The following is a 127799-nucleotide window of genomic DNA, read 5'->3' on the forward strand; positions in this document are numbered from 1 at the left end:
TATTTAGCGTTTGCATTATTGTTAGATAGTGCTATGAATGATATAAAAATGTCGTTTACAATTGCCTCTGGTTGCGATCTTTCAAATTGCTCCCTTGTTTACATTTTGAGATGTCCAAATTTGTAGTTACACAAACTATTAAAAACTACTTAACTACTTTATTTTTGTGTATCTACAACAACAAAGTGCTTTAGCAAATCACACAACCTAAACGTATATACTGCCGTCCCAGTTAGTGCAGTAGTTAAAACGTTAATCAAGGTAATGTCTAGGACAAGTATGCTTTTGACAAACAGGTACAGATTGAAGAGATATTGGGGTTTAAAGAAATTTTGATATCGTCGTCAACCGTTCGGTTCCAAAACGAGTGGTATTACTCAGCTTTGGCGGAACTTACCCAATTGGGTCTTCTGTGGCCCCTGGTTACCAACACAGGAGACAATCTCAGTTATTTCAAGCTGTCCTCAATATATAAGGCGTAAAACATAAAAGTGCAATGCAACAGCTTTTCTAGTTTGAAAAATGCTGTTTACGTCAGTCTAAATCACAGACTTCGTGCCGTGACGTCAGAAAAATTATCAAATAAGACAAAAAGTTTTCAGCTACATGGAAAAAAAATGAGCATAGCTACTTTGCCTGTTATAGAAAGACACGCGCAGTTCCTGTATTATCATGAGATAAACCTGTAATCCGTATAAAAATAAAATTAGGCCGAAGAACAACGAAAAAAGTTGTTTTAGTTGTTTTGCTGAAGTCAGCAATGCATATACAAAAAACCAATTGGCGAAATTTGTTTATCTGTAGCCTGTGTTGTGTAGAGCTTGAAACGCTAAAAAAATGCATAGGATCATGCGCTTTTGACGTACGTTTAAGAAAATATAAGAGTTTGAAAACCAAAAACGAAAGACATACATTTTTGTAAAATAAAAATTTATGTCCATTGCGTTCATCGTATAAAGTTTAAAACGCTGACTAAGAAAATATATAGTATCATGTACTATGACAAACAGATTTTGGGGCTTCAAGGTTTTTTGATGATGTAATCAACCACTCCATTCCGAAACGGATTCGCAGACCAAGTTTTGTAAAATTTACTCAATTTGGTTCCAGGTTGTCCCTAGTTACCTACATATTGTAATGGCTTCATTAATTTAAATTAGCTATTGAAATTATATTAATGTTTTTAACGTTGTGCCGCAACGCCAGTAAAGTTAGCAAGTCAAATAAGCAAATAACTTCTTCGGCTACATTAAAGGAAACGAAGATATCCACTTAGCCGGTCACAGACAGACAAAACAGCTTTTGTAGTAGTATACTAAACTAGTTGATAAGACTCGTGAGATTTTATTTGAACTAACCAAGCCATTACAATGCGCTTTAAGGCCAATTGTCTTAAAAGCGGGTGTAAGTAATTCACGTCATTTCCCGCGTGGGTAAAACGAGACCACCTGGGACTAAAATGGGACCAATATTTCAAAGCTGGGTCAACCCATCCGTTTCAGAAAGGACAGGTTGATGACATAATCAAAAAATCATTAAACCCCAATGTGTTTAACCGTTCATGAAAAGTACTTGATGTTTTGATCAGAATTTCAAGTTCTATCTAATGGAAGTAATTGCCAAACAAATCTGCCAAAAATCTTTGAATATGCTTTGCTATTGTCATCAAAAACAACCTATGTTATTTATTGTTCAAGATCCACACAAGAGACGCAGCGAGTTTGTGTACTGCCTATTCCTAATGTCATAAAAATTAAAATGTCACACATTTTCCATTGTCCTTTTGTTTAAGGGAGTTTTTATACGGTCTTATCCACTGGTATTTTTTTTAAGGATTAAAAATTTGTTAATGATGCCATTAACACATTGGTTTCCAACGTCGCTCTGAGGGCGGTGTTGGGGTTGGGTTTTTTTTTTTGATACGAGGATAAAACAGGTACGAGCCCCTCGTAAAACAGGTTTATTCAATCTAACTTTATTATGTTAAATGGATAGTTTATTCTGACGTTCTTTATTGCAAGCACTGATTATTTAAGCGCGAAAACTGAAACGTTTTTAACTTAATTTTCGATGTGTCATCAGGGAGCACAACCCGTCTGAAGTTCACACTACTTTTTGATAATTGTCGTCTCGGCAAGGTTGAACCGACATGTTGTTTACTAGCCCTTAATCAACTTTTAGATAACTAAATATGGTAACGTACAAAACTGTGGCTTATACGTTACAACTTCGTTTTTGAAGCCACTGATGCGATAGCAAAGAAGAAAATATTGAGAACGCGAAAATCTTGCAACGCAGTAACACAATATAATAGCTAACTTCAGTTCAAACGCCACAATGTAGATTTGAAAAAGAAACAGTCCAAATCATGCCGAAATATTATCAAAAATTAAAAATATTTGTGAACATGTTTTAACTTTAGGTATGAATAAAGTATATTATATTTTATACCCGATAAATTCATCAAGGTTGCAACAGCAGGTGTCAAGAAATCACGTTTAATTACAAAATATTGTCGTCAAAAATCTTGTTTAAAATTACTAAAATGTGGCAAAAGTTAGCTAGTTAGCATTTTAATCAAATAGAAATGTAAGTAAATTCATATGTTAGTGCTAAAAGGCATAGCTAAATAGGATAATTTGGAGCTAAAAGGGGTACTCACTTTTTTTAATTTTACTGAGATTAGGAAATAGCCACAAGATTTAGCTTTTTTAGCTTTATTTTAGTATAATGATTTTAGCTCACAATCGATGAGACGGTAAACTAGATATTCAACGTGTTTCTGAACACATAATAATAAACAAAATCACCAACCCAATCCAGTAATAAGTGCATAGAAAATACTATTAGAACTTACAGGAATAATTTATGGTGCTGTGGGAAGGTGCAAACTTAACCAACTTCACTAAAACCAAAAATGCAAACGTGCTGTATGTCACATGTCATGGGAAATTTAGCAATCTAATCTTTTTAGCTTGATGGCTATTAAGTATATAATTTACTATTATTTAACTATAACTTCTGTTTGAAACTATTGTAAAGTCTTTGTGTGTAGTTATTAGCTAGCTACTCCAACTATTCTAACTCACTTGATTTGATCAGAAGATCTCTTGTCAGTGGAGAGAATTGCTTCATAACGTGGAAATTGTGGAAAATTCATCTAGTAAATTTTTGACCTTTCTTTCTTGGTATACACCCAAACACTTTCAGTGACAGTCTGCAGAGTACTGGCAAAAATGATGCTGTTTGGTCATTTCGAGAGCCATAAAATAACTATTTCTGCAAATTCAGGGTTGTACTTGATTAACTCACAGACATATTCACTTGATTAGGAATAAAATATTTTCATGAAAATTACGACACGTTTTATTATTATTAACATGTTTCGACTTTACCAAGGTCATCTTCAAAATATTATACAATCTTTTTGCCTATTTTTTAAAAAAGTTATTTAAATATTTCCCAAAAGTACAATTTTTATATGAATTATACACATGCTAATTAATATTAACAAAATAATATTAGATAAAATAACAAAAGTTCGTTAAATACAATTTATATACACAATATGTTTCAAACTAAATAAAGTACAATTTTTTGATTTTTATTAAATGAATTTTCCACATGCTAAATCAATATTAATGGTAAACTAACAAAAACGATATTGAACAAGCAAACATAAAATTAAACGGATAAATTGATGATGTAATGCTTAACTTGTTTATTGAGTTCTGGTTTCAACCAAGAAATATGCATACCCTCTTTGAGTTTACTCTGCCAATCGTGTCTTCATAATCTAAAATGGAAAAACAATTTTCCTTGAAAATATTTGTGAGTTCTTATCAGTTTTCAAATGTCCTTTCACTCTACTAGAAATGTGCCTGGTGGTTTCACTAGCATTACAACTAGCACAAACAAATTTATACACGAGTCCAGATTTAAAAAATTCAGGAACTCTGTCCTTGCAAGAAAAAAAATCTTTAATTTTATACGACTTAAAAACGAGGCACACATTGATTTCTTTACACATCTTATTAACAAGTTGATTGATTTTTTCTTTGGCAGTATTAGAGTACTCACCAATAAAAGGCAATTTAAAATACCTCTTTTCTAATACATTAGTTATCTCTGTACTGACAGCAGTAGAAAAATTCTTATCAAGGTAATTTAAAATATGACGGTTTAACAGTTTTGTAGGAAAAAGGTTTTTTCTCAAAATTTTGGTCAGAGCCTTAATATTAATGTCAAAGTGTTTCCAACTGTTGAAAGTCCTGTCAAATGTTTTAATGAGACCTATTTTATAGATTTTAAGAGTGAAACTAAAATAGTTAGGTAAAAGGCCAGTATAGGTTGACTTATGGTATAAGTATAAAATTTATAACTGGTGTTCTCAATTAAAATGTCAAGAAAATAAAGTTTTCCATCAACATGTGTTTCTAAGTTAGATTTTATATTAGGGTGTCTCTGATTCAAGTATTCAAAAATTCTATTCTAATGAACTGCCTATATATTCTTTTTTCCGATTCCAATTTCCTTGTTATCAACGTGCAATGTAATAAATTTAATAACATTCCATTACTGACTTCAATTCCCTGTCTGTACGTCTGACTGCTATTTCCTGACCTTATTGAAAAAGCAGTCAGACGGACAGACGAAAAGACTGTTTTGTGCGCGGACGGTACACAAGAAAGCAGACGCAACTATTCGAACACACGGGGGCGGTAGAATAAAATACGGTACATCGGTCGGTCTAGTACAGTATGATGATGACGTTTCATAGCTTAAATACAAACAGAAAAAATACAAAGATACAAAAGGATAAGCACAACATAAATAAATACAAATATAGCCTGTGTCGATAGACATACTATTACACGTACAAAACAAAACATGAACACTAACTATTGCGTCGTTTACTGCGCTTGCTTCCTTTTTGCTGCTTGAAGAAACTCTTTACGTTAAGATTTTAATCAAGAACTACGATATTTTCGATTCTCACTTTTACCACACGCTTGTCCTATTCGTACGGAGATTAGAAGCAATGTGAAAAGTGCGCGAAAAAACTATAAAAAACCAATTAAAGTTAATGTGACGTGAGGGGTCTCCATCTCCGAGACGGATCTTCATCGTTTATGTTTAAAACACTCCCCACCAATGAGTACTCGTGTACGAACGACTGTCCATCTAGTAACGCCTTATTTGATATAATTGATTATCTTACTTACGTCGCACTCGTTAAAGATGTACGTCGTTTATGAACGTCATTCCGATCGCTTTGCAATATCGTTTGCCCAAGATTTATCATCGAATTTTACAACGTCGTTGTTGTTTCTTTACGAATTATGTACACCTATAAAGAACACAATTCACCGTCGTATGCAAAGCATAGTTCAGGTGACATTTTCATTTAGTACTGCGTTCCAGTAACGCAAGTGATCGGATGGGACGAATGTAATTTCCATCAACAGTTTTCACTTCTGCAACCCTGTTGATGCCATCGCTACCAGGAAAGATTTTCGTAATGCGTCCAAACGGCCAATGATTTTTCAAGACGTTCTGGTTTCTAACTATCACGAGGTCTCCTTCCTTAATTTGGTCGTCATTTGTATTCCATTTAGCACGTTTTGTCAAAGAAGGCAGGTATTCCTTTCTCCATCTATTCCAAAACATATTTGAAGCTCTTTTACGATCTTTTACGATCGTCGAGGTCTGTAAATACAGAATCTACAGGTGTATTTTGCGACGCTCTTCCAATGAAAAAATGATTTGGCGTTAGTGTGTGGTAGTCATCTGCGTCACTGCTGATAGAAGTCAACGGTCGGCTATTGATGGTTGCTTCTACTTTAGTCAAGAATGTACGTAACTCTTCTTCCGTGAAAACGCGATCACGAACTATCGCTTTCAACGCTCGTTTAGTGATTTTCACCATAGATTTCATTGCTCCATTCATCCATGGTGAAAATGGTGGGTTCAACTTCCATTCGATACTATTCTTTGTTAACTCTTTTCGAAGTTTTGTCTCATTCAGATTCGTTACCAGCTCTCTTAGTTCACGATCTGCGCCGACGAAGTTGGTTCCGTTGTCGCTGGTGATTTTTTGGGGGTTTCCTCTTCTTGAGAAAAAACGTCGAAGTGCAAGAATGAAACTATCTGTCGATAAATCTCCAGCTAGCTCAATATGAACGGCACGTAAACAATGCTCCATACCTTTTCACGGTTCCAGATGAAGCTCTTGTCCTCTTACTTGTCTTGAGAATCATTGGACCAAAGTAATCTACTCCTGATCGATTAAATGGTGGTTCACCTACAGCAAGACGATCGATTGGTAGATCTCCCATAAGTGGTGACATTGGCTTGACTTTCTTTTATTTGCTGTATGTATATGCATTTATCAAATTCTTCACAAAGGATTTTCCAGTCGGAATCCAAATATTTTGTCTTGATAGTGCTAGTGTGGCGTTTTGTCCAACATGGAAGTTTGTATGATGAATGTGTTGAATTATGAGTCGTGCAATGTGGTGTTTTGGCGAGATTATCACTTGGTGCTTCGACTCAAATGGTATATCGATTAAACCAATTCTTCCTCCAACACGAATCAAATTGTTCTGCATCATTGGTCTCAAAGCTACAAGTGGTGATCTTTTTGGTAGTTCCTTGTGTGATTGTAGGTTTTCGAATTCTGATGGGTAGGATTCTTGTTGTGAGATGCTATACAACTGTAACTTTGTTGCTTCAATTTCATCAACGGTCAGGTAATCAAATTTTTCACGTTCAGATCCTCCCCTTTTTAATAACAACCAATTTCGTTTTAATTTGATAATCCACACAATGTGGCGACAGAGTTTTTGCCAATCGGAATAACTTTCCCATTTGATAAAGGATGTTTTCTCTGGTATTGCATTACTAGTTGACTGAAAGTTGGTAATGTCTGCGTCTTCTTCACTTTGAATGACATTTTGGTTTTGGTCTGGCCAATTGCATTCTTCTTCGATTAAAAACGATGGACCGGTTAACCATCTGGAATTCTCGGTCGATGATAGTGGTACATATCTTGTAGCATTGTCTGCTGGGTTCAGAGTTCCCGGCACAAAACGCCACGAATTGACGTCAGTCGTAGTACGAATTTTATTGATGCGATTCGTAACGAATACTGGATTTATTTTCTGTTTTCATTCGAGATATATTTCAAAACTATTTGTGAATCTGTCCAAAATTTGGTACTGAGGTCCATGGAAAGACTACTTACTATTGATTTTCTCATTCTTGTAGCCAAGACAACAGCTTGTAATTCTAATTTTGGTATTGTGAGAGATTCAACGAGGCGACTCTGGATTTTCCTATCATGAATGTTACATTGAGGGTATGCGTATCTTAAACACGTAGATATGCGACAGCACCATATGCATTGATTGAAGTGTCGGAAAAAATATGCAGTTGAATCAACTGACTATCGGATTGTAGTTTGAGCCATCGAGAAATGCTGATCGATGTTAGTTTCTCCAGTTCACTTCTCCAGCTCAACCACTTTGTTTTTAATTCGGTTGGTATTTCTTCATCCCAGTCTATTTTGGATTTCCACAAAGATTGGATGATAAGTTTTCCTTCTAAGATGAATGGTGTTAAGATGCCAAGTGGGTCAAACAGAGAGACTGACAGACAAACTGACGGACAGATAGGGGGAATTTTACTGGAAAATACTTAGTAATATCCGCCTAAAAATGCGCCTAAGCAGAAGAACAATTGAAAACATCTATGATTATTTTAATTTATTAATGGATAATCAATCACCTATCCATATATAACTTTTTTTCCCGGCGATTTGTTATCCAGTTGTCTTTATAATGATGATGGCATATTTAACCCATCAATTTTGCAACAAGTGCATCGGCGTGGCTTTGCCATGTTGAAAAGTTTTGGTCCCAAGTGGTCCATAGGTGTATTCAAACTCATAGGTGAAATGCTGTACCGTTAGCCTTGACACCAGTGTATTGTATTAAGGATTAGGTTTATCTTGAATTGCCAAGGAAAAAGATTTGGAAAGGGAAATTAGGGCTTGGTTGGATATTTTGAGTTACAAATAGGATTAGCGTATTATCATATAGGACTCTTTTAATATTCAATATGTGCCTACTTGTTAAGTTTTCATTTGACACTGTCAAAACGTTTTCGCAACAACTAATTGTTACGTTATATCACATTATCAAACAATCTTTGCGCTTCCGTACATTTCCAAATACATTGAAATAAGACGTTCCCTTTTTGAAATAAGAGGACAAGTACACCAAAAGACTACGGTACGATTTGGTGTTGCCTGTACTATCTAAATATTCGGAAAAAGAAGTACACTTGATTCTTCTAATCTCTTCTTTACATATTATTTTTAATATTTTGTAATGACTTCATCGAACATCAAAACTAAATGTATCCAATTTACTAACTAAATCGTTACCTATGTTGTAAATGCTGACTTTTTACGTAATAAAAACAAAGAATTTTCTATATGACACATCTAACATCATCCTGCATTAAGGTAAAGAAGTGCAATCTAATTGTTAATCCAAATCCAGCCTATGCATAAGTAAATGTCCTCCCTCTACTTAAGAAACGAACTGGTTCATCACGATGGCATCCTGATTTATACGTCTGAAAATTCAAACTTTTTATTTTTGAAGCTGCATTTAATCAAAAATTTACCCCAGCTGGAAAGTTTAGCTGTGTCTTTATTATTCTTGATATGATAATTTTACGCATTAATTTAATAAATCTTGCATTAACCAACCTCATTCCCAGGGTCTTGTGACCCCTGAGCCGTTATTACGGAGTGGCCAACAATGACCCTTGAACAGGCTGGTCACATGATACAAAAATGCCCAGATATACTGGGCATTTTTGAAATTCCAAAGATAATGAGATGCAAATTTGACGCTCGTCTGAAAAGCAAGATTTAGACATGGCGGGCGAAAAAGGACAACGTCAAAGAAACTTTTTTGTTGATTAAAGCAAAATTGTCAGAATTTTGAACAGAACAGAAGAGTCTATAAGTTTATCAAAGAGTTCTTTTGGCTGACTTCGTGATAGCTCAAACTTTCTAACAAAAATCTCTCGTAACCAAAAAATAACTATAAAAGTGAGCTTTTGTAATTGATAATACGCAAAGTATAATATATATAAAAACTTGCTATATACGTTATCAAAATAATGCGTAGTTTTATGTGGTTTTGATAAATTATGTTAGGTTTTTTTATTGTATCGTTTCCGTCCGAAACGTGTTGGTTGATACATTTTTATAATATATTTTCCGAGAGCTTTGTTCTTGGTTATGTTTACTAGTCTTAGAAATTATCACTTTGAAGCGCCCATTTTTTAAACCTTATCCTAATGTATTTAGCAATAATTACAAAGGTTTTTGATAATAACTTTTCCAGATAGAAGATTAATATGAACTGAAAATAACCCTCCTTGAAGAATGGGGATGTGAATCTACAAGAACGCGCAGTAAGAATTCTAATATATATCCCGCATTTTGCAATACTGCCTTTCTTCAACCTTCAATGGTAGAAAGAGTTACACCATTATGTGATTTAAAAGACTTATAAGTAATTCACATGTATTCTTGGTGCACCAAGGATTTTATACTAGTCACTGGTTTGAATAAATCTTTAGCTCTCGTATAAGAAAAAGAGAGAGATGGGCGTTATATTAGTAGACGAATGTATTCTAAACAAGTGCTTCTCCTTAATATGAATGAAACGAATAATTTTGTATTTATGAATACATAAGAAATTACAGTGGCTGCGAAACTATTTAATAAGCTCAATCCCTGGAATTTCTCAAGAATGGCGTGAATAAGCGGGCCACTTAAAAAGTCAAAGTGCAACAAATTATACACAGTTTAGAAACATATAGACGTCTAGACAACCTGTTTATAAATAATTAATTTTAAGATGAATGTGCTACCTTTTTATTTTCTCTTTCTAAAAAAAGAAACATTTTCCTTCAGTATTCTTTTGGCGGTAAAAAAAGGTACGTTCTATTAAATATATTAAAAATCTGTAAATCAAAAGTTTGTTTTGACGAGGGAACAAAGACAACATGAGGATCTCTATTTCTTAAAAAATACTACGTTACTACATTTAAGAAGGTAATTATTAATTCTAAAAAGCTTCAAATCATTGATGTTGGTTAGGATGCCTTTATGTGCAATAAACATATATGTGTCTATTCAAAATTTCCAAGGATATAGCTACCTAACTAGTTTAGTAGGTTCGCAGTTTATTTTAGTAGAATACGGAAGTTAAAATTGATTTTGTACCCGATCCAATATATCTAGGAAACTTTTTCGTCACTTTCAGTTATATTTGTTTGATATGATATTTAAGATGATTTAAGTTGTTGTTTCTGTCCTCAGTGTTCATAAACTTTTCCACTGCAATAAGCTCAACTTTCGCGTAAGTCACTAAAGCAGTTTCTTAGCCTCTTTAATACAAAATATTTAACTGCACTTTTGGAAATTCGTAAAACACATCAACAAATAAACTCATATTATATAAGTTACAAAGCCTGTTTAACGAAAATTGCAAGTAAATTAATTTCGAATTCTATGTTTAAGTGTAAACATTCCATCGAAAGGTTACAAAAGCTTAAAGACTCATTTCTGTAATTTTTAGCTTTTGCCCAACAATTAAAATAATAGCACGAAAAACGAAGGGCTACTGCTTAAGGTTTTCAATTTGGGGTTGTCTATTTATAACCACCGACTTAGTTGATTGCGTTTCCCATTGTATCTTATTACCATTGGCCTAATTATTGGGGAAGCTCTCAATCACTAGAGACTAAGTTTTTATCCCGTCCAATGACTTGACACATCTGACGATTTTGGTTGTGATAGGGATTTCCATATGCTCAAGGGTTCTGACTTTAAAAATTGTATTAATTAAAGGTTAAAATTTGCTTTTTGTCATTTTAACATATTTTAGAGATGAATAGAATAAAACATGACAGGTTTTTGATTATTTTTTTTTGATTGACATAAAAGCAATAACAGATAACAAAGCTGTTAACAAGATATTTCATCTGTCAATCACTCTATTCTACAGACAAACGTTATCTTTGTTTGTCGTTGCTGATTTATTTCTTATGTGAAAACTATTTAAATACAGACACAAGTCTTTTTTTACAGTGCTTATGGTATATCTCTGGTATAACACATTAATCTAGATCAATCTGTTCTGTCAAGTTCTTTATTTTTTGATAAGATGAAATTGATAACCGTAATAGTCAATGACATCAACAGGTGCACACCAAATCTTCAGACGATCAGTTTTATGACATTGGAAAAACAAAAATAAAATCAGTTTCACTAGACAAAAAACTCACATTTTTGCAACATTTTTTTTGATTAGGTTTGAAAATCCATACGACTTTGAAAATTTCACTAATTCATTAAGTTTATTAAAAATTTTGAATATTGCATCTGTTTCTTTAGATAAACTTAAGAATTTTGCGATACATGAACATTTGGAGAATGTGATGTAAAGCTGCGCCAAAAATTTACCTTCCCTGAAATCAACACTACCTAGCGTTGGTGTATTTAAAACAAGTATCAATAACCCAACAGATGCGTTACAATCCCCTTATTTCGTTGAAAACCCTGCTTAAAAAATTATTTAAAGAAAGCTATTAAACTATTCCGCAATGTTTCTTTGATCCTGAATAAGTCTAGACTTATAATATCTTATTTCTGAAGGGATAAGTCCTGCTCATTATTTTCTAACTTCCATATTTTATCAGTAAGATTAACCACTCCTTAACTAATTCAAAGCAAAGAAAAAGCTACAATATGTTATCTACGGCAGACACTTTTCTAAACTCTTGATATAAAGATGTTATCACAACTTGATTGATGTTGTTATTAAATCAAATCAACTTATGACATGTCTAGATGAAATCAAACTTATTTGTCCATCATTGTTTATTGTATCGATCAAATATTGCTTATATGATTAACTCTTCTTTTTATTTTACCTTTCCTTGACGTTTGTCAAACAAGACTATACAATTATTTAATCATCAATAAGAAAGGATGTTTTCAGCTTTTTTGGTCAGGAGGACGCTTAATTGGAGTTAATTATGTACAATCTACGCATATGATTAACACAGTTATGGTTAATCATTTATTTAAGACGAGCTACCCATTTTTACTCGTGATTTGTAAATACTTCTTTCATCAACATATGCTTCATAAGAACATCAGGCTAAAATTTCAGGTTAAAACAATAAGTCTTTTGTTTAAAGCAATATAGATTCTTAAAAAATGAGCGTCTATTATTTATGATTGCCGAAGGCATCAATTTAAAACACCATCTTTATGTTAAAAATTGTTGTTTGATCCAGAGTAGGGTGACAACTTTTCTTACAGGTTTGAATTACTGTAACGGTGACATACACAAGGTATACCGTGATCACCTAGCGATTTTTCCTTTTTAAAACGTTTTAGCTACAGGGATTGTAAACTTAATATTCCAGTTTTATCCAATTTTAATAAAATTAAAATTTAAAAGAGAAAGTAAAAAAAAAAAAAGAAAGTGTTACATCATGTGTTGAATGAAAGTTGCATAAATATACAAGATATTTCTGCTTTAAATATGTTCGCTTATCAAATAAGCATGAAACTGATTACTAGACGTTGCCTTGCATTTGCACTCCAAAATACAACACCTTAAACGTACGTTCACATTTACCATTCTTGATTTGCACTTTGCACGTTGAATTTCGTGTTTGCAATAGAAACACGCAACTAACTACAATCTAGTAAGTGATTATTGACTTTGTTATATTTATGGTTTTCCGTGGAAATGTTTTGTGTCAATTGTCCAATTACTATCACCTACGTCGTCAAAATAAATTAAATAAAGATAATTATATGAACTACAATTATGACTAATTACAACCACAAATGCCATTACCTGTCAACTATCGCGACACTCTTTCCTTTTTTTCTAGAATTCATTGAATGCCTAGACAAATACGTTATGTACGAAAATGGTACCTAGAGTAGTTAAGAATTGAAATCTTCGATTTCCTGTACATATATTGGCAGTGTGGTTCAATTATAATTGGATCTATTAAGTTATTATTTCATGTTTACCTAAGTGAACCTGTTACTCCATCAGTTTTATGCTTTCGTTCTCAGAACGAATGTATATACCATAGCATCTTTTAACATAATTTATGACATACTACTCAGGGGTGTTTACGCTGTAATAAAAGTGGAGAAGCCAGGTTTTAATGTCGTTGGAGGACCCACCATAGGTCGGTCTGAAGCGAGTAAAGAAATTAAACAAAATAACCCCCTGCATTCTCCCACCACCCCATCCCTGCTGTCCTGATAGTCAGTCCTGATATTGCAAAAACACGGACAGTGTAGTAGTATCATTTAGGTAAACATCACTTTTTTGTCTTTAGGTAAAGAAGGTATCTTTATTTTAATTTATTTTTTTGCAATTTGCAAAGATTCTTCTTAAATCACAGTTTTAGACATAAGGCGCACAATAAAACTGTGAAAAAGAAGCTAAAGGTGGACAGTAGATTTGATCACTTTGAGCAGAAATTGAATATTCTGAACTTTATTATGCCTGTCAATCACTTTTATCGGTTTAAATGATATAATTATACATGAGATTTATTTGATAAATAATTTATCAATAATCTTGATTAAAAATGAACGCTTTTATTGAAGTGAATAACTTCAAAGTTTTACTCAACTCTTTCGTTTTGTTATTGATAATTCATTATAAAGGTTTAGCTATATCTGTATCTTTTCAAAAAGTTTAAATAGCTTTTACTGATTTCTGATAGAACTAAAACAAACTAATTCTAATAGCCTGGCCTTTGTTTTTAATCTGAAGGTTAAAATCAATACATATTTTTCTCAGCGTTTTTGACCCGTCCATAATTACAGAAAGACAAAGTATTTTTAAATAAGGACTCACTTTAATAACCTAGCACAAGAACATAAAATACAAAAAACTATTAACAGGGGCTGCAGGCACACGAATCAATAACTTCCACTTTAAATCGTTTTTGCCGTTTTCCTGTTTCAGACTTGCACACCAATCTCACTGTCCTCCAGTGGGACTTACTCGGTATGCAACGTGTACAATAAGTTAAGGTGTCTTGATATCCTTTATTTCCTGGTAAGTAGAACGAGTTACATCTTCCATGGCAGTGTTGGAGCTCTACTATCTTTGGAATACAATTATTTTGAAATATAGTTCTGTTATATGATTTTGTGTGGCATGAATGTGAGTTTATTTCTGTAGCGTTCATGATAATCGGATATAATAGCGCTGGTTGAAAGCAATACAGTAATAATATGACTGAAGATAAAATCCTGGATAACTTCATCTTCTGAAAACAAAAGAAGACAAAAACATAAACAACGATGTTAAGTGGCAGGGTTTTAAACATTGTTTGAATGACAGGCTGTTAATCATTTCACACTATAAAGTGCATGATTAAATATTATAGATTATATATTTTTACGAGGAATACACTTCCCTTTAAAAGGGCTAGAAAATTTGGCTTTAGCATGATATACAATTTTGCTTGAATATTTAGCATAAAATTGTTGGTATTAATTTTATACTTCAAAGAATTTTTTATTTGTTTCACAGTACATTAAAAAAATTTGCGATGTAAAATCTAAGTAAAGTTTTCGCAAAATTGCAAAACTTCTGCCTAGAATAAAATTTTGCCCCGTTTCTTTGTTTTCAGAAAAAAATAGAACATCAATAAAATTTCAGCCTTGCCATTATCCTTATTTTTCAGCCAATCTTAGCATAACTTATTAATTTGTGTAATAAAAACTTCTTAATTCAGTATATGTAGAGAAATCAGGAAAAATTACAACGCATTGTGCACCAAAGTTGATGTTTATTTGTTAAGGTCTAAATATATAGTTTGTTAAAGAATTAGAATTAGCCTCACCTGTGTTTCGTCTTTGTATCGTTGAATCCTTGTAAGTTAGACAACTATTAAATTGGTTATTTAAGCTTGACTGGTTAAAAGGTTAACTCAAAGGTTAATTTGTTCGTGCATTTATATTAACACTGGGATTTATACCATTTGTTCCCGGAATGACAGACGATTTAAAAGTACGATAGTAAACGTGTCGATTATTAAAGCATATTGTGTCAACTAACTTAATTAACGAAAATTTTTATTAAAGAAATTATGGTCGACGAAGAAAAGAACGCAAGGATTAATGATGGATGTCATTTTAAAAATACTACGACAAAAAAATCTGAACAATGTGATGGCATGACCACATTTACGTTGTTCATTCATTTTTATGAAAAATGTCAACTATGCCGAAATGGACATTCTTTACAATTTTCAATGAGTTACCGTTTCAGTAAATTTAAGGTCAGGAAATATATTAGATTACAATTATAATTTAATAACAGACGTAACAAAAAACGCAAATAAATTGTACGATGTCATTAATGTAAGACACGTGTTCATTGGTATAAAACGACAACACACCTCGTTTAACTCAGGAGTATGGAAATCATTATAAAAATTGATAAAAAAAAGCTGTTTTCGCATTACAAATTAATCTAATTGTTTCCAAGCAGCATTTCCTGATGTCGCAAATTGTTTTAATCTATACAATACAACTGTTAGCTAAGTCTTAAGTGGATAAGAAACACAAGACAAGGAGCCATTACTTTTTGGAACAGAACAAAAAAAACAGTTCCTTTTTGAGCTTATCCATGAAATTAACCAAATCTAATTAATTGAAAACTGGTTGTTCAAACTGGCGTAAAAATCCACTTAAAAATTTTTTTTGAATTTATTGTGCCTATCACATAACTTTTTGTTGGCAATTTCATTAAGGTTGTAAATAAAACGTTTTAAATAGGCTCTACAGACCATAGTTGCTTAGTTAATAAGGTCATTTACCCTTTTACCATTATTTGTTGCAAGAGTATGAAGGTTTGAAGATGAATCTAATTGAATTAAAAAAATATAGTATAATATGATAAAAATGATGTTATAGTACAGGTTGGTATAGTACATATTATATTAACTTATAATTAGACTAATATAGGTAGGTTTAGGTAGGAAACTTCAATGGAAGAAAAGACTAAGCATAAAGATGGTGATAATAGACCTACTAGTTTGCGAAAAAGATTGGAGTATCACGTGATTCTTTAAAAGTACATTTTATAAAAAATATAGCCCAAAATAAAACGCTTGTCAAAGAATGGGAATAATAAGGACGGTATATGGTTACTACTTTGCAGAATAAGTTTAGCCTACAACGTGATCCTCTCAAATTATAAATCGCAGACCTATATCGATTGTAGTTTACGGACTATATAGCAAGAAACCTCAAATAAAAGTTTATGATATGACTGATGAGGTATAAAGTATCACGTTGGCAAAATATGTTGTGGTATATCACGTGATTCTTTAAGAAGTATATTTTTAAGAAGTTCATTTTTTGAGACAAGAAAAACATGACAAAAACATCGCAATTCGTCCAATAAAATAGGCGTTGAATGCAAGGTTAAGACGATGTTGCACAACCGTGTTTAGCACAGATAGTTACAATCACAGTGGTGCGCTAGCGTAGTTGAGGAAGCTTAAAAAAAACGACGAAAGCTTAAGCGCAAAAGAATGGGGACATCTCACCCCCCCCCCCCCCCAGACTCGTCATCCGTACAAATCGGACTTCGTGTTTGGTCTACTGCACGTTGGCAATCAGAACAAAGTCAATAAATTATCTTGCATTTGATATTTTGTGTAGATATAAAAAAAATTGTATGGCGGTGAGGGGACTTTTTCTTCACCACCAGAAGTTTACCGGTATTAATAGTATAGAGATTATTATATAATATAAAACAGATCAAAAACAGTAATTTTAATTTTTCCCGCAAAAACCTTTGTTTAATTTGCAAAAGTCACGGGTAATTAACTTTTATCGCTCCCCATAAGCACGCATCTATTGTCTACTTGTGTCTATTTTATTCCCGTCTTGAAATAAATAATATCAATTTGGTAATTGATATTATTTCTTTCCGCTTGAATGAAATTAACAAAAAACTTACTTTATGATGGAAAAGCCATGAACAGGTTGTTTAGTTGATTTTGTTTCATTTTGTAGCATCTACAAGTGGTTCTTGAATTTCCAGATAAATTCGGATACAAATAAAACTTTATTTTAAAACGTGACTATATTTTTAAAGAACGAAATCTAAAACTAACATGTGCGAGAATATAAATACATAATAAGAGCAGCTAGAGGACTGGGGAAGATATAAACAAATATGGTAACCACATCCTCCCCCCTAGCTGCCTAAATATCTTATATATAACAAATACGTGATAAACTATAAAGGTGTCAACAAATGTATAACATAATGTCTTTATGTTTCTTATTTAAATGTTCGTTATGATATCATTTTCGTCAATGAATGTGATATTTACTTCTTCTTTCTTTTCAGCTTCGTCTTTCGCTAATTCAACAGGATAAAGTTTGTTTATCGGTCTTCTTATTGTATGTGTGTTTCCATTGAGAACATATCTAACGACAGCTCCCCGTTTCTTGCCGTCACGTGATGGTACGAACTCTTCAACGACTCCCATTTTCCAATTTTGTCTCGGTTGCTTTGCTTCCTCAATTAAAACAACATCGTTGATTCGAATAGAAGTTTCACCACGTGATTTGCCAACTCTGTGATATTCGCGTAACTCTGTCAAATATTCGCATTTCCATCGATTCCAATAGTGGTTTATGATACGTTGCAAATGATCATAACGTTGACACAAATCTTTTTCATTTTCATCGCTATCAATATGTGAGGCTTCCAAATTAATTTTTCTCCCAAATAATAAATGGTTAGGTGTTAATGGTTGCTCACCTATGTTTTCATACAAAAATGTCAGCGGTCTGTTATTAATAACTGCTTGAATTTCAGCTAGAACAGTCAGTAGTTCTTCATACGATAATCTGGTATTGTGTAAAGTCTTCTTTAAACAACGTTTAACGGATCTTACAAGTCTTTCGAACATCCCTCCCCACCAAGGAGCGGCTTCTAAATTAAAATGCCATTTAATTCCTCGATTTGACGAAAATCGTTGCGTATCTTCGGCAATGAATTGACTACCATTATCAGAAATAATTTCAGAGGGAATACCTCGTTCACTGAAAAATCGGCGAAGACTACGAATACAACCTGAAGACGAAGCATCAGGAACTAAATCCAAATGTAAAGCTCTGGTACTGGTACAAGTAAATAAGAACACCCAAGCTTTATACATACTTCCACCATGATAAACATTTCGAACATATAAAGGTCCGGCATAGTCGAGACCAGTATGTTTAAACGGATGATGATTGGATAGTCGTGATTTCGGTAATGCTGGTGAAACAGGATACGCATAAGATTTCCCTTCATAATAACGACATAAATAGCACTGTCGGATTAACTGCTTTATGTAATTTCGTGCTTTTGGAATCCAAAATTTCGATCTGATGGCATTAAGTGTTTCTTTCAAACCATTATGCAAAACTTGAACATGATAATGCAAAATGACTAGCCTAGTTAAAGGATTTTTTTTCGGTAAAAATATCGGAAACTTAGTATCAAAGTCTAAAGGAGCGTTTTCTAAGCGTCCCTTACAACGAATAATACCATCAATATTTTGAAATCGTAAATCTTTTTGTAACTGCTTGTAACTCGGAAGTTGAATTATATCTTTTTGCGCATATTTAATCCACAGTTTTTCTGCATGCAACTGCTCGTCCTTTGTAACAAATGTATGTAAAACCAATTCTTCCTTACGACGCTTTTTTCTGAGGTTTCCAACAAATCGTAAAACCAATGCGGTAATTCGCAATAAACGTGTGTAATTAGAATATCGTGCAATGTTCATAAAATTTAAATCAATTTCTTCTTCGGTGCTCTCCTCTGATTCGTCGTTACCAACAATTAAACAAGTCGAATCATCAACCTTGAAATTACTGAAATTAAAACTCGAAGCTGAGATGTTAGTGTCGCGCAAGAAATCAGGTCCTGAAAACCATAAGTTATTGTTCACCAACTCAGATACCAAACAACCTCTCGACAAAATATCCGCAGGATTTGCCTTTGACTCCACATGAAACCAACTGTCCGGTGAAACTAAATCACGAATGATACCAACTCGCCGTTCGACAACCACCTCATACTTCTTATTAACATTTTTAATCCAATATAAACCAATAGACGAATCAATCCAACACCGTGTCACAGAAATATCATAAACCAAACTCAACTCATCACGAACATACTTCACCAGCTTCGCTAACATCACTGCACCATACAGCTCCAATCGAGGTATCGTGACCGGTTTAATTGGCGCGATTCTCGACTTAGACGTCACTAACTTCGTAAAAAAACTACCATCAGCATGTTCGAACCTCAAATAAACACACGCACCGTAACCTTTCAAAGAAGCATCAGAAAAACCATGCAATTGTACATCAACAATATTCCCGCCATCGTAACATCGTGGTACATTCAAATGTGAAAAACTTTTAAAATCATTGTACGTAACTCGCCACTCGTCCAAAACCTGTCCACTCAACTCGATGTCCCAACCAATTTTACCTACACAGGTTTTTTGAAACAATGTTTTTAATCGCATAACAATAGGGTTAATAAGACCAAGAGGGTCATAAATGGAAGCGGTAAATTTAATCAATTGTCGTTTTGTCGGTATGTCCTTCGCTAACGATAAAATGTCGTCGAATGTGAATAAGAGCGAATCTTTCTTTTTATCCCACAAAACACCAAGAACTTTGGTAACATGTCCGGTATGAGCAACATGGGGTTTGGTAACTAATTGTTCCAACTCTTCGGAATTCGAATGAAATTTATGCAGATTGAAATTTGCTTCAGCGAGACGTTGTTTACATTTCTGGTAAAAATCATGTGCTGCATTAACAGTAGCGCCACCGGAAGTTAGATCATCAACGTGAAGTGAACTCAATAACTTCTGTACAAACAAAGGATCAACATGATTAAACGATTCAGCATGCTTAATAAGAGTGGCACTAAGGAGGAATGGTGACGAACTTACACCAAACAATACTCTACTCAATCTATAAATACCAATTTCTGCAGTTTCAATGTTTTGGTCTGATAAATTATGTAAATCTTTAAACCAAATAAAACGAACAAAATCACGATCGGTTGGATGTAAACTAATTTGTAAAAATGCCTTCTCGATATCAGCAATGAAGGCTACTTTGTGAGATCGAAAGCGCAATAAAACGTTATATAAAGGCTCCGTTAAAGATGGTCCAGCATACAAACAATCATTTAATGAAGACAGTCCCACCGATTTTGAACTTGCATCGAATACCATGCGTACTTTGGTGCTTGGTTTATCATCACGAATGACTGGTCGGTGTGGTAAATAGTGAACTTGTCTTTTGGTACAATCGTCGTTGGTAACTCTTTCAATGATACCTTGTTCAAGCTGTTCTTTGAGGATACTGTTATAATTACGCAATAATTCGGGATTATTTTTCAATTTATGCCTCAATGATTCAAGTCTCTTTGAAGAAACACAATAATTATCAGGGAGCACATCGTGATCATCCTTAAAAGGCAGCCGCACCTCGTAACGTTTAGTCTGCGCGCTGAATTTAACATTTTCACAAAAATTTTCAACAGCTGGTTGTTCCTCGATACCAGCGTTTTCGAAGGACCAAAACTTTTCCAACTGATTATCCAACTTATCTTCGACAAACTCAGCCCCAATCTTCAATACGTTTGCTACCAAGACTGCACTTCTACTACCTTCACTCGACCCTATGCGTCCACTTACAATGTACCCAACCTTTGAATTTAAAGCAACTGGCCCATCCTCACCCCGAACTATACCACCATCAAAAAATTTCCAATAATTATCAGCACCCAACAAGACATCCACCTTCAAATCTCTATTATTACAGTTACTGTCAGCTAAACGTAAGTCTTTCAAGTGTTTATACTTCAAACAATCGTTAAAATTCTGTCCTGTTAAAGGATGACAAATATTTTTCACATAACAATCAACGTTGATTTTATCTCCATCTAAACCGATCACTGAAAACTGCACCCTATCTAAAGTTTCTTTGAACGAATGTTTACCAAAAATACGGATGCAAATCTCACGCTTACCAACAACCTTTAATTGCAATTTTTCACATAACTCGGGCGATATGTAACTTAATTGGGAACAGTTATCGAACAAAATTCTCGTGTTCTCAATTTTTGAAGGATCAGTAGTATTAACAACTTTAACTTTAGCGGTTTGCAACATAACGGAACTCGGAATGTCGAGCGAATTTGAACTTGTAACCAACGAAGTGGCACCAGCAACATTTTCTGGTTTTTCTTGTTCGGTTCCATCCTTATCTCTACGACCTTGGTCAACGTCCCTTTTCTTATCACAAATAGCAACATGGTGTCTACCCGAACACTTTAAACAACTAATCTTAGAATAACAAGACTTGGCTAAATGTCCACCTTTCAAACAAACAAAACATCTCTTCTTGTCACGTAACACGTTTTTCCTTGCGTCGAAATTAGTGATTATTCGGCATTGCTGTGATTTATGCGATTTGTCACAAAATATGCATCTATAATTATTCTGATTATTCTGATGATTGCGATAATTATGCTGATTGTTCTGATACTGATTGTGCGGAAGATCACGGTTCGATTGATGTGAATAGTGAACTGGTAATGCCGATGATGAAAACGGGTTGTTATCGTGTGGCTGTTGTAAAGAATATGCAGATTTCTCACGAACTTCGATCTCCGATTTTAACGCTCTTAAAACTAACTTCATATCCCAGCAATCTTTGTCGTTAAATTGACGACTAATAATTAAATTAAGCTCTTCTGGAAGTTTCGACATAAGTACCGGTATTAATAGCGGACCATAATTTTCAGACGTGACATCTAAATTTTCCAGACTTCTCACTTGTGTCTCAACGTTGTCAAATACATTACGCAATGTTTCTATGTTAGTTAAGTTATTCGCCTGTTCAAGTTTCAGTAATTTTTTCATATGTGCTGAAATAAGTAACTGTTTATTATTATATCTCTCTTTCAGTAAATCAACGACGGTTTTATAATTTTCATTGCTAAGTCTAAACCCAGCGATACAACTTGCAGCGGGACCTTCTACTAGATTTTTTAAATAGGTCATTTTTTGAACGTCGGAAATATCGTCATTAGTGTGTACGGCACATTCAAAGCTATCCCAGAAAGTCGACCAGTTTTCCGGATGCCCATCAAAGGGCTGTAAATGTAAGCGAGGCAATTTTATTAGTTTACTGTGGCTGAAAGTGCTTCCTGCTTCTGAAAAATCCTTTTTGGCTGATCGTTTTTCTAAAAATGATTCAAACAGACGAAGTTTATCCTTTAACATCATCATTTCCTCCGTACTAGAATCTTCTTCCTTGTCGATATCATCCTGCTCTGTCAAGCAATCCATAATCGACTCGTTTAGTTCAGCAACTTTCGCTATTTTTTCCATCAAAGTATCACGGATCGACTCAATTTGACGAACATCTGCAACATTATCGGTATATGACGAAATAATTGTCTCTCCCCTTGTAATTAATTTGTTTGCAGTTCTAACAACAGACTTTCTAACTTTGTTGTACTTCGCGAAATCACCCATTTTTAAAATCAAAACAACACCAAACTTTAAACCAAACCAATAAAAATAAGACAACTAAAAACCACTAAATAAAACCATAGATACATAAGCAAAGTATCTCTCCGAGGGCTCCAATGAATTTCCAGATAAATTCGGATACAAATAAAACTTTATTTTAAAACGTGACTATATTTTTAAAGAACGAAATCTAAAACTAACATGTGCGAGAATATAAATACATAATAAGAGCAGCTAGAGGACTGGGGAAGATATAAACAAATATGGTAACCACAGTTCTTTCCACAGGACTGACAACTAGTCTACAATAACACCCTGTCTAAAACCCGCGAGGAAAAAGTTTTCTCAGAAATGTGACATATTACTTATACTCTGCTTTTTTGTGATTACTAACAATAAAACATGACATAATTCAAAGCTGAATAGTGATGAGCAAAGTAGTTATTCTTCAATATGACTTAAATGCATTATACTCACCCGTCATGATCAGATGTCTGATTTGGGTGAAGCATTCTCTGTTGAGAATGAAATACGGATGTGCTATGATAAATATTCACCTATATGTATACACGCCATCCGGATAAACTATCTGAGTTCATCACTAACATATTGCCGCATGTAGTGTAGTGGGTATTTTAAAGATCTTGTAAAAGTAAAAGAAAGCCAAATCGCATTTGTAAACTCAAAAAAAAGAAGAAAAAAAACTGTCTAAAGCGGCATTCCATTTATTGTTTCAAAATGTTCAAATTCTACTTTTGGGATAAGTGGCCAAGTTTGTATCAATCATGCAAAACAAATTGTGTTTATGTCGTCTTTTTCTAGAAGAAGTACAGCAAATAGTACAGCCATCTTTTTACATAAAATAAAATAATAAAAAACGAGCAATCATTTTTCCATATAAATAGATGTTGTCCTTTCTTTTCTAATCTACATTTATTATATTATGCTTTTGTGAAAAAGAGAGCATCGTTTTTTTGCTTTTTTTAGTCGGTAACGCGTTTGATAGGTTAATAATCATGGGCCTTTCAGCATGTGTTGCTTCTATATGAGTTGATTTTCTGTTATAGGTTAATAGGCCTTTATTGGTTGTTTTTCGGTTATACACCATTATTTTGATAACCGAAACAGTACACTAAATTTCCTCGTTTCCATTCGACTGCATTTTCCGCTATAGCGCAAAAAGCTCCAAGCTTTTTAGTTAGCGCGTGCGCACTAAGATAAAATTGCTAATTTTGTCAAAGTGCACATGTGCCAAATGAAAAGCTCGCGAACTTTTCATTTGCTAAGAAATGCAGTCAAAAGGAAACGAGGAAATTTAGTGTACTGCTTCGGAAAATGCAGTCGAATGGAAACGAGCCTTTAGTAGTGTGTTAAATAAGTTTTGCATTCTGAATACGTAAAACAGATTTAAATATACGTCCTGTTAACTATAAACAATTTTATAGATGCTGTTAAATTTCAATACTTCCTGTTATTATGATGTAACAAATTGTTAGATGTCTGTAGAATGAATGTCTTTAATCAGTTTTTGAATAAAAGTGTACGAAGGTCCAGTACATAAGCTAACAACAAAGTTGCAATTGCGTTCTTTTCGTACAGCTTAAAAAATCTAATCTAGCCGTGTCGAATCCAGTGGAGCCACGCAACTCAATTGGTTCAGCCGTCAACACGGCCTAGTTTGAACGTATAAAACGGAAATGTCGAGCCGGGGTGACGCATCCATATGATGAGGTAAAATAGCTTATTTAGCAAAAGGTTGTTGTGAAAGACAACTAAAATTGGAAATTGCACACCTACTTAGTATGCGCCCGATAAATTCGCGAGACTTCTAATACTTGAAAATCTTTCTTATGCGAAACTAAAGTCAACAGCCGAATGGGTTGCCCGGGGGTCCGGGGGTGGGGGGGGCAGTCCCTTCTTTAGGTCTTTTTCTATCAAGTAATCCTGGATTAAGCATCTGGTTCGCATTTGTTCTTAAGTTTTGATCAATTGAATTTGGAATAAAATTCGGGCTTTTTAGCAAACAGACCGCACCACGAGGGTTAGTATCGATTTTTGCAACTACACGAGGTTTTAAGAAAATGCCCGAGTTACGTAACAAACTAGTGCTGAAATCTTTTTTAGGATAGGCACCCGTATTCAGCCTGCAATATGGCTGCCGAAATAGGATATAATTTTACAGACTTTGTTGTGATCGTCTGCACGTAGTGAACCAATTATGAAGCTCGATTTCTTTGACTTACCACGGTGTTTTTTACGCTGTTAAGTTTTGTGGGACTCTTTTCGATTTACTTTACTCGTTGGAAACCTGGCCTGCATATCTATATAATTAGAACCGGCTGTAGAGCCAGTTATTCCTTGGGCGGTAATGTGTGACTGTTTAGAGAATTAGTCAAATTGCCATTTCATTAAAAATATCCACAGGCTTGTAGCAAGAGTTATGATCATCTGTTATTTACAATCAATTCGTGATCAGCATAAAACTTTAAACAAGAAGAAAATAAGAAAAAATTATGAACCCTCCCTCTGATAACTGACAGTTCTTAATAATTAACGTTGTAAAATCCTCTAAAGAGTTTCCAACACCAACTTAGTATATTTTACATATATTATTTCACTTCTGACACAAGTCACATGAGCAGGAATCAATAACTTCAACTTTGAAATGTTTTTTATGCGAAAATGATGGACAATGAAGTTTTACTGACTTCCAATGAATTGATTTCGGCACACAATGTCGACACACAGAAATGGCGTCTTGATATCCTTTGTTTCCAGGAACGTAAATTGAATTGCATTGTCCATAACAATATTTCAATTCCAAAGTTTTTAAAATGCAACCTTTATAAAGTATTGTTCTATTGTATGGCAGAGGCTTGCATGAGCCTGCCGTCATTTCTGTTGCGTTTAGTACAATCCCTTTCTTTTCTGAAACCCTAAACGCACTTTTAATTCTTTGTGCAAGTTTTAACAAAGACAACGATTTTACTGGATGCCATATGGATAATGCCAATACCAGAACGGTCAGCTTGTGTTTCAGCCTCATCTGAAATAAGGAAATCAAGTTTCCAATCTGCGTAAAGTTGGCGTATCTTAAATTAAATTATACACTGCACTTCAAAAAAAAATACTTTACCTTAATTTTACTGTCTAAATTCGCGAAATTTCCAAATTCGCGAAACAAAATAATCAATTTTGGTATATGTCAATATATGTCTTTTCTTCTTTTGCAACAGTGTTGACAACTTGACGACAATCAATATGCAGCAACAATTAAATATAGGTTATTTATAGAATGGTTAAGATTTGTTTTATTGTCTGCTCTCATTAAACCTTTAGTCAATTGATATAAGAAGAATTTTTAAAAAATTTAAGGTATTTAAAAATTAGAGTTTGGCAAGAGCCGGTTTTCCACAGTGTAAACATCCAATAATTGCTCCCTGTTTTGCTTTTTCTTCCTGTTCTTTTGCTTTAAATTAGAAAGTACATCATACCAGATTTTCCAATCAAAAATGCATTAAATACATTAGAAACAAAAATTTGTGGACCGTAAAACTTTCTGATTTTTTTTGTCCAAAAAATTTTCCGTCCGAAATTTGTGTATGCAGAACCTGTTTATGTCCGAAAATTTTGGCTTTCATAATTTTTTTTTAAAAGGACCAGTGCATAGAAATTGTATATAAGGTAATCAGAAAAACAATAAAAACTGCAGTTTTTGAACTTTATATTTTCGTTATTTTCACATTTGGCTAAGGCTCTATCTATAAAGTTGGATCCTGAAGACACTTTTTTAGATCTTGATTGAATGTGTGACACTATAAATGCTTTTAGCCTCCCCTTGTGTCATTTTCCGTAATCATGACTTTGGGATTTGGTTAAAAGTCGTTCAAAATACTTACCCATACATTTTTTGACTTCATAAATCTTTTCCGAAAATTTTCTGCTATAATAAAAAATTGTGTCCGAAAACTTTTTAGACTTTTTGTCTGATTGGCACCTCAATGAGATATTGGATTATGACTAGTTAGTGAAAGTATCAATGAATATTGTTAAGCAAATAACAACAAATATTCATACAAAACAATAAAACAAAAATCTTCGACTTACAACCAAACACATGGGAAGTTAAAAGAGTAGAAAATTTTTGACCCCCTTCACTTTCAGTAAAACACTCGCCCCCTTACACGCTGAATATGGGTAAAAAGTAATTATAAGGAACTTCACAAACAATATTATCAAAATTCTGATTTTTATTAAGTAGTGTTTACTTGCGAGAGGATATTGTCAACACGTTTACAACTTTGTATGTATTTATTTCAGTCACTTTATAAAATATTACTACCTTATCAAAGCTCTTGAGTGGTTTATATTGCGCTAGATTTCTTCAATAGAGAAATATGCTTGATGTCCTCTCATCCTTTGTACTGCTAGTTATCCAAAACACCTCATGGTATTCAAAAAAGTACTATTGACTAGTTCATAGGCCCTAGATATAGATTTTGGGTGTATATTGCTCACCTGTCGATGGATGCAGGAAAGGTTTAATAGGTTAGGTAACGTTTTTGTTCTCATATTCACAGAGATTTATCCAAATATTCTTTTCCAAACTCCTAGGATTTTGATATGCCAATTCAAATTTTAAAGCTTCATGTTGCAACCTAACTGGTTGAAACGGCGTTTAGCGTCAATTTGAACGCTTTGGTGTAGGTAAACCGTTCTGCAAATCTGGGTGGAGTGCTTAATACAGTAAAGTTACGCAACGCATGTTTTGAATTATTATTCTGTGAAGTAAGTTACAAAAAAAAGCGAAAAAAGTTGCATAATTAATTGTAAACAAAATTCAAACCAAACTCAAAAGAAATAAATAACAATGCGCACGGGGATTCATTTCAAAATGCTGTACTAAAATATTGCGGTTTAGATTTTTTGTATTTACAATATTTCAAAGTTTATTTTCAACTTTAGCTTCAATTTTGAACGTTGTAGTTACAGATCTACAGTTTATAGAATATTTCATTTATAATCCCTAAGGATAAACACATCTTGCAGATTTTGAGATTTCGGAAGTAAGACTTAGCTATTGTTTTTTGGTCTTTTTATACTTGTTATGTACAGATTTTGATGTCGCGTGCAAGTTCAACACCACGTTTTAATCAATGAGTTATTGTTTATTTATAATTGGACAGTTTTAATTTGGTGTCAATTAAGACAATTACGAGACGAAATTATAAAGTTTCGATTACATTGTTATGTTTTTCATGCATCTCGTGATTTTTGTGCCAATATTCATTCACAACAAATCCGTGCCAAGGAAAATAGCCGTGTTTATACTGAGACAAGCTAAAATCGTGAACATAATTTATCGAGACATTTTTGGATGAAAATTCCTACAAAAAACCCCTTTCCCCTCCGCAATTGGAAGTGTACAATAATACTTGTTTCTTTGCACTATTCAAGGGCGTAGAACGGAGCAATAGTTTGCGAAAATTTGGTTATTTCGCCTGGTGTTGATTTTCATCGTTAACCATATTTCGCCTTGTTGACCACGAGACCCACGACTTCCAGTGTGTATACATATATACAATAAAAAAATTTCTCAGAACGAAATTGTTCACATCCATATGATCAACTACTGGACTACTCGCAAAATTCAAGTAAAAAATTTTCCGCGAATATTAACATCATTAAGGTAGAGTATTAAATGTTATGCTGTACAAAAATTGTTTAATGAATTTTTTGGTTAATACTTTTTTGGTCAATGTATGTCAAATGAAGAATGCAAGTTCCCAAATTCACTTTCAAACTTTCACTCCAAACCATGTTGTAAAAGCAGAGGATTGTTTTGATCAACATTAAAAAGCTATCAATTATGGCAGGTATTAAAAAAAGAAGTGGACGGAAAAAATGATATGAAACAATACTTCAAATGTGATATCTATTTGTAACTATAAATGAATCTACATATTAGTAGGGGATTTTTTGCTGTCTAGAAAGAATTAGAAAGTTGTTGAAAAAGACTGATTTTCTGCAAAAACTTACCAGATTCTTCAGACTGGAGGTTGTATTTCCTACTTTTTTCAGATTAGAATGAATACGCTGCGTCTAGAAAAAAAAAGTGCATACCCGTTAAATCAACGTAAAAAGGTCCATACCACCCCTTAGCACTTTACCATTCCACGTCAAATTATAGACCATCCACGTTAAATCAACGATAGAGGAGTCAATAAATCCATGAGCACTTTACCACTTTACGTTAAATAAGCGGGCATGCTCTATAATATCCGTCCAAAACCCCCTCCCCCGCCGTGTCCCCCGGGCCCCCTCCCCGTCCCATGGGTCCCTCCCCACCCTCACCTGTCGTGTCCTATAAATTATAGTGATATGTGTTTCTATAATGACCTTTGGCGTCGTACAAAGTATCTTTACTAGAAACAAGTAAAGATGATTGCAATGTCGCAAGGTTTAGCGCCACATAATGTCATAACTGAAGAATCGATTTTGATGATTATTCTGAGATTGTTTGAGACCATTTGATCTGATAAAGGCATCACCCTTCCAACCATAATCCTTCAATTCAACACAAAGTCTTGCGGGCAACCATGTCTTATATTTATTTCCTATTCTATCTTGAACCTCCGCATACATAGATTTTTCAGAAAGAGCACCAGGTCCCGATATTTCCATCTCTTTCACATATTTAACAAGGTAAATATCGTTTTTAGGCAGCTCTCTCCACTTTATGATTGGAGTAACTTGTTCTATTTTTTGTTCAAATTCTTCAACTGTTGGAAATTCCATTGTGTTTATATTCACGATTATATCTCTTTATACCACTTTCAAGATTCTATCGGAAAGCATACCATATACCAAATGCTGCTGTCAAAGATAAAATAAGAGCGATCTTCTCATCTTCATGTGTACTAACACCGGTACTACTGGTGATACCAGCGCTACCGGTAATGTGTTTATCTGTAGTATCCACGTGGTGTACGGTAATGTGTTTATCAGGATGATCAGGATGGCTATCAGGATGATCGGAGGTTACAGACTTCTTTTTAGTTATCTTTTTATGTGATTCGGTTGTTTTTTCGGTAACATTGACCTTTCGATTAATACCAATGGTAAGATCTTCACCAGATATCAAAATCTTGTTGTTGTAACCCACCACACCCGTCTTAATTCTGAGATTCATGTCACTAGGTATCATATAAATACCTTGTCCAACCGAATAATCAACCTTACTTGAAGCGTAGTTTAACGTATCCTGATAACGCTTAATATCCTCCTGAATATCAACCCTACGGTTAACAATGTCTTCAAGGTTATTCATAAAAACTCTTTGGGCGGTCAGAGCACTTGAATCATTACCAAGGATGGAGGAGCGTGCTGAGGCCTGAGAACTAAGAACAAGATAGGCATAGGCCCTAACACTGCTCGATATCTTCACAAGGCCCGTTTTTGTAAATCCATCGGATTTTTCCACAATCCACCGCGTCATGGAGTCGTTAGTGAAATAACTCAACCCGGGAGTTGGATAGTCTTTACGTCTTTTTTGATATGAACTGAAAAAGTACTGACCTCTGTATTTCATGGGGTTGGAATCAACATCATACTCGCCACAGATTTTTAGAAATTCCTCATTTGAATAGGGATTATCATATTGATTAAAACTATCCTCAAAGGGCAGAGGTGTCTGCAGGCGCTTAATGATTCGTCTAATGTGATAATACACATGAAAACGATATATTGACCTGACCATAGATCTACCATCCTTAAGGTGTTCGGAACTTACCCCACAGGCACTTGAAGCGCACCAAGTGGCGAAATTTAGCTGGGTTTGCCATAGTCTAAAAGGTTGCTCATTCCAAATTCTCATACGTTGCGCGTTTTGACTAAGTTCATAATTGGTAAAAATATTAGGAAAGGAAGCGGGGAAAGAACCACTTTCAGACACAATAATAGCCTGTTTGTACAGATCCCTAGCGCTCAATATTTGAAGATCCAGACCTCCATTTGGTTTATATGTCGCATTCGGGTTATATCTGAAAATGTCATCCATTCTTTGATTTAAATATATTCACAATCTCTAATATAATAATGTATATCACAATAAAGGACGTAAATAGCGAGAAGAAAATCTATTTGTATCAACCGATAGACAACTCGCATGGTACAAAGGAGGTTGCGATCGTGGAGACGTTTTCAGACAATGTCACATATGTGGTTGCAGATCCAATAGATATACTCTTGGTTGATGGAGTTACCAAGGTTAGGTTACTACAGGGTCAGCACTACACGGGGAGGGAGTTGAATTCAATCGTGAGAGGTGATGTAAAATCAACACAACTAGCTATAAAATCTAAGTTGGGTAAAATATTCAATCTAGGGGGTATAACGGAACTACATTTTAATCTTAATGAATTGGATAATTCATTAAATCTTAAAGATGGTGAATATAGCAACAACCTGATGACATATCATATATCCGAGTATGGTGATTTCACATTTAATGAACCGAAAAACCCACAATATAAGAAACTAAAGAAAGGTTTACTTCAATCACTTACCATGAGAGTCACGGGTCAGGATGGTAAGGTGCTATGGGGTGGTATGAAGACAACAGTTACCCTACACATAAGAGATACGGTGGACGGATGATACATATAGCTAGCATTAACCGAATTAAAGTAAAATAAAATAAAAGTAATATGGAATAGCATGGAATACGGGAAAAAGTTAAAACCAGAACGTTCACTTAGAATCGCACATGGCGTAAAAGGAACGCATCAAAAAGTAATTGTCACTCACAACCCAAGTGAGATTGATCAGAACCAGTTACTCCTGATTAGGTTCCCTAATTTAGGTAACGATGATGTCATTGTTCCGGGTACTTCGAAACTAAGTTTCGACATTGATCTCGAATCAAAAGCCGACACGAAGAGAACATTGGTCTCTAACATCGGGAGGGCAATTGTTAAAAAGCTAGCTATCAAGTTCGAGGGTACCGAGATTCTGAGCATTGATGACTTTGATCTTTTCGGGTGCTACAGAGATTTATGGCTGACAAAGCATGAGAAGGGGAACTCAATCAGACAGGGTATCATATCCGATGATGGTTGCACGGAAAATTGCATGAAACTGAGAGTTGGAGCCGCGGATAAAGATACATCGGAGGTAGCGGACAAAGCAATCTATGATGCGTATAAAAACAAGTTTACCATACCTCTGGATTTTGAAATGTTGGATAGCACGATCCCATATTATCAGGCTGGATTAGGTAATAGGCTGTGTTATGAAATAACATTCAACAATTATGACAGGGTAGTACTATCAACACCTACCAAACCTTCCGGTTCGGCCTCGCCACCGGCACCGGATGCTAAATACAAAATCTCCAACATATCTCTCGAATATGAGATTGTGACACAACCCACACTTGCCAGATTCATCTCAAATGAATACGAAAACATGGCTGTACTTTATGACAGATTTCTGAGACATAGACAAATTAGGGTGGATAAGTCGGACACAACGTGGAATTGGTCATTCAATACACCTTGCAAGTCTCTGAAGGGTATATTGGTTTTGTTTGAAGACGAACAAGCCTACAAACGAGATACTAGTAAGTTCTACAATCCGAAAATTAAAAAGGTATCCGCAATAGTTGAGGGTAAGCCTAACCAACTTTTCGCTCAGGGGATGCAACCGTTTGAGCATTATGGTGAAATATGCAAGTATTTCGCTGAGGGTAAGCAAAGGGATGGTAACGCAGGTGAAATACAAAAACATTTACAATTACACGATGTGAAGGTCGCGGACTACCTAACCACGAAATATGCTCTATGGCTGGATTTCAGAACCATAGATGAAAACTCACTGCACGGGACCGGTCGACGGATTGAAAATGCGAGCGAGGGTATCACACTGCAAGTTGAAAAGACGGCCGAAACAGCGGGATCCTTAAACGCTTACATATATCTAATCATGGATGCTCAATTAAATATTCAAAACGGTCAAATTATGGATGTACTATATTAAGATGGACTACATGAAAGATCCCCACACGGCACTATTCGTCGGTCCAACCGGCTGCGGAAAATCCAAACGCGTAGTAACGCTACTAGAGAGTGAATACTTTGATCACTTCGATTTCATTGTGATTATATGTCCAACATTAAGATGGAATAAGACATATATGTGTCGAAAATGGTTTTGGAACGACAGATATGTGATTCTAATTGAGCCCAGAGGTATGTTGTATGAATGGATCCAAAAGATGACGGATTTATTCGCGGGATACAAAACATTATTCCTGATCGATGACATTATCGCGGATGAAAAACTGGATAAAAAGAGGCAACCGCTGCTGGAGCTGGCCATCAGCGGTCGTCATCGAAACCACACAATGTGGTTACTCACACAATCATACACCGCGATACCGAAGAACTTACGAAGGCAGGCAAAAATGTTATATGTGTGGTATCCGAAGGACAGATGATCTCGCAACTATCCACGAAGAGAATGATGTCATTGAATCATCGGAGATCCAGAAGGTTAAGGAAAGGCTAAAAGATGGTAAATATACACATTTAGTCATGAGGATGGAACATCCAAGAACACACGTGATTTGTTAGATTGGAAGTTTTTTGTTACAAGAGTCTTGTAACAAATCTATAGAAAAACTACAGTACTATCCTAATGATAGAATATATAAATTTCATATTACTGGTGATAGCTGTAGTGCTATTGCTGGTATTGGTTAGTTTTTGTCTTTTTTTGTATTAAAAAATACCTATCACTATTGAAAATGGCTGAAACCGCAATTGACAACCTAATTTTTATCGAGGACCAGGATGATGGGAAGAGACAAAAATTGCTCGAGTGTGTGCTGACCGGAAATAGCAAGTTATATCTTGGGAAGATGTATACGGAGAAGCAAATTCAAAAGCTCAAGAATGATGAGGTAGATAAACTTTTCACCATATACGAGGCTAAACTGTCCGGTCAAATGGTAAAGTCTCTAGGGGAGTCAATAATCCACATGTACTCCATGGGCGCCTGTACAGCCCTGGGTATAAAAAATCAAAAAGCTCTGAGTGATGACCTGGAGAATGATCCATTCCTAAACTCGGCACTACAAAGGTTCACATGTGATCTATATTATAAGTTCGGATCACTACTATCACCAATCAGCGTAGGTTTAATCACAGGTAGACATTATATCGCAGGAAAAAATTTAAACAATATCGATACGGATACTAAAGATGTCGGATACTCCAGTTCAGGGGACAACGAAGAACCCTAAAAAGGTTGAGGCCGGTAAGAGGCTGGCCGAATACAATCGTAAAAATAGGGAAGAATATAAAAGATTGCTCATGGCTCAGACGGAGGCACAGTCAGCACCTCAGACACAAACCCAGCCGACACCTCAGACACAGTTGGAGGATCCTAAGGATATTGTAATTGAGGATTCCGTGACAGATGGTCCTAAAAACGGTGGGGTGAACTACACAATAATGGGTGGTGGTGGTGTGATAGTTATGGTACTAATTGGTGCTTATTTCGTTTATAAAAATAAGGACAAAAATATTAAGGTGAAGGGTACCCCACCAAGTTACTCAGATAATAAAAAAACTATGAGAATGGGTAAACTTGAAATGGAATAAAGGGATAATATCGCGATATTATAATCTCGAAGTATATAAAACATGGATAAGAAAAGTATAGTCAACGATATTTATAAAGCATCGGTCGTATGCGTTTTCGCTGTAGGCTATTCAATGCTCGGGAAAAAGGTATTAAAAATGACACCACCCTCAATTCAGAAGTTTGACCTGGAAGATACCGGAAAGCTTGTAGCCATAGTCGCCGCAAGTGAAATGTCAAGAGAATATCTGGTTAAGCAAAAAATTATACCTGAAACTATAAATATATAATGTTGCGAATACTGGAATGGTTGGTCTGGGTTTTATGTCAACGTAAGAAAGTTGAGAGGATTTTACCAAAGGTGGAATACAAGGATACCGATGTCATAGACTCCGAAGCTATCGTATTAAAATAACGCCACTAAATTATACCGGATTATATAAAACATGGCTTCAATTGCAATGATGTTGGGAGGTGCCTTCGCAAACGCTTTGGCTTTCACCGGATCAAGCTATCTCTTTTCAAGTTTATCCAAGGATAGGATAGATAAGGAACGGAAGCGACATGATCTTGCCATAGAACAGCTACAAAAGACTCAGGTTATATGGCAACGTAAAAGACAAAAGAGGGTGGACTTTATCAATAAGCAGCTCAGACTTGAGAAGAAGGCCGAGGGTAAATTCACAGAGCTGGATGATGCGATGCGTGAATATAAAAAAGTGTTTGGAGGATCAACTCTCACGGATATTCCGCGCGAACCCGTATTGAGCGACTTTTATACACCCAGCAATGGCCAGCATGAACGGGAATTGGCATTTATCGCGCTAAGCATGATCAGTGTCGGGGGTGCCGTGTGGTATTTCGAAAAATAGTACGATACCGCAGGTATTATGTTACATGATACATGTAACATATATTCCAGATTCCACTAACGCTTTGTAACCATGTAGGTGTATATCAGACCTCCGATTCCAACTATCAAAGCCCAAAGGTTTTGACTCAACCAACCAACGGCTTCCTTTGCTCTATTTAGGATCCATGATACGATGGATCCAATTATACCCGGTAGGGACGCGGCTGCGGCACCGGCTAATCTACCCAGGAGAGATCCCAGCGCGCTCAGCTTGTTCTTTATCCATTCCCTCGCACCGCCCTCGGTTTTTACATGATTTTTTGTATTACCGGTGGATGACCCCCCACCTCCGGGCGTCAAAGTTTCAACCAAAAGTCCGATAACCATCCCGAATGCCGTTAGTACACTGACAACGGTGATACCCTGCTCACGGAATAGCGTTCGTATCTTTTCACCCAATGTAGTTTCTTTGCTAAGTACCTTGGCGATTGTCTCCTTTATGCTTTTTATCTGGGTGTTAAGTTCACCCTTGAGGATATTGATGGCATCCTGGTTGGCTTCCAACTCATCGTTTAGCTTTTCCAACCTCTCGGCCACCTGCTCCCTCTGTTCATCCGTGTATGAGGGATCTTCCAACTCCTTCAACTTCATTTGTTCCTTATGGATGTTGTTCTCGATATCTACCTTTTTGGCGGTCGAGAGTTGGAGACTTCCCCGAATTTTTTGCACCGAATTATCCAATCCGCGAATATCCCGCGGGTGATATTCAGCTCTAAGTGCACCATCATCGACCAGCGATACCAGGTCCTCCGCACTGTTTACCACATCTCCAGACATAGTTTCTAATTCTATATCAGTCGCATTTTCTATTTTATCCGGTGACGGTAGTCTCTCTTCTATTTTGTTTAGCCTAGCGGCCTGTCGGGGGGTTATACTACCTTTCGGTATATCAAATCCCAAACTGCGCAGCCTTTTCTTGCCAAGTAAATCTGCAATGGTACCGGTAGACCTTAGAGATCCACCATGTGTCAGCGGTCTGTTATCACCCTTGTAGTATAGTTCACCACCACGAATCTCAAACAGATCGGTATGTATCACACTCGGGTCCTCGTTTGGATATTTAGTTAGTAGCACCTCATAGAGTGATTTAACCCGCTCACTAGTAACTCTAGCTCGTTGAGAGGAGCCTCCACCGAATGATGTCTCCTTTTCATCGGGTGTGTGTATCTGTACCCGTGTGCGTTCCTTCGGTACCAGGGGCGTGGTTTCATCGGCACCCTCGTCGGTTTGACCATGTTCACCAAACGGATCAATATCAATGTCCGCCATTATTTTATTTAGAGGATAGTTTTTTCTTAAGATAATAGAAATGGCCGAGCATTCTAGTCCTAGAGAAATGTTTAAAACAGATATATCCAATTCCCAACTTGAGGAGCTGCTTAAATTACGATAAGTTTTATGACAGGATAGACAAATACGGCGGATCTCTGATCATATTGGCGCTTATGGAGGGTATATCCGAAACCGTGGCCGTTACCAGCTCGATAGCGACCGCAGCGACCATTATTAGAAATTCGCTAGGGCTCGGTGGGTCACCCACCCGTGGAAATTACATTCGGAATTCGGGTATGTGTCTATTAAGCTCTGCTTCCTGTGCGGTTACCACCGAATATGTTAAGATATATCGGGAGAAACTTAACAAAGTCAGAGCCTCATATCGCGTTGTACAAAATGCCATCGATGTGTTCGATAAAACGCTACCAAACAGCCTGTACATCTGTAGAGCCGATTTTGAAAGTTTGTGTGATACATATCACAGAACTCTCGAGGATCTGGATAAACTAGATATATGTTATTTAGAGTAAAGTTTTTTTCTTTGTAGTAACCAATGGCAGAGATTTATCCGAAGCTACCCACCGCTCCTGAGTATTCGAGCGAGCGGGACAAGTTTAATACTAATACCGTGAACTCTCAACCTGAGGAGCTTATAAAATTAAAAGGTAAATTCCAGTCAAAGGAGGACAAATACAACAAGAAATTACACAGACTTGTGATTCTAAATGCCGGCGCCACGGCCCTAACCATCACTTCCGGCATAGGTTCGGTGGTAACAGGTGCTACACTCATTGGGATACCCGTTTCTGTCGGATTGGGTGCCGTAGCACTGTCGGGATCCATTTTCACAGGTTCTATCACAGCCTTGATTAAAAGATATCAGAGCAAACTTGACAAAGTCATGAAATTATATGATGTTGCAACATCTGCTATCGCTGTGTTTGAAAACTCATTCTCACGGGCGCTGAATAATGATGACATTAGTCACATTGAATTTCAAACCCTGTGTGGTATATACTACGAAGCTCTGGACAAGATGACGAAAACCGACAGAAAGATGGAGAGCGAAACGCGCAACCAGTTTGAAAAAAGTCTAATGGCCGAGGTTCAAAGCCTCAGAAAGACAGTAAATCAGGAACAAAGTTAGTGATGTGTGCATGTACGCCGCTCGCATATTTCGTGTGCTATTTGAAAAATTAATATTTGAAAGTAAGGCGGTTTGTGACATTATGTGGCGCGATCGTCCCGAGCCATAGCGGCCCTATCTGCCGACCGCCCTGTGCGATCCCCGGCATCATCTTTACCAGATACAGGTAAAGATACTTTTTATGTATCGTCCTCCTTTTTCACCAACCTTGCACATAATCAGGAGGTAATTCTGTATCTTCAGGTATTAACATCAATTCCTCTTTTACAAAAGCCCGTCTGGGTCCGTCTTGAACATAGTACATTACACGGTTACCAGGTTGCGCTATTACCTCACGCAATCTATATGTGTTTTTCGACCATATTCTATCGGTTGCCCGTCTCCGCCCATCATCATGCTCTTCACCAGGTTGTAGTAGATATCTATACAGGCCATCTTTAGGTAATTCTACTTCAGGTGGATAATTCTCTCGTTTAGCAAGAGGCACCTCTTTCATTATAATAGCATCTTTTGGTTTCATACCAATCATCTGCGTCTTTGTATCGTTTAGCCTATCAATCAGTTTATACAGATGCTTAACCCATGTAGATGATACCTTTTCCGAATCATTCAGTTCTTGAGCATCTTGTATTTTGAATAAATTTTCGGCAAGTATCTTGTTCAACGCCTCAACAAAAGCTGTGTGCGTATGCTTATATTTTGTAGTCGCCCTTTTAATTTCAACCTTATGCTTCTCCAACAATTTTGATACATCTGCCTTGAATTCTGAAGCGTTATCACATTGGAAAGTTTTCGGATAAGTTAATGGTCCTGCCTTGTAGATGTCTTCAATCATAGCGGCAACCTCTTTGGCTTTCTTAGTCCTTAAAGGTCGGGCTACTTTGTATCTGGAAGCAGCATCGATTCCCGACAAAATGTACTTATATTTATTACCATACAGTATGTCACCGGGCATGTATAATAAATCGAATTGATGTAAATCATTAGGGGTGGTAACTTCATAATGTGGTCTTTCAACATGTTTTGGAGCGGGTAAATGTACTTGCCAAAATGCTTGTTTTGATAGACACTTCTTAATCTCCTTTGGCTTGAAACCGAATCCTCTTAAATTCTGAACAGCCTTTTGTCCTTTCCATAAATTTTGAGGTTGATAGTAAGTCTCTTGAAGTTTAGAGTTTGACATGTTTTATTTATGCACACCTTTATTTATCTCCTTTTTGTTATGATGTGGTACGATAAAAGTGCTTAAAGTTTTTTATATTTATATTTATATGTCAGACATGAATACCAAACCAGACATGGATACCACACCAGATTACATATTGATGAAACTGAGAGAGTTGAGAGAGGTTGCTAAATCCCGTGGGGTTAAGTATATTACGGGGATGAAAAAAGCTAAATTGATTGAGGTGATTGAGAAGAATGATCTGGATCCATCCTACGCCATCGATCTGGATACCAAACGGGAATGGTATGGATACTGTTCAAGGTGGAGGTCGAAAAACAGGGAGGCATATCTAAAATCTCAAAAACGTTATAACGACAAGAGATCCAAGTGATTGGGTATTTTTTTTTGTTACTCAGACGGGTAACAAATGTGATTCACGACCCTCGAGGTGCTGGTGGGTGGGTACCCATGGTGTATCGATATATGTATCACAAAGCGTGTTTTACTACAATTTTAGCATGGTGGTTGTCCCACAAACTAGGACACTCACGACCCTCCAACACGGTTTACGATTTATAAAACCATATTAAAGATTACAAAATCGTATATCACAACCAAGCATGTCTTCAGGAATCGTTCTCGATTTGATATACAGTAGAGAATATATTGATGACTTTGATCTTTTCACGGTCCCTGATTTAAGAGCCCGAGCGAGGTACCTTGGCATACGTGGATACTCGCGGCTCAGAAGGTCCGAGCTTATCGAATTATTGAGACTTAGACCCAGACCCCCCAGACCAGTACCAACGCCGGTTAGGATTGATGCGAGTGATGACGAGTACCCGGGATTCTTCCATCCGATGGGCAATGGATCAATAGTACCGGTGCCTAGACCTAGAGAACCCGATATGACTTTGCCGCTCGTCCTAGGGATGCTGGATCTCGAAGTGACCGAATTTTTGGGACCCGTGATGAGACCAAATGTATCAGCACCATCGCCGGTTGAGAATGATGTGAGTGATGATGAAGAGGACATTGACGATGATAAATGTATCATTTGTCTTTCTAAACGAAAGAACGCCACCATTGTTCATGGTAGAACAGGGCATTTTTGCTGCTGTTTATCGTGTGCATATATATTGGAGGATAGGAAAGATAAATGTCCCATATGTCGAGCACCAATAGATCTTGTCATTAGACAATATAATTGATTTGTTGGGGGTCAGATTGTTTTTTTTTTTGTTACTCACGCGAGTAACAAATGTTATGAATCTTTTTTTTTTTTTTTGGTTTCACGATTGTATAAAACCATCTTAAAGGTCTACATATAGTATATCACAACCCGATATGACTTCGAGAAATACCGTTGTTGAATTAAGAGCTCTCGCTAGAGAACGCGGCCTACGTGGCTACTCAAGGCTCAGAAAGGCCGATCTGATCGAATTATTGACACCCACTACCGTGTCAGCACCGGTTAGACCGGTACCCGTGCCTAAACCCGTACCAGCGCCGAGACCAATACCGATGCCTAAACCAGTACCAGCGCCTAAACCCGTACCAGCGCCGAGACCAATACCGATGCCTAAACCAGTACCAGCGCCTAAACCAATACCGATGCCTAAACCAGTACCAGCGCCTAAACCCGTACCAGCGCCGAGACCAATACCGATGCCTAAACCAGTACCAGCGCCTAAACCAATACCGATGCCTAAACCCGTACCAGCGCCGAGACCCTTGAGATCCGGTACTAGCCAACAAGACATGGATTTGATTAAAACCAGAGCTATTGTGAAAAGCAAGTTGATTGAATGGAGAGACTGGTTGATAAATCATGTACCTAAGGCTATTAAGGATAAAACAACAAAAGCTTTCAAAACCATGAAGGATAAGATCATGGGTTTGTATGAAAATGACAGTGGAGAGGAAGAGGTGAAGGAGGTGGAAGAGGTGAAGGAGGAGGAAGAGGAAAACCCCTATAACCCCATTGAAGAAGCTTTTGTAGGTTCATACAAACGCTTCAAGATAAACTCGGATGGTGGGAAGAATGTCAGGATCTTTCTCGAAAAGGTCGAGCACGTCGTAAATAGGTTGATGAGTGACGTGCTCGGGCAGAAGAAGTCGCTGAAGACTCAGGCGACCTTGTGGGTGAAGTGGGTAAGGGAGGACACCAGCTCGGCTGATGCCCCGTGTGTACATGTCGATAAAGCTTTCAATAGCTATATGGAGATACTGCACGCCCACGATGACATTTCTGATGTTTTCGATCGGATGCGTAATAAGATAATCGAGCAGATTGAGAACCCCGCGCTGCCAGCTAGCGGATTCACAATTGATAAAATACTACATATGCATGTTGATTTTCACAAACTAAAATTAACCAGAGGTAGTTCTTACCTACCGCTGCCAGAGAACTTCAGTGGAAAGCGATCTGTGATTAATCCTAAAAATGAAGATGATGAATGCTTCAAATGGGCTATTATCGCCGCGCTTAACCACAATCTGATCAAAAGTAATCCTGAGCGTATCTCAATTCTTAAGAAGCATGATAAGTATAACTGGGATGGTCTAACTTTCCCAATGGCGCTAAATAACATAGATTTGTTTGAGAGAAGGAACCCCGATGTCGCTGTGCATGTTTTGACAAAGGATGAGGGAGAAGGTATCTACATGTGTCGCAAGTCGAAGCATCTGGATCGTAAGGAGACAGTTGTTTTGTTTTTACTGTGTGATGGGGATAAGAGACATTATATCGCTGTTAAGAACTTGAGCGGTGTCCTGAGCAAGGCCAACTCAAAGCATAAAAATAAGGAGTATTATTGCTTGAATTGTCTCTCTGGTTTTCCAAGCGAACAGAAAAGGGATGAGCACTTTGAGTATTGCAAGAATAACGATGCCGCTAAGATTCAACTCCCTGAGGAGGGTAGCACCTTAACCTTCACTGATGGTAAGTTTCAGCTCAAAGCCCCATTCATCATGTATGCCGATTTCGAAGCTTTCACAAAAGAGTTGCCTGAAGAAGAGACAAAATGCGGATCATCCACCGAGAAAGTTGGTAAACATGTTCCCACAGGATTCTGTTGTTATAGCAAATATGCTCATGGTGAAGTTTCGGACCCTCTGAAGCTTTACCGCGGTGAGGACTGTGTTCCGCGCTTTGTAGATCATGTGGTTTCCGAGGCTGAAAGGTTATATAACATGTTTCCTCAGAAAGAAATGGATCCACTGACGGATGAGGAGCGTGACAGTTTCAAGAGAGCCGGGGTGTGCCACATTTGCATGGAAGAATTTGATGACAAGGATGACATCAAGGTTAGAGATCACTGCCATTTCACCGGTAAGTTTCGTGGGGCTGCCCACCGTGAGTGTAATCTCCGATATAAGGTACCCAATTATATCCCTGTCGTCTTCCATAACCTGAGTGGATATGACGCACATCTATTCATCAAAGAGCTTGCTAAACAGCATGGAGAGAAAGGTATAAGCGTCATTGCCGAAAATAAGGAGAAGTATATCGGTTTCTCGATAAATGTTAAGGTTGGTGAATACATTGACAAAAATGGGAAGACCAAAGACAAAAAGATACAGCTGAGATTCATAGACTCAGATTTATGGCAAGCTCTCTAAACAATCTTAGTGCTAATCTCGCAGGTGTTAATAACATGATATGTAATGATAAAGAGTGTGGCTCGAGCTGCTCGTTTGAATATATTGACGAAAACCATATTGCTCATGGAAAATGTGGTAAATGCGATGTCGGTTGCAGGAGGAAGCTTGATAAGCAGAGTTTGCTTGAAAAGTTCCGTAATATGCACACAGGAAACGATGAGCGGTTCAGGTTGCTGTTGAGAAAAGGTGTTTATCCATACGAATACATAGACTCATTTGACAAGTTTGATAAGACTAAACTTCCACCAAAAGATGCTTTCTACAGCCGGCTGAATATGAGTGGTATCAGCGATGTTGACTATGCTCACGCTCAAAAAGTATGGAAAGCCTTTGACATGAAGAATCTCGGTGAATATCACGATCTTTATCTAAACACTGATGTTTTGCTGTTGAGCAATGTTTTCGAAGCTTTTAGGGAAACATGCTTGAGAAACTACGATCTAGACCCGGCTCACTTTTACACTGTTCCGGGATTAGCCTGGAGGGCGTGTTTGAAAAAGACCAAGGTTAGTCTAGATTTATTGTCATATATGGAGATGGTCCTGTTCATTGAGAGGGGTATTAGGGGTGGATTGTGTCAGGCTGTCCACCGCTACGCCAAGGCCAACAATAAGTATATGGGGGACAAGTATAACACATCGGAGAAGGAGATGGATAGCTATCTCCAGTACCTCGATTCAAATAATTTGTACGGCTGGGCCATGATTCAGAAGCTGCCGACTGGAGGGTTTGAGTGGGTTGACACCGGTAAACTTTCGCACTTCACACCTGAACTGATTTCGCAATTGGCTGTGGAAAACGGTGAAGAGGGGTACATCCTTGAGGTCGATGTGAGCTATCCACAGGAGCTTCACGATTCCCATAACGATCTTCCTTTCATGCCTGAGAGGAAGGTTATCAATGGGGTCGAGAAGCTGACACCGTGTCTTTCAGACAAGAAGAACTATGTGATTCATATCCATGCGCTTGCTCAAGCTTTGAATCACGGTCTTGTTCTGGATAAGGTTCATAGGGTCTTGAGATTTGATCAGAGTGCATGGTTGAAACCTTACATCGACTTCAATACACGGCTGCGCACGGAGTCGAAGAATGACTTCGAAAAGATTTCTTCAAGTTAATGAACAACAGTGTGTTTGGGAAGACAATGGAGAATCAACGTAAGCAAAAGGATATACGTTTGGCCACCAACCAAAAGAATTACGAGAAGATGGTGATGAAGCCCAACTTCAAGGGTAGCACGTGGTTCTCGGAAACACTGATGGGCATAGAGATGTCCAAGATCAAGATCAAACTGAATAAGCCAATCTACCTAGGACTGGCAATTCTCGACTTGTCCAAGATAGTTATGTATGAGTTCCACTATGATTACATGAGACCGAAATATGGTAATGATGTAAAGCTTTGCTACATGGATACAGATCATATCAAAACCGACGACTTTTACAAAGATATCGCCGACGATGTAGCTTTGAGATTTGACACATCGGGGTACGATAAGAAAGATGGTAGACCTCTACCATTAGGTTTTAATAAAAAGATCATTGGGCTGATGAAGGACGAGTTAGGTGGCAAGGTAATGACGGAGTTTGTCGCCCTAAGAGCGAAGACCTACGCTTACAAACAGCTATGTGGTAGTGAGGATAAGAGGTGTAAGGGGGTCAAAAAATGTGTGGTGAGGGAGACCATAGGTTTCGATGATTATAAGAGATGCCTGTTGGAGGGTGAAAATGTTTACAGAACCCAAATGACCTTTCGATCCATTAAGCATGATATTAACACCATAAAAACAAATAAACTCGCACTCAATGCAGATGATGACAAAAGAATAATCGTCGATGGCATTATTACACTAGCTAGAGGCCATTATAGACACATATCACTATAATTTATAGGACACGACAGGTGAGGGTGGGGAGGGACCCATGGGACGGGGAGGGGGCCCGGGGGACACGGCGGGGGAGGGGGTTTTGGACGGATATTATAGAGCATGCCCGCTTATTTAACGTAAAGTGGTAAAGTGCTCATGGATTTATTGACTCCTCTATCGTTGATTTAACGTGGATGGTCTATAATTTGACGTGGAATGGTAAAGTGCTAAGGGGTGGTATGGACCTTTTTACGTTGATTTAACGGGTATGCACGCTTATTTGACATGATTGCACTAACATCCGCCTTTTCCTATCTCTCTTCAAATTTGTTAAAAATGCCACTATCTGCTTAAAACTTAATTACTTTTGTTCCAGAACGAACTTTTGCATTCTTTTGAAGTTTCTGAAAGGTAAAACATATTTTCCGGTTTTTACGCGAATCGCATAAAAAATTGCCACAAGTTGCCCGAAAATCCGTTTTTTTCGATTTTTGGGTAAAATCCGACAAAATTGGGGTAGTTTCGAGTAATAGCCAATATCAAAGCCTCTGAATGGTATGGGACCTAAAAATTTGGCATGCAGGTGTCTAATAGAAGTTTCATAGCCATATAACATAGCAATAAGAAGTTATTAAAAAAACAGTCAGAGGGGGCGAAATCCGTCCCCCCCGGACCGAATAGGATTAATACCCGTCTAGGTATTTGCTTAATTACGCAGACGCATGTTCTTTATGAATCAGTTTCAATCGCCTTCCATTATACCAGACATGTATATGGAGATGCAAGGCAAGATATGTTCGTATAAAAAGTTGATTAACTTACGTCAGTCTTGGTTCTTATCCTGAATATCAGATGTGAGATAAATAAAAACAATCAAAGAAACAAACCAGTGGGATAAATGGGATTAATTGTAGACAATTGTTGTGGTTGTATAAGCCTAATATCTGACTCTATTATCCCTCCAGCTATGTTAAATGGGACAAATTAAATTCATCTGGCTTCGCATTCTTGTTAGACAAACCCTACCTTTTAATTGTGCATATCCTTATCGATTTCGCCTGTAGTTTTTCTTTTCACTCGAGTAGCTGTCGTAGCAAGACATACATACGCAAGAAATACATACGCATCATGAATCAAAACGATCCTTTGAATTTGTTTCAGTTGCACGGCAATAAGAAAATTGTTCTTACTAACTGATGAGAATACCTAAACCAAGGTATGGCCCACTATCACGATGAGTTATTGATTAGTTCGTGCTAGGACGGGGCCGAAAACTCCAATGACGGTAGAAATCAACTGATGATCTCATTATTCAGTTAGTTTTTTTAAAAAAGAACGAAACACAAATTGCCAATATCAACACTTATATATTGGTAGATAACCAGAGCAAACTACAACAACATGTTCGCTCGAACAAACTGAAACTAAACCAATTTGATTGTTCAATGTACGATGGGGAAAGCGAGAGGGAATAACACACTGATTTTCACACATTAAGTCTGCGCGTTGCCCAACAACCTATAAGTAATATCAGGTGGACGTCAATAAGTGAAGTCATTCATCTCACTTATATTTTTCAAGCTAAATAACTTAGAAACGAGTGGCAACGTCTGTTATTTTAAACCCACGTGGGCAACTCGGGTCAACTGAAACTCAAATTAAGCCAGTTTTCAAAAGCTTGAATAAAACCAGTCATTTCAAGACAGATGGGATGTTGAAGTCATCAAAACTCTTCAAACCACATTACCTATGTATCCATCCATCAAAAGCACGTGCTCTACAGATTTTCTTGATCTAGCTTTACACAACAATGAGCTTATTTATATTATAAAAATTTACATTCGGGAAGTTCATTGCTGATTTCAGAAAAAGTTATTCATTTAATGCTCGCCTCCCTATGAAGGGAATTGGCGAATAAATTTTTTTCTATTTTTATGGTATGCCCAACTGCCCAACGTTAACTTACCTTATTTCAGGTCAAATAATTTATGTCACTGGGCTGTTAATAAATATGTTGCATAACTTCTTAAACATGAAATTTCATTTCCTTTTAAAACCGACTGCATAAAACAATAAAAATTGCCAGGATAAGAAATAAATTTCATTGGGCTTCAGGGTACAAATATAGGACGTTCTGTTCTAGTTTTTGGAAAATTGACTAATTTTTCGTCTTATGCGGTTCCTGCTAATCTACGCGGGAGAATAAGCCATTTCTTCTGGCTATTTTTAAGTTATTTATCTTTACTAATTGACCTCAAACTAATGTAGTAACGACAAAAACAACAACAAAAATTCGTCGTTTAGCAAATAAAACGTAATACAATTATTAGAAATAAAAATCCTGAATCTGAAGTTTTAAAATACGAAATTCAGAAGCCTTTTATTGGGCTTAACGATTCACATATATATGTTGTTCTGGTCTAGTTTTTGTGAATTTGACTGGTTTTGTTTTTTGCACATAAAACGTAGTGTTTTTTTTGTGGAAATCACGGGGACAGCCAACTCGGTGAATTATTATTAGGCGATGCGATGACATCTAACAAAGTAAGAAAAGGTACGGAAACATACCAGTATATCTTGGTTATTTAAAATTTTACGAGGTTTTCCATTTTCCCTTGAAATGACATTTTCAATGAGAATAAGGTGATTATGTTGCAAGCAGTCACTATTAATACAATAGCAACATCAAAGTTATCTTAGTGCAGCTAATGTGTCGCTTGGACCTTTTGGTTGAATCGCTTGCCATTGTGGTAAAAGTTGGATGATTTAAAGTATCATAAACGTTCTTATGTTCTTCTTTATTACTTGTTTCTTCATTCTCCATGCTATATAACAACTGGTAATAAAATATTTATTTAGATGCTAGTAAACGGTCAGCTTTCAGAATGTCTAACGCAGCAGCGTACCTACACAAATAGTCTATTGAATTCTAAAAAAAAGATTTTTACTATAAACACTAACGTTTTGTCATAACTCTTAAAAGAGAGCGCAGTGAGATAAACCAAAAATAAAACTGAAACTACTAATAATAAGAAACAGTCTTTTAAATTCCGACAAAGCATATCGGTCATGTTAATACTTCTCTATAATGATAGCCGTCGTTTACCTGTTTGTCTGTCTGTTACGGTAACAAAAAATGCAATATATAATAAACGGGCGAAATGACAAAAAAAATTCAGTTTTCAGCGAAGCACTGCATACATGGGTTGTATACATGCATGGGATATAAAATACTATGAATCTGCTGAGCACTGGGCCGTTCTAATTGTTTGTTTATTATACTTGATTTGAAATGAGCTAGGCGTTCTAGCTACCTTTAAATATAATGTTATAAGTAGCTTGGCTGGGTGACTGGTTTATTCCAAACAAACGCAAAATTTAAAGAAGTCAATTCAAAGTGATCATTTTGATGGCCACACACTTAAATACTAAAATTTATAAATTCGCGTTAACTTCCTGTATCATAATTAATCCCGCTTTATTAAGTTGACTACTTATTTTCGTGTAATAAGGTAAGGTTGTTATTTAGCAAATAAGATATAATTTTTTGTTTACTTTTAACATAAACTCTTACAATCATACAGACTTGATAAGGATATGGACAATTAAAATTCAGGTTTTAACACGGCTGGAAGGTTGGAAACTCTGCATCAACAACGCAAGATCATATTATTTTGATAAAGCACCTTTTGGAATTATTTAAGACAAGGTAGCTTTTATCATTTTAAAATTATTTCTTCATTATCCCGTTTTAATACTTTACCTTAATCTCTCATATTCGTTTCCCCCAGTCAGCTGTGACGCCATTGCATTGTTTAATTCCTTCAATCCCTTACGTACTTCTGTCTGCAGCGGTTTTAAGAAGCCTGGCCCTGGGGGCTCTAAGAATTTCCGCTCGCTACCAAAATATTTAATGACAACCTGCTACGTGCCAAACATTCGGAGAGGTTTGGTGCATGAAGCTCTGAAGATAAAGCACACAAGTGACATATCATACAACAAACGCAAACAAAACGAAACGTGTCATAATAAACTCACATTTTAAAAAAAATTGCTAAGAAATTACTAACAAAAAATACAGCCTAATGGTTGAAAGTCTTGTGATTGAAACGTTTATGGTCTTAAACGGCATTTAGTTGACAAAAAAATCAAACTTTTGTATCATCATCATTTTCAGCATACTTTATTTGTTAACTGTGCCAAATTTGGCCAAAATTGAAGTGGTTTTAATTTTTGGACCAATTTTGGCCTAAAAGTCATTTAGGTGGCAAAAATCAAAATTTTGATGTCACCATTATGTTCAGCATACTTTTTTTGTTAACTGTGCCAAATTTTGTCAAAAATGAAGTAGTTTTAATTTTTAGACCAATTTTGGCCTAAAATGACATTTAGGTAACAAGAAATCAAAATTTTGATGTCACCATCATGTTCAGCATACTTCATTTGTTAACTGTGCCAAATTTCGTTGAAAATAAAGCAGTTTTAATTTTTAGACCAATTTTGGCCTAAAATGGCATTTAGGTGACAAAAATCAAAGTTATGATGTCACCATCATGTTCAGCATACTTCATTTGTTAACTGTGCCAAATTTCGTTGAAAATAAAGTAGTTTTAATTATTGGACCAATTTTGGACTAAAATGGCATTTAGGTGACAAAAATCAAAGTTATGATGTCACCATTATGTTCAGCATACTTTTTTTGTTAACTGTGCCAAATTTTGTCGAAAACAATTACCAATTTCGGCCTGAAACGTCATTTAGATGACTTCCCAGTACTTGGGAGCTTGGGTGCGAAGTTTAAATCTGTGACGTTGCATAAGACCATTTGGGACAGGGTTAGTTAGTTAGTCGGTTATACCAATACTATCCTCCTCTCAGAAGAACGTGAAATCCCAGGGTCGATTTTTTCTCAAAAAATGCTCCGAAAGAAAAAGACGACGGTTTTAAAGAATTTCCTACGCCTTCGGGCTAACTTATTCTTAACTTATTTATTAAAAAGATTTACGGATTACTTATTATATTTTTTTTTTTATATATATACAATTTAAGTTTAGGCAGAAGAACCATTTATATCTAATGGAAGCCAAATAAATGATAAATAAAAAAATGAAAAAATAAATAAAAAATATAAATATAGACAATTAAAATTCAGGTTTTAATACGGCTGGAAGGTTGATTAAGTCAAGTTATTAGCATTGTATAACCTTTACAAAAGTACATTGTCTTAATCTCATTTAGTCTAGCTGGCCTGTTTCTTTTAAATATAATTTTTCTCACCAAGATGTGAACCAACAAGTTCCACTGCTGTCATACATTGTGTTTACCTTTTTACAGAAACAAAGAACAGCGTCCCAAGTTGTCTATTAACAAACTCTCTGTCGAACCGTCTTTTTTCGTTAGTTGCTCTCAACCATCCATAGCATTTATTTGAAGGTGTACATGCTCTGAGAAATAATTTTTTTTAAATAATTATCTTATTTTCTTCACCCTTGTGTTGCCTATTACCCTAAAAACACCGTTTAGTATACCATTAGTTATGTCTAATTCAGCCCTGGAAGCTACTTATTTAAATCTAAAGAAAACATTATGACCGAATGTACGGTTATGTACATTCGGTCGTAACGTTTTACTGCATAAGAAACCCTTTTATAGAATACAAGAACAAGTATTGATGTGGTTAATAGAACGCAAACAGTAGAAATGCATGAGATAAGTAAGTAACGAAACGATTAACATCCTCCGGGATTCTGTTACATTAACGCCTGAGATACATAAAGCATTGCTTTAACTTTGCTTGGCTGCAACAAACCGTTTCGTTGTCAGTATATGATGGGCTGACAACACCACATATAGAGTGCGCAGTGCGCAATGGGGACTCGAACTCGCAACCTTATGATTACAACCCAAATAGGCTACCACTATTCCATCTCCACTAGTAAAACGGGTGGTGTGCTAGGGAGTTTACTATTACTTATTCCAAATTCAGACCTGTGCGCTACTTATTTGAATCTAATGAAAACGTTATGACCGTATGTACGGTTTTGTACATACGGCCATAACGTAAACAGTAAATTTCTGTATATACACATGCGCAGCAAATTTAGTCCTTTAATTGGTGCTTTTTTATAAGAATTAGTCGGTGGCCCGTAGAAAAATCCACGGGATCGCCCATTCTTTTTATACCGCAATTTGTGCGTCTCGCTACTTGCAGTACCATTTTGCGTAACAGACAGACGCATACCGGTATTATAATATAGACTAGTCGTTTGCCCGTGGAAAAATCCACGGGGTCGCCCGTTTTTAAATTTACCCGTGGCAACAAAGTGGATAAAAATATATCGCATTTGATATTCGTGTTTCCGTAGCACGATTTTTTAACTCAGCTGGGGGTCCGCGCAGAGACAGACAGACGGAATACGGCTATTATTAAAAAGAAGTCATTGCCCGTGGAAAAATCCACGGGTTCGCACGTCCTTTATATTTAGCCGTCGCAATAAAGTGGATAAAATTATATCGAATTTGATATCCGTGTTTCCGTAGCACAATTTTCTAACTCAGCGAGAGGTCCGCGCAGGGACAGACAGACGGAATACGGCTATTATAATAGAGACTAGTCGTTAGCCCGTGGAAAAATCCACGGGTTCGCCTGTCCTTTAAATTTACCCGTGGCAACAAAGTGGATAAGAATATATCGCATTTGATATTCGTGTTTCCGTAACATCGTTTTCTAACTCAGCAGGGGGTCCGCGCAGAGACAGACAGACGGAATACGGCAATTATTAAAGAGATGCAATATAAGGTGGGATTTCAGGTACCAAAGCAATTAATTTTCTCGAAAAAAAGTAATAAAAATAAATTGGTTTAGCGAATATGCGAATTACAGACCATTTTTTATAAACAAAACAAATAATTTTCTTGTTTATAACGATTAAAAGATAAGTCTAAGTTTACACAAAAGAAAGTTTAACACGGAAGAATGCGAATAAAATTGTCGCTTTCAGTTTAGATGCAGCCTATTTGAATTTATTTAAATCTTTTTTTGAGGCCATACTAACAAATTGTATGAAAAAATCTCAGTAAAGCTTGGTAACTTAATGTTAAATTTAACGCATGACAGTAAAAGTATTAAGAAGAATTTAGCAAATTATTAAGAATTTCTTAGCTCGCAACAGTCTTAATATTATGTTGAAAACTACAGAAATATCATCACGGGAGCGTTCTTACAAACAAGTATCTAATGAAGTTCTAAACGAAAAAATTACAGTCCAAACTTTAAAAGAGAGATACAAAGAAGAAATAAAAATATTAAAAAAACTAAAACAAGAAAACGAAGAATTGAGTAAGGTATTCCAAAATGCAAAAAAACAAAACAACGAAGTTGAACGTGTTGTCGAACAAGAAATAGCGGCACTGCAAAAAAAGTATGAGAGCATACGTCAAACAGCCGACACCGTTGGAAAACAGTTTTTAACATTGCAGGAAGAAACGGCACATATAAGAGATGTTATGAGAAGAAATAAAATCCCGCTCAAATCAAGTGGTCGGTTATCACCTTCACCCACAGGAAGAAAAACGTCGATACTTTTAAATGCAAAGAATACCAAATAATCGTTTTAGTTTTAAAAAAGTTGGATGAAGGTTGAGAAATAAACAAGGTATATTGGTAGCTTAACATTTACAATCATTGGTGAGATATTCCAGATATAAACAACAAGTGTCTAAAGCAGAGTATCCCAAAAAAAGAGTTTATAAAAAGAGAGAGATTTTATAACAAAAAAAAATATAACAGAAGAAAGACTTTAAAAAAGAAAAAAGATTTTATAACAAAAAGAAAGATTTTACCAATTTTAATTTCAATTTCTCACAAGAAGCTAAAGCAACTTGAAAAAAAGAGTTTCTCCTTTTGGATACTGAGCCATGGATTTAACCATTGGTTAGGCGAAGGAACTTCAATTCTTGTAGAGCCACGTAATATATTTCTGTAATCATTTTTACTCCAGATTTGATGGACAGAGAAAGTTACATTGATGTATATTTTGAATTCAATCCTTCTACTTGAATGCTAACTATTCCAAGCAATTTTTAATAGACATCTCCCTGTCTTGACTTCAGCATGCTATCAATTTGATCAATTGTTGTACAAATACACCACTTTGTTTGATCCCTGAAAAGTAAAACATGTTGCATGACCATTCTACAATCCTGTTTATGTTTTTTCTAGAAAATGACAGTTTTTCGGCTACTCAATTTCACTTTGCAGTCCCATACGTCAAGTTTGTTGCGTTAAGACATTCCAGCGTTACGATACTATATCGAAAACTCTTGACAATTTGAACACATTTTTGTATGCTGACATCAGCAAAAAGTAGTAATGTTACAGTTCTTATTGTAACTAAAACCTAAGATTCCATGTTCATCTGAGAATAATTTCAAATGAAAACGTTCAACGTGGTAGTATCTAATGAAGAAAGAGCGTATACTGTTGTTGCTAACGTTTTCGAAATTTAATAATACTGTGAGTAAGATAGATGCGACCACAATGCTAACATTATCGCAAGAAACATTTTAAAACTAAATAATTTTAAAAGTATTCAAACACTCTTTGCTTCTTATTTGGTAAACTCTCATTTTGTGAAATAATGTTATAAGACTGAAAAAAAATTCCTTCTTGTATGGTCCCTTTTCCCCTTCATTTACAAACAGCAAAAGCATATTCAAAACCTTAAAAACCAGAGATAGATTATTGGTGAAATAGGTCTACAACCCCGGCCCTAATTGCTATGGCAGCTATGGTGGAGGTGGGAATAATTATCTATTGTTTGATTGTGTTCTTGCAGTAAGCTGGCTGGAGAATAACTTCTGTTCGCTATGCTTCTCATTTTTTTTTCTCGCATAAAGCGATGATGACTGCAGTTGCGGCCATAAACCTTGTCCAAATTTTTTGCAGCTTGATGATTTATTGGTCATCACCGCTAGGGTGTTTTTCTTTAATTTAAAGATTTACTATTTTAGGTAATAGATTGCATTAAATACAAGAAAAAAAGAGAGAAGTAGTCCTAGGCTATCATATTTTCCATTGACAGACTTTGTCTATTAACAGTTGGAAGGAATTGGGTTAAGATATCCCTAGAAAACCGCGATTAAAGCTTTTCCCAAAGCGTTCTGATTCAAGCTCCTAAACTTCTTCTAGTCATATACTGTAGTAATTCGAAACATTATACAATAGTATTAGATCTAGAATAATATTTTAAGGAAATAAATTTTCCCGAAAGACTTTTTTTGCAAGTTTTGTGAGTCATTAGTTCTGTCACTCTAATGTTGACGTGTCATTTATTAGCGAAAATATAACATGCATAATGCAGTAATAATATTAGACTAAAAAATACAAAGTTCAAACAGTTGTTTAGACAAATCATTATTTGAGTGAGAAATATTTTGCGCCTAAAATTCTAAATAACATGTACATATTTTCAATTTTAATAATTTTAACATCTTCCTTACATTTTGATATTTTAGATTTTCTCAGTAATAAAAAAATACCACAATTAAAAACAGCTAAATAAAACATGAGAGAACCGTACAATTAGAAAATATCTTGAACTTGATTGGTTAACAGGAGTAAAATATGCATCGTATTTCGGATGTAGAGTGCCTAATTATAAATAAATAATCGTACACATGTCATTCAATATGACGTATATTTTTGTCGTTTTTTAAACTTTTACAAATACTTTTACGCTGTTGATATGATGGTTGTCCATTCATTATGAAACCGACGTTTCGGTTACATCATCGAATTAGGGAAAGGCGTATTTTCTGCAATATGATAAAAAACTCAAAAATTTACGCCATGTTGAACGAAGTATCTATGGCAACGACTACATGTTAAACTTTTAAATATATATATTTGTGCATTTTACTTACGAATTTCATGTGTGTTTGAAAAAATTTAGGATGCCATAAAAGAGATACTTATGGAAAACGTATATAATGTTTCTACTTTTTTAGTTGCACGTCACCTGCATCGTCGTAGTCGACGTTGTCGTTCCGACTGTTTTCGTTGTTTTGCTGTCATATTCACTTAAATATTTTATCGCCTTGAGTTAAAGCATAGGTGCCGAAAATACCAGTTTTTTTGTAAGTTTCTCTGCCCCTCATGTCCGTATTACATTCTGCGGGAACTCTCGTCATTCGGGATAATCGCCCAACCATCTCATCTAATTCTTCCTTATTAATTTCTTTTTCATTAGCTTTCTTTTTATTTAAAATTTGATCATAAAATGATTTGTTGTTTTCTATATTCTTGTTGCTGTAGTTACTAATAAATAATCTTTCTATGATTCCATCCATTTCGGATTTTGTCACTGTATTTTCCGATTTTTTTGGAGCATCTTTTCTCACATTTCGGTTGTTATAGTTCGGTATAAAAAGCCTTTCAGTTAAATCCTCAACATCTTTTTTATTTTTCTTCTGCCAACCCATTCCACCCGGTCTATCGTTTTCTTGCGCAGCGTATGCTTTCTTCGATAATTCCTTTCTTTTTTCATTCGGATCTTTTTCAAATAACCGCCCAACTATCTCGTCGATTTCTTTCTTCTCTAAAACTATTCCTTTAGAGGTTGCATCTTGCGGTCGCTGTTGATTTGCTCGCTTACTTTCGTAAAGCCTTTCAGAGATTTGGCGAATCTCTTTAGCTGTTTTTCCTTGCTTATTTTTCTTTGGCATATTCCTTCTATCTTTCTCCTTCCATTAATTTATTTAAAAAGATTAAACCTCTTATCAACTATTTTTTTACTAAGGATATAAGAAAAAATTTCTCCCTCAATCTCTATAAAGATATGGTAAACTTCCACATAACCACAAATTGCTTTGTTCGCATTGTTGACATCAAACAAATATTTAAAATATGTATTTGTTCTGTGCATATCACAAATATATGAAACATTCTTTGGTTGTCTGGGAAAATACTATCACATTAAACAATAAGGAGAGTTAGGAATGTCCGTTTAGCTATATGAGAAACCATTTTTACAGGAAGCCAATTGCCAATTACTATAAAGTTAAAAAAGATTTTCAATTCTATATTTCGCGGGTTCTGACACATGTTAATAATTGTGAAATAATTCTTCAGTTCTCCTACGCTATGAAATATTTCGGTAGAAAGCGAAAGTTAAATGGTTAAATAAAGTTGAAACAAAAATTGGCTAATTGGCAAGTTTGTTTTTTCAAAAAAATGTTCAACGGATATGCTTAATATATTTTTGTGTTTTAGTTGCATAGGATAAAACTAGCATTCTTTCCAAAGAGCAATTCCTGGCAATAGCGAATCCCTTGTCACCGTTATCCAATTAAGTGCGTCGACAACTAATAATCGGTGCGTAGATAAAATCTATCCACGTAGCTGTAGTAAATCCACAAAGCAATTGTTATCGATTCCAGTGGCGACAAATATTAATCCGGGTACTAATAACATTTCTCCTCAGATGCAACGAAATAGGCATTAGTTTGGTATTTTTAATACGACAATCAACTTAATGAGTTGATTAAATGTGTTTATAGAAATATAAAATATATGAGCGTCTAAGTACTGACTTCTTTGAACCTATTTACATGTTATAAAATTGACATTCCTGCTTCAATTGACCCAAATTAGGAGTTAAGTAAACATCAAAATGGTTTAGGGCTGTGCACTTTGCCTGCTTTTTTGTGTCTCAATTTGTCTTATTGGTTAATACTACTGATGTCGGTCACTATAATCTCATATGAACGATCGTTTTGATAAACAGCCTTCTCTTAGAAGAATGTATAACGTACACATGTTCGCCCACATACCGATTGAATTAAGTGTAATATCAAAGACTAGTCGTATGCCCGTGGAAATGCTACCGGATATAACCAGTAGCTAGAATATATTAAAATGGTGGCGGAAAAGCATATGTTTTCTAGTTGCAGGAAATAATGGAGCATGATGATAAACAAAGCTCTCTGGTCCGTGATGTTCCTGTAAAATTGTAAAGCTCAGCATTCCTTGTCATTAAAGAATTTTGATTTTGTTGAACTTTATCAGGAATTGATAATTCGATATTTAACTTTGGAACATTAATGCGCCAATTTAAAGAAAATGAATGTGTTCAATGTTGAGATCGAACAGGTTTAGCAGCATCTCAATTAAGTCCATTGTGGGTTTTTTGATAGAACTGAACGTCGTTCCCCACTAAGCGATCTGTTACCAGTTGACATTTTTTTTGTTGATATTCTGATGTTGTTATTATTTTGCTAAAGAAGTTAGTATCTAGATAGCTGAACAGGCTATCAAATAAAGTATTTAACAAAAAAAGAGGCATTGTCAGAGCTACCATTGTACTTAGTATATGCGCTGCAATAGTTTAAATGAAATAGTCAATACAAAAATCACACAAAAAATACAGCATGATTGTACATATAGATATAAAATGCGAAAATAATTTTTGACACTTCAAAAAATGTTCAGCTACGGCGCCTCATGAAAGTCCGACTTTAACAGGCCGATTTCCATGCAGTGCTTTTGTTGATATAACATATTTACTTATTATTTTTTTTTAATTGTTTATACAAGCTTAGGGTCATTTCTTAGTATATATTGATACATTATTTTCTGTTTCTTATATTAGTGTGACATAATAAAAAAGCAATTATATAAATATTTTACAAATCTCAAATTTAAGCAAATTTTTACCCACTTCACCAAATCACTAATGGTCTCGGCAACACTTGTGGTAAGTTTTATGTCTATTAAACAACAACTTTAGAAACTGAGAACTGGGTGCACTTAGCGCAAAAGTCAAATTAAGACAAATTTTCCACCTCGACGGCGAAGCACGGGGTACCTTTAGCACTACACGGTTTCCCGTCTAAGTGTCACAATGTCCACTGAAAACATAAATGCGCGTACAAGTATAAAGCGGCTGTGATTTAAGCAAATTCATTGGTCGAAAATGAAATTACGTCATTATAAACTGCAGCGCTCTTCGATCGCGCAGTATGGCGTTCAAGGCGCACGGTTAAAAGTGCACGTCAGTGCACAACATTTTATGAGCGCTTTTGATCGTTTCGTCCGCCATGAACATCAAAATGATTTTAATATTTTCGACGGACGCGAAGGAGCGCCAACAGAAAATGATGTAAATAGAGCATTTTGACCGATAAAATTGCTTGAAAAACATTATATAGAAACAAGATGGAGAATAAAAATGTCTTTAATACAGAGGAATATGAAGCTAGGGAAAATGGAAAAATAGAAAGAAATATGACATATATTGCCAATTTAAGACGTATGATAGTCAGGTTAGATTCCTGCTACCATCAACTGATGTATCTATAATCTTGCACATATCTTTAACAATACACCTAATTGTCACGCTACTTATGCGATAACTACAACCTATCGATATTAATGGATCACCAGATACAAGATACCGCAAAGTTACTCAGAGTTTTCCGATGGTTGCATAGCTTCACGACGAGTATTATCTCGTTTTAGTTTGGGTTCCACTAATCTCAACAGGTGCTCAAATTTACTGGGAAGAATGCAAAACATTTTGAAGAAATACTCATGCTCAAATAGCATTGTTTCTTTCACCAGTGTTTGAAAATCACTGTTTTCTTTCCTTTCTTGAAAAATCGGCCGCAACCAGAATCTTTTCTGCTCACGCTCACTTTTGAATTCTTCTTCATGTTGATGCAATTTTCTTCGCAATTTCAATAAAATCAAAAGTCTTTGTCGCAAAATTTTTCTTCTATAAATCACACTTCTCATTCTGTTTACATTTTTTTGTTTAGATTTTTTTTGTCCTAAAACAACATATTACGGAGCCAACACGTGTTACTGAAAATAGTAGCACTCTTATAGACTTGATACTTTCTAACAGTTCTTGTATTTCTAAAACTGGTGTCATGGATTTAGGCATCAGTGATCACAATTCAGTTTATGTGATCAGAAAATTCAAAAGGCCAAAATTTGAACCTAAAACATGCAAGGTTCGTAGCTACAAGAACTTCAGTGAAGAGGCTTTTCTGAAGGACCTCAGGAATTTAGACTGGTCATATTTTAATAATTATGATGACCTTGATAAAGCATGTGAGAAACTGAATAAAAATGTTAAAACAGTGGCTGACAAACATGCCCCTTTCAAAACACATAGATTTTCTGGCCGTGTTGAGGCATGGGTCACTGATGAATTAATAATAGCCATCAAAGAAAAAGACTTCTTGAAACGGAAAGCATCAAAAACAAAATCCATCATAGACTGGGAAGCTTTCAAACAAAAAAGGAACCAGGTAATAGGTCTCAAAAATCGACTCAAAAACGAGTACTATAATGACGTTTTGCAGGACTTTCAAAAACGGCCAAAACAACTTTGGAAAACCCTAAAAAAACTGGTTCCTGATAAGTCAGGCAATACTACCTCGATAAAACGAGTAGTCCAAAACGATGGTACAGAAACTTCTCACCCAAAAGAAATTTCCAACACATTCAATTCATTTTTTGTCAGTGTTGGTGCCAAACTAGCCTCTAAATTTTCTTCTGACACTACTAATGTTAATCCACCTGTTAGCGGACACGATTTTCGGTGGGCTCGTATTGAGACCAAAAGTGTCGAAAAAATAATTAGTTCACTAAAACTTAATAAAGCTACAGGCTTGGACGGAATTGGTTCACGACTGCTAAAAGCAGGTTCGTCAGTTTTAAGTATTTATTTATCAAGTCTTTTCAACAAATCTTTATTTACTGGTTATGTACCTAAATGTTGGAAGACTAAAAGGGTCTCGCATATTTTTAAAAGTGGCAATAAAACAGATCCTACTAATTATCGGCCTATCTCCATTTTGCCAATTCCTATGAGTTAGTGCATGAGCAAATGTCTCATTTTATTTCTGAGCACAACTTCCTGAATGACAGACAGTCCGGATTTCGAAAACTCTTTTCCACAGAAACTGCAGTGGTCGATGTCTCTGATTTTATTCTTACTGAGCTCGACCAACATAACTTTGTTTGTGCTGTGCTCATTGACCTTAAAAAAGCTTTTGACACTGTTGATCATAAAATTTTGTTAAAAAAACTATGGTGTTTTGGCATCAGAGATGCTGCCTTTGACTGGTTCGAGTCCTACTTAACGGGCCGAATGCAGCTGACACTTGTAAACGACACAGGATCAGATCTGCTTCATGAAGACGCTTTTGGGGTGCCGCAGGGATCTGTGTTGGGACCCCTGCTCTTTCTTTTGTATATTGATGACTTAAAATCTGTCATCAATTCAAACTACCACCATCTATATGCAGATGATACAATAATTATTTCGTCTCATAAAAACTTGGATACCCTTGTCTCCCAGGTCGAGTTAGAGCTTTTGCAAGACCTCTGGCTGAATAATAACAAAATGACTATTAATACGGACAAAACTGAAACAATCTTTTTCGGCAACCACAGCCAGTTAAAAAAAGTTGACAACAAAACTATCAACTATATGGGTATTCCTTTGAAGAGGAGCGAAAAAGTTAAATATCTTGGGGTAACATTTGATCAAAAAATGCAATGGGAAAAGCATATTAATGACATAAATAGAAAAATTCTAATTAAATATTCTAAAATTAGAACCATTGCATCCTGTTTAACACCTCACACAAAAAACTTTTTAATTAATGCACTTGTCATGCCATATTTCAACTACTGCTCCTCGGCATGGGCTTGTGCCACCCAAGGTAGATTGGGAAAACTAGAAACACGATTAAAATGTGTCCGTACCTTTCTTGGGAAAGAGAGGGAATATTCAATGAATAATTTACTCATCAAAAACGATGCCATATTAGTTTTCAAAGCCATGAATCACATTGCTCCTGATTACATGCGCTCAAAATTCCTTTTGACAAAAAACTGTCAAAATCATCAAACAAGAGGAGCTTCAAAAAACAGGTTCACACTTCCCTTGGTCAACACGGAATTTGGCAAAAAAGCCTTCCCATTTAGAGCTGCAAAAGTGTGGAATAATCTTCCAGACCAAGTGACCTGTGATGGAAGTCTGCTTTCGTTTAAGACTTCCATCTCTAATGTATTTGGCAAATTCTAATGGAGATCACTTTTTAACTTTTTAATTTTTGTTTTTTATTCTTTTTCTTTTCAATTTTCACAGATTATAAATGTTACTATGTTTGATTGAGCTGAGGCAGTTTAAGGTTTATCATTTTTTGTTTCTTTTTTGTTCTAGTGGCCCCCAGTGGAAACAATCCACTAACTATAGGTTTTTGTGATTTTCTGGGCTAGCCACTTTAAATATTTATTATTATTATTATTATTATTATTATTATTATTATTATTATTATTATTATTATTATTATTATTATTATTATTATTATTATTATTATTATTATTATTATTATTATTATTATTATTATTATTATTATTATTATTATTATTATTATTATTATTATTATTATTATTATTATATAGCGTATGAAATTATAATGGTCCGTGATTCTATGTGCGATTATGTTACACCCTAAACACATTAAATACTTTACATGTTCCAATTTTTTAAAAAAGAACCATTTTTAAGGAACTTGGTGTTCTTTAACAACTTATTAAAACATTGTTATAAAAGCGGAATGTATTGTTCTATTGTTACTCACAAGACAAGAACGTGTCGTTCCCATAGGGAATTTGATGGAATTTATGTGACGGTATATATCGTTCCACTCTATTTGTTCCGTTGAATTCTTTTATATATCATAACGATAATATATGCGAAATGATTATCTTGAGGAATAGTTATTTAATTATGAATACTCTGCAGTCTAATTTATATTGTGCCACTTGAAATAATTCCGTTTTCGCTGCTACCTTAACTCTGCTATGGAGAGCGTCCTTCATTATAAAAAGGAATTGTTTTAATGAGAAGTTTCTCAACTAATACTTTGTATACGAAGTAAAGTATAAGGTAAGTTGTTCAAACTTTAAATTTATAGTTAATAGGATTCTTTTTTTATTCAAATGAATTCTTTTTTTTATCCTACTTTCTATGCTTTGTTAAAAACTAATATTGTTATAAACTTTCTATAAATTTTGTTTCTAGAGAACTTTAAAGAAATCGGAATGACAAAACGAGTCTTGCAAAAGCCTGCGTGGAAAGAGGCATTGGGAGCCTCAATGAGATCGAAAAGGCTTAAGTTAATGCCTGATAAAGATAACCGCTTTTGTTGTCCTGTGGCTGATTGTGACAGCGAGTCGTATGGAAGTAAAAGAGGGTGTAGAAAACATGTCTATAACCGTCATGGATGGTTTTATTATTTCGATAAAAGACCGAATATCGACGAAGTACTTCCCCACTTCAGTACAAGAAATCGCATAAAAGATCCCCAAAGAAAGCGCGCATCCACATTTTCAATGCCGTCTTTTGCTAAAACATGTAATTTGGCAGTTGCATTTAGGACATGGTTAAAAAGTCCAGGTGGTGGTGGTAAAGATCATTCTCAGGCCGATCAAATAACTTGTAAAGTTTTAAAGTATGCCAAATATTGCTGCGAGGATTCTCCTTCGGTATGGGAAGTACCATTCCCTGTTATCGACTACTGTGTTGGCTCTATTAATATGCTTTCTGATTTTGTAGATTTTTTGAGAGACCAATGGAAGGTTGGCTTCTCAGGAATAATTGGCTACATGAATGCTATTGGGCACATGCTTGATTACAGACGAAGCACAGGTACGACTGAAAAAAATTTGTCGGTATTTGTTGCTGCAGAGATTTATTTGCACCGTGTTAAGAAATTCCTCCTTCGTAAAATGAAAGCTGAATGGAAGTGTATCTTAAGTGTTGAATATCTAAACAGTATAGACTGTTGGGCGACACTATATGATTTACAAAAGGTGATACCATACCATAGTGAAAAATATAAACAAATTGTGTTAAATGCTAAAAACGCAAGTGCATGTGTCGCAGCACACGATTTATCATTTTCGACTTCCTTCATAGTAGCTGTATTATTTTTAATGGTGAAGGCTTCAAGACCCATGACGTATCAAACTCTTACAGTAACAATGATTAAAGGCGTGAAAGAGGATGGTTTTATAGATCAGAATGTCTTTAAAACTGCGGAGAAATACGGATTTGACTCTCTTTATTTTTCCATAGATGTACTCACACTAATAAACGAATACATTGACAATGTACGACGAAGATTGAACCCCACCAACGATTATCTACTAGTGTGTCGAAATGGTAAGCAGTTGACGCGTATTTCGGACGTATTCGGTAGAATTGTTTATCAAGCAATTGGTAAGTATATAAATCCTACACGATATAGGCAAATCATCGAAACCGAAAGTGTTGCACACTTAGAAACAAAAGAACAAGCAATTCTTTCTCAAGATCAAAAACACACGTCGCAGGTAGCTAAAGTTCATTACCAGAAGACTGAATCGCGCAATATAGCTGCAAAAGCCAGGTTATGTATGGATAAATTACGAGATCAAACAACGTGTACTTTAACTGTAAGCGAAATCAATAGTAACACCAAAAATGTGAAAACGTCTGGAAGTACTTTGGAACACGAAACACCTGTTCAAACGAGACAGAAAAAAGTTAGTTTTAGTGCCATGGAGGACAAGTTTTTACAAGCTGGGCTACAAAAATATGGCAATGCAAAATGGACTTCCATTCTCGCAGATCCTAACTACTCCTTTCATTGTAGCCGTAAAGCTAGTACATTGGCGGTTAGAGCGAAGACAAAACAATTTATATAAGTTTAAATTGTATTTATAATAAAAATAACTTTGTAAATTTACAAAGATTTTTGAAAACCAGAATATTTAAATAGTCTTTTAACTTTGTTACAGTCAAAACCGGCGTACACATAAAGGCTTTTTTTCCTCTTACGATTTGGCCAATAATCTGGTGTATTAAGTACCCTCGTGTGTGAAGGCGGTTCGCAAAAACTTGGTTCTCCCTTCAAAGCCGCTATCGGTATAGTTAGGAAAACTTCATCATCTGATAGGCAAACAATATTTTTTTCCACGGAAATTGCCAGCGTTGAACAGGAATGTGAGAACGGTAAAACCTCCTTAGATGCTGAGCATTCGTTATCCGAAACGTTTACCACAACTGCCTCTTCATTCACCATTTTAGCGTACACATAAGCGTCCACACAATTTAGGTGAAACTTACACGCTGTAAGCCTTTAAGTATGCAAATAATGGCGCAAATGCGACATTCATTAAACGCACACTTATCCCCATTCCTACTTAAAATGACTAAAGTGATTCTTGTAACGCCATGTAACGCATGGACGTGCTGATTGTAACGCCTTGTAACACGTTGTAACGCTTTGTAACCTATTTCCATGAAAAAATGACTGTGAAATTTTTGGAAATGGCTAGAGTGATTCTTGTAACGCCTTGTAACGCATGGACGTGCTGATTGTAACGCCTTGTAACACGTTGTAACGCTTTGTAACCTATTTCCATGAAAAAATGACTGTGAAATTTTTGGAAATGGCTAGAGTGATTCTTGTAACGCCTTGTAACGCATGGACGTGCTGATTGTAACGCCTTGTAACACGTTGTAACGCTTTGTAACCTATTTCCATGAAAAAATGACTGTGAAATTTTTGGAAATGGCTAGAGTGATTCTTGTAACGCCTTGTAACGCATGGACGACGCATGGACGTGCTGATTGTAACGCCTTGTAACACGTTGTAACGCTTTGTAACCTATTTCCATGAAAAAATGACTGTGAAATTTTTGGAAATGGCTAGAGTGATTCTTGTAACGCCTTGTAACGCATGGACGTGCTGATTGTAACGCCTTGTAACACGTTGTAACGCTTTGTAACCTATTTCCATGAAAAAATGACTGTGAAATTTTTGGAAATGGCTAGAGTGATTCTTGTAACGCCTTGTAACGCATGAACATGCTGATTGTAACGCCTTGTAACACGTTGTAACGCTTTGTAACCTATTTCCATGAAAAAATGACTGTGAAATTTTTGGAAATGGCTAGAGTGATTCTTGTAACGCCTTGTAACGCATGGACGTGCTGATTGTAACGCCTTGTAACACGTTGTAACGCTTTGTAACCTATTTCCATGAAAAAATGACTGTGAAATTTTTGGAAATGGCTAGAGTGATTCTTGTAACGCCTTGTAACGCATGAACATGCTGATTGTAACGCCTTGTAACACGTTGTAACGCTTTGTAACCTATTTCCATGAAAAAATGACTGTGAAATTTTTGGAAATGGCTAGAGTGATTCTTGTAACGCCTTGTAACGCATGGACGTGCTGATTGTAACGCCTTGTAACACGTTGTAACGCTTTGTAACCTATTTCCATGAAAAAAATGACTGTGAAATTTTTGGAAATGGCTAGAGTGATTCTTGTAACGCCTTGTAACGCATGGACATGCTGATTGTAACGCCTTGTAACACGTTGTAACGCTTTGTAACCTATTTCTGTAGAGAAAACCGCTTTTCGCATGTCACTTTAGAAAAGGAGTATGTGGTGGGATATGAGGGAAGGAAAACGCAAAAAAGTTTTTTTTTAATTGTCTTCTTCGTCCGAACTAATGCAGATAACATCACAATCGAGAGAAGTGGTTGAATTATCTGCGGAAAATAGCTCTAATTTTACTGAAGAAATTTCAGGAACACTTTCATCATCTGACACGAGGTCTATAAAAGCAGTACTGTTATTTGCTGGACAAAACGGCATATATTCTTGCTTAACAGTGGAAACAGGTTTCGTCGACTGAGCATTGATTTCATGTTCTTCTGTTTCTTCTTCTTCCCTATGACCTTCCTCCTCTTCGTTTGTTTCCTCTTCTTCTTCCTCGTTCTCTTCGCGGTCGTGGCTACTACCTTCTCCTTCGTCTTCGTCTTGCTCAATTAGTTGTGCCCAATCAGGGTAGAGCTCCTTCATTTCTTTCGTCGGGAAGCAATCGCGGCAGGAGTTTGTAGCAAGCAACCACGTGTCGTAGAACGTGTCACTACCCTGCCAGTTGATCCTTTTACGGCGTTTGAATGCTACCAAGGTCTCATCGTTATTAATTAATGGGCAGATTTCCTCCCATGCCCCAGCGGCTATCTCGTACATTTTGCGCATATATTCAGCACTGTGTAACTTGTTTTCTATGTCAAACAGTTCATGATCAAAGTTAAGCGCATGGTACAAAATGCCATCCCTATCGTCGGCCGCAATAATGGCGACAACTGCTAGATGCTTCCAATGTTTGCTCTTCGTCCAAGAAGACCGACGGATCGCAATCAACGTCGTTGTACACAGCGCCTACTTGATTTTTCTTCGCAACATTGGTTTCGCTGGTGAAAAGCGAGATGTCTTTCAACTGGCTGGCAACGTACACAAATACTTCCATGCAGTGCATTCTCATCCACTCTACGGGAAAAAAGTCATTACTTATTTTTATGCATATTGATTTACACCATTGTTATCATTTATTCTCATGAGATACTTACTTGTTATGCTATTGTCCTTCACTCGAAGTGTCTTAGTTTCGAAAACTTCAAGACGACGCAGGATAGCCTCACCATCTACACCATTTCCGAAGTCCGGCATTATATTAGTTGTTATAAAAAAACCCGAATTGTATTGAAAACGGGCCGGTTCTTTGTGTTTTTGCGGGATCATAACCAAGCCGCCTATAAGAGAAAGTGGTATCCCATCTGCACATTGCCACATTTTATTCAAAGTAAATGTTCATGTACTGCATCGACATCGACTTACCTTGCAATATTCTTTTTGCATCTTCACAACATAGACTGTCGCTAGTCCATTCATCCATAAATACGACTTGTGTATTTCTATTTATCAGGTGGCCTGAGAATCGACCATCCCGAACCACGCCAGCAATGTACATTTCTGGAATAATGCCTAAAAGGACAAATGTATGTCAGTAAGTGCCGTCTAAAAGTCAGAAGTTTTCACGAACTTTATTTAATTACCTTGAAATGGAGCAAACCAACTAGTCTTTCCACTATCAGGAGGACCTACCAGCAACAATTTCTTTTCTTTCATGGGATACTGACCGGCGAGCAAAATTTGGTACCATTTTTGATAAAAACGCAACCGCACATTTCTATCTGGGAAGCTATTTTCGACACCTACAAATGTAGTTCAGTGCACCTTTTTTAGAACTACGTTACAACAAGTTACAATACGTTACAACACGTTAAAAGAAAAAGAGCCAACATTTTCACTGAAAATGCGTTACAACAAGTTACAATACGTTACATCACGTTACAACTACCACCTTGATATGTTACAACGCGTTAAAAGAAAAAAAACACATTTTCTTCACTGACAATGCGTTACAACAAGTTACAATACGTTACAACACGTTACAACTACCACCTTGATATGTTCCAACGCGTTAAAAGATAAAAAAAAACATTTTCTTCACTGACAATGCGTTACAACAAGATACAATACGTTACATCACGTTACAACTACCACCTTGATATGTTACAACGCGTTAAAAGAAAAAAAACACATTTTCTTCACTGACAATGCGTTATAACAAGTTACAATACGTTACAACACGTTACAACTACCACCTTGATATGTTACAACGCGTTAAAAGAAAAAAAAACATTTTCTTCACTGACAATGCGTTACAACAAGTTACAATACGTTACAACACGTTACAACTACCACCTTGATATGTTACAACGCGTTAAAAGATAAAAACATTTTCTTCACTGACAATGCGTTACAACAAGTTACAATACGTTACAACACGTTACAACTACCACCTTGATATGTTACAACGCGTTAAAAGATAAAAAAAAACATTTTCTTCACTGACAATGCGTTACAACAAGTTACAATACGTTACATCACGTTACAACTACCACCTTGATATGTTACAACACGTTAAAAGATAAAAAAAAACATTTTCTTCACTGACAATGCGTTACAACAAGTTACAATACGTTACAACACGTTACAACTACCACCTTGATATGTTACAACGCGTTAAAAGATAAAAAAAAACATTTTCTTCACTGACAATGCGTTACAACAAGTTACAATACGTTACAACACGTTACAACTACCACCTTGATATGTTACAACGCGTTAAAAGATAAAAAAAACATTTTCTTCACTGACAATGCGTTACAACAAGTTACAATACGTTACAACACGTTACAACTACCACCTTGATATGTTACAACGCGTTAAAAGATAAAAAAAAACATTTTCTTCACTGACAATGCGTTACAACAAGTTACAATACGTTACAACACGTTACAACTACCACCTTGATATGTTACAACGCGTTAAAAGATAAAAAAAAACATTTTCTTCACTGACAATGCGTTACAACAAGTTACAACACGTTACAACACGTTACAACTACCACCTTGATATGTTACAACGCGTTAAAAGATAAAAAAAAACATTTTCTTCACTGACAATGCGTTACAAGTTACAATACGTTACAACACGTTACAACTACCACCTTGATATGTTACAACGCGTTAAAAGATGAAAAAAAACATTTTTTTCACTGACAATGCGTTACAACAAGTTACAATACGTTACAACACGTTACAACTACCACCTTGATATGTTACAACGCGTTAAAAGATGAAAAAAAACATTTTTTTCACTGACAATGCGTTACAACAAGTTACAATACGTTACAACACGTTACAACTACCACCTTGATATGTTACAACGCGTTAAAAGATAAAAAAAAAACATTTTCTTCACTGACAATGCGTTACAACAAGTTACAATACGTTACAACACGTTACAACTACCACCTTGATATGTTACAACGCGTTAAAAGATAAAAAAAAACATTTTTTTCACTGAAAATGCGTTACAACAAGTTACAATACGTTACAACACGTTACAACTACCACCTTGATATGTTACAACGCGTTAAAAGAAAAAAAACACATTTTCTTAACGCGTTAAAAGAAAAGTAAAAACAATTACCTTCTATAAATGGCTTTGGTTCGGGATTTTTTCCCTCACGATGAAAGTACCGTACGAATGCTCGGGGAGATCCCTTTAAATTTGGCTTGACATCGAAACATTTTTTGGCGATGTTATAACAAACTCCATTTGGCAAGCATTCAATGTAATTGTAATCCAGAGTTATTTGATCAATTATTTGACACTCGCCGTCCGACAGCAAAAATACCAACTCTCGTAAATTTGGCGTAATTTCGTTGGCGATTGCTTTGTTTTTCAACGAGCGATAGAGATAGCTTTTCACCGAACAACAGTAAACGTATGTGTATCTGCTTTCTCCTATTTTTTTGTATACACCTCCATTGCACAGTCCAAAGCTATTCCTCTCCATCATCCTTCGAACTATATCCACGGATTGACAAAGTTTGTTAGTTGGCTTAACGGGAATAGTTACTTCTGTGCCTATGCGTGTAACAATGTAAAAACATGTTTTAACTTCTACAAAAAACTTGTCTTATTATTGGAGAAGTAAGTAAATTTGTTCGTGGCAACTTACCTTCCGATTTATCAATTACTTTTAAATCAAGCGATGTAAATCTGATTTCGGATAAACCACGAATTACATCTTGATATACCTCTTTATCAATATTTTTTGTTAGAATTAACTGACAGGGTTTCATCGAGTACTGTTCGCTTTCCATTACAGCAACGTGGTCAAGTTGAACACCTTCATCTCTAGCTGCACTCCTAATCATTGTGCGATGGGATATCTCAACTATCCGTTTTGCTTCTTCCCTATTGTGGTCTTTCAAGACTTGGTATAACGATCCTGAGAATGCTTGCAATGCACTGGTTTTGCCTACAAATATCAAATGTGGCGTAAAATATTCGAAAAACATTGACAGTATTTCAAGTACTAAAAGGTTCAAGTATTTACCTCTTGTCTGTATAGCATTGCACGTTGTTAAATTCAACCCGGCTTGCATAAAAGACTTCGACAAATTTGTTTCAAATTGACTTAAGGTACAGTTTGGCAAGTCGCACGCGATCCAGAAAGAAATGCCAGGAAATGTTTCAGGCGCATTTGCGCCGTTTCTGTTATCACCTTCACTGCTAGAGTCGGCTCCTTCTTCTTCCTCCCCTTCATTCCTCATCGACTTTCTCTTACGAGGTCTGGCCATATAGGTAATACAAGAAAAAAACAGGATACTTGTTCGTTGCTAAGCAATATGTTCTCCATCTGCATTCTCTTGCCCCAAATGACCTCGCGGGCATCAACATCACTTCCCCACATCGCACGAACGGCTACTACCTGATATTTTCTTATTACCGGTTGGACGATGCATGCCTTCAGGGCGCGTTTCAAAACTTCACTTCGCAGTTGCCTGTTAGCCATGTTCTGCTAAGTAATACAAACGAATGCTGTAGCGGAACAAAAATAATCTCCTATGGTTATATAGCGTATGAAATTATAATGGTCCGTGATTCTATGTGCGATTATCTTACACCCTAAACACATTAAATACTTTACATGTTCCAATTTTTTAAAAAAGAACCATTTTTAAGGAACTTGGTGTTCTTTAACAACTTATTAAAACATTGTTATAAAAGCGGAATGTATTGTTCTATTGTTACTCACAAGACAAGAACGTGTCGTTCCCATAGGGAATTTGATGGAATTTATGTGACGGTATATATCGTTCCACTCTATTTGTTCCGTTGAATTCTTTTATATATCATAACGATAATATATGCGAAATGATTATCTTGAGGAATAGTTATTTAATTATGAATAGTCTGCAGTCTAATTTATATTGTGCCACTTGAAATAATTCCGTTTTCGCTGCTACCTTAACTCTGCTATGGAGAGCGTCCTTCATTATAAAAAGGAATTGTTTTAATGAGAAGTTTCTCAACTAATACTTTGTATACGAAGTAAAGTATAAGGTAAGTTGTTCAAACTTTAAATTTATAGTAAATAGGATTCTTTTTTTATTCAAATGAATTCTTTTTTTTATCCTACTTTCTATGCTTTGTTAAAAACTAATATTGTTATAAACTTTCTATAAATTTTGTTTCTAGAGAACTTTAAAGAAATCGGAATGACAAAACGAGTCTTGCAAAAGCCTGCGTGGAAAGAGGCATTGGGAGCCTCAATGTGATCGAAAAGGCTTAAGTTAATGCCTGATAAAGATAACCGCTTTTGTTGCCCTGTGGCTGATTGTGACAGCGAGTCGTATGGAAGTAAAAGAGGGTGTAGAAAACATGTCTATAACCGTCATGGATGGTTTTATTATTTCGATAAAAGACCGAATATCGACGAAGTACTTCCCCACTTCAGTACGAGAAATCGCATAAAAGATCCCCAAAGAAAGCGCGCCTGCACATTTTCAATGCCGTCTTTTGCTAAAACATGTAATTTGGCGGTTGCATTTAGGACATGGTTAAAAAGTCCAGGTGGTGGTGGTAAAGATCATTCTCAGGCCGATCAAATAACTTGTAAAGTTTTAAAGTATGCCAAATATTGCTGCGAGGATTCTCCTTCGGTATGGGAAGTACCATTCCCTGTTATCGACTACTGTGTTGGCTCTATTAATATGCTTTCTGATTTCGTAGATTTTTTGAGAGACCAATGGAAGGTTGGCTTCTCAGGAATAATTGGCTACATGAATGCTATTGGGCACATGCTTGATTACAGACGAAGCACAGGTACGACTGAAAAAAATTTGTCGGTATTTGTTGCTGCAGAGATTTATTTGCACCGTGTTAAGAAATTCCTCCTTCGTAAAATGAAAGCTGAATGGAAGTGTATCTTAAGTGTTGAATATCTAAACAGTATAGACTGTTGGGCGACACTATATGATTTACAAAAGGTGATACCATACCATAGTGAAAAATATAAACAACTTGTGTTAAATGCTAAAAACGCAAGTGCATGTGTCGCAGCACACGATTTATCATTTTCGACTTCCTTCATAGTAGCTGTATTATTTTTAATGGTGAAGGCTTCAAGACCCATGACGTATCAAACTCTTACAGTAACAATGATTAAAGGCGTGAAAGAGGATGGTTTTATAGATCAGAATGTCTTTAAAACTGCGGAGAAATACGGATTTGACTCTCTTTATTTTTCCATAGATGTACTCACACTAATAAACGAATACATTGACAATGTACGACGAAGATTGAACCCCACCAACGATTATCTACTAGTGTGTCGAAATGGTAAGCAGTTGACGCGTAATTCGGACGTATTCGGTAGAATTGTTTATCAAGCAATTGGTAAGTATATAAATCCTACACGATATAGGCAAATCATCGAAACCGAAAGTGTTGCACACTTAGAAACAAAAGAACAAGCAATTCTTTCTCAAGATCAAAAACACACGTCGCAGGTAGCTAAAGTTCATTACCAGAAGACTGAATCGCGCAATATAGCTGCAAAAGCCAGGTTATGTATGGATAAATTACGAGATCAAACAACGTGTACTTTAACTGTAAGCGAAATCAATAGTAACACCAAAAATGTGAAAACGTCTGGAAGTACTTTGGAACACGAAACACCTGTTCAAACGAGACAGAAAAAAGTTAGTTTTAGTGCCATGGAGGACAAGTTTTTACAAGCTGGGCTACAAAAATATGGCAATGCAAAATGGACTTCCATTCTCGCAGATCCTAACTACTCCTTTCATTGTAGCCGTAAAGCTAGTACATTGGCGGTTAGAGCGAAGACAAAAAAATTTATATAAGTTTAAATTGTATTTATAATAAAAATAACTTTGTAAATTTACAAAGATTTTTGAAAACCAGAATATTCAAATAGTCTTTTAACTTTGTTACAGTCAAAACCGGCGTACACATAAAGGCTTTTTTCCTCTTACGATTTGGCCAATAATCTGGTGTATTAAGTACCCTCGTGTGTGAAGGCGGTTCGCAAAAACTTGGTTCTCCCTTCAAAGCCGCTATCGGTATAGTTATGAAAACTTCATCATCTGATAGGCAAACAATATTTTTTTCCACGGAAATTGCCAGCGTTGAACAGGAATGTGAGAACGGTAAACCCTCCTTAGATGCTGAGCATTCGTTATCCGAAACGTTTACCACAACTGCCTCTTCATTCACCATTTTAGCGTACACATAAGCGTCCACACAATTTAAGTGAAACCTACACGCTGTAAGCCTTTAAGTATGCAAATAATGGCGCAAATGCAACATTCATTAAACGCACACTCATCCCCATTCCTACTTAAAATGACTAAAGTGATTCTTGTAACGCCTTGTAACGCATGGACATGCTGATTGTAGCGCCTTGTAACACGTTGTAACGCTTTGTAACCTATTTCCATGAAAAAATGACTGTGAAATTTTTGGAAATGGCTAGAGTGATTCTTGTAACGCCTTGTAACGCATGGACATGCTGATTGTAACGCCTTGTAACACGTTGTAACACTTTGTAACCTATTTCCATGAAAAAATGACTGTGAAATTTTTGGAAATGGCTAGAGTGATTCTTGTAACGCCTTGTAACGCATGGACATGCTGATTGTAACGCCTTGTAACACGTTGCAACGCTTTGTAACCTATTTCCATGAAAAAATGACTGTGAAATTTTTGGAAATGGCTAGAGTGATTCTTGTAACGCCTTGTAACGCATGGACATGCTGATTGTAACGCCTTGTAACACGTTGCAACGCTTTGTAACCTATTTCCATGAAAAAATGACTGTGAAATTTTTGGAAATGGCTAGAGTGATTCTTGTAACGCCTTGTAACGCATGGACATGCTGATTGTAACGCCTTGTAACACGTTGTAACGCTTTGTAACCTATTTCCATGAAAAAATGACTGTGAAATTTTTGGAAATGGCTAGAGTGATTCTTGTAACGCCTTGTAACGCATGGACATGCTGATTGTAACGCCTTGTAACACGTTGTAACGCTTTTTAACCTATTTCCATGAAAAAATGACTGTGAAATTTTTGGAAATGGCTAGAGTGATTCTTGTAACGCCTTGTAACGCATGGACATGCTGATTGTAACGCCTTGTAACACGTTGTAACGCTTTGTAACCTATTTCCATGAAAAAATGACTGTGAAATTTTTGGAAAAGGCTACAGTGATTCTTGTAACGCCTTGTAACGCATGGACATGCTGATTGTAACGCCTTGTAACACGTTGTAACGCTTTGTAACCTATTTCTGTAGAGAAAACCGCTTTTCGCATGTCACTTTAGAAAAGGAGTATGTGGTGGGATATGAGGGAAGGAAAACGCAAAAAAGTTTTTTTTTAATTGTCTTCTTCGTCCGAACTAATGCAGATAACATCACAATCGAGAGAAGTGGTTGAATTATCTGCGGAAAATAGCTCTAATTTTACTGAAGAAATTTCAGGAACACTTTCATCATCTGACACGAGGTCTATAAAAGCAGTACTGTTATTTGCTGGACAAAACGGCATATATTCTTGCTTAACAGTGGAAACAAGTTTTGTCGACTGAGCATTGATTTCATGTTCTTCTGTTTCTTCTTCTTCCCTATGACCTTCCTCCTCTTCGTTTGTTTCCTCTTCTTCTTCCTCGTTCTCTTCGCGGTCGTGGCTACTACCTTCTCCTTCGTCTTCGTCTTGCTCAATTAGTTGTGCCCAATCAGGGTAGAGCTCCTTCATTTCTTTCGTCGGGAAGCAATCGCGGCAGGAGTTTGTAGCAAGCAACCACGTGTCGTAGAACGTGTCACTACCCTGCCAGTTGATCCTTTTACGGCGTTTGAAAGCTACCAAGGTCTCATCGTTATTAATTAATGGGCAGATTTCCTCCCATGCCCCAGCGGCTATCTCGTACATTTTGCGCATATATTCAGCACTGTGTAACTTGTTTTCTATGTCAAACAGTTCATGATCAAAGTTAAGCACATGGTACAAAATGCCATCCCTATCGTCAGCCGCAATAATGGCATAGTCGATAGCCTCTTGCGGAACTGCATTCTCAATCTGAACTCGTGTGCTTAGACCACTGCTAGATGCTTCCAATGTTTGCTCTTCGTCCAAGAAGACCGACGGATCGCAATCAACGTCGTTGTACACAGCGCCTACTTGATTTTTCTTCGCAACATTGGTTTCGCTGGTGAAAAGCGAGATGTCTTTCAACTGGCTGGCAACGTACACAAATATTTCCATGCAGTGCATTCTCATCCACTCTACGGGAAAAAAGTCATTACTTATTTTTATGCATATTGATTTACACCATTGTTATCATTTATTCTCATGAGATACTTACTTGTTATGCTATTGTCCTTCACTCGAAGTGTCTTAGTTTCGAAAACTTCAAGACGACGCAGGATAGCCTCACCATCTACACCATTTCCGAAGTCCGGCATTATATTAGTTGTTATAAAAAAACCCGAATTGTATTGAAAACGGGCCGGTTTTTTGTGTTTTTGCGGGATCATAACCAAGCCGCCTATAAGAGAAAGTGGTATCCCATCTGCACATTGCCACATTTTATTCAAAGTAAATGTTCATGTACTGCATCGACATCGACTTACCTTGCAATATTCTTTTTGCATCTTCACAACATAGACTGTCGCTAGTCCATTCATCCATAAATACGACTTGTGTATTTCTATTTATCAGGTGGCCTGAGAATCAACCATCCCGAACCACGTCAGCAATGTACATTTCTGGAATAATGCCTAAAAGGACAAATGTATGTCAGTAAGTGCCGTCTAAAAGTCAGAAGTTTTCACGAACTTTATTTAATTACCTTGAAATGGAGCAAACCAACTTGATTTCCACTATCAGGAGGACCTACCAGCAACAATTTCTTTTCTTTCATGGGATACTGACCGGCGAGCAAAATTTGGTACCATTTTTGATAAAAACGCAACTGCACATTTCTATCTGGGAAGCTATTTTCGACACCTACAAATGTAGTTCACTGCACCTTTTTTAGAACTACGTTACAACAAGTTACAATACGTTACAACACGTTACAACTACCACCTTGATATGTTACAACGTGTTAAAAGATAAAAAAAAAACATTTTTTTACTGACAATGCGTTACAACAAGTTACAATACGTTACAACACGTTACAACTACCACCTTGATATGTTACAACGCGTTAAAAGAAAAAAAAAACATTTTCTTCACTGACAATGCGTTACAACAAGTTACAATACGTTACAACACGTTACAACTACCACCTTGATATGTTACAACGCGTTAAAAGATAAAAAAAAAACATTTTATTCACTGACAATGCGTTACAACAAGTTACAATACGTTACAACACGTTACAACTACCACCTTGATATGTTACAACGTACGTTACAACGTGTTAAAAGAAAAAGAGCCAACATTTTTTTACTGACAATGCGTTACAACAAGTTACAATACGTTACAACACGTTACAACTACCACCTTGATATGTTACAACGCGTTAAAAGAAAAAAAACACATTTTCTTCACTGACAATGCGTTACAACAAGTTACAATACGTTACAACACGTTACAACTACCACCTTGATATGTTACAACGCGTTAAAAGATAAAAAAAAAACATTTTCTTCACTGACAATGCGTTACAACAAGTTACAATACGTTACAACACGTTACAACTACCACCTTGATATGTTACAACGTGTTAAAAGATAAAAAAAAAACATTTTCTTCACTGACAATGCGTTACAACAAGTTACAATACGTTACAACACGTTACAACTACCACCTTGATATGTTACAACGCGTTAAAAGATAAAAAAAAAACATTTTCTTCACTGACAATGCGTTACAACAAGTTACAATACGTTACATCACGTTACAACTGCCACCTTGATATGTTACAACGTGTTAAAAGAAAAAGAGCCAACATTTTTTTACTGACAATGCGTTACAACAAGTTACAATACGTTACAACACGTTACAACTACCACCTTGATATGTTACAACGCGTTAAAAGAAAAAAAAACACATTTTCTTAACGCGTTAAAAGAAAAGTAAAAACAATTACCTTCTATAAATGGCTTTGGTTCGGGATTTTTTCCCTCTCGATGAAAGTACCGTACGAATGCTCGGGGAGATCCCTTTAAATTTGGCTTGATATCGAAACATTTTTTGGCGATGTTATAACAAACTCCATTTGGCAAGCATTCAATGTAATTGTAATCCAGAGTTATATGATCAATTATTTGACACTCGCCGTCCGACAGCAAAAATACCAACTCTCGTAAATTTGGCGTAATTTCGTTGGCGATTGCTTTGTTTTTCAACGAGCAATAGAGATAGCTTTTCACCGAACAACAGTAAACGTATGTGTATCTGCTTTCTCCTATTTTTTGTATACACCTCCATTGCACAGTCCAAAGCTATTCCTCTCCATCATCCTTCGAACTATATCCACGGATTGACAAAGTTTGTTAGTTGGCTTAACGGGAATAGTTACTTCTGTGCCTATGCGTGTAACAATGTAAAAACATGTTTTAACTTCTACAAAAAACTTAGTCTTATTATTGGAGAAGTAAGTAAATTTGTTCGTGGCAACTTACCTTCCGATTTATCAATTACTTTTAAATCAAGCGATGTAAATCTGATTTCGGATAAACCACGAATTACATCTTGATATACCTCTTTATCAATATTTTTTGTTAGAATTAACTGACAGGGTTTCATCGAGTACTGTTCGCTTTCCATTACAGCAACGTGGTCAAGTTGAACACCTTCATCTCTAGCTGCACTCCTAATCATTGTGCGATGGGATATCTCAACTATCCGTTTTGCTTCTTCCCTATTGTGGTCTTTCAAGACTTGGTATAACGATCCTGAGAATGCTTGCAATGCACTGGTTTTGCCTACAAATATCAAATGTGGCGTAAAATATTCGAAAAACATTGACAGTATTTCAAGTACTAAAAGGTTCAAGTATTTACCTCTTGTCTGTATAGCATTGCACGTTGTTAAATTCAACCAGGCTTGCATAAAAGACTTCGACAAATTTGTTTCAAATTGACTTAAGGTACAGTTTGGCAAGTCGCACGCGATCCAGAAAGAAATGCCAGGAAATGTTTCAGGCGCATTTGCGCCGTTTCTGTTATCACCTTCACTGCTAGAGTCGGCTTCTTCTTCTTCCTCCCCTTCATTCCTCATCGACTTTCTCTTACGAGGTCTGGCCATATAGGTAATACAAGAAAAAAAACAGGATACTTGTTCGTTGCTAAGCAATATGTTCTCCATCTGCATTCTCTTGCCCCAAATGACCTCGCGGGCATCAACATCACTTCCCCACATCGCACGAACGGCTACTACCTGATATTTTCTTATTACCGGTTGGACGATGCATGCCTTCAGGGCGCGTTTCAAAACTTCACTTCGCAGTTGCCTGTTAGCCATGTTCTGCTAAGTAATACAAACGAATGCTGTAGCGGAACAAAAATAATCTCCTATGGTTATATATTATTATTATTATTATTATTATTATTATTATTATTATTATTATTATTATTATTATTATTATTATTATTATTATTATTATTATTATTATTATTATTATTATTATTATTATTATTATTATTATTATTATTATTATTATTATTATTATTATTATTATTATTATTATTATTGTTATTATTGTTATTATTGTTATTATTGTTATTATTGTTATTATTGTTATTATTGTTATTATTGTTATTATTGTTATTATTGTTATTATTGTTATTATTATTATTATTATTATTGTTATTATTATTATTATTATTATTATTACGGCGGATGTACTATTCTGAAAATGGTTGTATCATTCTGCGACGCGATTTTTTTGGTTGTGCTATTCTGCAAATGGTTGTACTATTCTGTAATTGGTTGTTCCATGTTTTTTGGTTGTATTATTCTGAATTGCGGTTGTATTTTTCCGCATTTTGTTTTTTTCTACATAGAAAGCAGCTTTTTCGCGGTGAAGTATTTTGCTATTTTTTACAATTTTCACGGAATTAATTGCAGCTAAAAAAGATTAGTTTTTGCAAATTGCGGAGAATAAAAAAAGAATTGTCAACTACTTTTCAAATTGCATATTTCGCGTCTACTAAACGCTTTTTGTAAAAACATGCAACTTGAAGGAAGCCTACGAATGTTTATAACTTTTTTAATTTGTCTCAAAATGCTTTTAAATTCTTCTTAATTTTTCTCTTATTTTGTCATTTTTTTCGTTTAAAGGAACATTTCAGTACTTCTCGGTATTGACAAAGATGAAAAATATTGTTAACATGTTCCAAAGTTTTGTACCTGTGAAGCCCTATGTTCTTATATAATTTGTTCTTATAAAAAAGGTGCATTTCAATGAATTCCCAAAGATAATTCACACCACTTCCTGATTTGGTGTAACCCTTATCAACCAGTCAAAATAGACGGGAAAAGGTATTGTCGTGGTAGAAAATTTCGATTAAGAATCTAAATACACTATTGCTAATTTCGCTAGTTTTAAAAAACGCAAAATTTTGACTGCCTAACAGAACCGATGTAACAAACAAAAGGTTGCTAGACTTGATAAGATAAATATATTTTTAATCTTAATAAAGTTACAAAATTAAAGATGTCAAAAAATGTTATCTTTAAAACTAAAAAGAAATACATAAATGAAAATTGATCGGAATTTCAACATATTTCCGATACATATCTCTAAAAGTTATGCAAATAATATGTATACAAAAAACTGATAACACCTAAGTTTGATTTCGATTTGTGAATTAACTCTGCAAGCTAACGCGTGAATTTGATATTCTCAAGTTGATGGTCAACAAGCAACAAGTAAGCCATCCGATCAGCTTGTGAAAGAGAGACGCTTAATAAAAAAAATAAAAGCGAAATGACATTGTTTCTCATGCATATATGTCAACGATGGAAAGTTACGTAGCTAAAAGTTTTCTACTCGCTCCGTAATGCATCGATTAAGCGCCAGGGCTCTTTATATATATCTTTAAACTATTGACTTCTGTTTTTACTTTAATCAAAAAGTGAAATAGATAAATATATTTCTTGGTGCAATTGTTTTAGGGAGGTAATATTTTGAGTGGGGCGCCAAAAACCTAAACAAATGGACATATTAAGGAAAAGCGTATATTAGGGAGTCGATATTACGAGTGGGGCGCTTGATGAATGCATCACGGTTTGTGCCACATAATAATGACAAAACGACACTAAGTATTCCAGTGATTCATCATGTCCTTTGCTTCATTTAACCACTGACGACATTTGCAGTATTCTTCCCTTTTCATAGCTCTTTGGTATTTCTCACGCATATTTAAAACTAAATATTTCCAGTAGTCGGCGTCTTTTCCTTTGCACGCTTCTTTCATTTTTTCGTTTTTGCTAATGCATCTTTTTACTTCGTTTGCTGTAAATGTTTTCGTTTTTGACACGTTATCATAATCTTTGCGTTTCATTAATTCTTCACATACATACGTAAGACCGAGAAACATGGTCCTGCAGTGCTTTCTTCCTTTCACAAGGTCGTTTTTCTTTACTGTTTCATATTTCGCAATTTTCTACAATAATAAAAAGTCATTATATATAATACGGCGGCATTAATTCCTTAAGTATTTAAAACAAAAGGATTTTTTTTTACAAATTATTAAAATTTAAGGTGTATTCAAATTTTTTGTAAGGACTTTAAAAAAACTGCGGTACATCAAAATTTATTCGGAAAGTGTCGATTGAGAAAACTATTCCTGAAATTACCTCGTCCAAACTATCTTTTAAAGGATGGTTCTCCACTTCACAGTCATCAACTTCTGACATTGTTTGCAAGTTCTCGTCAGAAATGTCATTTAAACTTTCAGCAGAGAATTCGCAAATAGAATTGTCATCCTCTTCACTCGAGTCATCATTATTGCTCGAATTGCTTCCGATAGAGTCTTCACCATACTAAAATTTAACAAAAAGAATCCCTAAAAATATCACACATGAAGGAATAAAACAGAAAACGTGTCATGTTTTTATAAAATAAATAGTACCTGATGCTGTAATACTAAACAACTCCCTTTAGGTGGCTAAAATAAAATGAAGTAAAGAAATTGTGAAATTTGAAATTTGGCAACCTCTAGTAAAATGTACCAGGCATGTAACTAAAGGCAAACTGTTTAAAGATTACTTGAACAAAAATATTAAATAAATAAATAAATCAAAACAATCCTACTTATGACATTCATAAATCAATTAATCAATTTCGTTTTAAGTGAAAAACCGCCTTAATGGATCTACCGTTTCCTTGTAAAAGGTAAAAGTATGCAAAACCAAACTTCGATCCAGAATTACGTTAAAGAATTTGACTGATCTATATGGCGTGATACTCGTCTTTCTTATAGAGCAAAAAAGTGTAGCACCTTTTGTTTTCGCTTTGGATACGTTTTAAGTGTTGTCTTTGGAACAGCAACAGACTTTTTAGCATCCTTCTGTAAAAAAAAGTTATTTTAAGTTTAAAAACGCAATCATTTTTATATCATGATTTCCTTATAATGAAGAAAAACAAAGCAAATAATGGATCAACTTACTTTCTTTACATTTCCTCCATTTTTATTGTAGAAAAGATCAATTCTATTGGTCTCCCCTTCCAGCTCTTCCAAAATATCCATAAAATCTGACAATTCCTTTGGTTCCAGGCTATTGTTTTTGCTTACCCACTCGATAACATCATCTTTACAGGGCATAACTTTTTCATTCTTTAAGATTGCAGATGTAATTTTTTCAACATCTTCTTTTTTTAACGTTTGCGTAACTCCACCAACTTCAAATGTATTACCCATCATCATAGCAAGTTTTAATGCCTCTCTATGATTTGAATACAAATTGTAATGGATATTTGTGGTATCCTCTTTATTTTTCATAAAGTGCTTTGCAAAATAGCCACTGTCAATTCCATCAACCTTACACCCGAATGTTGCGCATGCACATCTTATTCGAGTAGGACTTACTCTATCATATTCGTGTTTGCCAAATACCGCCGCATTTTTGAAAGATGACGTCAGGCTACTGCCAATTGTAGCGTGCGACAGTTGATTTGTATCTGATGAAATGAATAAATAAGTATTTGTTGTGGGATTCAAAACAGGCCTTATTTCTTTGACATAGTATTTAAGATGTTCAAACACGTTTTTAGGCAAGACAATGACCTTTTCACCATATATTGTGGATGTTTTATAACGGGAATTAGTAAACACCATGTATCCAGGATATTCTTCGCTAGTGTGCGCTTCCTGGACATCCGAAACCCTGAGTTCTATCAGGTTTGATGATCTCAACCCATTCATTATGCACAAGTTAGTAATCAGATAGTCTCTGACCTGCTGACAAAACCGTTTTGTAGGTTTCTCAGACTTAGCGACCCTTTCAATACTTTTCACAAGACCCTGCACAAAATTTGATCGGCCATATTTAATCATATGGGTAGGAGTCATTAAGCGTTTAATCTTAATTCGTCTAATGTCAGTTTTACGCTGGGCAATGGATTCAGTAAAATCAGCGTTCCATTCATCGATATATTCCGACAAAGCTGTCATTTGATCACGGGTAATGCCTCCATAGACATGGCGACGACGTAAAAATCTAATAAATGCTCTCAAAGCGACGTATCTAACCCTTAGAGTGGAAGCCTCATTTCCTCCTTTACCAATCAAGCGGTAAGTTGGATCGTGGTATTTATCTTCAACAAGCAAGCAATTTGCAAATGCACTGGCTGGTATCACTGCCATGTTGGGATCGATAATAGTCCATATGTACTCCACATGCTGTCTGTACCTAAGATAAAATGAATCATTTTTAAATTTACCAAACAGAAAAATTCTAGTGTGGGTTCAGTTTTAAAGAGTTCCACGATAAAAAAATTGAAAAAGTTTTGGAAAAGTTCAATAAAGTTTGGAGCTAGAAAATCCTATAAATGATGTCTTATTTGTAAGGATTTCAGGTTCGTAACCACGATCTACTAGGGTTAGGATAACGATGGAACATGTATATCAATAAGAAGGATTTGTCTTACCTTTTTGCCTTAACAGCTCCTTTCTTCTTTTCCACTTCACTTTTAAAAGCTTCTAGCTTCTTTTGATTGGCTGTCTTGACTAGTTTGGCTTTATTTTCCAAACATCCTTCGTTAGCCCAATTTTCTTTTCGCGCAGTTTCTAAAATTTCTGTGATTTTTGATCCTTCAAATTTGTGTTTCCTTTTCAGGTGGGTACGAAGACGCAGGTGCCAAACTCCACAGATTGCGCAAGGCAACGGTTTTGGGATACCATGCTTTTCCTTTTTTGACCAAAGAAACATCACCCTGACTTCTGACTCTTTTAGTTTTGCTTCCCTATCCGAAAATTTGTGTTGAAGCATTAAATGCTGGTAGAGTCTGCTAGATACAACTGAACAAACCGGGCATTTAATGTCATATACTTTTCTGTAGTCAATAACGCCAGTTTTGCGCTCTTTTATAGTACCTGGAGGCCCGACATACTTGTTCACACAGGCTAACATCTTTTTCCTTTTTCTTTCAGCTTTTCTCTTGTTAGCAAGAATCTTTCCATGGCTTAAGATCTTATGTGTTTTCCTTATCTCTTCACTTGTATTTTCACTTTTCTGTACAGACATATCAACATCGTCATCATCATTTTCATTATCACCTTCTACGTACGTATATTCTCTCTCGGCTGCTTTTTCTGCTTTTTCTAAGCGCTTCCTCATGACCTCCATACTTTTCTTCAATTCCATGATCTCATCTGAAAAAAAAGAAATTTAAAAATCCGAAATTTAATTGCAGGCAACTGGCAGTGACGTACTGACATCATTATTTAGTATTCTTACTCACCTGATTCTTTCTTTTTTCTTTTCTCTTTCTTTGAGAGGGTATGGACAACTAAAGGAAAAAATCATTTAAAAAAATGTAATTTTTGTGTCACAAAACTTAATAAAACAAAGGAGAACATTACTGATATACAAGTAAGCAAATTGGTACTGATAATTTAAACAAAAGAATTTTATATACTGGCATGAACGTTTTCTTCTAGATCTGACTCTGGTGTGTTGGACTCATTGTCATCGCTTTTTCCAGTTGTGTCAAACCAATCGTCTAAAAACAATATAATTTATAGCACATACGAAATCAACTTCTGATTTTTTTAAATAATTTGTCAGGTTTTTAAGCAATATTTCGAGCAATATTTTGTATAAGTATGAAAATGCTGGAATGTTATTAAAAGTTAACGTATACTTATACTGTTTAATACCTTGACGATTTCTTTCGTTGACAATTTTCCATACTTCCTTGGCTGAGATTGCCCTTCTTTTAGTAGACGGCATTTCTGGAACTTTAAAAATGTTAATAAGAAATAAGAACAATGAACCAAACAGAGTCGATTGCTAATATACCTGAGGTTTGAGGTAATATACCTTTTTTGTTTTTTAACCTTTTTTTTGCAGTGACCTTTTTCTTCCGTCCATCCTGCTTTAGGCATTTTAATTTAGTCCTTTTGTTACCTTCAAACCCATTTTTGTTTTTTAAGTTCATATCTTCTTTCTTTTCTTCTTCTTCTTCCTCTTCATTATTCTCTTCTTCAAAAGCAGAATGATAATATTCGCCATTATTTTGTTTTTTCGTGCTTACGCCAATACTGTCTCCGTCTTTTTCTAGATAAAAATCTAAAATGTTACAAGTGCAATAATCATGTGTTCTAAATTACTTCTACCCATGAGATAGACTATACATACCTTTTCTCTCCTTTTTAGCTATAAATATTTCTGCCTTTAAACGCTTTTGTAGAATACCTAGAAAAACGTTTGAACCAGTTTTGGAATAATGTACATAACAAAGATACTTTCAAAATGCTAAATCATGCAACCGTACTTTTTCCTTTGGGAGAAATATCATCATCATCTGTTGGAGGATAACAGTTAACATCATGACTAAACTCGTTTTCTACAAAAGAAGTAGATTGATATAAATTAAATTAAAATTCATTTTAACGTTTCCATCGTTTTTTCGTTCTATAATGAACGACTTCGTGTACCTGAATGTTCTTTACTTTCTTTATTTGATCCATCATCGGAATCACTACCTTCCTTTAAGACAGAAATTCCAACATTGCTAACTTGTTCTTCAGCCTTAAAAATACAAAATATAATAGCAAGCTTAATCAATTTTCAATGTAATACCACTTTTTCCTACCACAGAGTTGAATAAATAAAGTGACGTTTCAAATAGTGTCAAACATACCTCTTCCACTGATATCTCATTTACACGACTGTATATAAGTGTCACGGTCTCTGGCAAAAGAACTTTAAACACGAAATCAAAGTTCTAGAATAAAAGTAACTTGGTAAATTGACCAAATAAGCTTTCCAGACAAATTACTTAGGACTTAAAAGGGAATTTTTCACCAATAGGCATGTTTTCTAAATTTTACAATAGTAAACTTTTACCAATTCACCCCAAAAAGATAAACGAAAATTGAAGGGATTAAAATCTTTAACATCTTTATAATTAATTTTAAAAAAATTCAGGAATTCCCAGGACTTTTCAAGACGTTTTTTAGATTGCAGGACTGTCTTGATCCTGTGGAATCCTAAGTTTTTTTACAAAGAGGAGAAATTAATTACCTTTGTACTGTTATTTGGACAAAAAATCTCCAACAAAGTTTTTACAATCACATCAATTTGCTCTTTTGTAAATGCACCAAAACGAACAGTATTTGTAAGAGATTCTAAACATTTAAAAAAGAACTTTTTAATACAAACCTTTATTTTTCACTTTCAAAAAATACATAACCTAAACTACATTACCTCTAGCTCGGCCTCTTTGTTTGTAAATATCACATCGTTTTCGCCATTCCTGAAAAATGTTCGTTATTGTGTATTAATCTAATAATGTAACTTCCTTTGTTATGTATCAACTTTTATTTCTTCTTTTAAAATTTCATACAAAATTCTATTCATGGAATACTACACAAGTAAGTAAAAATCATAAGTTCATTACCTTTCCAGTAAATATTCCCTTTAATGTTTCTTCACACTTTTCAACCAGAACTTTTACTACTTCACATGGTACGGATTGAAGGTCCCTAAGAGAAGTTTGCTTATCATTAAAATCCATTAAATAATAATAAAATTTATTTTTGTTAAAAAAGCACCTTCAGATACATATGTTAAATAAATAAAAAAAATACTTACTTGTATTTAGTCCAGTGAAATACATCTAATTCATCATTCGACTCCATCTTCAATAAAGTTAATATAAAAAAATATAAAATACTTATTCAAAAAAACTTTAAAAGTTTATTTCCCGATTCCTTAATAGAAAAATTCCTAAGATAATAATTTCTAACCAAACCATAAACAAAAATGAAACACAAATTGTTGGTAAGCTGGATAAATCGAAACTAATAACTATCTTAGTTTATTAGAAATACTTACTTCACATGAATTATTTTCAATCGCCTAAAAAAAGAACATTGTATACAAAAAACAGGTTAAGAAATGGTATTAGCAATAAATTTCACCAGAACATCAACTTACTTGAATATTAAGTGGTTTGTTGAATGAACCCTGAATGAAAATATTTTGAAGCTTACTGTAATGCTTGAGAATAACATAAGACGATTAACTATCATTGTGATGTTACAGTACATACCTCTTTCCTCCACCAGATATCTTCATCGTCTCCATAATTATACCTTAATTCCGTTCCTTCCAATATATCTTTTGATGCAAATAAGCAGAGTCTAATATCGCTTTTGCTACAATTAATCTTTCTCATAACAGAATTTCCATGTAGTGAGTCATTTACAAATTTTCCATTTTGGTTAGAAGTTGATCCATCAATACTAAAAAGAAAATGCACATAAAATGTAAAATAAGAAAATAGCAAGAATTTATGTGTCATATGCATTATAACTTGAATTTCACATGGAATCATAACTACATTGACCACAATTAATCCAGAAATTTATTTATTTATTTATTTATTTATTTATTTATTTATTTATTTATTTATTTATTTATTTATTTATTTATTTATTTATTTATTTATTTATTTATTTATTTAACATCAAATCGGGTTCCATATAAAAATATGGTTCTTCTCCCTATAAATTAAAAATACAAATGAAAATTTATTAATATATAATACAATAATACAATTCTAAAATTTCCATAAAACTTGAAACAACAAGGTAAAACTGTGTCAGATAATGCACAGGGAAAAGGAAATTAGAAAGATGGGCACATAAGAAAAAAAGGGTGTAGGCACAATAAACAAAAAAATGCGAACAACTTATTGAAACAAAGAATTGAAGGAGCCAATATGACAAAAAACCATAATTCTTGAAATTAAACATTTATTTTATTTTAATTTATACAAGGATTTTTTTAATTTCCCTTGGAATTTTGATTATGTTTAAAGCAACTTACACCAAAGATATTACATATAGTGTATATCTATATGTAATATCAGATTGCTTTTTGGGAGATTTGAGGCTTTTAAGTCGAAATTTAGCAAAAAACACTAAAAATGCAGAAAAAAATTTATAAGGAAAGAATAATTAAGGTTTTTCGCCTGAAAGATCATTTTTATTTCAACCTAATCATAGCATGTTGATATTTACTTTAAAATCCTAATAGCTGCTAATAAATTGCAAACATAAAAAATTCTTGAAATTAAACATTTATTTTATTTTAATTTATACAAGGATTTTTTTAATTTCCCTTGGAATTTTGATTATGTTTAAAGCAACTTACACCAAAGAGAAAATTGTCAAACGTAATTTGAGAAACCTTTTCATTAGCAGTAAGTTTCATTTTATTAAATGAACAGCCATGTTGTATCTAGAACGAAAACTTACCAGTGCCAATCATTTTTCTCGTTTCCTTGGAAGAAGTAGAAAAATGAGTCTCCAGTTTTCTTTTCCTCAAACTGCCTTTCACCATCTTCATATGACATAAAAGTGCCAGCATACTCAAGCAAAAAATCTCCCTTTTTAAAAGGACGCTCAGTAAAAACACCATAACCTATAAAAGAGTAATAGTTTAATTTTCTGTTGATAAAATGTTAATATATTGTTTTATGTTCTTCACAAAATTGGGAAATATATATGATCAGATGTATGACTGGCGATTAAGGTTTTATAGAATTGGAAGGAAAAGATCGTGTTGAAGTTAGTGTAAAAATATTAGTAAAAAAACTGTTCAGAAACAATTATTTCTTAGTAATTCTAATAATTCACATTATTTTGATTTCAATCTATGAAGGGAATTAGCCAAAGTATGTTCTTATGTTCTTAATTTTTAGAAAATTATCAGCCTCAACATTCTTAAACTATAGTTTCTTAAAAAAAATATGTGTAATTTATGTTCTACTTTCTTGAACAAATTTAAAATATTTATACCAATATCGATATGAATCCACTTCTTAATGAACCCATTTTGGTCAACACCTAATTTACAGTACTTTAATGTAATATCCTTTTGGCTTAAATTAGGTTTCTTTGACCGAGTCTAAACACAAAAATACAAACAAAAATACAAACATAAAACTTAAAGTAGCATTATATACATGATGGCATCAGTTCGTTTTATTAATTTGTTAAGCATACCCTGAAAGATTGAGCAAGTATCAATGTTAAAATAAGCGCTGATGTATACTTACATTTATTGTTTGCTCTGTCATTTTGATAAATTTAACAGATTCTGTTTTATATATTACTTTATTAACTAAAATAGAAAATTTGGTTAAAACAATATTTCAGTTAAAATTCTGAAAAATAAATTTCAATAACAAACTATTAAACTTTGGATGTATTAATTCAGATCCTGGTTAGTAATAACTATATGAAACATAGGAATCCATGTCTTCCTTTGCCATGTATCCTCAATGATTATTTAAACATAAGCGAAAATGATGTCTTGAAACTTAGTATATGATTAACCATCTTTTTAACAATACATGTTATTATATATCAATTACATGTGAGTAGATTTAAAAAGTTTAATTTGGCTGCAATGTAAAAAGAAGAATATTCAAACTAAATTCCATGTTCTTATAAGGAAAACAAAATTCATAAAAATATTCATAATCACAATTAAAAAAGTTCCCAAATATTCCAGAATCAATTAATTGTAAACATATGTTTTTGTGACACATACATACTATATTTTATAAGTACCTATACCTTATTGATATCAACTCTCCAATGCACGATGCACTCCAATGTGAATTTTTAGGATATATAACTCAATATTAATATCATATTTCCTTCAATGAATTTCAACAGCTGTTCTATAATAAAGATTTGTGACAAAATGACACATGGGATTAAAATAAAATCATAAGCTCTATTGAAAGACTTTGTGATAAAAAGACCCAAGAGGTTAAAATAATAGAAATAAAAATTATAATAACAAAACATCAGAAATTGAAAAAACATAGCAACATTTGATAGGAAGACATTATGAATATTTTTATAAAAAAAATTTTGATGGGAAAAAAATATATATATATAAAGATAAAAAAAAACAATAAAGTCCCTAAAAGATTATATACATTATATATTAACTGCCTTAAAAGTGTATATCTATATGTAATATCAGATTGCTTTTTGGGAGATTTGAGGCTTTTAAGTCGAAATTTAGCAAAAAACACTAAAAACGCAGAAAAAAATTTATAAGGAAAGAATAATTAAGGTTTTTCGCCTGAAAGATCATTTTTATTTCAACCTAATCATAGCATGTTGATATTTACTTTAAAATCCTAATAGCTGCTAATGAATTGCAAACATAAAAAATGGTTGATCTTTTTCAAAATATAATAAATGCATTATCTTGTTTGATATAAAATATTGTAGTCAAATAATAAGTAGCCAGTTGGTCAACTAGAAACCAAAGTTACATACCATAAATGCTCAATTAAGTGCCCCGGACGCTTAAAATTTTGACATTTAGGGTGGGCGCTTATTCGAGAGGGCAGTGTATTGAGAGAACCATAAAGTGATAGAGCTTGCATCATAATGACAGCACAACAACAACTTTATGTTTAGCCAGTTCTTAAGGCTAAAATACACGGTAAGTTTAAAAGGACCGTTTAGTTGTAAGAAAAAACTTGTTTCGTTGCAGGTAATATACCTGTCTACACGCTAAGATAAAATGTATAAGTTTTTTAAAAAAACTCTCTTTTCACAATAAATACCAAGGAAAAACACGTTGCAGGTATTGTTATAGCATCAGCAGGGTAAATGTTGAAAGAAAAAAACCCGTTATGATTAGAAATTGAACAAATATGCTCAAATCTTTAGTCTAAACAATTTAAACATAAACAGAAAAAAGTTAAAACATCTTTGCTGTTTACACGGTAAGTTTTTTTTATCTTATATACCTTTAAACGATCTGTTTAAACTTACTGTGTATTTTAGCATTTACACTCAATTTGTGTCCTTATCAAAACTATAGCAGTAGTTAGCTAAACCAACAACAGACAAGTTGTATAACTAAACATAATTAGGTCACTAGTGCTAGCTAGCTGTGTATAGTGTTTATGCAAGTTTTATTACATAAGAATGCTCCTCAATTTAAGAAATTCAGCAATTGTTCGTGCTTGCTAGCTAAGATGTCTATAATCTTGCAGCATGCTAAATGTAGCTGGCAGAAGACATGGTGTTAGCTTCAGCTATCCACTTGCCTAAAGCAGAATAAAAACAAGTGTAGCTAGCTATAACAAATTCCAAAAAATATCCAGCTACTAGCTAGTGTCTTTTGCTAGCTAGCTACACCAGCTAACTACAATATGAAATCTTAAAGTTAAAACATTGTCAAAATTATACAAATACCTTTCAGTAATCAAAAGGTAATGAAAAATTCCTTGATTAATAGTTTTTAGGTCTAAAGAGCAGTAAACACCATCAATAAAACCACAGAGTAGTCCTGTCCCCTCGTCTGTTTGTTTTTTATGGCGCTCCAAGATGGCCGATTGTCAGAAGTCTCTCTTTTAAGTTGTTAGTGTACTGGGTAACTTGGTACGTATACCAATAATGGTTATTAAATCGGGGGTTGTATTATTCTGCAATTTGGGGATTTGAGGCTCCAAAAAAGGCTTTGTTTCCTTTTGTTAAAAACAAAAATCCATCAAAAAGGGACGTGCCATTATAGTTTACATCCTAGAATTATTTGAACATTGGAATATCAAAAAATTAAGCCTTATCTTTAAATTATAAAATCTCATTATCTGCGCAGCTGCTGCAACGACGAGCCTTGTTTGTTTGCAAAAAGTCAGCTTGACATTCTTGGAGAAATGCGATTTTAATATTTTAAGGTCTATGATTTGGTTCGTTATTTTCTACGATAAGTTCAATTCACAATTCGATTGCTTTTTTCCAGTTAAGGCAAATTATAATGTTATTATAAAACTAATAATGGGACATTAGTTTGGTTGTACTATTCCTCTTCGTGTGCTGAAAAATGAATTTAACCCTGAAATATTATATTTTTTTTGTTATAATCTTTATTATTTTGCCAGGAAGGCTTGCCATGACAAATTTGAACAATTTTTATTAAGTGGCTGGGAAAATACAGGTACATTCAATATTCTGCAGAATGATACAACCAAATTGTGATAATTATTATTATTATTATTATTATTATTATTATTATTATTATTATTATTATTATTATTATTATTATTATTATTATTATTATTATTATTATTATTATTATTATTATTATTATTATTATTATTATTATTATTATTATTATTATTATTATTATTATTATTATTATTATTATTATTATTATTATTATTATTATTTATATTTTGGCGCTAATATTTATTCATCTTCATTAAGCAGACATTGCACGCTTGTGCGCCGAGTGCGTTGAGCACGTCGTGCGCTTTTAACTGTGTACGCCGCACTGCGACCATAATCAGCGCGTGCAAAAGCGCTCTGAAATATTGTGCAATATTGAGTGCTTTAATGCGTGCACTTTGAACCGACGTGCTGAAAAACTGAAGTGGACTTTTGCCTTTAGCTTAACTTTTCTATCAACGCTGCAGCGCATTCATTTGCGGCTCATGTCAAGGCTATTCATTGGCACACATACATTGCGCAATATGAGTTGGCGTGCAGAAAGCGCCCCTGCGCTTTGTTGGGAAGCAGTCGGTGGACGGCAAGTTTCATGAGTAAACAAAATTTAAAGATGGCGGCAAACACATGAGGTCTTTTGAAACTGAAATATTAACATTCATTCTAGACCCACCTACCCCTGACAGACGTCAAGCAAGTTTATTAGTTTCGAATTAAGCATTTATTTTTTGTCACAATGACCACTCTGCTAATGCTAAGGCTCTCTACCACAACGGGTTTGATTGTCAGTTAGTTAGCTAGGCAACACACATTCATAGCAAACCGCCAACAAACAGGTGATGTATGTAGGTATGTGATATATGATGTGCATATTTTACATGGATAGCCTCACAAATATCGAGGGATATACCCTGTCTATTATTTCCAGGAGGGGCCATGGCTTAGATGGAGAGTCCTAGAGTATTTAATGCTCCATTTTGAGCTACACAGACCCAATTAATTAGGGGTCACTACACTTAAACAGACAACTCCCAGCAACATCCAACAGTCCACACAGTGTGCCATCTCCCCAAGTTCCCTCACATGGCTTGGGTTAACCCTGGGCTATGGTAGCATTCACTCGCCCATGTTGACTTGCCGTCAAGAGGGAATCGAACTCCTGTCTCCCGCACAGAGTACGAGAGCTATAACCACTAATCTACGGCGCCACAATGTCTAACCTAACAGCCCTCTAAATTCACCACAACAGCATTTAGCTTTGCTGGTGTGAGATATAAAAAAATTTTACTCACAATCTTATATATTTTTTATATAATTACCTATATTCAGTATGGCACTTTAGCCTAAAGTACCTGATGGGGTAATATTAACTGATCGAGTGAGTCTGCAACATCCCAATGGAGTAAGGCATGCCCCAATCTGGTGAGTACTTTTTCTGCTTTAACTAAGGGCAAGCTGCTGGTGAAAATTGCATTCCATTTATTGTTTACACGTTATACTATTGTACAATCAAGGAAAACTTTTAAATATGCTGTTAGAGTATAAATAGTATGTTACCTTCAAATAAAACATTCAATACAACTTATATAAGCGAATTCAGCGTAAATATGCTGTGTTAAACTTTGAATGCTAATATACAGCTTTTTTCTCTGGTTGCATTGTGTTTTGTTTTTTAATGTAAGGAATAATTTAAAATGTAGCTTTGTTAATTAAACCATGTTCATTTAACGAAGAGTTTATGAAATAGCACGCTTTTAGCCAAAGTATAGTTTAATTTGCCTGTAGATAGGCATATTAAAATGTATACAAACAAAATAAGCGAGATAAAAGTAAATATCGCTGTGACTTGTCGTGATCTTGCCTGTCATGCGGTTTTGATTGAATGAAAACAAGATGGATATTGCCGCCTATTTAAGCGAGGGGAGAGTTTCCGCGTAAAAGCACATGTTCCCTACATCAAATTTTTGATTGGTTTATAATAATTGAAGGTGATCATACATACTTGCTTCCTGGCACCAAAAAAGATGCAAATTTCGGCTTAAGTCTGTGAATTTTGAAAAAATTTGTTTTTAACAGAAAATGCCCACACTTTTTACGGTGTATGCGGCTTATCAGCACCCTTGTTACAAACCACATCAAAAAACTTTACATAGTCAGATTATAAGTTTTGTTTTTCAATCGGGAGTATGTTCTTTCTTCGAAACTTCAAAACATGTCAAAAGAAGGTATATATATATAGGACACAGATTGGTGCATGTTTTCACATATGAAGAGAATATCCAAGTGGGTGACCTCATTTATATTGTAGTAAGGTAAAGCAGGGTTGCAGTAACATATGCTAACTTGATCTGGTAATCCAATTCAGGTGACCTTATATATATAATATAGTAAGGTGAACCAGGACTGCAGTAACATAAACTAACTTAATTGGGTGATAGTAGGAGGTCAAGGCTGAATTACTCGTTCCAGTAAACACAATTAAGTCATGTTGCATGGCTCACTTAATCGGGTAATATTAACCGATTGGGCTAAAGTGTTGTACTTATATAACCTGTATTCTTTCTGTAGTTACATACACAAAAAATGTGCTGTTAATAACGAATGCAAAATGTCAAGTTTTATGAGGAGTTCAGGAAATTTATGCCACTGAGAAGCACACCTAAAATACTTGAGATTTTTTTCAGGCTGGAGAGAAATTACTTCACGGTTTTTTGTCCTAGACATATTTGAAAATGCATTTAGGGAATTTTCATTATTCATTATATTACCATCCATGGTTTGTACAGTCAGATACAGAAGATAAATTGTCCAGGGGTTTGATGATTAAAACAACAGTGCACAACACACAAAAGCTCCACATAAAAATACAATAAGAACGGCATTTTCTTTCTAGTCTGATAATTCTAAATGGTTTGCCTTTTTCATTATTATTTTTTTTTTTTTTTTTTTTTTTTTTTTTGTTTAAAATTATATAATAAGAATCTTATCTTTATGCAACAGTACTTTGTAAGATTAGTTTTAATATTTCTACATGTGGTTACCCTAAATATGTATTGTAGCGAGCTTTTCATGATATTGCTACAAAACTGGCCACAAACATTTGTTAGTACATTAGAGGACAATTGAGATAACAAAAATTTAAATGATTTATACTGTTTAAAATGACACCATCATATGTTTCCGTACTCAAAGACAAGTTGAAACGTTGGAATGTAATCATAGGAGGAAGAAACCTGTTTCAAACGTTTTAGATGTATATAGTTTGTTTTGATCACCTGTGTACTGAATGAGTTAGCATGACAACAGATGTAGCGTTATACCAACATTTTTGTGACTATTCTATGACTTAAAATTATGGTAAATCATGCTGTGATTCATAAGTTATTACATAAAAGTTTTAAGGGAAGTTAAAATAACCCTTCTGGCCTGAATTGGGTTAACTATGTAAAGTCAAGTGTGATAAAGATAAGTTTTATAGATTATTATCAATAATATCTAATTAAATGAAAATTTTAGAATAAAATGACATGAGACAACTGGAGTGTGAACTAGCGTTGCTCCAAAAGCCAGATGGATCTGCTCTGTTTCAACAAGGTTGGCATTATATTAGTATTTTGGTAAAATTGATTTCATATTTATTTTGCTTTTTAGGTTAGGGAAGGTAAGGTGTTATCAAAAAAATTTATAATATTATGAGTGTCAGGAAAAATTAAGGAACTATATATAATGATGACTTCAGTTTTCATGTTCTTCAAAGGCTCACACCAGTCTTTGTATAATACAAAATCATTTTTCTAAAGTTCCAAACTTTGATTTATTGTCTTAGCAAAAATTTTCATAGACCATTTTTAATAAGAATATTTTTAGGATTCTTTTGCAAAAATTCTTACAAAAACTACAAAAGTTCCTTTCACAAATCCTAATAGACAACCCAGGGTTTCCAATACCTTGGAAGGCCAGCAGATTATCCTAGGTAGACTTTGATTACTAAGAAATGTGGGATAAAATTTAATTTCCTAAGTCTTGATCATAGTGAATTACATTCATACATTTGATGAAGTTACAGATTACAGATTGTAAATTTGATAATTCAAATAATAACTTCTAAACAAGCACAATGAACCAAGCAGTTGAAATGGCAATAAAAAAACTGAACATCTGGTTATTTCGGTCTTGAAGCATTGAAAAGTAGAAATCCTTTGCTCAAGGTTTTTGCATATGGTGGATGTCCTGAAAAGGAAAGAGTTTATTTTTTTAAAAATAAGGTTTTTAATGCAGTTTTGTGTTGAGCATACACATTATAAAAACCTGCATTTTTTTATTATAAGCAGGTAAAAATTTCAAATCAGACTGGGCTATGCTTGTGCAAAAAACAAAATTAGGCGTGTGGTATGCTTACCTTATGCCTATCAACGAAACAAATTAGAAAGTTAAATATGAGCTAATTGATATGATAAATTAGTCCTGTTTTTAGCAGCCAGACAATGTATTAGTATTAATTAAGCCTGAAAAGAGTGTCTAATTATAATACCTACAAATAACACACAGATCAGAAGGACTCACCAACGCTGAGCAATATGCTTAAAGTATTATGCTTTTAAAAAAACTTGTAATGAGCTGTTAACACTTTACATGCAAATTTTTTTTTTTTGTTTTTTTTTTGTAAAGATGAAGGTATAAGTAACCCTGCACACTATCTTCCCAAGTGCTGCAAAGATGGTGATCCGAGTGAAAAAAAAACCCACAACTTCGATGCTATCTTTCTAGCATATGTAGTAGACGAGGTGAGGATACTACCTCCTTACAACATACCAAGAGGGTGAGGCATTTACCTTTCTACCAACACGTACCAACGAGAAATCACAGAGTGATGCACTCAAGTACCAACAGGACAATAGAATTTGCCGCAATTGTTAAGCAATCAAAGGTGATTGCCACACTTAATTCATTATTGCCACACTTAATTCATCATCTTTGCAGCACTTGGAAAGATAATATGCAGGGTTACTCATACCAATATATTTCTTATTTACACAATCTGCATTAAGAAGTTTATTGTACCATCTAATTTATCTTATATATTTAGTCAGAAAGGCTCAACGTAGGAGCCCACAATTGTGGGATACTATTTGATGTGAGGACTCATGAGAAAACTCCTGTCTGTCAGCATCTAAATATTTTTAACAACAGGACACTCTTTGTGTGAAATTGGAATTACAGTTATTATCAAGAGTTTCCTGATCGAACCTGGAGAGTTGGAACAGTTGCGTTTAGCTAACAGTTTTCATCTCTGACTGTATATATAGCTATTTATATATCCCCTTAAAAATTAGTCAGTTAGGCTCAACCTACAAACCTGGGATCCAGTGATTGAGGCATTTTTTTTCCTTCAGGGAAATAAATAAATATTTCAAGTATACCCTAACGGATTACCAAAAATTCATAAACAGGGTAATTCAATTTAACCAATAGTCTCTTGCACTGGAACACAGTTATACAATCTATCAACATCTGTTGCTTCTATCCTCAGCAAAATTACAGCCAGTGACCATAGCAAGAACTCAAAAAAATTCTCAGAATACATCAGAGAAATAAAGATAGCAGACAACAAATGCATGGTATCATTTGATGTCACATCAGTCTACACAAATGATGCTGCATTTGGTGAAAAGACAAAGATTCCAGTACTGGATTTTCTGCGTTTGGTTGAACATGTTTTAACAAAAACACGGTATCTGTTTAATAACAAACTTCTACACTCAAATTGACAGAGTTGCCATGGAAGGTCCTATACATCGTTGGTAGATGCTGCAATATACATGCAAGATCTTTAGACGATAGCATTACATCAATTTACCAGTACCTTAACTACGAACCAAACAACAGTAAAATTGCAAAGAAAGTGTTATCTCTTCATTACTGAATCAAGCCAACAGCATAGTCAGTGACAAAAAGGACAAAAAACAAAAAATTTAGCATGTGAAGAATGCATTAATCACAAATGAATACAGTCAGAATGACACCACACAAGTATAAAATAAATTAAAAAGAAGATCCAACGGAGACAATAGGGAAACATCAGGGGAATTTATCATATTAGAATTCCCACCTTTCGTACAAGGTACCAGCAAGATCCCTTGTCGAGTTTACGAAATTCTGTGTAAAGATTTTGATGCAGTATAATATAGGTGAAACAATAACAAAATTTTAAGCAACGAGTTCAAGAACATATTTGATTGTGGACCACAGCTGGAGGAGGAATCAACATCCAGAGGAGGAATCAGAATCCAGAACAACGCCTTGGAAGATGAAGGAAACCATCAACAGTGTGGAATGTGACAAACACAAAAAGCATATCGTATCAACTTCCTAAGATTTTGTTACCAGCCCTGCAGAAGAAGTAGTTATCTTCATCTAGGTCCGAAAATGTTAATTACTGTTATTAACTGTAATTAACAGCTTCTTCCTGATTGGTTAATTTTTATGAATTTTGATTCTCTGCAATTATCTAAATAGATGCTCAACATCATCTTACTTTGCCCGATGATGGGAAAAGGATCTCCCGAAATGTTGCCTACTAAACTGTTATGTTTAAGAAATGATAAACTTTCCACAATAATATGAATACTAAACAGACAAACCAAAATAATATATTTAATAGGATAAAGAATTATTTTTAAAGTGGGAAGTAAATTTAATTATGTGTCCTTCAAATTTACCTTCTATGGCATAATTAGCTCGAAAAATAAAATGGCAAGCGTTTGTTTTAGCCAGACTAAAAATGTCAAGAATGTCAAAAAATATATGGAGTTATATTGAATGGACGTAGTGTTTCAGCCCTTGTTTTTTTTTACACTTTTTTTACAGTCACTATAAAATCTTAAAATCTGTTGAAATTTAAAATACGAATTATCAGGCACAAGAAACAAAGAGTTTCCACTGTTTTCATAGCTGAAATTTAAAAGATGTTTAATTTTTATTTTATTTGCAGGTGACACCAAGGTGACGTCAGGAGTATATGGTCCTGCTGAAGTGAAAGTCAGTAAAGAACTCATCGATCGATCCTATCTAGAATGTATTTTGAAACCAAAGTCTGGAATGTCAGGTGTGTTTCTCAATTTTTTATTTGTTTGCTATGTAATAACGCTCACAAGGCTTTAATTTCAGTTTTTCTGTGTAAGGAAAATTACTTTAATTCTGTCTGTGGGTGGTGTAAGGGCCACTTTACATGTCATAAACAAAGCCCTACTTTCACTTGGTGGTGGAGGGGGAGTGTCTATGGCATCTCGAATTAGGAATAACTTTATTATTGCATGACATTAAAATTTTCTGATTATTGATTTATACAGTTTCTGATACTTTTTTTTTTTTTTTTGCTGAAATTTTCCTGGTATATATTTTAAAAAACTATTTTCAAAGTCGTAATTTAGGTTCTATATTTGTTCTATATATGCTAATAAATGTTGTTGTACCTAAGGATACGCACGAGTAATATTTTTTTACAGTTAATATATATGACGTCATTACTGGTACTAATGACGTCATTTCCTAAAATTTTTTTCTGCATGTGTTTGTATGAAGCGGCTCTATCAATATGAGAACTTTCAACTCATGAGTTTTTCAAGGGAATATCTCGATTTTTTTTTGTTAGTCGCAGGCACTTAACGCCCCTCGCCTAAGTCACACGGCGACGAAGACCCCAGTTATAAGAGGGTTAAAAAGCTAACATTTTTAAGAGAATGTCGCATAAAACGAGTTTGAATCTTTGCAGTAAGCTTTGCCTGAAAATTCTGGAATTGTGACCGGTGTATAACCTAAATGCTGCAAAACACGTAAAATGCATATTGCGAAAAAAGAATTGGAGTTGAAGATATTACTGTGTTGATTACTGTGAACCTTCTGAAGGATGAAACGGTAAAAACAATAAAAAAACGTTTTCTATCAAAAACCTTTTATTATCGCACACTCTATATACATATAATATAAATGCCAGCACATATAAAAATGTATATACATCTATGCAAATGCTCTCATTCTTTGACTAGTCTTATTATTACATACCTTTTCACAGGCGTGAAAGAAAAGGCCTTAGAAGAATTCATGACACATGCTTGTCGGGATATTTTATTGTCGGCACTACATCCTCGATCAGCTGTTCAAATCGTCATGCAAATCATGCATAATGATGGCTCGGTATGTGTTCATGTTTACACTTGATTGTACCTTAGAAGTGGCCTCCAAAGTAGGCTTATCTCTACTAGTATACCTAGCAATAAACATTAAGGGAGGCTACCATGTAGCCTTCACGAATGGAACACAACAACATAACGCCACTGAATCTTACTTCTTCCCGGACATCATTTTGATTTCTTCCTTTTTGCAGCTTAAGAGTTTAATTCTTTCCTTAAATTTTATAAACAGTTGCTCTCAACTTTGCTCAATGCCGCCTGTATGAGTATGGTTCATGCTGGTCTTCCAATGCGTTGCATGCTGGTAGCTGTGTGTTGTGTAATTTCAAAAGATGACCAATACATTGTCGATCCAACAGCTGAGCAGGAAGTGGTAAGCTGTCTTCTGTATGATGTATGGGTTTTTTGTACACGCTTCTAATAGATCTACCTTAAGGCTGAAATACCCGACACAATTTTGTTATACTCGCTTCATATATGAAAAGAATATACACGTTCAGAAAAGGTATGGCACTTTTATAAATTTTCTTCTTATTTCTTTTCTTCTTATTTGCTAGTTTTTTCGTGCACTCCTTCTTCTTCTAGTCACGACCGCGCAACGCTTAGTACGTCGTGCTTTGCAATCAAAGTGGACTTTCCCCTTTATTATGCTTTTCGCACGTCTATTTGTGCACCAAAGATGGTAGCTATCAGAAGCGGCGAGCAAATTCCCCTCAGTCTCACTGTTTTATGACTAGTTATTAAAATGTTGGAATACATTAATATAAAAGAATGTTTTGTTTGTGATTTCAGGGCGCTCGATGTACGTTCACCTTATCGTTTGAGTCCAAAAATATCAACTTAATTTCATCGCACACGACAGGTCGCTTTACAATAGAAGAGGTGAGAATTCAATTACACCATTTAAATAATCTCCTCACTTCTTTAGTAATCCATTTGTTTCTTATTGTGATGCTGACAGGAATAATAATGAAATTCAGGTTCAAGCATAAGTTCGCCACTAGACGTATATAAACGTTTGGGTTGTGTTCGAACACAGTATATATGACACTCGCAATGTTCGGAATTGTGCACATCATGAATAACGTTGAAAGCAGCATAGAAAACGCAGGCAGACCAATTTGGTTGTTTTTCGTCCGTTTCCTTTGAAATGGCTGCTCGTATGTCTTTGTAAGTTCATTCGATCTATTTTGTCTGGCGTCTGTTTTTATTGCAGTCTCGTCAGTGTCTTTATTTTCTTGTTCCATAATCGATTCATTTTTGTTGTTCACCGTGAAATACGTATTTCGCATATATGCTCCCACCGTGGACGGTACCACCCTTAGCCGGTGTTTTCTGATTATCCTGTAGATGTAAATATTCACAGTGAGAACGAGAATGCAGGTAAGGACCATCGCAGATACTAAGATGATAGCATCGAAGATTGCTGTTGGTTTATCGAGAACGTGTAACAGTTCGGAAAACGCCACCATCAATGCAACCAAGATATATCCTATTACAGATAACACCGTGATTTTGTTCTTCGAAACAACAGTGTGATAATTTAACGGAAAGCGAATCAAAACGAATCGATCGCTGGTGATTAGTATAAATGTGTAGTATGTAAACATGAGCAAGGACGATCTAAAAATCTGTGACTGCGTGCTTACCTCCCATATATCATTCCCTGTGAGAAGCAACTCGCTTTCGACATACACGCACGCTATCGTAGCTGTAATGTGAGATACCAACAAGTTGATGAGACATACTTTTGGAGTGGCGTCGTTTAGTTTTTGTTTCTTCAAAGCGATTAAACACAATAGAATCACGTTCAAGAAAAACGACAAGCTAGAAACCAACATATTCGTGATGTTAATGTATGAAGGAGCCATTCTGTGTTGTTTTCTGTTCTGATGAAAGATTGGAATAGAAATAGAAAACAAAATCTTTGACAAAGCCAATATATTTCTTTCAAAAGGTTACAAGGAATATTTTCGTGGCAATATTTTCCTTCTTTCAGAACATTTAAGCAGATGCTAATTTTTTCTTTATCAATTCCTTTTGTTGTAATTTTTATAAGGTAAAAATCAGATTTCGTTTAGATTTCCAGGTGCAACAAGAGAATGGAATTCCTCGTAAACATCTTATATATACTCATTGTTTCAGAACTTGCCCAAATAAATTATTGTAAAAAAAATGAAATTAAAAAACGATGGAGGGTGGAGATTGGACCAATCTTTAATGAAATGCATTGCTACAGTCACGTGGAAGGCATGCGCAGATGTTGACGTGTGTGTACAATATACAAACAAACAAAGATGTCACCTATATATGCATGCAGCAAATATTTTTTGTGTTTTTAAGCCTAACATGATGTTCTTCTTTAATTACTTTTTTTAATTTATCAGTTTTTATTCTTTAAAACCTTTTTCATATTGGTGTTATTTTTGGTAACATGACTTTAGAATATATGTTGACCAATAAGTGCCACAACAGAATAAAAATGAAGCTAAAAAACAGTACATCAGAAGGAAAGGTCGTGCCAAAAAAAGCCACACGGAAAGAAAAAGTGACGGCAAAGAAAGTAACGTCAAAAAAATTCACGTCAAACACGTCACTCCTAAAATAAGCGATGTCAGAATAAATGTCACGTCAAAATACGTCATTCTCAAAAAAGCCACATCAGCAAAAAATTGAAAATAAATCACGTAAAAAAAAGTCGCAAAAAAGTCACGCGAAAAGAAAAAGAACTCGTGAAAAAAATCCCAAAATATAAGTGATATGCTTGTTTTATTTCTTTGAAGGTCTAAATGCTGCCCTCTTATAATACCCCCTGACTTAAATTGAATTTGAGAGAATAACGTTTAGCCGAACTGTATTTTAATTTTCGACAATCTTCGTCAATTTAGTTCCACATAATTGCACAGAGGCAATGCTGTTAAAGAATGTTTTTTTTACTTTACATCACTCCTTCACACCATTTTTGGTGTGATAGATACTTCCTTGTTATTATTTTTACGGAAAATATTCAAAAAGCAAACCTTTTTTCATAAAGTAGTATTCCGACCACGAACAACAGTTCCGTGTTTTCTATGGGAGAACTTCCAATCGCAAAAGTGTCTCGTTTATTATAAAAAACCTTTTATTCGGAAAAATATTCTCCGCGAATATTTTATATTTGGACTTCATCGAAAAGATCGCTAAGTTTTGCAAAAATTTATTTCCTGAAAGAAGAAAAGGTTATGAAATATTATTTTGTGGATTTAGTTGTTTTTCTGTCAGCGTCAACATTTTTTACGTTTATGTTCATACAGCGTTGATCGAAGTTTTCTGCAAATCTAGCTCAAGTCACGCTGATGGAAGCTATCGTGCAGTGTAGTGTTCCTTTCATATGAAGGCATAAGAGTGTTATTTTACAAAAGATATTAGTGTTTTATTAACAATAATGCCTGGATTATGCTTTTTTAAAAGATATGGTTTTCCAACCTCGTGCGCATGCATGTACAAGGAATAAGAAAGTTGACTGTATGTAAGAGAACTGTACTATTTTTCACGTGTTTTTCTTTAATAATTTTAATTATTTTTTTTAAGTACTTCAAGTGTTTGCAGTTATCACGAGAGAGTGCGAAGCAAGTTTTCGAATTTCAAAGATCTTCAATCCATCGTTTTTTATCGAGGGTATATCTCGCATTGATTTATTTTGCGTTGTTTTAGATGAATGTGGTTGTCCGCTTGTACAGGAAGAATTTGGAGAATTTCTGTGCGAATCGGAAAAATAGTAGAAATTTGAAATAATCAGGCACAATCTCACAGCAATGTCTTAATTTTTATTGGTCTATTAAAAACACGTGTTTGTGCATGTCTTTTTGTATCAGTATGTCTGTTTTCCAGTGTGTTCATTTTTTTTATTTCTGTGAGTTTGATCAGAAAAGAGTACCAGAATTGCAAGAAATGTTATGACCCATAGTCTGTTCTTTTTTATTAGGATGTCGAAGAGACTAATGAAGAAATAAATTCAGTTAACGAAGAAGAAAGAAGCGAAGAGTAGTTTCCAGCACATGAAAGTTTAAATCGTCTAATCGAGAAAAACTCTTTATAGACTTTTTTATTTAGTGTAATAATATACGTATCTGAGGCGCCAACATAGGGATGTATTCTATAATGCATAAGGAAGAAAATGTATTTATTTTAAGCTATTCCAATATTTTCTTTAATAAGCAACACCCTATCATGGTCAATTTTTCATACTAGCGTTGATTTTTTTTAGGCGCATGGCCTTGTGGTTATAGAGTTCGCTTCACAATCACAAGGTCGGTGATTTGGTTCACAGCGTGGGCATGTTTAACAACATTCGCCACAGCTACCAAGCCGTGTGAGGGAAATTGGGTAGGCGATGTCGCTGTATACCTAATGTATACATACAGACCACAGGGCCCACATTGATAACTATTTCCAACCCTGAAGTGGCATATTTATCCAAGATAAATATTTGGAATAATAGGGTGCGTTTCTTCTTTCTGATTTCTTTTTTTTCTTTCAAGCGGTGTTAACAGCGTTTAAAAAGATCAAATGTTTGGACTTGAAACCTGCCAAAAAAAAAGAAAATAAAACAGGAATATTGTTGATGACAGTATATGTAAGATTGGAAGTGTTTTGTTGTAATTTGAGAAAGGTGGAGGGGGAAACTTATTATAAATTATTATCGTAAATTGGTTGAAGGTTCAAGAGGACCGCTGGCTGATTAAAAAACAAATTAATAAGTTGTGTTCTAAACGAACGTACAGCTGTTGTAAAAATCATTTAAAAAGGAGGCTGATTGCAGCCAAAATGTTGTTACTGGTCCGAAAAAAAGCTTGGGGAAGATTTCATCTCGTTATTACAAGCTCGTGAGCTTGTATTGAAACGCAAATGTGTCCTACAAGAATGGAAATTTTTGCCTCTCTGAGCACCGACACGGGAGTCGTCGTGTGTTCGAATCTCATCTTGGTAACTATTTTTACTTTTTGTTTCTTTTTTTTTTTTTAAAAAGATAAGACAAGTGTTCAAAACACTTGTTTAATTAACTAGTAAATAAAGGTGTTTCCACCAAACTTTTTAAAAGTAAATGTAGGCAGAATTAACTGAATTAATGAATTTCGCAAATTTTGGGGTTTGTGGGTTTGTGGTCTTTCTTCTTCCTGTCAGTCGGTTCACCCAAGACGGACCCATCGAAAATTAAAAGTTCGGGGAACTTTCCGTTCAGGAAGGTCTCACAAATCAATTTTGAAAAATAAGTGTGAAACAAATATTATTGCGTATCTGAATAGTAAAATATGTCGTGTCTAACTTCGTAACAAAAATCCCAATTTGATAGACAGCTTTTTGTAAACTTTATTCGCGAGGTTGTTTGCGTATATCATACGTCTTGTTATTACTTGGTCAAGTTGTGTGTTAATGTTTCTGCCAACTACAATCACGTTATGTTAAAGAATAAATGATAATATGTCGATTTGAAATTTATAATATCTTTTTCTTTAACATCATTGGTGGGGTTTTATAGCATGATATAAAAGATAGAAGGATTATCAATGTCAGCAGTCACTATTCTTTTGACTGAGTTAAACAATTTTAACTTCGAACTAGACCAATTACTTGTGGCGTTTATTTCATTATTTTTAACTTGTTCATCGATACCGAACTGTTTTTAGCAGGTTGGTAATTAAGATTTAAGAGGAGGTCATAAAGCAGTTTACATTCTTGTATTCACAGACATCAATGTTAAATTATTTAGTTTGGTCTTTTAATTCTGCGAGCTGATTAATTGCGAAGGTTGTCACGTAAAAATTGATTTAGATTGAGAAGAATTATCAGTAGAAGAAGATCAGTGGAAGTGAAATGAAGAAAAATAAAATGTTTATAGTTCAAAGAAAGGAATATAAATATATATTTGTAATACAAGAATTAATTTACTTTTATGACAAAGAAGTGAGAATAAACCAAACACTGTTCCAAAAAGTGGTGATAACAAAATTTGAATAAAAAACTACGCCACAACCCACCTTAATAACAGATACTGAAAACCCAAGAACTTTATTTTATAAACACCCTTCCCAACTGACAACCGCTCTCTTCAATAACCTATAAACCACCTCTTTCAATAACGTTGCCAAGGGAAACCTCGTTTGCGTACTGTGCCAGATTTGGACAATTGCGTCTACATAAAACCGCCGCGGTTAAATCACCTGTTAAGTTTCGCGTTAAGGTTAACGGTAACTTAATAGGCGGCCGCCTATAGGTAGAACTTAACTTACCGCGGGTGTGTGCCGGCGGTAACCCAAGCGGTAAGTCAAGCGGCTGCCTAAGTCGTTATTCAGGTTGCTCTCCTGCTGTAAACAATAACCTGGTCTGTGACGTAAATGACGTAATGGAACTACCTAATTAGCCAGTGTGGGTCACATGGCAGGGTATTTAAAAATGGTAGCTGCATCTGCTACGATCAGATAACTGGAATTCGTGCAAATAGGGTAGGTCTAGCTACCTTTGAAAACAAAAACAGTTACAGGATTGTCTCCCATCGGATTAAATATCTATCTAGACACTATGGCGGGTGTCCAAAGCGCCATTTGGATTGGCGTTCGTTGAAATCAGCGTTCACAAAACCAGGACTCTGATGTGTATCACCTGTAGGAAGCGCAACAGCAAAAAAAATCACTGAAAGTTAGAGGGTTAATAACTCTTATAAAATTCAAGTTTAAATATATGAATTGGACATAGGGGGCTGTTGAATAAGGAGGGTTTTTTTATTGACATATGGCTGATTTAGGGGAAGGGTTCAACACACTAACCAATAAAATTAATAAAATAGACAAAAATTATATGCTTACCTAGCTACGCATCTTTCTGACGACAGAAGGACCACACAGGCTAAAATAGCTATTTATGGTAATTGTGATTACAAGATTGAAAATGGGCTGAAATTGTTTTTTCCAATAAGCTATTTATTACATATTATTATATTAAATTTTTATTGTCTGTTGTTTATATTTTTTGCCTGTGCAATTGTGTGCGCATGTCCATTGTTCTCATTGCTAAGTTAAGACAATGCATCACACCAATGTATCAAGATACCTGGCTACATTACCAACCATGCCAGCAATGACTTACTACTTAGCTACCATTAAAAATCAGTTGTTTTGGAGTCCTTGTTTTTGCAAAGAGAGGTTCAGCCAACTTTGACAAAATACAATATTAGATATTTCTGAATAAATTATGCATAGTGTACAAAGCCACAATACAAGGCATCAGAGTCCCGATATTTACGTGCGCGCGCATCTAATTGATTGTGTAATGCCGGATGCGTGTGCAGAAATGGAGGTAAAAATGTAAACAAACCAAGCGGACACATTACCTCCATTTCTGCGCGCACAGGAAAAACGTGGCACTATGATTCAGTGTCATCATCATCATTCTTGACTTAACGTTCGTTTTCCATTCTAGTATGGGTTGGACGAGGTATATTAATGACCCTCTTCCAATCTATTCTAGACTGTGTTTTATCTAAACTCAACTTCCTCTGTATCAAGTCTGTCCTTATAACCTCCTGCCAAGTCTTTCTCGGTCTGCCTCTGGGCTTTGCTCCAGGAACTACCAAGTCTCTACACTTTCTTACCCAATTATCCCCTCCATTCTTTCCAAGTGCCCCAGCCAATTCAATCTTCTTATCTCAATAACATCCTTAATTCTACGGATACTTAGCCTGCTTCTTAGCTCATCTGAACTCTTTCTGTCTCAGACTGGCATTACACATCCGCCTAACCATTCTCATATCATTCCTTTCTAAACTGTCAAGATCTTCATGCTTCGCTGCAATGTCTCACTACCGTACAGCATAACACTTCTTACACAGGTCTCATACAACCTACCTTTTACCCCAATTGATAAGACTCTGCTAGTCAACAAAGGAAGTAACTCTCTGAACTTTTTCCAAGCAGAACCTATCCTGCAAGTAACACTTCTTCCAACACCCCTTCACTGCCCAACATATCACCTAAGTAACAGAAGTTCTCAACTATCTCTAACGAGCCACTGTTCTACATCATTGAAGCTGGAGATACTTCATTCTCTATAATCTCACCTTTGCAACACTTGCATACAAACTGAATGTCAGCTCTTAACCTTCCACTAATACTATTGCACTTATTTGCCCAATGTATTTCTCTACATTTTTGAAAAAAAGTTGGTATTTACCTGTTTTGAAGATTATGCATCACCGACACTCACAATTGAAAATATAGCTTGGATCAATAGGACAATTTCACTAAGTCCTTTGTTACTCACATAGGAGATTAAATTGGATTTTTTAGGGCTATCACAATAAAACCTAGGAAAGTTGTACCACCCTTGCAAGAAAAATAAAATTCAAGAAAACATGGGTCTGAGGAAAATATAAACCAACAATATAAGAATTAATATAAGACTCAACAATAACATACTATCTAACAGATGCTGCGACATTAGGGAAAATTGCATGGTCAGCTACTCTCAAAAATGTACCACCAAGCATTGTTCTATTTGACGAAATATTTCTTTTTCATTTTTTACTTAAAAAAGCTTTAATTATATACAGCATTAATTCAAGTTTGCCTCCTGGTAACACTGGTGAAAGTTTGGAAAGTTGCTAAAAGAATTTTTTTTTTCAAAAATAAACTATATAATAAATAAATAAATTATTAGTATTCTTATGGAAAAAAACTAACTTAAAAATGCATGTTAGATGAAAGGCTATTTTTGTGTGTTAGGTGTATAATAGATGTTCAGTCTTTTTTGCATATGATAAGTTGTGGTTGCTTGTGAAAATGGCTGAGGGTTTAGATGTTCAGTGCTCATGCCTGTTGTATTTTTAAATGTCCTGTTATGTCTCCAACATGAGCATATACTTATAACAAAGGCGAATTAAAAACAATTAAATAATAATAATGAATTCTGCTATGATGTGTCTTAAAAAATCCTTGAATCCTATAATTATAATGCGACACTAATCAAAATGGCTGTGTGCAATTTTTTATATTCATATACATAAACCAGTATGTATATAACAGTTGAAATATGGTTAACATACTATTTATGAAATAACTAAATTATTTTTTAGATGTAGTAAATACATTAAACAATGAACATATTTCGCCTCAGTCGAGAGATTTTAAAGGGAATTGTTGCAGGATCCAAAAAATTAGGTATGATACCATGTACATTGAGTTTTGTTATGAAATATTAATCCTTGTTGCTTTGATTTAAATTTACAAATTCTTGTATTTTGTTTGTTTTTAGCATATGACCAAACCCAGTGCTATAATGTTTGCAAATCATTAAAATGGTCGCTTATACCAAAACAAAATGTAGCATTAGAATGGAAGAACATTATTTGGAGCAACCCGCTCCATAGTTCAAGAAGTAAGCGTAATAAAGTGCCCTGTAAAACTATGTACATGTAAATTTACTTAAATACCTTTATACAGACTAATTTTTGTGCAAATAATTTTTTTAGTGCAATAGCAACATGAATGTAGTTTGTGTAAACTGTAGAATTACTTAATTATTAAGGAAACAAATGAATGCAGAAATAATAATGCCAAGTTTATGTTGCCAATTTGTTTCTTCACATATTTTCGCATTGTTTTAAAGAAGAATAAACATACCCAAGTTTTCCTTTAAATTTAGTAATTCCCACATAGGATGATAGCAGAAACAGTAGCTTTTAAGGTTACTATATTGCTACTTTTAGTTCTGCAAATTTAAAAAAAAAATTGTGCGTTGGGATTTTTTTCCATGTGAAATGAAATAATGTTGCTCAGCTAGAATTGGGGGAGCAATTAATGGCTCAGCTAGTTTCTCATTTCTCAGAATCGGGCAAGCCTTTGCATGAGCAAGAGCAATTGCTCTCCCCTTATTGATAGGCTTGGAGATATAAGAGTTTTCCTGATGTAAGCAGAGACCAGCCAAATTCTAAGAATTTTTTTTATATATTTGTATTTGTAAATGTGTTAACTGCTGCCCTGCTATTGTATTAAGCTTGTTATGCTGATCAACAAAATGTATAAGATCAGATACTGTTAAAAAATGGTTGAAGAAATATATGGGGGTTTAAGCTTTATAAAATTGTTTCTCTTTTAGTTCCAGGTGGTCCCTAGTTTACCCAGCAGAAAATTGCGTTTTCACATAATTTTCTGTACCAAATTTTATGAACTAAGTATAACTATAATTTTTGGGTAATATGCGGAAGTTAGTTCTTGCATGAAAATTATTATGATAAGGTAAGTAACTAGTTAAATTTCTTAAATAAAAAACAAGAAGAATAACTTTGTCCTATATCTCTGAAAATAGGAAAGTTATTTAAAAAAGAAAATTTAGATTAATTTTTTGTTTCCGGAGTTATAAAAAGCATTAAATGCTAAAACAAACTTTCTACAAGGAACTTTCACTTATGCATCTGTATATGTTCTACATTTTTTTCCAGAACAAGCTTGCAACAAGATTTTGCACAGATATACAAAAAGGTTTACATTGGTCTCCTTTATTTCAACCTATCTAGCTGGTATGTGACAATTATTTTTCATTGTACTCCTCAAGTCATAGAAATACCTTTATTTTTTATCCATAAAATTTAAACACAAGTTTCAAGCAAATTTAACATCTTATGTTTAGAACAAACTAAGACATCATACAAACCATCCCTACAAGAATGTGCCCAATCATTTCAAAATAGCATTGGACAAGATCTAGGGGTTGGTTATATATACAACATGTAATTTTATAAAAAAGCCACCATTTTTTCCTACATAAAATAAGATTAGCAAGGTATTTCTTTAGGATGACTCTGTGGAAGAATATTCATACTCTTTCGACGATTATAAACTTGGCAAAAAGTTAGGTCATGCATGCAATGCTGTTGTATATGAAGCAGATAATCATGGGAAAGAGGTGAGCTGTAGGAGGTCATCATACTTGTTGCAGAACATTAACAAAAATAACGTAAAGCTATGCATGTAACATTATTTTTTTTAAGTTTTTACAGAAAGTTGCATTCTAGTGACAAATACACTATAACAAATAATATATAAAGATGCAGCTTTAATTTTTAGTGTGCAGTAAAAGCTATGTTTAACTACTATGCCAAGTCATCTGGTACTGCCATCTTGCAAGTATGTATCTTTTCCCACTCCTTGTATTTTTCCTTAAGTTATCTCGTACCAATAGTGTGGTTTTGCAACCGCCTGCCTCACAAGAATGTAACGCATGCGTATAATTTCGTCTTTAGGCTTTTGAAAGAGAGTATAAAACATTGTCAAATAAAGGTATGATATTTTCACTCTAATATTTTTAGTTATTTTCTTATTATTTTACTAAACTTAACTAGTTATGTTTTTAGATATATTGAAAAGACATCCCAATATCATAAAGTTGCTTGCATATTTTGTTGATTCCACTCCTGTTAATGAAGAACTTTTATTAACTTGTCCTGCGGCTATACCCAGAATGCATGGTGGCCATGCTCGAAGCAAGACTTTGTTCCTTGTGATGCCGAAGTACTCATGTTCATTGCAAGTGTTTCTTCAGAACAATAGTAATCGTCTCTCTCGTGAAGTCAGAGTACTTTTGTTTTCTCAGTTGGTTGAAGCTGTTGCTCATTTAGAAAAAAGTGGTGTGGTACATCGAGATATCAAATCAGATAACATTCTCATCAACGTAAAGGATGGATTTGATTGCCCTCAATTGGTTTTGACAGATTTTGGAGATTGCCTCTACAACAAGAATATGATGCTCTCATATGAATCTGAGTATGTACACAAAGGTGGGAATGCAGCACTTATGGCACCAGAGGTATGCTTGCTCTTTTTATTAATTTCTGTTTACGAAGTAAATGGTAGTGAAAGATATTTATATTAATCAAATTCTTGTTTAGATCATCAATGCTGTGGCTGGAAAAAACCAAGTCATCGATTATTCCAAGGCTGATGGTAAAACGGTTTTGATTTTTTTATATTATGAACATAAAGCAGAGAAAAAATGCTGCACAGCAAACATCACTTAGGCCTTTTCTAAAACCTTCCGAGAAAATATGTAAAATCTTATGTTACCCTTGCCAACATGAACTTTGTAGGAAAAAAGTTAGGCCATATGGCTATCCTTATTGTTGAATAGACTCACAAACCTCCTTGGCTTACAACAATTTACATTTGAGAGATGCCTAATTAACACATTGCCATGTCTTTTTTTGACATTTTTTTTCTTATTTAGCATGGTCTGTTGGAACACTGGCTTATGAAATTTTTGGTTTTGAAAATCCATTTTATGGTCAGTTTGAAAACACATGTTACAATGCAGAGAAGTTGCCCAAGTTAAAGTAGAATTTTTCTTTCAATTTTACTGTAATAACGTACTGTAATAACTCTACTTAACTCCTAAGTGTCTATTGAATAGTTACGATTGCTATGATTTAATGAGGTTGAAAGGTAAGGTGCTTATCTCAAAATTTTAAAGTAAGAGATTCAGTGAAGAAAATGAGATAGCAAGCCGACTTTCTGAAACAGAGCAAAACAAAGTAGTATATATGTAATTCACTTTAACAAATCAAAAGGAAGAAAATCACATTTTTGCACAGGCTGGTTTTTGTTGATGAAGGTGCCCAAAACAGGGTGGAACCCTTAATAAGGAAATAGCAGTGTTCTTCAGGCTATTTTAACTTTTCTAAACATAGATGAAAACAAAATTAAAGACAGGTGATAATACAATTTTTTTTAGGTCAGGCAATAAGATAGTTGACAAAGTTGTTCACAGAATGCTCCGACGTGATCCAGAATTAAGACTGACTGCACGCAATGCAGCTACCATTTTGTTTTTATTGGTTTTTGCTCCCAAACAATGGTTTAATATTAAGCAAGTGGAGGAAGAGGCTATACACAGGTGCGCATAAGCAGAATTCAATGACTTGTTCGTTGTAAATATCGATTGAGAAATTTCTCACATAACATTGTCCCTTTGTTATAGTTGGCTTCTTGAGTTGTCCATCAATGCAAAGCGCATGTGCTGTAAGCAAAACGATCTGATGGACTTGCCTGTGAAACAACAGGTGGAAATTATTTGATAAGTTTTGAAAAAGGTTGAGTTTTGGTAGAATTATAATTACTTACATGTTCTTTTTTTAGCTGCATATGGTATTTTTGACAAGAATAACATTCAGAGAGATTCGCAACTGTTTAAATCTTGTATCAGAAATAAAGTAATGGTGTGAACAACTTGTACCAAGCATCCTGTGCAACAAACACTTAATTTACTGTAATATAACACTTTTTATGCTCAGTATGTTATAATTTATTCTGTCGTAGATAAAGGAATGAACCATTTGGCGATACACATATAAAATAAAATTGTATTTCTCTTTAATTCCTTTTTTGTCATAGTTTTACCAAATGATTAGCATAGAAGTTCAGATAAGAAGAAAATTTTCTGCAGATATTAATTGTCTTTATTAGTCTGCGATCTTATTATTGTTTTTTCTTTGTCTTTGTTTTTTCTTTGTTTTCTGTTTTTTCTTTTTGTGAGTTAACTGTTGTACTGTATGCACGTAATTATTTTTTATGACTTGATTATTCTTGTAGTTATGTAAGTATTATTAAATGAAAGAAAACTACTCAAAATGTTACACAACATTCTTTTTTAGCTATGTGTTTTTGAGGGATGACTTTTATGCATTAATAAAGGGTGTAGTGGTTTACAATACCATTCAAAGGAATCTACAGCTAGTATTATGCCACTTGTTTAGAAATATAAATTGTGTTATAGGTTCATATTTATATTCTTTTAGTGTTGAATTATGAATGTTATTCTTCAGCAGTATCCATCAACATTAAAACAATGCTTTTCAATACGCTGTTTGCAGTTTTCAAGCATCGTCTTCAATATTGAGACAAGACATAAATTTTGCACCAAGGCAAGTTTTAAAAGGCCCTTGTTATCGATTGAGAAAATCCCAGAATACAACAGAATAACAGCTGATGAGGTAAAGAAATCAATTCCAAATCTTGTCAAAGAAGTGGAAGAAAAATTTGAACACCTTGAAGCGAAAATAAAAACTAAAAAAGAATACTCCTGGGAAGATGTGATTACAAACTCGGAACTTTTGTTTGATAAACTTGGATTAGCATGGAGTGCGGTGTCACACTTACATCATGTAAAAAATAACCCTTCCTTAAGAAATGCTTTTCAGGAAGTGCAACCACAAGTAGTGACTTTAATCAACAAAATATCTCAAAGTAGACCAATGTTTGATGCTATGCAGGTGATTTAAGTTTTTTTTGCTACGGATAGCATTGTTCTATTCCTTGATATACCAAAATCTTCTTTAGTTTCTAGAATCTAAAAGTAATACCTTGGACGAATGTCAAAACAGGATTATTAATACAACATTGAGAAGATCTAGACAAGCTGGTGTACATTTAGAAGGGGAAGAGAAGAAAGAATTTAATAACATTATGAAGTCATTAGCTGAACTTAGCACCACTTTTATGTATTTAATTTAATTTATTGTATTTTATTTACAAAAGCTCTATAATAGAATATATACAGTTTGAATTTTAGTGTAACGGCTAACCTGGCGTATAGATCCGATATAAAGATTTTTGATTTAAACCTAAGAAGAGAATAAAGGAACCATCTTTTTATGAGTATGAAAGGCTCAGTGGTAACTATATAAAAGGCACAGTAAGAAAGATGTTAAGTTTGTTTCAATTTACTATAGGAACAATGTTTTGGACAGTACTAAAGAGTTTTCTCATATCGTGCATCAACGTGAAGATTTGGAAGGCTTACCTCAATCCTTGATTAACTTAATGGCATCAACTGCGTCTGTGCAACTAGAGTGAGTGTTGATAAACAGTTTCAAAAACTTTTAGATTTGAGAACAGATGCTTATTTTTCTTTTCTATTTTATCTTGCTTGTTTAGAAAAGACATTGATCCTGACATTGGACCATGGAAGCTCTCCCTCGACATGCCATGTTTTGAACCATTTATGAAACACAGGTAATTCTTTGCAACAAGTATAGAGTTATTTGTACTTAGGTGAGGGGTCGCCAGTTATTGAATGGCGTGGTTTTGAAAAGGGATGGAATATTTTATTACGGCTTAACCTTTCTAGTTTTGGTTTCTGTAAAATAAATTTTTACCTTTTTTAATGATAGTGTATTATCAGTTTGTCTTATTTCTACTGTACACTCATTTCTTTTTTATAAGAAACCACTTTAAGAAACTCACTGGTAATTAAGAAACTGTCACTAGTTTTGAAAATGTAAAGAATTTTAAGCAAGTAACTTTTTTCACACATTCCTCCCATCAATCAATCGAATTCGAATGGCATTCAGGTATTATTAGCTGGTATGACAAGAAATTAGACAAATATAGAGTGGGTTATACTGACAAATAGAAAACTTAAAAAAAGGAATTAATTTCATCTTTTCTAGTGTATATGGTTAACAGTGCCATAACCGCTGGGGGGCAGGGGGCACAGCCTCCCCCCCCTAATATTTTTACTTCTAAAAAAAGCAAAGAAAGAAAGGGAGGAGGACAGAGAGAAATGAAAAACATAAAACAGATGTTCTACTCATGGTCAAAACCACTGAATGTTTTAAGGGGGTGGCAGCACATTTTAAAAAGTCCAATTGCGATGTAAATTTTTTTTAAAGTGCTAGCACCCTTAAAAATTCTAGTGTTTTTATCATTTTTTGTATTATTGTAGTCGTGTAATGTAAATATGTATCTCTTTCTATCTTTTGGTTTCTAATGAAATTTTTATCTAAATTTTGATGCCAATTGTTGACGTCTGGAAGGTCATTTTCCGCCAATCTAGAGATGTAAATTTTAAATATTTTCCACTCGCCGCCCACTATATACAGCGGCTTCATATATCTAATTTTTCTATATAGCCCCCCCCCCCCCCCCTCCAATATTAAAATTGTGGTTATGCACTGGTTAATGACAGACTTTTCGTTGTGTCAAAACCATGATTTTGATTTAAAATCCCTCATAACCCTATCAGCAGGCCGTTCGGTAAAAACCAAAGGTACTGAATGCTCATGCAAATTATGTAACGCAGTACTTAGATTTTGTTGGGCTTATTATATGACAGTGAGTTGTTTTGTTGTTTTTTCATTTACTCGATTTAAATTTTATTTTGATTATATACTTTTAAAATTGAATATGGATAAGGATATAATAATACTGATAATAAACCTGTGGTTTCACTTAACTCCTAAAAACTTCTCTTTTCTGGTATCCATGATAAGAAATATCATTCTGAGATGCTGAGGCCCTAAAAGTCATAGAAGTAGTCGTTTGCTGTTGTGAGCATATTATTCATTTTGTTCCAGTGTAAACCGACGTTTACGAGAAATGCTATACTTAGCGTATATAAGACGCGCATCATCTGGCAAACAAAATAATTCTGAGGTGATTGAAAAGATTCGACAGCTGAGGTGTGTGTTTAATATCTTACTTGGTATTCAATAAATAATTGACCTTATATATCCTATGCACACCATAGAATATTTACATCTTCTGAAATGGATGATTTGCAATGTATTGTTGCTGTTGTAGGAAGAGAAAGTCAGCCATACTTGGCTATCACGATTATGCAACCTTGTCGCTTAGCAACAAAATGGCAGATCAACCAGAGAATGTGTGGAAAATGTTAAATACATTGAAGGAAAAGTCGAAATCTATTGCAAGTTTAGAACTGAAAACTTTGCAGGTACGAATTTTCGTTCTGTCTTTTACAGTCTGCATAATCAAATTTCTTTATAACCAATCAGGTTATAAGCAACCAGGTTAACAGCAACGGTGCTAAAATCTGAGAAACTTCAGTATATACTTTTTTAGTACGGTTGCTGTTTTTAAAAATTTGCTTCGCTGATGGTTATTGATACGATGTTGTGTTTCTTCTGTTTTGCGTTCCCTAAGATGATCGTTTGTCGTCGGTTATTATTCTGATTAAAATTTGCAAAAATTGGGTTAAATGTGTATTTTTCTACCAGGAATTTGTGCAGAAGCATGGACATGAAGGCGAGCTCAGACACTGGGATATAGCTTATTGGAGTGAACGACAAAGAGAAAAGTTGTTGAGGTATAACAACTTGCTTTTTACACGATTTAGAAGTGTTTTAAAAAAATCATTACAAGTTGATCATTCAAATAAAAAATTTACCGTCCTTTAATTTATATTCTCGCAAAATTTTTAGGCATCTTTTTAACCTTATTCATGCTGGACTATTTGGGCTCCTTAATGCTGGGGCTGTTGCCCAGACCTTAAGTAAAAACTTGATCAAAGAAATTGTTTATCTTGGCATTTTTAATAAATACGTCATCAAATTTCCTGACTTTTATAAAAATTTGGTTAAATTCGGGATTTGTGAATTATTTGTAAAATTGCTTTGTATTTAGGCGATATATATAAAATAATGAATTAATATATCTATTTTATTTATGTATATCTATTTTATTTAGTTTAAACGAAGAAGAATTGCGCCAATACTTTCCCTTTCCAAGGTAGGAATCTTGGCCATATTTATGTGCAGATATTTCGCGATAAATTACATAAAAACCCATTTTTCTATTCAGGGTGTTAGAAGGGTTGTTTGCACTTGCAGAGGAACTGTTCAATGTTAACATCAAAGAGGTAGGGGAAGGTATCCTAATGAACTAACTACTTGTGCTCTGTAACAGCAGAAAAATATTACTAAACTAAACGAACTGTTAGAATTCTTCAGTGTGCTTATTCGCTTGTGGTAGTTCCCAATCCTCCCCATGCTCTTCTCACACTCTATGTTCTGTTTGGCAGTGAGTTTACATCTTATTATGATCAAACATTCTGTCTGTGTAAGAGACAGAAAATATACCAGATCACTGAGAAATTGCAGTTTAAGTCTTACCCCCCGCTTGAAAACGACTTATCTCTAACCACTGATATAAATAACATCAATATTGAAGAAAATATCTCTTATGTGAACAACCAACATCTGAAACAAAAGCTACCGCGTAAAGCGGCAAATAGTAAAGTCATTTTGACGTCATCGTGCAAAATGATCAAATTTTTATTAGGGGACTCGTGGGAAAGTTTTTGCATACACTCACAACGTCGATAATTTTGGGTTCTAACGTTGGATTTGTTGCTCTATCCGAAATATAATCGCTCAAAACACAAACAGGTATAACCCCTATCCCTGTAATTTTAACCACAAATCTCAAATCTGTAAAGCTTAGGTCCAACCCAAAATTCGTTAATAAATAATTTTAAAATTTCTACTTTATTTTACGAGCTACGAGTTGATATTGACTACAATCTGAGCCTCGTGTTTCTTATACGCATGTTTTATAAAACAAAGTATATTTAGCCCCTTATGTAAAGCAGGAATATTTTCGTAAAGATGGTGTCGGTAATGAGAGATTTTACCGTACACTATTCTCTTCAAGTAAGCAACAGTAACCAATGTGAGGCCTGAATTAAAGTCAAAATAAAATGTAATACACAAGCAGCACATTAGCCCCAATTTTAAATTAGACCATGACGAGGCTGAACAGACATTCAGTGTTGCATTTTCATTACAAATGCAATTACTTTCCTTTCATGATATCAGGCTCCGAAAGGTGAAGTTGAGATATGGCATGACGATGTGAAATTCTTCAACATCTACGATGCTAGTGGTAAGTAGAATTTCACTATGCGTCTCATTTAATTTTTACGCTTCCACTTCATGTTTTGACTCGATTATTCAGGTGATCAGGTAGCATCATTTTTTCTCGATCCATACTCTCGTCCGGAAGAAAAACAGGGTGGAGCGTGGATGGATTCTGCCTTAGGTAATGTTTTGTTACTTTTAGAAGTTTAAATAACTCTTGTTTTTTAAGTGGATCCAGTGAGCTTTTGTAAATATTATATTTGGAACTCTTTATCGTAGATCGCAATGATGAGTTGCATCGTCAACCAATCGCATATTTAGTTTGTAATCAAAGCCCTCCTATTGGTGACACTCCCTCGTTGATGACGTTTCGAGAAGTTACCACGCTGTTCCACGAGGTGTGATGGCCTTGCTTACTATAAAAACACCATCAAAAAAAGATATTCATAGTTTATTTGCTTATTTAGTTCGGCCACGGTCTCCAGCATATGCTAACAGCAGTAAAGTATCCATCGGCTGCCGGTATAAACAATATCGAATGGGATGCAGTATGTAAAATTTAGTATTATCCATCTCTTTAATTACTTGTTAAACTTTGTAAAAAAATTTGCGAATACCAATCCTTTTCTAAAAAAAATGTGAAATTTAGTTTTTGAATATACGCAAATTTCGCATTCTTCTCTTTCAGCATTCATTTCTTCCCTCAAGATTTAATAACATGTATAATAAAACAATTTGGAGGTACAAAACGACCTCGTGTGTCAATCACACGAATCTTTCAAGTTTTTTCACACTTTAGGTCGAGCTTCCGTCGCAGTTTATGGAAAATTGGTTGTATGATTGGGTGACGATGCAAAAAATTTCTTCTCATTACACAACAAGTGAAAGTTTACCTTACGAAATGTTTCAGCAACTTCGAAAAGGTTGTTATATCAAATTAGTAGCAGGGTAGAATTTCTCTTGTGTAAAAAATTCAATGAGTTTTTTTAGCCTTGAAGGATTATCTAATTGTTTTTGATCTATTGAGATTGACCCATCTTTAAATACATGCTTTAGTGATTTTCTTCTCAGGTGTTTTGTCCCAAAGAGAACTTTTATGAAAAAACTGATCACTTTAGCGATAATGGAGCTTATTTTTAACGAAATAAACTTGTGCGAGTTTGGGAAAAATGCGGTATCGCGAGCTATTCTTTCCCTACAGGAATACCTCAAGCGCTTGGACATTTATTTAATATTTAGTTAGTCGTGTGATATCGTTTTTATGTTAACCACAATTTCAGTGTCGGTTAAGACTAGGTTGAGAATAAGTCTGCCGGATCTGCTTATTATGTTAAACCTCTTCAACACGGTTCTATGATTTTTGTGTACCGTTCTAGGAAAGGTGTATCATGCAGGATTAAGCACGCTAAGACAACTTTACTTCTCCGCTTTGGATATGGAATTACATACAAGGTACAGAGTTTAAATTCCAATGATTCAATTTGCCTTGTTTATTCATGTTCTTAAAGAAGTAAGTATTCTGTTTAGCGAAGACGATTGGCGGAGTGTTATGAAACGTGTATCAGATGACTTTACAGTAATGTCGCCTCATCCTGAAGATCACTTCCCATGCTCGTTCCTGCATATTTTCAGTAGCAGTTACGCAGCTGGTTATTACTCGTATATGTGGGCTGAAGTAAGTGCTCTTCAATTCTCTCCACTTATAATTGGCGGGAGGGTTAACAATTAACTTATCTTAAAATTAAACTTTTCTTCCATAATTTGCTTGCCTTATAGGTTTTATCTGCTGATGCGTTCTCCGCCTTTGAAGATGTTGGTTTGGATGACAGAGACAATATATCCAACTTGGGCAAAAGGTTCGCTAGTTTTTAACGACAAAATTTTAGCTGAGCTTTTCGGTGAAATTACTATTATTAATGTTTAAAAAAATGGTAAGCAGTATTTGCTGGCTACTTAAAGATTCATGGATGATCGTGTTTGTGTTACGAAAACGTTATCTTTTTTCATGTTTTGAAAATGTAAAACTTCCATCGTAGTAGAAACTTTTATCAAAAAAGGTCAAATTTTTCAGTTAACACTAGCATCTCTGCCCTTTATTTTAGATTTCGAGATACTGTATTAGCTTTGGGTGGTTCAAAACATCCCGACGACGTCTTCTTTCAATTTCGTAAAAGAAAGGCTACCGTTGATGCTTTGCTTAAGTCACGTGGTCTTCAATAGATACGTCATCGACGTTGATGTGGTGAGAGTGTGTACCAAACATTGTTGTACAAGCTGATAAAATAAATTTTTATGCACAGCGCTGTTTATTTTATTAAAAGACACTAATGTGATTTTTAAGTGGAAGTATTACAGAGGACTTAACAATCTAGATTTCGTTATTACAAAATCATTTGGACCTAAAGAAGTGCTTAAATGGTTACTGGTCAGTGTTAATGTACTGTGAAGTGGAAATCCCGAGATCAAAGGTACAGACTGCGACTTGAGTGTAACAGTATTTCTGTTTCAACAGTGGAACATTTACTCTGCAACTTACAATGTACGGAGTTTTAAGAATAGATTAGTTTCAAAAATTTTGTTTGTGCCAGTTGTTTCTTTATTTGGCTATTCTGGTTTTGTTGACTTTGTTTGCATTTTACATACGAGATAGATATTTTACATGGCTACATGGCCTCACAAATATTGAGAATTACACCCTGTCTATTATTTCAAAAAAAAAAGGCATGGCTTAAATTGGTAGTCCTAAAGTATCTAATACTCATGACTATTTCATGCTCTTGAAATTTATTTGAGTAGTCGTTAGCCCGTGGAAAATCCACGGGTTCGCCCGACCTTTTTATACCGCATTGCGTGCTTCTCGCTATTGCGCAGCTGAGCTACCATTTTGCGTGACAGACAGACGTATACGGGCATTATAATATAGACTAGTCGTTAGCCCGTGGAAAAATCCACGGGGTCGCCCGTCCTTTATATATCGCATTTCGTGTTTCTGTAACAGGACGCGGTTTCCGCGGACAGACAGACAAAATACGGCTATTATTAAAGAGACTAGTCATTGCCCGTGGAAAAATCCACGGGATCGCCCGTCCTTTATATTAACCTGCCGTAACAAAGTGAACAAAAATATATCGCATTTTATATTCGTGTTTCCGTAACATCATTTTCTAACTCAGCGGGGGGTCCGCGCAGAGACAGACAGACGGAATACGGCTATTATTAAAGAGATTGCAATGGTCGATTTTTTATTCATTTTGGTTTTACCGACCCTTGTATCCCTTATGTCAGAAATTTTTCAAATATTGTCAAACTTTCGGGAATGTTTATATTTTTAAAGTCAGAAAATTGGTAGAGATGTTAGGTTTACATTAACTACCTGAAAGTTCGATAATTGTGTTGGCGGTTTGTAAAAATGAAGAACACCGGAGAAAATAACAATCTGTACTTTCAATACTTGAAAATGCAAAAATATCCAAAAATTAACTTTTAAACCTGAATTTTTGATAACAACACATCGAATTTTCAAAAACCGATTCGAGAATGCGAGATGACACATTGTTGCTATGAGTAAAAAGTAAACTTTTAACCGTTTATATTCTCGAAATTTTTTGACAATCAACTTTTTTAATTACTTTAAAGGCATTTTTTAATCCGCTGAAGTGTAAAGTCATCCGTAAAAAATATATGCGAAATATTTGGACATGATTTTCAAGCATGGTAAACAAAATGCCAATCACATGATGACAATGTAACAAGTTGCACTTAAAAATGCGAGAAATACATAACGTGTGTAAACATTGGAGAAAATAATCCCGTAGATAAAAAAACTGATATACACGATATTTTGCGAAAGGGCTTTTAGAATATTCAACCGCAAAATATTTGCGAAAAGCGCGAAAATTATTATCTACAAATCTCACCATCACTGGCCGGAAAACCAGCTATTTTTTTCCATAAAGCAAGAGGGAAGGCTTTCCTCCCGGCTACGTGACCAGAGCGAAATCTGAGAACAAAGCAAATAAACTCTTACTTACGTACTACTCAATAATGGTAGTTTGACTTGACAGTAAGAGTATAAGTCTTTTCAGAGTATGGGCTTTATGTAATGTTGGATCATCCTCATTCAACCGTCTCAAGTATAACACAGAAAGAATGATATTTTGCTTTACTAGCTATTATAGCTGCTCATGACACAGGATGACACTCATGCCAGTCTTTAGAATCAAAGCTGACGATAAGTTAGTAAGTAATCTATATCGTAGCTTGTCTACCAAAAATATTTTTAAAACTATTTATTGGTAAGGACAAAAAAATATTTCACAATTTACGTAGCTAATATATAATACAGTGCAATAATATCTATACCACTACTTAGCATGAAACCACAGTGCTTAAACTATTTCCTGAGGAAGGAGTACAGGCATTTGCCATTTAATTGTTCTATGCTCGAAGTAGAATCTCCTGAATTTAACCAGGAATTGTGGAAGGTATTGGACAAGAGGAAATTGTTATAGTAAAAGAAACCAATGTACGTCTTTTTAAAACTTACTTCAAGGTTGCTATACACTTGCTTTCTATTCGCCTCCTTGTGCACCAATTTAAGTTAGCTGAAACCTTTTTTTTTTGCTGACCGTGAAAGTGCTGGCGACGGTCGGGGACCACGCCCATAGTGAAAAAAAATGCCACCCAGTTTTTTTCACTCTTCATGTATCAATTAAATCATTTCAATCATAAAATTGCTTCCAGCAAGTCTGTGCACACGAGGGTCATAGTGGCTTCACTACCATATTACAAGAAAAAATCACTAGTGGACATTTAGCTACAACTAAAACAAGTTTTGATGCCAGAATTAAGGGCTATATAAAGCAAGTTATATCTTTCGTTCTCGTTGCAACACATAGAAGGTCATTATTACATACTCCTAACGAAAGAACTCAGCCTTCTGATATCCACACAGTCCATGTAACAAATCCTAATCATTAAAACTTCTGCTGTAAACACTTATTAAAGACTTTGCGTCAAGCCGGGAAACAAATCTATTGGCTCCTTTAGTTCAGTTGTTCTTATAAGGATTTGCACTGTATCAACCTTAAAAGCTAAATGAAAAGTCGCAGCTGAAGTCAAGGCATAAGATAAGTGAAAAATAAAATTCGCAAATATTTCTCACGATTCTCACTAACTAAGCTGTAAAACGCCTATTTAGACTGTATCATACATCCTGATTAAGCTGACATCCAAATTAAGCTGTACAGCTTAATTAAGAGGATTTCCCTGACCGGTGGGAGATAATTAATTCATCCATATTCATCCATGTCGCAATTATTGTCTCATATAGAAATGGGTGGCAGAAAATTCACCCTATGGCACTTATGGCAATTATATGGCACCCCCTAAGATCTTCTGCAGAAGATAAATTTCATAAAAATCGGATGAGTGCCCATTAATTAAGGATGCCGTTCTGAATTATAGAGCATCCACAAGGACGTTGGCACATGGTTGTCCTTATAAATTATGGGGGTGTTATATAGTTCTGTATAGTCTGATTGATTCTTGCGTTTGATATTCACATCATCTGGGAGAAATTAAAATCTGTTCATTCTTACTTTCTTTATAAGATAATTGTAGGATTCTAATTGTGAGATTCTTATTATTTGTAGCTTTTTAAATATTGAAGACAAAAATTAACTATGGGGTTGTTTATTTTAAAAATTTTAGTAATTTTTGATTTGTAAATGCTTAAGATTTTAAATTTTAAGCAACAATATAAGTTTGGGTTTTTCTACAAAAAATGTTTTTTTAAGTTCGCCTTAATCGCTTCCTTATTTAACCTTCATTCTTTCAGAGCTTTGTTAGATTACAAAAACAAGGAGAAAAGTGAGATTTATTTATATTTCATAAACAGAATGGACAAGAAATTTCTACTACTAAATATTAACTAATAGATTATACCAACTCTTTCCTATAAAACAAAACAAGTTAAGTATTGTATGTTGCATAAATGTTAAACATAATTATTAATAATTATGCAATAAAAATACCAAATGTGTTACTTTGACTTTAACTTATGCTTCCTGAACAAGAGGAAGTGCATTATATTTCAGGCATACACACTTGAAGTTAACTAATTCACTTTCTGTATTCGCTTTATAGTAGTATTTCGTTTAAATTGTGGTTACTTTACACAAACTAGCCACATTTTTAAACAGATTTGTAGTAATAATGTAGTCATAGAATATATGCAAAGAGTTAATGATTTTACAAATTTTTGTTGAATTTCCGCGCCCGAAGAAAAACCGTCGTTTTTTCTTTTGGAGCATTTTTTGAGAAAAAATCGACCCTGGGATTTCACGTTCCTCTGATTTTTTGTTACCTAAATGTCATTCTACGCCAAAATTGGTTCAAAAATTAAAACTACTTTATTTTCCACAATATTTGGCACAGTTAACAAAAAAAGTATACTGAACATGATGGTGACATCAAAATTTCGATTTTTGGCCACCTTAAATGTCATTATAGGCCAAAATTGGTCCAAAAATTAAAACTACTTTATTTTCCACAAAATTTGGCACAGTTAACAAAAAAAAGTATGCTGAACATGATGGTGACATCAAAATTTCGATTTTTGGCCACCTAAATGTCATTTTAGGCACAAAAATTGGTCCAAAAATTAAAACTATTTTATTTTCGACAAAATTTCGCACAGATCACAAAAAAATATGCCGAACATGATGGTGACATCAAAATTTTGATTTTTTCCCACCTGAAATGTCATTTTAGGCCAAAATTGGTCCAAAAATTTAAACTACTTTATTTTCGACAAAATTTGGCACAGTTAATAACACAAGTATGCTGAACATGATGATGGCATCAAAATTTTGATTTTTTGCCACCTGAAATGTCATTTTAGGCCAAAATTGGTCCAAAAATTTAAACTACTTTATTTTCGACAAAATTTGGCACAGTTAATAAAAAAAGTATGCTGAACATGATGGTGCTATCAAAATTTTGTTTTTTGTCAACTAAATGCCGTTTAAGACCATAAACGTTTCAATCGAAAGACTTCCAACCATGAATGATAGGCTATAATATTTGTTCGCAATTTCTTTTAAAGTGTGAGTTTATTATGACACGTTTCGTTTTGTTTGCGTTTGTTTTAAGATGTAATGTCACTTGTGTGTTTTATCTTCAGAGCTTCAAGCACCAAACCTCTTCGAATGTTTGGCACGATAACAACGAATTAGCAGGTGTCATCAAATATTTTGGTAGCGAATTCTTAGAGTCCCCAGGGCTTCTTGTTGTTTTTAAAATTTTACAAATTTTTGTTGTTTTTTAAATCAACGCCTTTTCGTTTAAAAGTTTTAAACTGGGCTTGAGAAATGCTTACTTTCATTGGATTTAGTACTTTTTCTCTGACTAAATCCTCTCCCCAAGCATTTTTTATCATTATGAAAATCATATGTGTTTTTTTCTTTTTTCCATTGGGCGCCTTTTCCCCTCTAATTAGTGGCAACTTCGTGGTCATCAAACACATGTCAGTGTTTGCACAGTTACCACCACTCCCTGCACATTTACGCATGTAATTATTTGTTGGTTTTATTTAAACCATCCATTGTCAACTTTTGTATCATTCTTCTAAAAATAAGATTATAAATTTAAACAGCAACCTTATTTATACACAAATTCGATCCAAAAGAAATTTGCTTCTTTGCACGAGATGTGATGTTAATGAACCTTCTTAAAACGGAAAGCATCAAAAACAAAATCCATCATAGACTGGGAAGCTTTCAAACAAAAAAGGAACCAGGTAATAGGTCTCAAAAAAACGACTCAAAAACGAGTACTCTAATGACGTTTTGCAGGACTTTCAAAAACTTTGGAAATCTTAAAGAAACTGGTTCCTGATAAGTCAGACAATACTACCTCGATAAAAGGAGTAGTCCAAAACGATGGTACGGAAACTTCTCACCCAAAAGAAATTTCCAACACATTCAATTCATTTTTTGTCAGCATTGCTGCCAAACTAGCCTCTAAATTTTCTTCTGACATTACTAATGTTAATTCACCTGTTAGCAGACACGATTTTTGGTGGGCCCTATTGAGACCAAAAGTGTCGAAAAAATAATTAGTTCACCAAAACTTAATAAAGCTACAGGCTTGGACGGAATTAGTTCACGACTGCTAAAAGCAGGTTCGTCAGTTTTAAGTATTTATTTATCAAGTCTTTTCAACAAATCTTTATTTACTAGTTATGTACCTAAATGTTAGAAGGCTAAAAGAGTCTCGCCTATTTTTAAAAGTGACAATAAAAAAGATTCTACTAATTATCGGCCTATTTCCATTTTGTCAATTCCTATGAAAAATTTTGAAAAGTTAGTGCATGAGCAAATGTCTCATTTTATTTCTAAGCACAACTTCCTGAATGACAGACAGTCAGGATTTCGAAAACTCTTTTCCACAGAAACTACAGTAGTCACTGTCTCTGATTATATTCTTACTGAGTTCGACCAACACAACTTTGTTTTTGCTGTGCTCATTGACCTTAAAAAAGCTTTTGACACTGTTGATCATAAAATTTTGATAAAAAACTATGGTGTTTTGGCATCAGAGATGCTGCCTTTGACTTGTTCGAGTCCTACTTAACGGGCCGAATGCAGCTGACTCTTCTAAACAACACAGGGTCAGATATGCTTCATAAAGACACTTTTGGGGTGCCGCAGGGACCTGTGTTGGGACCCCTGTTCTTTCTTTTGTATATTGATGACTTAAAATCTGTCATCAATTCAAACTACTACCATGTATATGCAGATGATATAATAATTTTTTCGTCCCATAAAAACTTGGATACCCTTGTCTCTCAGGTCGAGTTAGAAATTTCGCAAGTCGACCTCTGGCTGAATAATAACAAAATGACTATTAATACGGACAAAACTGAAACAATTTTTTGCGGCAACCACACCCAGTTAAAAAAAGTTGAGAACAAAACTATCAACTATATGGGTATTCCTTTGAAGAGGAGCGAAAAAGTTAAATATTAATGACATAAATAGAAAAATACTAATTAAATATTCTAAAATTAGAACCATTGCATCCTGTTTAACACCTCACACAAAAAACCTTTTAATTAATGCACTTGTCACGCCATATTTCAACTACTGCTCCTCAGTATGGGCTTGTGCCACCCAAGGTAGTTTATGAAAACTAGAAAAACGATTAAAATGTGTTCGTACCTTTCTTGGGAAAGAGAGGGAATATTCAATGAATAATTTACTCATCAAGAACGATGCCATATTAGCTTTCAAAGCCATGAATCACATTGCTCCTGATTACATTCGCTCAAAATTCCTTTTGACAAAAACTGTCATAATCCAGTAGGATTATATTACGACAGAACAAATGTTCCCATTCTAGACCATTGCTAAAAGAACTGGGTATTCTTAATGTATGTCAGCTAAACATTTTTCAAGTCCTTATTTTCATGTATAAGATTAAAAATTTAATAGCACCAAATATATTCATTACATTATTTAAGAACGTTCAACATAAATATCCAACTAGATTTTCAGGTAATAATTTCCTTCGGCCAAAAATCATATCTAATGTAACAAAATTTTCAATATCAAACCGAGGCCCAAAACTCTGGAGCATGCTTCTAAACGATGAAATAAAAAGCATTCCATCTACAAATATAATGTAGAAATTCATGCCTGTACTTATGTGTATGTAGAACTTGTATCTGTAATTTTGAAATAGTTGTATGTAAATTTCTTTTGGCGAAAAAAAAAAAAAATCATCAAACAGGAGGAGCTACAAAACAGATTCACACTTCCCTCGGTCAACACGAAATTCGGCAAAAAAGCCCTCCCATTTAGAGCTGCAAAAGTGTGGAATAATCTTCCAGACCAAGTGACCTGTGATGGAAGTCTGCTTTCGTTTAAGACTTCCATCTCTAATGTATTTGGCAAATTCTAATGGAG

At 34.8% G+C, this 127799-nt stretch overlaps 10 protein-coding genes across 16 annotated transcripts; 5 read left to right on the top strand and 5 right to left on the bottom strand.

The window, feature by feature from the left end:
- Positions 1–17224: 17224 nt before the first annotated feature.
- On the bottom strand, positions 17225–22948 carry LOC130656603 (uncharacterized). Its single transcript, XM_057459494.1, has 2 exons — positions 18207–22948; positions 17225–18104 (listed from the first exon to the last, which is right to left on the bottom strand). The coding sequence occupies exons 1-2, from the start codon at positions 22732–22734 to the stop codon at positions 17449–17451; spliced, it is 5184 nt and encodes a 1727-aa protein (XP_057315477.1). The 5' UTR covers positions 22735–22948; the 3' UTR covers positions 17225–17448.
- A 38013-nt stretch (positions 22949–60961) lies between these two features.
- Positions 60962–63250, top strand: LOC130656435 (uncharacterized). 2 transcript variants are annotated; one of them, XM_057459287.1, is made up of 2 exons: positions 60962–62145; positions 62575–63250. In XM_057459287.1, the coding sequence occupies exons 1-2, from the start codon at positions 61539–61541 to the stop codon at positions 63183–63185; spliced, it is 1218 nt and encodes a 405-aa protein (XP_057315270.1). In that variant the 5' UTR covers positions 60962–61538; the 3' UTR covers positions 63186–63250. The 2 variants fall into 2 exon arrangements, with proteins under 2 accessions (XP_057315270.1, XP_057315268.1); XM_057459285.1 differs by having other exon boundaries at positions 60965–61383; positions 61519–63250.
- A 4942-nt stretch (positions 63251–68192) lies between these two features.
- LOC130656437 (uncharacterized) lies at positions 68193–69844 on the bottom strand. Its single transcript, XM_057459290.1, has 2 exons — positions 68936–69844; positions 68193–68841 (listed from the first exon to the last, which is right to left on the bottom strand). Exons 1-2 carry the CDS (start codon positions 69558–69560, stop codon positions 68318–68320), a joined length of 1149 nt encoding a protein of 382 aa, XP_057315273.1. The 5' UTR covers positions 69561–69844; the 3' UTR covers positions 68193–68317.
- Positions 69845–70186: 342 nt separating this feature from the next.
- LOC130656436 (uncharacterized) lies at positions 70187–72128 on the top strand. 2 transcript variants are annotated; one of them, XM_057459288.1, is made up of 2 exons: positions 70187–70326; positions 70462–72128. In XM_057459288.1, the coding sequence occupies exon 2, from the start codon at positions 70560–70562 to the stop codon at positions 72126–72128; it is 1569 nt and encodes a 522-aa protein (XP_057315271.1). In that variant the 5' UTR covers positions 70187–70326; positions 70462–70559. The 2 variants fall into 2 exon arrangements, with proteins under 2 accessions (XP_057315271.1, XP_057315272.1); XM_057459289.1 differs by lacking the exon at positions 70187–70326 and having other exon boundaries at positions 70507–71088; positions 71518–72128.
- Positions 72129–73497: 1369 nt separating this feature from the next.
- Positions 73498–76638, bottom strand: LOC130657185 (uncharacterized). 3 transcript variants are annotated; one of them, XM_057460153.1, is made up of 4 exons: positions 76383–76638; positions 74917–75292; positions 74649–74831; positions 73498–74568 (listed from the first exon to the last, which is right to left on the bottom strand). In XM_057460153.1, exons 2-4 carry the CDS (start codon positions 74972–74974, stop codon positions 73664–73666), a joined length of 1146 nt encoding a protein of 381 aa, XP_057316136.1. In that variant the 5' UTR covers positions 74975–75292; positions 76383–76638; the 3' UTR covers positions 73498–73663. The 3 variants fall into 3 exon arrangements, with proteins under 3 accessions (XP_057316136.1, XP_057316137.1, XP_057316135.1); XM_057460154.1 differs by having other exon boundaries at positions 74917–75063; positions 75135–76638; XM_057460152.1 differs by having other exon boundaries at positions 74917–76638.
- A 47-nt stretch (positions 76639–76685) lies between these two features.
- LOC130657186 (uncharacterized) lies at positions 76686–77841 on the bottom strand. The gene is made up of 2 exons (XM_057460155.1): positions 76918–77841; positions 76686–76822 (listed from the first exon to the last, which is right to left on the bottom strand). Exons 1-2 carry the CDS (start codon positions 77756–77758, stop codon positions 76701–76703), a joined length of 963 nt encoding a protein of 320 aa, XP_057316138.1. The 5' UTR covers positions 77759–77841; the 3' UTR covers positions 76686–76700.
- A 1258-nt stretch (positions 77842–79099) lies between these two features.
- Positions 79100–90749, bottom strand: LOC130656511 (uncharacterized). 3 transcript variants are annotated; one of them, XM_057459380.1, is made up of 26 exons: positions 90208–90749; positions 88558–88664; positions 88035–88099; positions 87775–87883; positions 87232–87397; positions 86022–86214; positions 85907–85936; positions 85805–85828; positions 85562–85608; positions 85368–85452; positions 85175–85223; positions 84992–85095; positions 84609–84692; positions 84403–84496; positions 84240–84311; positions 84104–84160; positions 83786–84022; positions 83623–83703; positions 83382–83465; positions 83205–83252; positions 82392–83115; positions 80911–82153; positions 80743–80811; positions 80374–80409; positions 80099–80284; positions 79100–79905 (listed from the first exon to the last, which is right to left on the bottom strand). In XM_057459380.1, exons 3-26 carry the CDS (start codon positions 88053–88055, stop codon positions 79558–79560), a joined length of 4191 nt encoding a protein of 1396 aa, XP_057315363.1. In that variant the 5' UTR covers positions 88056–88099; positions 88558–88664; positions 90208–90749; the 3' UTR covers positions 79100–79557. The 3 variants fall into 3 exon arrangements, with proteins under 3 accessions (XP_057315363.1, XP_057315362.1, XP_057315364.1); XM_057459379.1 differs by having other exon boundaries at positions 88035–88664; XM_057459381.1 differs by lacking the exons at positions 85805–85828; positions 85907–85936; positions 87232–87397; ... (2 more) ...; positions 88558–88664; positions 90208–90749 and having other exon boundaries at positions 85562–85705; positions 86114–86214.
- Positions 90750–94415: 3666 nt separating this feature from the next.
- LOC130656918 (exosome complex component RRP46-like) lies at positions 94416–103370 on the top strand. The gene is made up of 7 exons (XM_057459858.1): positions 94416–94551; positions 97949–98062; positions 99029–99150; positions 99379–99519; positions 99939–100028; positions 102717–102803; positions 103111–103370. Exons 1-7 carry the CDS (start codon positions 94485–94487, stop codon positions 103171–103173), a joined length of 684 nt encoding a protein of 227 aa, XP_057315841.1. The 5' UTR covers positions 94416–94484; the 3' UTR covers positions 103174–103370.
- Positions 103371–108228: 4858 nt separating this feature from the next.
- On the top strand, positions 108229–112808 carry LOC130656607 (serine/threonine-protein kinase Pink1, mitochondrial-like). The gene is made up of 13 exons (XM_057459498.1): positions 108229–108337; positions 108432–108554; positions 109618–109695; positions 109806–109885; positions 109971–110081; positions 110243–110302; positions 110419–110455; positions 110530–110981; positions 111064–111118; positions 111399–111504; positions 111903–112064; positions 112149–112230; positions 112307–112808. Exons 1-13 carry the CDS (start codon positions 108274–108276, stop codon positions 112382–112384), a joined length of 1488 nt encoding a protein of 495 aa, XP_057315481.1. The 5' UTR covers positions 108229–108273; the 3' UTR covers positions 112385–112808.
- Positions 112809–112825: 17 nt separating this feature from the next.
- Positions 112826–120408, top strand: LOC130656606 (uncharacterized). Its single transcript, XM_057459497.1, has 18 exons — positions 112826–113439; positions 113507–113667; positions 113899–114018; positions 114104–114181; positions 115525–115629; positions 115751–115904; positions 116188–116276; positions 116657–116698; positions 116771–116828; positions 117787–117853; positions 117926–118009; positions 118108–118226; positions 118296–118376; positions 118628–118751; positions 119205–119280; positions 119356–119503; positions 119605–119684; positions 119931–120408. The coding sequence occupies exons 1-18, from the start codon at positions 112975–112977 to the stop codon at positions 120046–120048; spliced, it is 2169 nt and encodes a 722-aa protein (XP_057315480.1). The 5' UTR covers positions 112826–112974; the 3' UTR covers positions 120049–120408.
- Positions 120409–127799: the final 7391 nt, after the last annotated feature.

The sequence above is a fragment of the Hydractinia symbiolongicarpus genome, chromosome 9, assembly GCF_029227915.1.
Source record: "Hydractinia symbiolongicarpus strain clone_291-10 chromosome 9, HSymV2.1, whole genome shotgun sequence".
NCBI lineage: Eukaryota > Metazoa > Cnidaria > Hydrozoa > Anthoathecata > Hydractiniidae > Hydractinia > Hydractinia symbiolongicarpus.

Excerpts from the sequence above, each read along its gene's own strand:
- LOC130657185 (XM_057460153.1), bottom strand. The coding sequence starts at position 74,974 with ATGGATGAATGGACTAGCGACAGTCTATGTTGTGAAGATGCAAAAAGA. Across the intron at positions 74,832-74,916 it reads TGCAAAAAGAATATTGCAAG|GCGGCTTGGTTATGATCCCG; the intron begins GTAAGTCGATGT and ends TTTCTCTTATAG. Across the intron at positions 74,569-74,648 it reads GAAGGACAATAGCATAACAA|AGTGGATGAGAATGCACTGC; the intron begins GTAAGTATCTCA and ends TTTTTCCCGTAG.
- LOC130656435 (XM_057459285.1), top strand. The coding sequence starts at position 61,539 with ATGACAAAACGAGTCTTGCAAAAGCCTGCGTGGAAAGAGGCATTGGGA.
- LOC130656511 (XM_057459380.1), bottom strand. The coding sequence starts at position 88,055 with ATGACAGAGCAAACAATAAAT. Across the intron at positions 85,609-85,804 it reads TTGAAAATAATTCATGTGAA|ATGGAGTCGAATGATGAATT; the intron begins GTAAGTATTTCT and ends ACTTTATTGAAG. Across the intron at positions 83,466-83,622 it reads CAACGAAAGAAATCGTCAAG|ACGATTGGTTTGACACAACT; the intron begins GTATTAAACAGT and ends TATTGTTTTTAG.
- LOC130657186 (XM_057460155.1), bottom strand. The coding sequence starts at position 77,758 with ATGGCTAACAGGCAACTGCGAAGTGAAGTTTTGAAACGCGCCCTGAAG. Across the intron at positions 76,823-76,917 it reads AGTAATTGATAAATCGGAAG|GCACAGAAGTAACTATTCCC; the intron begins GTAAGTTGCCAC and ends TTACACGCATAG.
- LOC130656606 (XM_057459497.1), top strand. The coding sequence starts at position 112,975 with ATGAATGTTATTCTTCAGCAGTATCCATCAACATTAAAACAATGCTTT. Across the intron at positions 118,227-118,295 it reads TTACCACGCTGTTCCACGAG|TTCGGCCACGGTCTCCAGCA; the intron begins GTGTGATGGCCT and ends TTGCTTATTTAG. Across the intron at positions 118,377-118,627 it reads ACAATATCGAATGGGATGCA|GTCGAGCTTCCGTCGCAGTT; the intron begins GTATGTAAAATT and ends TTCACACTTTAG.
- LOC130656436 (XM_057459288.1), top strand. The coding sequence starts at position 70,560 with ATGCCTGATAAAGATAACCGCTTTTGTTGCCCTGTGGCTGATTGTGAC.
- LOC130656607 (XM_057459498.1), top strand. The coding sequence starts at position 108,274 with ATGAACATATTTCGCCTCAGTCGAGAGATTTTAAAGGGAATTGTTGCA. Across the intron at positions 109,696-109,805 it reads TATTTCAACCTATCTAGCTG|AACAAACTAAGACATCATAC; the intron begins GTATGTGACAAT and ends TCTTATGTTTAG. Across the intron at positions 111,119-111,398 it reads CGATTATTCCAAGGCTGATG|CATGGTCTGTTGGAACACTG; the intron begins GTAAAACGGTTT and ends TTTCTTATTTAG.
- LOC130656603 (XM_057459494.1), bottom strand. The coding sequence starts at position 22,734 with ATGGGTGATTTCGCGAAGTACAACAAAGTTAGAAAGTCTGTTGTTAGA. Across the intron at positions 18,105-18,206 it reads CCGATTTTTCAGTGAACGAG|AAGCCGCTCCTTGGTGGGGA; the intron begins GTATTCCCTCTG and ends ATTTTAATTTAG.
- LOC130656437 (XM_057459290.1), bottom strand. The coding sequence starts at position 69,560 with ATGGCCAGACCTCGTAAGAGAAAGTCGATGAGGAATGAAGGGGAGGAA. Across the intron at positions 68,842-68,935 it reads AGTAATTGATAAATCGGAAG|GCACAGAAGTAACTATTCCC; the intron begins GTAAGTTGCCAC and ends TTACACGCATAG.
- LOC130656918 (XM_057459858.1), top strand. The coding sequence starts at position 94,485 with ATGAGACAACTGGAGTGTGAACTAGCGTTGCTCCAAAAGCCAGATGGA. Across the intron at positions 94,552-97,948 it reads ATCTGCTCTGTTTCAACAAG|GTGACACCAAGGTGACGTCA; the intron begins GTTGGCATTATA and ends TTTTATTTGCAG. Across the intron at positions 98,063-99,028 it reads ACCAAAGTCTGGAATGTCAG|GCGTGAAAGAAAAGGCCTTA; the intron begins GTGTGTTTCTCA and ends ACCTTTTCACAG.